This window comes from Anser cygnoides, chromosome 25 (assembly GCF_040182565.1).
Source record: "Anser cygnoides isolate HZ-2024a breed goose chromosome 25, Taihu_goose_T2T_genome, whole genome shotgun sequence".
Classification (NCBI taxonomy): Eukaryota; Metazoa; Chordata; class Aves; order Anseriformes; family Anatidae; genus Anser; species Anser cygnoides.
The window spans coordinates 1,858,524-1,967,490 of record NC_089897.1 but is presented as its reverse complement, the minus strand read 5'-3'; the positions used below and the strand labels follow the sequence as shown (position 1 = coordinate 1,967,490).

The following is a 108,967-nucleotide window of genomic DNA, read 5'->3' as shown; positions in this document are numbered from 1 at the left end:
TTCTGAAGACTCAACAGGCTAACACGCTGAGCTCCTTGCTACTTTACAGCTTGTTCTATTAATACCAAGCTCACACCAGCTTACTTAAAGCTAGTTCAGATGTGCTTGCACGTATCGCACCTCTGGATCACAGGGTGGATCTGTGCATAACTACCAATTTACAGGAAAGGATTTGGAAAGTGACTGAAGTAACTTGTAATATTTTTAACCTTTGTAGGTCAAGTGCAGGCAGAACACTCTGGCAAGAGATTTAAGAGCTGGACAGCACCAGAACCATTCTGTACAGCACTTCAGCAACCAAGGAGCTCTAATGATAGCACCTGCAATTGTAGAGACAAAATGTGGGTCCCCAACAGATCTATATCCATGTACGTACTTTGTACCTCATTTTACATCTGACAAAACTCGCTCTGTTACTGCTAGTGAGCCTTACACTCGATGAATTTCAGGAAAACCTCTGCAAAGGGGGCTGATTGCATAAGTCTGTACTCCTGTGCAGACTCTGAGAGATCATAAGAAGATACTTAACCTGAATGAATCATAACTCCATTACTATTTAGGCTTTTCTCTATGCTACCATTAATATGTAGGCACATGGAACTTATCCAGAGGTTTATTACAGTCCATTCAAGAAAACTAGCAATTTCCATCCATAGCAAAGCTGCAGGTAGATGACTTATTAGAGAATCACTCTTTAAAAGTGGCTGTACCTTTGTATCCTGCTCAGCATAGAACCAGCAGAAAATGATGTCTTTTTTAAGTACTTCTATCAGTTTTGGTTTAGCAATTAGCATTGCCATGTGATTATTAACCAAAATGGTGTTTAAGGGAATATGTGACAGGCTGGGAGGCGTCCTAATACATATCTAAAGATTTTTTTGTGGGGGTGAGGCATACTCATTCATATTTTGAGCAGGAATAAAGACCTGTCAGAGAAAAATACATTCTGTAGCACTGCAGAAAGGGGATAAACAGCTCTGAAGTCCCTACAGTACTTAGGAAGCTCTGCAATTAACTGTTTAGCATATGAGCAATGAGAACTTCTAGGAATAGAGGAAGAAGGGAAAAATTCTTAAAAAACACTATCCAGTCGCCTGGTCTCACATATACTGAAGGATCACAACATCACCTCAGATACAAGTGGTGAAGAGAGAGCATTATAATAAGCTGTGCAAGCAAATACGGGACATATTTCAAAAGGACTAAAGAGAGTTGGTGTCTACAAGATTGTTGAGTTAGAAAGAGGGCTGTCACAGAGAGACAGGAATTTAAGGAACTAAAATACCAGACTTTGAAACTAGCTTGGAGTCACCTTACCTTTCAGAAACCAACTCATCCACATCTGCTTTCCCTGAGACATCCCACACCAGCAATAAGTTACACTCGATTTCTAAAGCACAAGCATTTAGAAGCTTATATGAGAGCAGGCACCAAAGCAAGAACCTACGTAGTTGTAGTAAGCGTGAAGTCACTTTCAGATCCCATTCGCTTATTTTGTTCTGGCAATTGTTTTTCATATTTCTCCTCTTCTAATGATAACAACGTTCATATCAAACACCTGTGTATTTGGTGGATTGGGACGTACTGACACATACGCATCAAAATTTTCCAGGTGAGCTTCTCAGAGGTGGCAATTTCTTGAAGCCACCACGAATTACTCACTAAAGCGAATGAATTAAAATGAAGAAAGTACAGTAAAGGGCATCTGTGAAGCTCTTATTTACAAGGATGCTATTTAGCCTGCAGCAGTTTTTGCACGATAGTAGAAAAAGATTTTCTGAGATGCAATTTATAAGGATGCTGACTGAAGGATCTAATCTGATACTCCAAACCTAAGGTATCTGAAGTTATTTTTGTGCTCACTCAGTTGTGTTGTCCTTTCTGCTAATGCTACATTGCTCAAGCAATGTATTTTTATGCTTTTTTCTCCTTTATATAAACTTTTTGATCCTTACTCAGGGATCTGAGCCTGACAAGACAGTTAAGACATTTCCCAAATGATCAGTTTGAATGTCTCTTCATGTTAAGGCATGAACAGCTCTTTTGGAAGACTGGAGCAAAAGATCCCAGGTTTAACTGATCCCTCAGAGCAGAGGGAAGGAGAACATTGAGGGGTCACGTCACTGGACTGTGTAACCAAATATATGACCTGCTGAGCGATAAAGGCAGCCTGCAGCAGGCAGGGTAGCTCCAGGGAAAGAGTGCTCAGGGAGAGATAAGCCCCGCTAAGACAGAACCGTTGAGGGAACCAGGCTGAGCATAAAGGCAGAGGACCAAGTGAGGGCAGCAGGACTACTTGGTGATACCCAGCTCCTTGGGATGCCTGGTCCGTGAGCGTGGCAAAGCAGCCTTGAATTCCCAGGTTGTGTTTGCAGCTAGCACTAAGGAGCAGACAACACGGATCAAAACCCAGGGATGAGAGAAGCCGAGCAAAAAGGAGGAGCTAACAGCTGCCCAGAGGAGGCAGCACCCTAGCCGGGAGTTTTGTGGATGGGAAGAGGGCAAGGTTAGAAGTTTGAGAGCTGCTCTGAAGGGAGACCGAGTCCACAAACAACTGGATTCCCATGGTGTCCTGGGAGCCTACATCATCTCAGCAACCTCACTGTGCCAGATGCTGTTTTGACTGCTCGGGGAAAGGGAACAGGTTCAAAGTTAGACTGGATAAAGTCTCGTTATGCTGAATTTCCCGGTTTACTGTTTTGCTTTGGACTCACTTCCCAGGCTGTTTTCTTACTGTTTTCTTAAAGTGCTAAAACTTGTCCTTGGAAAGAATAATGAGAAAGGAGCAAGGTAAGCCCTGCTTTCTCAGCTGGAGGAATATGGGGAAGAAAAAAGAAACACGAAGTAAATTCACCCATGAAATTTCAATGAACATACATTTATCTTCAGTGTTGAAAACTGTTTGGGGGTGCTTCCCCCTTGCATAGTACAAAGTCCAATGCCCACAGTGTGGTGTCATCTTCGTGTTCACACACACAGAAGTCCCACAGGCCAAACGATGGCTATGAGCGAGGTAGCGTGGAATAAATCCGATCTGTCATCCAGCACAAGAAGTGAAACCCAGTCACGGTTGCACCAGTTGCTACAACGACATTCCACTCCGCTTCTTTGAGTCCTTCCGTGCAATGGGACTGAAGGACAAGATCTCCTTGTAAATGTGCTCTTGAAAAACAGAACAAAATAATTGTTAATATCAGTAGCATGCGTGATTGTAGAGGACACAAATGAAACTTTGACTGTTACATGTGCAGAGAGGAAACATTCATCTGAAAAGATATGGCAGGTACAAGCTGAGAGAAAGAGTCAGACAAAGCAGAGAGGCAAAAAAAGGAGTGAAGAGACGGAGGCAGAAGAGATCTTTGCTGAATACATAGAAGCAAGAGCAAGCAAAGGAGGATGCATGCCATCATCGAGGCATTAATGGGCAGTCACAGCTAAGCTAGCCTTACTCAGCATGCTCACAGGAAACAGAGAGAGAGGCAGGAAAGTCCCATGCTAGACAGGGGCATGACTTCAAAGAAAAACTTACTTTTCCACTCCTCTATCGAAAGCTTTTCATGTTCCAGAGAATCATCATAGGACTGTTGTGCTTCTGTCTCCTCCTCGATGTCTCGGAACTGTTCGAAATACGGGTGGGCCAATGCCTCTGTGGCTGTAAGGCGCTTTTCCACATCCAGCTGCAACATCTTGTCAAGCAGGTCCACTGCTATAGGAGGAGACAGGAACATGGCTAAGTGCATGCAATGGAGAACAGGCATCCTAAGCGTGAACCCTGAAAGCGATAGGACTAGTGTTTCCGGTAATACATTTCCAGACCTGAAAATGAAACATTCCTCAACATGGCCTAGGCAGCATGGAGCTCCTGTCAGCGGAGATGCAAAATCTGCCAAACAGCAGCCTCGGGTAACTTACTAACAGAAGTGTAGGTGTAAATTGTATAGAAGTAACAAATTAGTCATGGATAGGCCTTGCTGCATGGATGGAGCTGCAAGAACATAAACAGCAAGCCAGTAATTTCAAGATATTTTTTAGTCATTTGCTTTCACTCTGACACCTGCAACTCAATATAGCCTTAGCATGGGTAATCTATATAGAAATCTATACATCCCTGGTAAACAGGAAGGTAGGATACTCAGATACTGACTGCCTGTTAGCCCCATTTTGACTTGGTTTTAATAGCTTAACGCTTTCTTCTCACCTTTTAGAAGAGTTTTACTCTCATTTGTAATCTACTTGGGGAAAGAGCTACCTGTAGATCAATTTCTACAGTGAAAACTGCATGTTCCAGCTACCTGTCAAGTACCAAAAGGTACAGGTGTTCAACAGGCAGCTATGATCTGAACTGTGCAATTCCCCCAGGAAGAAGTTTTACTTGAGTGGCCTTTGGGGCTCTCTCAGCACTTTATCAAAACCTGCAATGCCTTGGATGTGGGGCTGGGAAAAAAAAAAAAGAGCCTCATTGAAATATTCCTAATTATAATATCATCTGCTTTGCTGCAAGCAATAAGCTCTCAAAGACAGTATCAGCCAAAATTCATCCCAACTCTTGTACCAAGTGCAGCTGAAGGTGTAGTTGAATACAACTACATACAACTGGTCTAATCCTATAATTTGCATCCTGCAACCTAGACATCAAGTTTCTTAAAACAGCACACTCTTCTGGCTTGTTAATACAAGAGCCTGAAGTCCACCTCTTCCTTAGAAGTTGTATGCTACAGACTGTGTCCTTGTAAAATTAAAAACCAAACCCGAACAAGTAGATGGCCAGTAACAGACCACTGACACTGCAGTGCCAATAAAAAATTGTTTTGCTTTTAATTCATACATATTAGCCCTGGGGAGGGCAGCCTCCTGTGGGCACACAACCTGCAAAGGAGGAAGTAGTAAGAAGTTCTGAGAAAGCAACTAAACTGCAGCTATGGCGGTCAGCCCAGCTCATTTCCAGCTGTGAAAACTTGTGAGAAATCCTCAAAGATTACTTACCTTGGGGATTGGCTTTGGGGAAAAGCACAGATAAATCCTTCTTGGGCATTTTGGGAAGGGACTTGATATAACTCTTAGCCTGAAAGAGAAAGGAAAGCACAGCACATGCATTTACTGCAACTGGACACGTGTGAGTAAATGGGTGGTAAAATAGAGCTCTCGGGTCTCATTACTTAGAAGAAGAGAACAGCGAATTATCTCAGATGTCATTTCAGCGACCAGTTTGTGAGGAACAAACTTTATCAACTGAGATCCAGAAGTATTCATGCTTTAAGAACAGGCAAGCTGGAGAACAGAGGAGGGATGTAGTTTGCTGGTGTGTTAGGCACCTCGCTTAGGAGTCCTAATGCCCAGCCCCTACAATCCATACCAGTTCTTAAAGCAAAGCACTAAAAAGTCAAATACATCAGATGCATCACTAAGAAACATCATTGCTGTCAGGAGGAGAGACTGCTGTCTCTCCTGTTCACGTGCCTGCTGTAAAAGCAGCACCTCTCCACACCTCTGGCAGCAAGACATGAACAGCCACGCTGAACGTGCTTACCGCTTTGTCCTCCAGTTTCTCCACGAAGTCTTCTCCTGGATACCCCATTACTTTCAGGATCTGAGTCAGTTGATCTAGGTCTGGTAGGCTGTGTTAAAGATTATCTGTCCCCTAGGAGCAAGCCCTGGACTCCACCCAGCAGCTCAGTCCGCAGACTGCATGCAGGAGCGTCCCAGGACCAGCGACAGCTTTGAGCAGGGTGTGAAACAAACCCAGCAAAGCCGCACAAGCAAAGACTCATTACACTGGCAAAAAGAGCTCTTTTCCCGGAATGCAATTTTCATCAACAAGGAGTTCTGGCACAATTCTACCGAGGCCTATGCCCATAGGTTTGAGGGATATGCAAGGGCTTGGGCATGAGGCTGTGGGATTCAGCAGTTTAGACTGCTGATGTATGGTGTATGTGGCCAGCACAGCGGTGTATTTCTAAGGGTGGCTCTGCCCCCTCCTATCTCGTCTCTGTTTTCCTCACCCAAAAGACCCCGCTGGTCCCCTGTGATTACCTCTTAGTAAACCAGGCCACCACCGATTGCCCTCAGTAGCCTCATTCATAAAAGCCCTTTCACACATGCCAAGAATCATTGCCCCGAAGGGAAAAGGTTCAGTTTGAAAGGATACAATCTTTTCCTTTAAACAGCGTTTTCCCAGTCAGCATTTCTGCCATGATGCAACCGATAGACCAGATATCCACTGTTTGGGGAGAAAGAGAGAGAAAAGAAAAAAAGAGAATGACAGCTTTTAGGAAGAAAGGATTACAGAAGTTGTTGCCTGCTTTTTCAGTCCTCAGCAGTCACTGATTTCAATTTCACTCCCATTTTCCACCCTCCCCTGTCTTTTCTATGCTGCTAAAATCTTCGCTTTCATCACTTCCCACAGGCAATAGCTTTGGGAGTAGTGCAGCTGGGACTGTATGACTGGAGCAGAGCAGTGCTCCAGGGGACACTGATGATAAAGAGCAAGAACATCTGGTGGATTATGTGAGATTTGACACAGGCATAACAGAGGGATCTTGGGATTTGTCACAAGACAGTCACATAGCTGATGCAATGCAACTCACCTGTCTGGTTGTAATGCATCCAGTTCAGAATGACTTCTGGAGCTCTGTACCAGCGTGTAACCACGTAGCCGGTCATCTCAGCATCAGCGTGTCTTGCCAAACCAAAGTCCAGGATCTGCAGTTCACCAAAGCAAGAGAAAGAAGGAAGGGCAGGAAAGAAAAAAAGAGAAATCCCACAGGCAACTGAGGATCTGCTTCTAAGAAGAAATGAAGCAGATCCAATCAGATAATAATGAAGTTCTAACTACACCAAAACCACTCATGGGATGGTTCAAAGAACTAACAGGTTTGTCTTAATTCCACTGTAAATTGCAATCCAGCTGCAAAACCAGTTGTCCTGGGGAGACCCTGTGGAAAGGATCTCTGTCATGTGCTACCGGGAAGGTCACTTCCTTTCTTGTAGCTTAAGTCAATTTAAAAATCTCAGAGTTTAGACTTCTAGAACCTGAGGCCAAGGCATGCTCGCAGGCCATTACAACTCACCGTTTCCTATAAAAACACCCTGCAGCTGACAGGAGATGACCTCTCCCTCAGTACTGGAGATGAACATGGCTTGACCCAACCTTTACAGGCAACGGAGCCACTCCCTGTAATATACATTACAGAAAGCACATGCTAGACCATCACACCAGTGAGCTGTAAGCAGTCCCTTCAGAGCAATACTGAAAATAGAATCACAGCCACCATGTTTCAGATGCTAGTCCATGGGAACCAAGGGGTAACTGTGGCTGTATCCAGCTATCCTTCAGGGATCGTTCACCTAACACAAGTGTTGCTCAGAAGTGTTGAATTTATTTAGGAAGTCATTATGAACTTCAACGCAGCTGGAATTACGGTGACAGGATGTTCATTCCAAGTCTTGGGCCCTGATTCAGCAAGTTGCATAAGCAGGTGAGTATTTCCCACTGACTACAACCACTGTGTAATGAAGTACCCTGAATCAAGTCTCAGAACGCAAGAGGAAACGTGATGACGCCCAAATGCCAGGATTCCTGCTCGCAGAGCAGTTCATCAGCAATCTGATATGCTACATGCTACAATGCAGTGCTTTTTCACCTACCTTTAGCTGGCAGTCTTCGTTCACAGCCAGGTTGCCTGGCTTCAGGTCCTAAAACAGACAAGATCAGAATAATACCGATGTTTTGATTTGCAGCTCATCAACACGAGCCTTAGTCAAACCTCAGTTCACTTTGGATAGTTTCCCATAACATCCCGAGTCCAATATCAACACAGCAAAGACAACATGCCTACTGTATAGGTTTATATTAAAGAGACTTTTTCCTGCTTTTTCCTGAAGCAGTTTTCATTCAAAAACCATAAAATGCTTCACAGCTTATCAGAAAATACAGCATTTCCTCAAAATGCTGCACAGCGGAGAGAGCAAACACAAACAAGCACAGGGCACAGGAGGGAAAAAGAGGGAGGACGCTAGAGAGAACTTAGAGCAGATGAGGCTATTAGTGAAACAATGTTCAGGAATTTGTTAGCTTTATGACCAAGCTGAGTTTCTCCTAAACAGACAAAATCAGAATAACAGTGCACATGAACTCACCCTGTGGATGATTCCAGCAGAATGAATATACTGCAATAAAAAGAGGAGCCACAATGTGATCAACAGCAGATAAGACTTTCTTTTCTCCCACAGAAATGAGAGCTACAAACAAGAACTTGTTGAGAACACAACCCTGGAACCTGCTGCAAGTCCCTGGCCCTCAGTGCATGACCCCAGATAAAACCCACAATCACAGGAGGAACAATGGCTGGTAGGAGAAGGCCGTCTGGCAGCGATATGAAATCCACACTGAATTTCTGACAGTATTTGCAGTTATATTACTACTATAAAGAAGAGGCATAGAGAAGAAGAGGAGGTATGGAGCAATAGTTCCTTACAGCAAGTAAACTAATAGCTTAAACTATCAAAACAAATGCATCAAGATTACAGATAGGAACGTGTTCAGTAGACGAAAACTTCTGTTTTGAGTGATAATCCATGTGAAAAAAAAAATCAAACAAAATTGGAAATCAGATTAGAGTTGCAAAAACTGACTTTGTGACTTTTATCACGCCAGTTAAGCCTTTTGTGTATCGTTTCCCCCCCTTTATTTAAACTCAAGATAGCAGTGATCTGGGGAGAGGTGTTATTAGGGTAAATTCATTAACGCCTTTAAACCACTGCTCTGACTTTAGGGGAAGGGTATTACAGAGGGTAGTAGTATTAAGATACTATCCCTACATTTCAGGGTTTGAAGTGATTACTTTCTGTTCTCTCAGAGGCTCTTAAAAACAAGCACATTCCTTATTGTATTGAACACAAAATCATTCCCTCCCTCTTCTCCACTGAGGGCCCGTGTGGGAAATTCAGCAGAATTCCGTTTGCTCCCAGCCGCATACTTTCTGTGCAGAGTTTTGCTAAGGGTTTTGGCAAGTCAGTGACGCAACCGCTGTCATGGAGAAACCATCATAAGCTCTAACTGCTGTAGTTTCCATACCTGATTGACTAGTGTGAAAGAACAGTAATTTTGATTGATGTGTGCTGGAACAAGAGTAGTTCAATAGCAATTACCTGTTCTCAGCGCACGCAATAAAACCCCCAAGTCTTCCGAGATGGTGCTGGAAGGGGGGTTTATTATGGTCAGCCCAGAGGTGACACAGAGCAAGATCTACTTGTAGAGGAGCTGCAGCGAGTCACTAAATCTGCTGGTGCCCCAGCCTTGTTGTCATTTCTCCAGACCCACCTACCTTCAACCCTTTCAGCATTTGGTAGACCAGGTACTGGATCTTTTCATCACTGAATTCATGTCCCATGATCTTTTGTAAATCTGTCCGCATGTATGGCATCACCAGGTAGCTAAAAGGCAGTAAGACAAGGCCCTAAGTCTAGAAGAAAAAACACAGGGAACCAGGCTAGCCTTGTTCTCACTTGTTTGTTTCCTGTGGCTGTGTAACTTACTGCAACTGAAAGGAGTAGTTGTGACTATGGTCCTGGCCAACTAGCATAGCCTGTAGTGATGCTAGGATTTCCACCTGCTCTGAAAACTGCTCTCCTTCCCTCAAATCAGATACCTGACATCAGGTAAAAACAAGGATCTTGCAAACATTAACAATCCTGAATTAGTTTACTTTAGACTTTAGCTGTTCAATTCCAGATGGCCTTACACCATCTGGTAGCTGAAACATCTTGTTCAGCTTTAAAGAGTCTTGCAAAACTGCTGCGTTGGCTACCAAATCTATCTTTATAATATTCTTCGGCTGTGCCTTGGAAGACAACATCAAGGTTCCTTCAGCCTTTGGCCTGCCTGCTGAGGCTGCTAATTGGTTGCCAGTCCTCCAGCTCTGAGAACAGTCAGACACGTTTTGTGCAGGCTGCTAAATATCCAGCCATCAGCTGCAAATCCAAACCCAGGTGCACGCTGCCAGTGCCCAAGGATGGGGAAGTGAAAACAACTCATGGACTCGTCCAACCTGACCATCAACACTGAGGGAAATGGAACACCAACGTAAAAAAGAACTACACAAACAAAAAAAAGCATCCAGAATCAAGGTGAAAAAAAAATAAATCTTGGAAATTCTCAGTTTAGTTATCCCAGGGACTGATGAGCAATACTTCTCCCATTCAGGCTCCAGCCTCTTAGTTAGCAGTCACACAGCCAGGGCATTAGCATGGATCATGCCACATGTGATATGCCATGGAATGTAACGCCTCAGTTACTTATGTCAGTCTGTCTATGGGGCATTGTCCCAGCTGTGAACATGGCATGTGACCTATTCATGTGGGGGTTTTAGCCATCAGAACTGACCTCTGCTTTTGATTCTCCTTGTTACTTGGGGATGTCTGGCTTCAGTCTGCCCCTTTTCAAATTAGTCTGTTGAGCTGCACCTCAACACGATGCGCTACTCTGCTGCTAAGCCTGCAGGTGTCTAGGGCAGTGATCATGTCTAGACAGAGTAAACACAAACTCCACACTTACAAGTCCTGGAATCCGTGGTAGGAAGGAGCAGAGGTGAAGACATCAAGCAGCCCAATGACCTGATGGATAAGAGAAGTCCAAATTTAAGCCTGGAAAGCATTTGCTGTGCACGTGGGACACAGGTAGCAGCTCTGCGCTGGCACACGCACGTCTGCGAGCACTGAGAACTCTACGTGAGGACTCTGAGGATTCTTTGCTATGCTACGCAGCTACTTCTCTTCTTACTAATACTCAGGAGCACCCATTACACATCTGCTGAAGCCTGGTGCCAACTGGGCACAGTAGGCAAGCAGCAGTTAAGTCCTGAGACTGCCTGCACATGCCAACTTTTGAGATGTCTCAATCAAAACTAAGGTGCTGCCACCACAGAAGGCTTGCTCCCTAGTGGCAAGAAAGTTTCCTTTGCTTTAGCAGGAAGAAAAACAGCTACTTACGTTCTCATGTTGCATATGCTTCAGCAGCATGAGCTCTCTGTACGCTCTCTTGGCAAAGATCTCCGACTGGAACGGGCGGCATAGCTTCTTGATGGCCACTTTTTCTCCTGTTTTCTTGTCTATGGCTGAACTGCAGCAGATGAATAAAAAACAGTTCTGACTATGCAAATGTGCCTTAACAAATGTGTTTTAACAAGTTCCCTTCTAGCAAAGAGCTAATTCTGGACCTCACAGAAAAAAAAAAAGAAAAAAAAATGGCCCCTTTATCTTTCCATGCTGGCAGAGGAACTCAGTGAAGCTCTATACACAGATTTTTCCACTGTATTACTTGGGTTTGCAGACCACAGCCCATGCTTTTTGGAGGACTAGACAGGATATCAAGCAAAGCATTAGTGGCCAGTCTTTACTCCCTTTAACATTTCCTCTAAGCTGCAGCAATGAGCTGGAGCTAACAGAGCAGTGAGAAGAAGGAAACACAAACGGCTGAAGGTCAGGATTGTTTCTAGTTCTGCCTTCTCCTTTACTAAGTCATGGAGATAAGGGAATAAAGCAATTTCCTCTTTGCCATCTGCTTGGAAGTTGCTGTTAAAGGTACGTCAGCCTTCCTTGCTGTTTTCTGGAGCAAAAAGAGGCTGTCACATGCTAAAAATGCAGGCTACTAGAATTAATTCCCCAGCACTAAAGATCTTTGATGCTCTACATATGCTTCCGTATAAAAGCAGGTCTGGCTGAAAATGAGATTCTGCTCATGAGCTCATGGAAACATGGTGCAAGAGCCATAGCTGGAGACATGACGCGTTATTCTCTCTGATCACATCTACTGTCTGCAGCTGGATTGGGTGATCCTGTGCCACACACTCTTCTTTTGGAGGCTCTGTAATCGGATTGCAAAGCAGGATCCGGATTTCACCAGATAAGAAGAAGGGAGGGACATCCTCAGCTTGTCGTCAGGATTCTTGGTGGTGTTTTCCAGGGACACTGAGGGGAGCGTCAGCACACCTCGTTACACCTTGGTGCCTTAGCCCCTCCTTGATCCCTCCAAGAGGTCCCAGACCACGAGGCTCCATCCACCGCTCCTTCTTCTGGGCACTTGGAGGATCTGAGCCTGGAAAGGTCTAGTACCATAAAGCAGAGACAGCGCTACCGTGACCTCCAGGGCCATCGCTCAGAGACAAGGCTTTATGAGTGGCATAATCCAGAAAACACCACATAATAACGCAGTCAAATGGTGCATTCTGCTGGGTTTAGGGCAGACATGCAATAGGAGAGGTGGAAATATCCTGCTCAGCCTGGTTTCCCCTTTGGTTTAATACCAAGGAAGGGTTATTATTCCCTGGTGCAAACCTTGGAAGTCTGTTAAACAGCTTTCTCCGATTGTCAGCCCCAAGTAATCAGTTGTGGTGTGGCCTCCAGCGGTTCAGCTTATCAACAGCTCTCATCTAGCGAGCAGAGACAACATCTCCGGTACCATAAGGCAATCTTCCTGCTCATGGCCACTAAGGTCCCTTCCAGCTGCTCTCAGTTATTGGTGATGAGAGCAGACACATCCTTTGAGAGCTTCAGTATGACTGCGATTTTGTCAGTCTATTCAGCTGGAAAAAGCAAAGGAAGCGCTGGAACAGCTATGCCAGGCAGCTTCAGCACTGAAAATCACATAGGATATCTTAAGAGGAAAGGGGATTTTGTCTCATTTTCATTAGGACATCAGCAGGTGTTGGCAGAAATGGCAGCACAGTGTAAAAATTCTCCACGGAGCAAGCGAATTAAGAGGAAAGGACTGAGACCTCACAGTCAAACACCTTCTGCTGATCCAAGGCACTTTTCCTAACCTCAGAGTGCACGTTCTGACCCGCTGTCCCAACACCTGCCCTACAGAGCACGTATCTAACCCCACTAGCAGCTAACAGAGCACATATCTAACCCCACCGCTCAACGCAGGAGAGTGTGAGTGCCGTAGCTTCAGCCTGCCCCGCATAAACAGCGTTACTTTCACCCTCGCCATAAGGCACAGCTAAGAGTTAATTCTGCTGACAGAGCTGGGGTGAGCCCACAACGTGCTTCCCAGCAGCGGTTTAATGAGTAGCTGGAAGTGCAGGATGACGCCAAGGACAACCTGGAGGCGAGGTCCCGCGTGCGCCGTGCAGGCCTGCAGGTGACGGTGACACCGCCGCACTCGTGGGACCCGGGGCGCAGCACGCCATGCCCACAGCCACGGACGGGCAGAGCCAGGTCCCCACTTTGGCTGGGAAGAGCAGCATTGGGGGTGGCAGAAGACTCCTCCCGCAATTACAAAATCACTACGGATTTCGGCAGAATTAACGAGGGAAGAAACGAGCATTTGCTGGTTTTCCTGAATTAGCTCAGGGACGTGCAGGAGCTGGCTGCTCCGAAAATGCTGTGCTAGAAAAGCTTCCCAGCAATTCCCAGCAGAGGACAGCAAATCCTAACTCCACATGCTTCCACTTGTTCTTTGTACGTGAATCAACACCAATCCCACTCTGCCAAGCACTGTCCATGCCATAATAATGCCCCCCTCTACCCTGGGTCTGTTTTAACACATCCGTCCCTCCCTGAGATTCTTCAGAGCAGCTGAGGTCTGCACAGGGTCCAGTAAAAGATTTGTCTGCTGTTTTTTTCTCTCTTTTTTTGTTTTTCCTGGTGGTCAAGAAGGATTTGGAGGGATTTGTCTTCCTTTTTTTCTTTTTTTTTCCTTATGACTCACCCATTTTTATTTTCTTTTAGTCTTCCTGCTTTACTTTTATATAAAGACCAGAAAACACAGTGCAAATATAAAAAACGTCAAGTTCAGTCTTGCTGCTGGAGTTTGCTGGACTCATTTAAGTGTCTCAGAAGCCCACCTTGCACACGAACAGCAAAGTGGGGAAGGAAACATTTGGTGCCTCTTTGCGTGCTGTAAAATAGGCAGCCAGGGGACAGAGCCAGAACTTAGGCCCCAGGGTTTTGGGATTCCTCCCAGGAGAGGCACTTTGCCCAACACCCAGGAGAGGGGACACACCTCCTGGTTGTTTTTTTTTTTTTTTTAAACTCATCATGTTATGCAACAAGGGCTGCATTCACATGCTATCAATGGGCTGCTTCAAGTTCAACCTTTCTAAAAATCATCAGTCTCCTCCAATTCACCAGCATAAAGCAAGATCCGACTTCTGCTTGCTTTCACTATCGGCACCTTTGCCCACGTCATTAACAGCGGCTCGCGCTACTCTCTTGTACGATGAGGATTCCTATCAGCCAGGAAGGAAGTCCCAGGCTGTTACTGATCCTAGTTTACAATACTTTGTTTTATGAGCTCAATCTGGAAGCAGAACTGGGGGCTGTACCACCCAGCTGCTTTCCCTAGGCAGGCCAAAATCAGCTGCCTTGAACTGCCACAGCCACCCCTGTCCCCGGAGGCTTGGTGCTTTGTTCCGGCACCCAACTCTTTTACCCTTCACAAACTGCTTTCAGATACCTAGGTGGTTTTTTTTTTTCCCCTTGCTGCTGGACAGAAATCCACCTTTAATCCAAGCTCAAGACCACGGCAAGCTGAGGAGCTCCCTGACCCGAGGCCATACCCAGCTGCTCGGCACGCCTGGCAGCCCTGCCTACCTGCTGCTGCTCCGGCTGCTGGGCGAGGGCTGCCCGTCCCGCTCCCCCCGCCACAAAACGGATGCTGCAGAGGTGAGCTCGGGTTCAGACCTCTCCCTGCTGCCCACCTGGGGCAACCGCAGGAGAAAACAGGTCCATTTTCTTCGAGCAACCCGTGCCGGGCAGCAGACAAACCACCTCCATCACGCATGCAAATGCCCCTTCATAATGGAGGGGTGCCGAGAGGCACCTCCTTGCTCCCCCCCGGAGGGATGCTTTGAGCACCCCCCGTGTGCCCCTTGCTGCTCCCCACTCACCAGACGGAGCCGTAGGCCCCGGACCCCACCGGGTGCAGGGACGTGTATCTCCTGGGCAGCTCCCAGACGGTTTTGTTGAGTTCCTGTCTGTAAAAGCCTCGTCTCCTTGCGATGTTCATCGCCCGGCGGGTGCGGGACTGCCACCCCCCCAGAGTACTGGAATACAGCAAGGCTTCTGGGGTGAGACAGGGACACCAAGGCCTTCGGTGCAGGTATAAAGGACTCTAGTGAGTTTCCTTCTCCGTGTTCAGCTGTTGTGAGCGTGAAGGGACATGTCTTTCGGCCCTCCTCCCTCCGCCTCCACATCGGCTGCGATGAGGCATCAGGTTTCCAGACACGCCTCAGCTGTGTGCAGGTATTTCTGGACGCTCCTATCGGCACGGGGAGCAGCGAGCCCCACGACAGACACACCTCTGGCCACGGCGCAGAGCCTCACGCTCACCTGCTCTCGCCTCTCGTGTTTCGGCCTGGGACAGCAGCCATCCGCCGGCACGCGCTGCGAAATGCCTTCGTGGGACTCGGAGGGGGTCTCGTGAGATCACCGCTCGGATGAGTAAGGACTTGCGGAGCCGGGGAATCCGGGGTCACGTTCGATGCGGAGGACAAGCCACAGCGCCTCGTCAGACAAGAGGGATGTTCTTTCCAGCTGGTGGAGGACAGCGCCAGGCTCGCAAAGAGCAACAACAGGGTGTTAAATCCACCAAAGAGCGAGGAGGTGATGGTGATTTTCTCCAAGCTCTTGGCTTGGTTTCCCAGCAGACGAGGGCTGGCTGAGCTTCTCCACCTTCATCCAGGTGACCGCAGCAAGGACGTTCAGGAACCCTTCTAAGACCTGCAGGTGCCTGAGGCTTTGCTGGGTCTGGTTTCCTTCCCTGCGGCAGGTCTGACCCCATCCCAGGTGCCCCTGGACAGCACAAAACCCGCGTTTGCTGCTGCACCTTCGAGCACAGTGACAGAGCAGTAAACCCAGGCAGCCTACACGAGGTCGTCCTCTCCTGGTAAGCAAGGAGTGCCTCCACGCTCTGCTTTGACTTGAGATGCCCAAGTGGGGCTCTGAAGGTGCATCCTGCACGCAGAGGAAGTGACTAAGGTGTGCCCTAACGAGCCAGCCCAGCAGCTCACCGTGCTGGACCCTGACAGCCCTCAACTCTGCTCACATCTTCTACCAGCTGAGCGCCTGCCATCCGTAAAGGTGGCCCTGCTTTGAGTGCGTCTGTGCAGCAGGACTCCCATCTGCTAATAGGAATTATGGAAAATGCACCGTCAAGGTTTTAGGGAGGATTCATTTTACCTGGTCACAGGCAACTGCTGTAACACGTTAGAGTTGGCCCTTATGTTCTTCAGATAGCAATGGTAAGGTCTGCAGCTTTATAAAACAAACCAGGGGCAGGGTGTTGGTAGTTTTAACTTCGCTTATGCATGCACATGCAAATAAATCTGGCTATAGCAACAGTATGGTAAGGAAATAAAACAAAGATGGGCTTGGTTCTATAAATACACCTGTGAGCAAGAGGTGTTACAGCAGAAACTGCTGGTACATAAGCAAACATGCAACTCATTTGTAATTTCATGAGCACAGAACTCTTGCTCAACTATGCATGCACACATAGCTAATCAGCACGCAATTAAGGAGTTCTAAATATCTAAGACATGTCTTGGCTGTAGTAGGATGAATTCATTTAAATGACCAATTCAAATCAAATAGGAAACCTTAAGTCATTAGATTAGGAAACTTTAACTCATTAGATTTCGTAGGTGGAGCTTATTTTTTTTCCCCAGTTCACCTCTCACTGATTTTAGTATCTGTTATTAATGAGGATGTATCGTAACTGAGCACACTCAGGAATTAGGATTCTGGATTCTTCCCCCACCCAAAAAAAAAAAAGTACATAACAAGTAAGAAGGGATTATGATTTTTTTTAGGCTTAGGATTTTTTAGGATTTTTAGGATTTTTTCCTTCAGTTTGTACCACGGCAAGCAGAAACCAAACAAAAGCAGTTTCCATATAGTTAAGGAAAAAAATCCTTTCCTTTGGGCCTATTTGAATCAACCGCTGTACAGCTCTGGAACAGGGAAGCGTCCAAGATGTGGATGCCAGCTACCTGACCTAGATCAACACGAACCACCTCGTTTTATCAAGGCCTGGGAACTTCAGGTACTGAGACTTTCATTAGCACAACAAACAGTGCTTTATTCAATCATTTCTCTCATTGTCCTGATTGAATTATAGTACTGGTAAGCAACAGAAGTCAGAAAATCCGTGTTCGGGATAGCCAGGACACTCCTGCTGCCATAAACACCCTTCCACCACCAGCTAGATGATAGCTGAAGAGCAAAACAAGCAACAACAAAATAACCCACACATCTAAACGGCAAAAAACTGTAAACCAGTGCTACTGGGGAAAGGTCCCAGGTTCAGGTAAGTAGCAGAGCACTTGTTTATTGTATTCAGTAAAAGCTTCCCTACACTGAACAGAAATATTTGTACTGCGTCCAGTACTCACGGTCAGACTCTAGGCCAGTTCTGTATCGAAGAATTCACTTGGGAGAACTATGGACACACAAGCTTTGTGTCAACAGAGTTGGCCAACAGTTATGCAACCTTGCCTCCCGCCCCTTCCTCCCCCCCCCCACCCCCCCAAGTCCTGTATGACACGAGGGACAAATTCAGACCTTGCTAAAACTAAGTGTTTAGTACAAGAGGTTTGAAGTACCATCAGCGCAATAAATCTGAAAAATAGGTTTTATTTTTAACCAGTGGTATTGTGACATCTTATCTGGCATAACCAATTACAGCAAAATTCATGGATAGAAACAAAATAGCAGATCTCTTCTTTGAAGTGCATCCTCCTGTTCAGTCCCCAGGCAGCTGAACAGCATTGCACTGCAGGCAGGGAGTGCATGCCACATGGGCTCCCCTTAGAGTACGGACTTTGAATGAAACATTCCCACTCACACACACGCACAGACACACACGCGCACACACAATGTCTATATTTTTTTTTAAAAATCTGTAGCAATATTTCCGCATGGAATCACACTGTAGCATCTACACATAAAATGGCTGATAAAAATAATCTTGCTGTAGGTTTACAGAGTATATCTACATTTTTCATTTGAATACCTGGACTGCCGGTCCAGCAGAAAAGGGAGGTTTTTTGTCTTGATTTTGTTGGTCTAAGGAGAGTTTTACCCCAGAGCATGGCATAACTCTCTGTTCGTCTCACCCCAGACTTTTATAAAGTGTTTGACCTGAAGAGATCACTGGAAAGTAGCCTAGGAGGAATCGATGGCTTTATTTTTCGTGTCCCATCCCTTTGTGCTGCCTCTTCAAACATGTGGTAAAAACACTACAAACAGTTCCTCTCCATCCCATAGGTAACAAGAATACAAAATACTGCAAAAGCCCTTCTCCTCACATACACGGGTATGCTGTCTGCACAGGATGCCTGCAACAGATAAATGTCTTAAAAAGGTCTCCTCCGCAAGTCCTAAAACTGGGCTCCTGAGCTCCCCAGGTATAGTTCTAGCACACAAAAATGCTGAGAAACCTCCCTTCTGCCAGTAGCTAACTCTGGGCATTAAGTTCATGCAGAGACCTGTAAAATACAAAATATTTGAACCACGTTTGTATTCAAACATACTCCTTTCTCCTGTTTCCTCAAGCAGAGATCGACCTGCTAAAAAACAGCGAAGAAGCTCTTATCAGAGATGGTAAAATATCCTCTAGTAAATGTTAGTTTTATATATATAAATACTTATATTTATAGATATAGACAGTGAAAGGGAGATTGTGGTTTTATGCATGCTTATTTCTTTGCTTTGGATTCCCACGTTTTTAGGAAAAAATCTTTTCAGGAAATAACTTAAATTCTGGCACAAGATGCCATAGTTGTTTCTTTGAAGAACATTTTTTACACTTGATCTCATGAGAAACCCTCCATCCCAATCTCTCCTCCTCTGAAATCAGAAGATCAGAACTAAAGAAAAGGTGCGTGTTTCTGTGCCGTATATTTTATCCTTTTCTCACCAAAGCCTCCACCACGGCAGGTATTTCACACCGAGCTGCAACACAAGAGGAAGGATGCTGTGATTTCATGGCACTGGCTGAGGTACTCAGTGAAACTGTTCACTGATGATTTAACTGCCCCAGTGCCATCCCCAAGAACTAACAAAAAGTAAGCAGCTCTACATGCACATACAGCTACGACATGCAAGAACATCCAATCCCACCTTTCACAGAACAAGATACACAACATGTGGCTAGCAAGAATCTTCTCCAGCCTCTGTCTCCTGAGAACTAATGCTGGGAAGCCTCAGAACGAGAAGCGGGGAAGAGGCAAAAACACAGAATACCCAATCCAAGGCGAGATGCTTTTGCCTCGGAAAGTTATTTCCTGAATACATACAGTTCATGCCTGGCTATCTGGGAGCCTTCACCCTGAAAAACAGCAGGGTCAGATTTTCCTCTCCAGACTTTCTTTCCCCTCATTCCCCATTCACTTAAGGCACAAACTTATTTACAGTTTCAAACAAAACCTTTTCACGTTCCAAGAATCAGTCATCAGAAAGCCTGTATGTTCTGCTGTGCCAGGCAGATCTGGATGTAGATCAGCCCCCTGGCATGGAACAAGGACATCCCTCAACCTTACCCTCACTCCTGAAGAAAACAGAGGAGTCTCTACGCCTATCAACCAACTTCCCTTATTCTGAGGTTACTTAATTGTAGAACAACTGATAAATGGCAACGATTGCAACCAAACTTTGAATGTCACCTTCCCCACCTTGCCCCAGCAGCGCAAACTGTTTGAGCACTGTTTCTGTGGAGGACTAAAGAGCAGTCAGAACAGGTCTTCAGAGGCTTGCCCCAGGCTGTACACAGAATACAAGAGCATGCAGCATGTTTACATAGACTCAGCTTTCTTCCCTCCCCCCACCCTCCCCGATTCAACACACACAAAACCCCTCCACCAAGGAGAATATTGTTGTGACGAGGCACTTGAATGATATTTGGAGAGTCCCTACGAAAAGGCCTTCCCCTCACAGTGAAGTGGGACAAACAGAAGAGAGCAGGTTCTCAGGACTCCATCTCCTCTTGGTCAAGCGGTGGCGGCACAAAGCTGATTACTTCATCGTAAGTCAGGCCTGGTGGGAAAAGTGGGAAAGAAACTTAATACGGATTGCTAAAGACATCCCTCACGTCAGAAAACCTGCAATGATCCTAAAGGTTCTTTCTAGCAGCATTAAAAAAATCAACTAAGTTTTAATTAACAAGAAGAAAAGAATGGATGTACCACCTCCAAGACTAATACACACAAAAGATACTTCCAAAACATTGACATGGATGCAGCTGAAAAACAAAGACATGAGCAACTGTGCCACCTACATGCTTGTATACTCCTAAGTAGTAATTACCAAGGACTGTGCTAATTACGTGCAGTGGGTGATAGATTCACTCACTGCAAGGACCTCAGAACAAACAGAGCGTCCACATTTCTTATCAGCTTCTTTTGCACCTCTAACTAGCATGGCTTAAATGAACTGCAGCTTATGGGATGGACCACGAGAGAATCAGGCTCCCTCCTGTCCCCCAAACTCACTTTTCCATTCTTCAATCTCAAGTTCTCTGCTTTCAAACGACTGGTCATAGGGGTCTGCCACTGGTTCATCGTCTGGGTCATGGTACTGAGCAAAGTAGGCATGAGCCAATGCTTCCGCTGCAGTAATACGCTTGTCTGTATCCAGTACCAACATCTTCTCTAGCAAGTCCACAGCTGCAAAAGCACCAAAAGAGAAAAGAGAATTTTACATAGTGAGCTGTGCGAGCAACACTGTTCTGAAACGTAGCTCATAAAAGCCCAAGGTACATGAGGAATATCTAGTTTCTCAGGAGGTACCCATCACCCACGATTGCTTCCCACGTACCCTACAGCCCACACGTGTTTTGTAAACTGAAAAATTGCATGCATCTCTGTTCTGACCTACTTCTGCAGCCAAATCAAAACTTTAGGAAAAGTCTTAGTATCCCAGGACATGCCAGGCTCAGCTCCGGGAAGAGCACATTTAAAAAATAAACAAACAGAAATAAAGAATCAAGCCTTACCTAGTGGATTGGCACCAATAAACACATTTTCAAAGTTCATTTTCGGCATGTAAGACAAAGACTGGATGTAGTTTCTTGCCTGTGGAAACAAATACTCCGTTAAGTATAACACAATCGAGCCACCAAGACAGAGTACATTTCAATCATCCTGAAGCACAACTTATTATGGTCTGTCTCCTCACTTTGCCGCCTCTTTTCTTATTCTGATACTTACTAAGCCCATCTTATCCCTTCCCAGCTAAAGGCCACTCAGGACAGTGGAGCACGAGCTGACATTACTTGGGGTTCATGCAAGACTGAGAAGCAAAGAGGTGCTGCAGGAGCTGACTGCCTTGGAGTCCCGACAAGGCTGCGTGCAGTATGGTGTCTGCTGGTAAGCCACACGTTTCACGCAGTGCAAAACCAACTCACTTCCAGGTTCTCCTGAGTCTCAGAAGGCTGTGGTTGAGTATGCACTGTCCAAATCTCAAGTCTTCATTTAGTACAAGAATCTCGCTGAAGAACAAGTAGTTAATCGCCCACCCCATGCCACATGCGAGCATATCATTTACAGAGGCAGCAAACGCTGCAAGTGATGACCTGCCCTGCAAACCACCCCCTCATCTGCTCAGGTCTCACCTCATGGCTGGGCATCCTGTTAATGAGATATGCAGGGGGTGTTCCCGTCAGACGCATGATCTGCTGAAGCTGGTTAATATCTTAAGTGCCTAGTCAAGGGCTTTGTTAAAAACAGTGCAAAAACCATTTTAAACAGAAAACAGCTGCATACAAAGCATCTCTTCTGCCAATCACAAGGCACATGCCAAACAGGCAGGGTCTACTGTTTTTTTTTCCCCATCAAATACTTGTGAAAGTTTAGCAATTGCACCAGTGAACACTTAAAACAATGGAGAATTATTAAGTTGGTAACAGCGTCAATACAGAAAGGAGTATTTCTGTCTGCCATAAGTAGCATTACACTACAACATGGTTGCTTTCACATTTCCCAGCAGTTTTAAGCCACTGGAGTAGACATTTTATTTGGATGAATCTACTCCTCAAAAATTTTCCTAGGCTGCTGCAGCTACATAAAGCCTCAGGAAAACGAAATTAGAGAACAGAATTAGAACAGAAACAAAAATCATATCCTCCGCACTAGTTACCAGCTTTTTTCTTCCTGCATAGAAAGTATTTAAGTTCCTTGTGGTGCAAAGTGAAATCAGCTTACAACTAACACCTCCTTCTAAACAGCTTTGAATGCACTTTGATATGTGGGCGAAGTGACAGAAGGCAATAAGTGCAAAATTAGCAAAACATTAGCATTGCATAAGACATAAGAGTTAGCTGATGCCAGTGAACAGGACAGAGAAAGTAAGAGGATACCAAAGTAATGCAGCAGAAAAACAAATACAGAATTTCTTACAGTGACACATTTAAGGCCCTCAAATAGTTTTGCTATCTCTGTACAATGGAAAAATTTAGTAGAGACAATACTTTATTGCATTTTTAAAAAACGCTCTTGATTTGAACCTGGCTAAGATCAATTATTCTTTTTATTGCACGATACTAAAGAAAAAAGATCGTTTAAATCTTACGCATACAAACTAATCTTTTGCTTAACCTAGCCAACCTTTAAAGCTTGTCTCTCTCACTAATCTGCTGTACTTCAAATACCAGCCTACCCTTCCTCAGAGTCCCAAAAGGTCAGCTCGCAGGCAGCCCCAGTGACCTGCGTTAATCATTTCTACCATTCCAAGAGACGCCCCTGGATGTTTGAAGTTGGTGTGATATTCGGTCAATCTACCAATCCGTTCCAACCTGCGCTACTTCTACCTTCCTGAAATGTAATTCAAGGCTAACCTCACATTTACCATAAGTGTTACACGAGAAAGAACATGAGGTGCAGCACAAAATTATCTTACTGCTCTCCACCACGCTGACCCTGTTGCTTAACAGAAACAGCAGCGAGCGACTTGCTGAAGTACGTCCTCAGTTACCTGTAAACGAGTTCATTGCCCACTACAGATTGACTCATTAATCTGTGCTGTTACGCCATCCTTTGCTCTGCCTTTTCTGCACTTTACTTTCAGTAACAGGTAAAAAACGAATGCCATTTAAAACTGTCTTTGCAGAAGTTCACAATCCAAGATTAAAACAATGAGGACATGGCAATATGGCTGGAAGTAGATGTTGCCCTTTAAAAAGGAGACTGTAGAAAGCTTTTTGTGATTATCTTGACAAAAGGGCCCCATACACGTAAAAGCACCTAAAAGGCATTTTAGCTCTTATGCTACAAAAGCCTGAGATGGTTGCAGCAGTGTTTCAGGAATTAACCATACTACAGAAGGGACTGTGCGTGTCTAGAAGGTAACACTTGCTCTTGTTCAGTTTCCCTCCCCAGAAAGATCCTTGGGTAGGCAATCTGGAGAAATAATAATTGAGACAAGCCTCAAGTTCTTAGCTGTGAAAAATACTTTCCCAGCAGCATCTGATCATACAATATATCACAAAGTATAAACCCACAAACTGGAAAAAAAAAAGTCACGAAGCAGTAAAAACAGAATATGGAATGAAGAAATCATACCACAGGCAGAGTTAACAGAAATAAAGATCAGATACACACAGCATATGAACTCAAAGCCATCCAAGAGTGAAGAATGACAAAAGAAAAATACAAAAAGAAATCTCAACATATACTACTGACAGACTACAGGAGGGCAACACACAAACTTGGGACTTCCGAAAGGGCAGATATTACAATCAAAGTGTAAACTCACAGACTCTGAGGAGATTTTCTTCAAAAGCTCAGGCCCTGGGGTTCCAACGAGTCTCAAAATGAGCTTCAACTGATCAATATCTAATGATGGACCATAAAGGAAAATGCTGGGACAAATCAAAATGAAAAGCGCGCAAAATATCAGCCTATTAATGTTGAAAGTTAATGCCTGCCAAGGCCTCAACTGAAAAGCTATTTTAAGCAAACTGTATTCATTCTTCTCGAACAAAATTGCATACCCACTTATTACACAGCTCCATCTGTATTAGACAGATTGAACAACTCGACTAGCAATGCACCACATGCATCGAGCTGGTCACTGCATCCCTACCCATCGCGGAGCACAAGCCCAAGCTTTTTGCCCCACTGGCAAAGGATGGCTTTACATGCTCACTTCACCCTGTTAGCCCCACACCAAAGTAGAAGCAGTCAGCAGGATTAGGCTGGATTAGTAACAGACAAAGCAGAAGACTGAAAAGTGTAAGCACTAGTATTAAGAAAGTCGAGGCCTTTTGTGAACACCTTATAAGATAATTCAGCCACGCAGAAAATTTGAGAGTTAAGAACGTGACTGGACCCTGCTCACCACCTACAGCTTTGCTGCGGTAGGGATTTTTGGCATCCCGGACCCCTTCCTCGCACCCACAGCAGCCGCTGGAGGATGGGGCTCTGCGGCCGGCAGAGGGTGCTGGCTCCCTCCAGCTGCTGCAGGGCAGGAGGCGAGAAGCACCCGAAGGACAAGGTAGGCTCAGATCTAAGACCTCTCCTCTAGAAAGCTCTTGGGTCACAGCACTGCAGATGCAAAGAGTGTTTTAATCCAGGAAACAGCCTCCACAAGGCCACTTACCATTCTGAGCTGCCCTCTTAAATAGGCAGAAAAAAAAAAAAATCAGTATTTGGGATATGTGACAAAACACACACTCGATGAAAAAAACATTAAAGACAGTTATGTGTCTAAAACCCCAGATAGTAAGGAGGTATCTTTTTAAAGTCATTAAAAGAATAATCTCCCTTCTTCTCCAAGTTATCCTCCGTGCTGTCCTTCAAACCCCACTGGTGATTCCAGACTGTCCGTAATGTTTATATTTGCCCTCAAAAGCCTATCAAGCTAGTTACAAATTTTCCTTTCAATAAAAGCAGTCTATATACTAATGTTTTCTTCTGGGATTAATGTCTTCCTGATGTTTGCAGATGCAGTTACAATTCCTTCTGAGAACATCTTTTAACTCACATACTACTTACGTAAAAGCATCTTTGCACCTACCAAGGGACTGGTTTGGGGGTTGCTTTTTCTTTTAAATGCAGCGTTCCTGTGATACTGGCAAACCGTATACGAAGGAAATCGCCAACACTTTGCTAAAACCTTTATCTTAATGGAAATCTTGGTTTCAAGTTTTCCATATAAAATGTAAAGCCCCTGGAAGCAGTACTTTGTCAGAACAGCTGAACTAATTTCTCACTTCTCAAGTTGCTTGGCCAACTCCTACCTACTCAAAACCTCAGAGTAAATCTAATGTATCTAACGGGATTTAGCTTAGCAGCTGAATTGCCAACTCCTAGTTATCAATGCTTAAATGAAATCACTGTATCTACTGGTGTAGGAGAAGGAGCAGGGGTGCTACGATAACCGTAATTAGCTCATTTAAATTGGATTTTCCTCTGCGCCACTTAAAACAGCCCATATACCTTTTACTGACTCTTGTGAAAGAAACAGTTGTGCAAGTTTAGGACTGCCAGCATCCCTCAGATGTTGCATCTCACACCTCAGTTTAAATATTTAAATTCTTTTAAAGGTATTTAATATCGTGTACCTCAGGCATGCCAACAGTATTGTTGCCCAGTTTGCCGTCAGCTCTTATCCCCAGGGACAGCATGCTATGGGAAGATACTCGTGTAATGTGCTTCAGTGTCTTCTCAGATAAACAAAAGGAAACACAGAACGTGTCACCCACACTGCTACAAGCATGCCAAAACTGAACCGCTACATCTAGTTTTATGTCTGCGATCTATAACTTGCTGAATTACAGCGTTCATTTAACTGCAGGGCCTACCAGGTTCTAGGGAAGTGAGCCATAAGCAACTACAGACAAGAGAAAACACTTAGTAAATACAAAGCAAAAGAAAAAAATGTGCATGGAGAAGGAAAACACAGCATGCAAACCCCAAATGCCATCACCAAGGTACCCGCGACAACTGACAAGTCTCAGTGGTTCTGAAATTCAGAAAACGATCTTCCATCGGCACCAGTAGCAGGCATTGCAAGACTAAGAGCTTATCCAGGCAAAGCAAAAGGACAAAAGTTGTTTCAACTGCTACCACAGGCAAAAACGGGATGCATCAGAAGAATATGTAATTTCAGACTAGCTGGTTATGATGAAGTTCCCATACTACTGAACAAAAATAATTAAAGAAATATTCTTCAGAGTTTAAAGGGAATACAGTCAACTTAAAATACACAGAAACACAAAGTTGTCTAAGCTAGTACAAAACATTCAAGGTTTTCTTATTTGTGCATTATCGTTTTAATAGAAAAGTCAACTTTCCTACTTGTGTATGAATCATTCATATTACAGGAGCTGTAAAAAAAATCAGGAGTATACACTTTTAACAGAAACTGATCTTTGAATACAACAGATAAAAAGAAAGTCCAACATTAAAATCCTGAAGGACTCTGAGTTTTATTACCTCATTTTTTGTCTCTAACTAATCTTCCCCACAACCTTTTCCACCTCCTAGCAAAGATTTGACCAATATTAGAAAGCCATCTTTCATGCAAATACTTTCATTCGTAGATGACAATAGGAACAATTCAGTTTGTTTACATTCAGTAGAGTTAGAAATACTGTAATAACCCTGTAAAGCTAAGCCCATATAGATCAAGGTTGTTTTTTCTTTTTCTCTAAGAGTATCCAAAACACTTGCTTTAAGCCAACGACAGCCATGTTCAGAATCTCCACAGATTAGTTCCTTCAAGCCTTCACATTAAATTCAGCGTTAGTTTATCAGAGACATAACCATCATACAGAGTGTCGAAGACCATCAGCTCCAAATACAACTTTGTTACTTACCGGACAAAATAAGCTGTACATTTTGCTTGTTCTGAAGCCCATTACAAGTAATGGGCGCATCTCTAAGCCTTGTAAAATAATACCCAGTGGGCTGTAAATAACGTCACATCATTTCTGCTAAATCCTTGGTGAAAGGGAGCAGTATTTCAGTCAGAGAACCACCTGAATAAGAGGATGATTGTCCTGAGCATACTGAAAAGGCACTGCTCAGTCATTGTCTATTTCATTTAGGAAATGTGAAGCTATAGAGTTGAGAAAATTATTATCTTGACACCAAAAAGCAACAAGAATGTCAATTTTCCCAGTTGTTGGAGGGGAGGAGTTTCCAACTTCCTCAACACCCAAAATACATGGTCACATTGCCTTCAACTGGAATACAAATTCCCTAGAACTGCAGAGGATTTGGACATACCGTATCCTTGGCTACCAGAAGCATGGTAAATACACTCAGAATTCAGCATTCCAGTTTGCAAGCAAGTGTGCAGTGACACTGCAGGAGCAACACAGACCCCAGCACATCCGTGGCACGAAGAAACTACATCAAGAGACCAGAAGTACTCAGCAGGATCCAGATCTGGAAAATTATTAAAACTTTCAAAAAGAAAAAAGACAAAGAAAGAAAGAAGAAAAAAGCCTACCGTTATCTTACTTCTATTTCTTTTCTTTAGACGTCAGCAAAACTGGAGTGGAAGCTGATAGCTTGGTGCCTTTCTAGATTCTTGGATAAGTGTAAGACGCACAAACAAGATTCATAACCACAAACGCTGCTCCCCTTACCATTCTAACCTCATGACCAAGCAGCACACACATTACTTGAAGTAGGAACCAACCAAGCGAACTGTAAGAACTGTAAGTACTACAGAGTTTTCACCTGGGATAGAAAAGGATTGAGCCTAATCTTTGGTAACTTAACCAATTCAGAACAGAAAAAGCATTTAAGTCAAAAGCGTTACTACCGTTTACAAAAGAAGTTGAACATTTAGCGTGAAGAATCACAAACATCTTTAGGGGGATCAAAGTTATTTACTTTGTCACATTAGACTAGTTGACTAATTTCTGTCTTAAAAGCAAACTTTATTTTGCTTTGTGGATATTATTAGTTACAGTTCACAGCTAAAAACACTGCTGTAGAACAAAACAGATCTTCCAAGCCTGAGAACTTTCTTCAAGTCATAAAGAACACACTGTGAGACATTTCTTATATGTTTCAAATCCTATTAGGAAATATCTTATTTGCAAGTATCAAGATTTTTAAAACTGTAAAATGTCACTGTTACTAGGATGCAATAACATCAATAGCTTAAAGAACTTTGCTAGTATTTTAACAAATTCTTAATTTTTTCCCCTTGAAAAAACAAAAATCTGCTTACACCAAAATATAAATGCTAAATCAGCTGACAGAAAGTAACTTTTTTCTAGCTTCTTAGCCACTTTCATGTTAGTCTGCTCCTATTCCTGACAACAGAAAAATATGCCAAAGTTAACTAAACAGTAGAGTACAGCGAGTTCAACAACTTTGGAGAGAGATTACAGAACGACAGGCATAAAAAGAGAAAAATGATGAAGCTAGAGCATATCAAAAGGAGAGATAAAAGCGTCAGAACTGTGTTGAGTTGCTCCCCCTGCCAGGGAGTTTTGGAACCTGGATGCCTTCCAGAAGTAACAGTACACAGAAGGCCAGCACTTCCTGCACTAAGATTTTCTTTTAATCAAATGCTAATATATTTCAATTAACGGACATAAATACTAATAAATTAACAAAAGATAATAAGATTAACAAATTGAAAGAATTAAGTTTAATAAAAAGTGGGCAACATCATTTTCTCTTGCAAAGAAACCCCAGTTTTTAGGCAATGAAACATCTGGAGGTGAATTACCCCTGTAAGTCTGTCCAGCCACAAAACACAAGTTCTAAGTACAACGCTTTGCATCAAGTCTCCTGGGGAGAAACACCACCAGCTCTTACAAACTGCTTGCTTAAATTTGCCAGTGTCCTACCAAGCCCACTTTGATACCACAGAAATAATTTGGAAGAGATTTTATTCAAGTTTGAGCTTTCACATCAATACAAGCATACAGTGAAAGAAGGCTCGCAATCTGTTTACGCTCAAGCATGGAAGTAGAACCTAAACATTGCCGAGCAGTTTGGAATGAGATCCTTGGCACTAAGGAATCTGCAAACCCACTGCTTTCACAGCATACCACCAGGATGCAGAAGAGAGGCCAGAAGGGATGCTTAACATTTGCTAGAAACGTGAAGCATGAGAGGACTCACAGCAGACAGACTACTCCAAGCAGTTATTTTCTACAACCTCAAAGAAAAATAAATTTAAATAAACTAAATAAGAAACCAACTCCCAAAGATGATCAGCACAATTCTAGTCATGCTAATAGACAATAAAAAATAATAGATTTGCCTCTTCCACTTTGCACAGTGATGATTTCAGAACTCACTTCATCATATTGTGAGCGAAAGAAACCATTGATAGTAATTTAAAAAACAAACCAACAAAAAAGCACAGAACTTGTTTCCTCATGAAGTATGTGAAAGTGGAGATCTCTAACTTCCATTTACAGAAAATACATTACTTGTAAAGGATACGGTCTGTACCAGGGAACAACGTTCTTCCAGTCAACAGTTCAGCCATAATGCATCCCACTGACCAAATATCAACTGAACAAAATAAAATAAAAAAAACATAAGGCAGAAAAATAAAGTCTCGATAGAATCACCCTATCCAACAATTACAAACAACTTTGTGCTTCAGTAGCCTCATGGTGTTGAAACAACCTGCAAGGTAGCTGACACTGTTCAATAACCACATGGCTAAGACTTGTCCAGATAACATAATGCTACATCAGGCAAGTTTTCCTTCCAGAAGGTAACCTGCATTGGACACCACAGAGCTAGGGAGCTATCTACAAAGTCTCAAGGAGGAAGAAACCCGTTCAAGACTCAAGGAATAAATTTGTATATGATCTTACACAAATTCTACCCCAACAACCACCACCTATATTACAGATACAAGACAAGCCCACATACATGCAAGAAGAATAGAAAAAAGACGAAAAGTAGTAAGGTATGAAACCAGAGTAACACATTCTTTTTATTGCTACACGGGCACCCATGTACTAGAACTTCCTCAGTATTTTTTCCTCCTTTCTGTGCCTGATCTGAAAGCACTCTAGGGAAGCAAGGTGCGTTGCTGGGAAGCTATTCAGACTGGCAGGAGGATGTAACAAGGAAGAAGTGGCTAAAAAGAGAGGAAACGAAGGGACATTTATATGCATTTTTAGCATTTCTTCACCCCGTAATCACAGACATTTTTAAAGTGCATTTCCAGCAGCTTCCTAGAAAGGCATCCTTTCCTTGCTCAGATACACTCCATTCACTCACTTTAAAAGCCACTGTGCTAGGAAAAGTAAGGGGTAAGTGTTGACAATATTTTCCTGATTGCAATTTCAAAGGTTCAACTTTAAATAAGTCTTGTGCATGTTATCACAATGATTCATAACGCTGATCCAAGACTGCGGTTCAAATACTATTTCTGTGCCTTCTTTTAAATCACCCTTACTGGCGTGTAATTACCGTAACTGTCGATTTACACAATCAAACAGAAAGGAACATGTACATAGGATGACTTCCTTTTTTTCCAGGAATTCAGGAACTGAGAAACCCTTTGTTAGTAAAACGCGCTACCTGTCTGGTTGTAATGCATCCAGTTCAGCATGATCTCAGGAGCCCTGTACCACCGGGTAGCCACGTACCCGGTCATCTCATCATCTGTGTGTCGAGCCAAGCCAAAATCCAAGATCTACAGAACAGAAAAGACATCCGCCAATTACTGCCGTGCTACAACGTCTAGTTGTTTGCTTTAACTGCTTTGCAATTCTTGGATTGGGTGGAGGACGAGTGGTGCAACTGCGAAAGTGAATTACGAAATTAAATTTCGTGACTTGTTAAAAGACACCAGCCTAGAATAACACAGCACTCTATCAGAATTACATCTAGTTATCTCGTCTCTAAATCAACCAAGTCCAAACTAAAGCTATTAACTGTTCACTTTCAAAGTGATTCATTAAAAACATGTGAACCCCCAGAGAAGAAACATGAATTCTGTATAAGCATCCTTAAAGCCCTTTATGTCTGGGAAGGACATGATTAGTTTGGTTCACAAAAGTATTTCTGTAAGGTAGAAAAATTAATTCCCCCTTTAAATCCAAGGGACATCCACAATGCATTCACTCAGATCACAGTCAAACTAGTCACGTGGGATTTAATTACCTTTAGCTCACAGTCTTCATTTACAGCTAGATTACTAGGTTTTAAATCCTAAAAAATTAAACAACATCAGCATTATTGGCAGTATATACATTGCTGCACAAGTCTAAAGTAGATAAAAATGTAAATGCAAGTAGAAAATAAGACTCCAAGTAGTTTTCAACTCTCTGTACTCAGGAAAATAATTTCATCCCAGAATCAGCTCTCTTCTGGTGTATGCAGAAGTGTCAAATACAAGCAAAAATACATAAAAGGCTGACTGCACCACAAGTGCTGTAGATGCGTATTTAACAAATAGAGAACTTATTTCAGAAAGATACAAGCTTTCAAACAGAGACAGGAACAGAAACTGAGGATCTTGAGAACCACTCCCATTGCTAAACTTTTGACTGTTTAACGAAAATAATTCTCAGAAAATTTCTTCTCAATTCTGTAGGGACTACATCGTAAGATTCTGTGTTACATTTTTAAAATGCATTGGTTCATTGCAGGAAGTAATCTCATGGTTAATACTCACTCTGTGTATTATGTCAGCTGAATGGATGTACTGCAAAGCAAAATAACAAATTTTATTAACAGTCCAAGTAGCCTTCTTCTCATTTCCTCACTAGACAACGCTGCCCTACCCCATCCCACGCAATAAAAATGCTACAGCTCGTCTGCAGGAGGAACCAAGTATAGCATCCGTAGGTTTCAAGTACATAGGTATTGCACTTGGTCTCTCCTTAGGAACACCCATGAGCACTGCTGCCATGAGTGAAATGAGAGAAAAAAATGAAACTGAAGAAATGGAAGATTCATAGTCAGGGCAGATTAAAGGACAGCACCCTACGTAACTTCCCAGACTCTGTCCACAGGAGCGTACACAAATATCTTCTGAAATTATACATAGCTTTACCATTACAAAGCTCCAAAGAGGAATGGAAGGAAAGAACAACAATAAAAGGTTATCCTACAATCCATTAGGAAAGTTACAGAAGCCCCTCTATGCACTCATATGAACCCCTGAGGCTATGACTTCCATCAAGAACTTGCACTTCCCACTGATAGGCTATCAACATTCGGGCAGCACAGCTGCAGGTACCTTCAGCCCCCGAAGAATTTGGTATATGAGGAACTGCACATGGTCATCTGTGAGTTTCTGGCATTTCACAATGTTGTTCAGATCTGCTCCCATAAGGTGTGTCACCAAGTACCTGCGAACAAAAGGAAACAGGCTATGAAGCAATCTCTTCAGCACGATTAGGATAAAAATTCCTTATGAAGCACCACTAGCAGGGCTGGCTGTCCCAGGCATGTTGCTGAATGAAATATAGTCATGACACACTACGTGATGTAGCAGATTAGTACATCAATTCCTACAGCGCTAGTTAATAAAACGAGTGAACAAATTGGAAGAGTGGAATAGTGTTGGATGTTGAAGTGTCTTTTGTGTTGTATTTCACAACTGGTTGAGAATAATGGCAGACAAATTAAGGTGACAACAATTCCTGTAATAATCTGGGAGAGGTATGGGAGATAAAAAAAAGATGTTTTGTTGCAATCTTCAGAGAAGTTACCTACACATCATTGAATTCTTCTAGTGACTTGGCAGGGGTGAACACATCCAACAAACCAATAACCTAGAAAGAAAAAGGTAAAGTGAAAGAGCTGTGAAAAACATTCATAGCATAACATGATACAGTTAATAAGGTCCTTTGTGGAACAGAAAACTACTCATTCCACTAGATGTTTTATTTCCAACTACACAAATCATTCAGATGTAGACAAATTAGTATTCATACAAGATCAGACACAAGCGTACATTCTTGTGTACAAAAACATTAAGGTCAAAATACACGTGTCTTTTCACACCAGCCGTCCACTTAAAACATCAAATGGGAGCCACAATAAATCAATTCAAGGCAGGTGTAAACACTGGCTTAGAATACTTTATTTCAAAAAACGACTGAAGTTTGCTCAGGGAATGAATGAATGAAAAAACACCAGACAGAAATCTGTTTGCTTCCTGCTAAATCCTTAGTTATACCAGTGACTCCTCATTAAATCAGGCCTAGGAGACTGTATTTTTCCCACGTGTACTGAGTAAGGATCTGCAGCACAAGCAGTGAATAATAATGACTACACCAGAAAGCGAGTCAGGAAAACAGTGCAACGCAAAGAGGACCCGAGTTTCACACGGAGCAGACAGCTTCACACTGTCTCTTGTATTTGCTGCCCTACGAGCCTCTATTCCACCTTTCCTTTTCACACCTAAACTGTTTTAATAGCGAAGGGTAAAAGGGCATATATGAGCTACTTCGTGGAAATGAACAGCTATTCCTTATTAACCTGGAAGTATCTTCTAGTCATTTAGATTTAATTTAGAAAACAACCCAAATCTGGTCCAAAATGTTCTAATTTTCACTATGATGTGCTTTTAAACCTTCTTTTCCTTAAGAGTAACCTTTTAGTTGGTGAAAATGTGAGATAAAGACACAGGTTCCTTCTTCATATTTGAAGTCTGAATCTCACCTGTCTTGGATACATAAGCATCATGAACATTTCAGCAACGCTTCAAGTGTTCGTATGAAGCTAGCCACTCCTGTGGTTCCCCTTCAGCACTTTTGTTTTTTTTTTAATCTCATCATTTACACTTGCCAAGGATGTCAGAGCCAACTGAGTTACATTTAAGCCAGTAACTAAAGCCAAGCGTTTCAGGGAAGCTAGACTGTTTTTGGAAAAGAGAACAAGCAGGTAGGCAATAAAAGCCTCTGTCTAATCTATGTTATATATTCTAGATTCCATGTTCATTGGGGAACCTGAATGAACGCTTTTCTGCCTCTCCTCATACACATCACAACTCTGTTTCTGGACAGACATCATCTTCAAACTATAACATCCACCCTGCATAATAATTCTCATGTTTTCTTTCTCCGGTGAACTCTTCCGTATTGATATTTACAGAAAAACGCAACGTTATCAACCCAGTTTAGCATGAGAAGACAAAAACCGACCTTGCCACCTAGACTTCAACTTTTTCATTTATCGTTTTTATCTTGCTACACAGTAAAGCTCACTGTCACGCTACCCGTATCTTTCATCAACAAGTTTCGCGAACACAAATTCAGTCATTTTGCAGCACATCACCGCGTCAGTTTTAAGGAAGTGTGGTCACCAACAGATGGAGAGCCCCACTCCCAAATTTTGCATACCCCTTGCAGCGTTTTAGGTTGTCGCAAAGCTTAAAACTTCTTCACACGACACAAGTCCAAGTTCGCTCACATCTGCTCGGGGTTGTGCTTTACGCAAGCTAACAAGGCCTCGTGGAGCCTGCAAGTATTACGCAGCCATTCTGGACTGCTCTGCAGGTCCGTTTATTTGCTCAAGATCAACATGACCAGACTCGATACGGGACACAGACAACTACCCTGTGCTCAGGCTCCTTAAAATGCCATACCTACCAGATATTCTGCGGTGTTCTGCGCCGTGCAAAACCCCGTCCTCTACCTCCAACCTGAGACCTGAACAGTCAGTGCACTACAGCACTACCAAGCCTGTCAGAACTGGCTCTAAACATCCCTGCATCTGCAAAATTTTAAACCACAACCTAGATAAACGTCCCACAGACGGATGATGGTATGATGAACTGATAACAAATATTTCTATATATAAACAATTTAAACAACATCCTTTTATCCCTTACTCTCAAAGATTATATATACATATATACATACATGCCCATTGCAATGCTGATGTCAAAAATATTAATGAACACGAGACATAGAACTCGTCGCACCAAACTAATTTCCACTGTTCAATTGTATTAGCTTGGACAAAATGGATCGATACTCTGATACTCATTTATTTATTTAAACTTTCATTCAAAGCTTTTCTCTGCAACAGTTTGGAGGATATCTCAGGTATGTGAGAAGGTCCAGAACAACCGCCAGGGGATGGATATTAAGCAGGATCAAATGCTATCTCTACCGTTAAGACAACCATATCACATAGAGGCACTGAGAAAATACTGTTGCAAATAGCACAAACATCTCAGAAGTTCCCATTATGTCAGCCACGCTACAAATGCCAGGAAGATTTAAGGGATACCACCTGCTGGCAGCGGTGCTAAGAAGCCACAACACACAACTACCGTTGCCACAAAAGACGGAGCTCTGATCAGACCGTCCGGGGAGAACCTTCCAGTGAAACCAGGCTTGTTTGTTTGTTGCCTTAGATAAAAGTAGGCGGCTTGCTCAGCCCACTTGTTAAACATTATTTCCCTCCTGCTAAGTTGGAGTTTGCTTGGACGAAAACCAAGAGCCTTCCTTCCTCTAGGCACTCTGACAGCTCTACAGAGGGCAAGTCATGAGACTTTTTGCTCTGCTGCAGGCAGTATTTGCTCCTAACAGCATACAGAATTAATATGCCAGTGTCTTCAATGCCACAAACACACAGAATTGTTCAGCCATTTTCTACAGCAAACTGAAGTTATACTGAAAAACGATTAGACAGCTTATTACATAGTTCAACATAACATCTGTCACACTCTATTTCATTTGTTCCCCTGCTGATAATGGATGGCTTGTAAGAAAAGACACCTTGATTTCCCACCCCCACCACCCCCTTTATCCTTATTTTATTTACAGGAATCTAGTGAACATCTATCTACTCCATCCCCTTCTGACATGATAACATGATGGAAATCAAAACAAGTAAAACCCTCCAGAACACACCAAATCTTGATATATATGTATTTTTTTTTAATAAATACTTAACATCACAGCAATTACAGCTTACTGTACACCAGGAGAATGGACTGATAGCACCTGTGTCCTAAATCCTTAGCAATAACCTGCTAAGCAGAAACTTCCAAATTACTCTAGGAAATCTTAGACTTTTTAATTCAGAATTGATCTAAAAAAAACCCCAAAAAACTAAAACCAACAACACCACATGCTTTTCTTCAACCATAATGCCTTGGAAGACTGCAAGCTTCATACTTAGTTTTAGAAAAACCTGTGCAAGGAGATCCTTAAATTCAGCCCTGGTGGATGCCCACTGGACAGCCCAACTTCTCAGGGCATCTCCCTTAACTTACATTTTCATGCTTCATGTGCTTAAGTAGCCGCAGCTCTCGGTAGGTCCGCTTGGCATGGATGATTGACTGAAATGGTCGGGACAGCTTCTTTACAGCCACACGCAACCCGGTTTTTGTGTCAAAGGCAGAGCTACAAAAAAGAGTAATCGAATTGTCAAAGTGAATAATTCATAAACACCCCCAAACCCAGGCAGTAACTCCAGACAGCAACTACGCGGAGACTGAGTCTCAGTCAACTTGATTTCTCCATTTTTTCAATGAAAATTATTCCTAAGCGTGCTTTTAAACATAAATAAAAGCATGAAACTCTGGAGGGAAGAAGACTCCTTGTAAATGTTATCCGTATTCTTAAACATACTTTCATAAACCACACTTCATCACAAAATAATTTGCTATGCTCAAGATACCATCTCTGATGGTTTAAGCCCATACAAAAACCCAAAGCCTGCTCCTAATAAAAACCAACTATGACGGTTATTAATCTCAGTTGAAGCTGAAATCAAATCTGTTAGGTATAGCATATCTAATCCCAAATTCCTGTTATACAAAAATGCACGTTAGTAAATGATATTTAGCTGTACTTTACCAAAATTTGTCCCTTTAGCAGAATAAAAGAATTAAAATAACGTTTCTTCTTAGAAGCCACAAAGACCAATGCCATTTATTTGGCAACTTGTAGTGCAGTTGATAGAAATACTTTGTAGTGTAAAATCATCCTCTGGAGGATCATCTCTTTATAAAACTCAGAAGCAAAAGCTTTAAACTTTCGAAGCAACCAAACATTTAAGCACATGAAGACGTATGTTAAACTTCCGACACGCTGCACAAATCTTCCAGGGCTTAGGGCTTACGTTTAAGGAACCGAGGAAAAGCAAGCATTTAGCTGTGAACTAAATGACTCCTCTTTCTTCTCTTCTTTGAGGTTCTTATCTAAAACCAACTCTGGTTTGTCAAAAAAGGAAAGGGGAGGAGAAGCAGAAGATGTGAAATCAAGGTTATACTCGATACAAGATAACCAACAAAGGGCAAGTTGGAAGGGAGGAAGTCAGAGAAGAGCAGCATCGGTTGATTTTCCTGCTGCACGTTGATTCAGGCTGGACTCCTGATTCCATTTAAAAGCCAGCATGCACTCGTTTCTGATAAGCATCAAGTGAAAAGGAAAGCTTCACATTTATAAGCATAAAGTGTGAACGACCTCAACTAATAGGAGGCCCAAAGCCAATCACAAAAACGGTCCTAGAACAACCCCACGATGCACATACAAGAAACCAAAGCCCACCTGAAAAAAATGTAGCTGCCATCTATACTTGAAGCCATTAATTGGGATTTGCTTGCAAAGAGATAACTTATCCCAAGGAACTTGCTATATGATGTTTACAAGACCTAGGAAGAAGCTTATATTTGTATTTCCTGCAGGCTGCAATCCTTCCCCAGGGACCTGCAGAGAACGGAGAAGCTCGCTGCGCACGGCGGCCGAAGGGCATCTCCTTCCCTACGAGGGACACCTGCACGCACAGTGCAAAGAAACCTCCGGAAGAGATATGAAAACAGGGCCTGGAGGGAGATCACGGCAGCACCAAATTGCCACAGTTGAATTTCTGAAGCCACACTGTGCTGCCTAAAAGGATGCCCAGAAATCACTGTTTCTGCACCAGCGTTATCCTTTACACCTCGCTCAGCCTGGACAGGTGGAAGGAGCCACGTTCATTTTGTAACCCTGCTTTCAGATGACCTACATCAAGTTTTCATCTACCCATGGAAGGCTGATATTTAAGCTGCAACACTTCAGGAACACAGAACGCCTTTTTTAGCTTCACATTTACCACTTTGCAAAGTGCAAGCAAACCTAATTCAGGCTCTAATTATATGACGATATTTTAACGATGCTCAAGGTGTTTTCTAGGACTTGGTGCAGAAACGAGATTAGTCATCTGAATTCAATACAGCCTGTTGTGGATTAGTCACGAAGCTCCACCAGCTTTCAAATATCTCAGGTGCAGAAGGCGGCGTGCACCATTTTCTCTTTCATCTCCAAGAGAAGGGGATGCCCCGCACACCGACAGCCCTCACAGCCACCACCCAAGGTCAGATTTCCCTCCTGGTTCCCACACGACTCTCTAAGACGACTTCAGAGCCACCAGAAACAACACAAGCTACTCAGGAGCCCAAAGGAAACTCAATTTCACCTTATTTTTAACAACATTTTTGGGGTCGTATCAAATCATCAGCTTGCTGTAGACCTACAACCTGCAAGGAGACCTGCACTCCACAGAATGAGAAGTTATTTAACCAGCAGTGACACCGTGCACAAGTCCAGGAGAGAAAACACCACGTTACTTTGCGTTTGCAACCTAGAGTTACTCTCAAAGTCAGAGGAATTCTAAACTTGGCCACATTGGAGGCCTAAAACCTGTTTCCCTACAGATAAAGGCACGCCGAGTAATTTTTTGCCCATACAGATAACTGCCTGATGGCATTTACAAGTACAAAACACAGAGCTGCACAGCAGGTGTCACGCTGCAAAACATTTTAAGACACACTAAGCTGGCTTTCAGCACAGCCTTAAAACAGCTGCATTACACTGATCGTACTGCACCTAAAAAAGCCCAACTGGGAAAAACCGTGTGATCCACAGTTTTAAATCCCTTATAAAACAAGCTCAACACCAATTCAGAATTTATCACAGCTTCCACAGTTTATGACTCGTTACACAGCACTGCAGCACAGCATCTCCCTCACTAAGCGAGCTCCACCTCCAGTCCTGAGCTACCCTGAACTGAAACCAGGGCATAAGAGCTGGAATAAAGCAATCACTTCACGGAACCTACCCACTGATTCATTTTACATCTTCTTGGAAATAACATCTGTAGCAGTCTGAGAACCTGAAGTACACACAAAATTACTTGCAAGTCCAATGCATTCAAACATCAGATAATCACAGTGCCGATTTTGGTGCAAAAACCCTTTTGCTAAATGGCACGCTGCTCACGGCCAGTGCCTGTGCACAGACCCGAGCTAACTGAAGCGTTTTATTGGTACCCTTGGAGTTAGCTCCCGCGTCCCCAGCTACAGACAGCAAAACACAGTTTGCAGTACCCAAGAGCTTATCAGCAAAACCAGTTGCTTTTGAGATCCGTCTATGAACGCGTGGCAATCATTTACCCTCCCAACATACTGCAAGAAGCTGTAAATCCTCCTCTGCTGCGCTGGGTTCTGCTGTATAAAAGCATAAAAGCTGCAGCAAAAACCTCCCTCTAGCAAAGATGTGCTCGCTCCCACTTCATTTCTTAATCCACGAAGTTTCCAGCAGGTTCAGCCTTCACTTTCAGAGCTCTGCTCCCTGCTCCTGTGCGTGCCCATCTCCCACGCGATCCCTCCTCACGTGTGTTCTGCTACCGCCACCTGCGCGGCTGCTCCATCCCACTCCCTGCAAACCACTGCTCACGTACCCACCACACCTTGCAGGCACTTCCCCAGGCTGCACACGTACTTCGGAGGCACCTGCATGCCTCGATAAGGGATTACTAAGCCTAAAGACACACATTGGTTAAAAAAAAGCACACAGAACTGCTACGAAGGGGATGTTTAAGGTTTAGTCGTTTCCTCCAGAGTCTGATGTCTTAAGATGTCTTAAACCCATAGTATCTTTCCATTAGCTTAAAAGTAGGGAATTATGTCAGGGTCTTCCTAATACTCAGGAAATTCGGAGTCAGTGGTGGTAAAACTGCAGAGAGGGGGGGAGAACAGCTACACAGCCTGGCAGCTTACGAACAAGAAAGGCTGGAAGACCTTTATGCAAGTTTCGGAGGAGGGGTGAGTCTCAGCTGTGCAATTCCTTTCCAAAGGAAATAAGGTTAACGCAGAGAGCCTGCAAAGCAATTAAACCAAAAGCCTTATCGTGCACAGGTATCAACACGACACACAAATAACTGTTGAAAAAAAAAAACAAACAAAAAACACCATGAATAAAATAAACTCCTAGGAGCACACCCAATCTGCCTTCACATTTGCGAAGCTGATGGCGAAGAGCACCGAAACACCCGCTTGCTTAGCCCAGAACCGGCTGAACTGCAGCCGCTTGCAGAGCCTTCCCCCGGCACAGACGAGAGGCGCAGCGAGCCTCCAGCGCCACTGAGTCACCGATCGATCCCGTCCCCATCCCGCAGCCTCCCGCTGCGGCACGCTGCACCCCCGCATTTCCTTACACCAGGTATACTGACCGGCGCTTCGGGAGCCCACGTGCTTTAGCGCAGACCTCGCTACAGGTTTTGACCAAACCCTTTCCATGCAAGAGACTGCGCTGCACGAACGCACAGAGCGCTGGCAGGAACAAATGAAATATTTCACACAACAGATGCCATTGCAATTGTTACGTGACTTCGGAACAAACAATCTGAGCGTACAGGGCATGCTTCTCAACGGCTTGGCGCTGCTGAATCCCTACTTGCAGCTCCTTACATTTTCAGTTTTCCTAGACTGAAAGATACTCGGGTGGGATGTTTGAGTCTCTTTCTCCCACTACTGCACGCGGTATTCCAGAAAACACTAGAATATTTGCTCTAACTTTATGCATGTGCTTTGGCTGCCTTAAACTGCCAGCACAAAATGCCTTTCTCCATCCACTGACTACACAAAGTCATCTCAGAACACCCTAATATATATTTAAAAAAAAAAAAGGCTATTCTGGGTTGTACTTACATTAGACATTTAAAGTAGATACAGCAGATACTCCATAATCTAAATGATTCATTTGCTGCCTTAATTCTTCTTTTTATTTATTTTTTTCTTCCACTTTCCAGAATTACCTCATTTTTAAATCCCTCATCTTGCCAACTAAATAAACAACAAAGCATCTCATTGCCTTCTAATATAATAATGCTGTAGGCAGATAGATACGGGAGTATATTTAACCAGTCAAAGGGTGGTTAAAACCCCACAATTTCCTGTCCCAATACAGAGGTACTCCAAAGTCCAAGTCTGAAATAAAACTGGTAACTTATTCCTGGAGCAGGAGGGGGAGGGAGAAGAGGGAGAAAAATCTGTAAAGGAACAGAGAGCAGAGCAAGTCATTGTAGGAACATCCTAAATACTATGCATCACCAGCTGCAGCTTAACAACATTACAGATCAAAGAGAATTATATATGCACGGCTTTTTTTTTTTTTTTAATCCGGACATACTTTCTATGTTACTAGTCTTCCTGAATAGTATCTTTTCTGAAGCACGTTTTGAGTAGGACGTAAAGAAAACCATCAACAGGGACCGCGCTAAGGCTCATGTGCCACATGTCTGCGACTGCTTCCAATACCAAATTGTTTCATCGGGGCTGAACACAATTGCACAATCTTTGAAAGTTTTGACACAGCAAAACAGGAAATTCGTGATGCAAACTCTTCAGTTATTGGTTGTGAAAGCAAACATTGGAAGTGGTACGCGCACAATGGGAGATTGTGGGGAGGGGGACAACTGAAGGGGAACGGGCTAGCCCGTGTAGGGCCGACCTCAGTTACAATGGCCAAGGCACGGAGCAAATCCATTTCCGACTGCACTCGGGGAGTTATGTAACTGTGGCACTTAAAGGGGTATTTATCAGCTAGGCCTTTCTTTCACCAGAGCTAAACCCTTCAAATATAAAAACACTCAGAAAGGACATTGCTTAGCCTTTGTCTTCTGTGGCATATAAGCAGCTATATACTCAGGGCACAGCAGCTTTAAGAAATGCACGTGATTTAAGCAGAGCTTCCTGACAATTTTTAACAGCTAGCTAAAGAGCAGCAGAGAACTTTACTTCTTCAAAATTGCAGCACATGCAAAGCAACCTTTTTTTTTTTATTACCAGAGGCCAGTATGCATTGATCCTTAAAACATAAATGATATTTACGATATGAATTTGCACGTTATGTTAATGAAAAATAGGCACGCCTGCTCAAATACAGCAGCACGGCAGCCGTACAACCATTACGCACTCCTATTAGGAAACTCTGATCACACTTTGACAGAGCCAGAGGACAGAGAATAAAAAGCAGAATGCTCATAGTGTCGAAATTTCTTAGTAAAAGGACACAGCGATCTACTAACGCTTACATACACCTTTACCATACGGCTGCTAAAGCCTAAACGCCAACCGGATTCAGACACGACCTCGTCTTTCAGATTAAATGAAGTATGCAGCCAAGTTGATTCACATTTAACGATCCAACATGTTTCAGCAGAGGAACTACAACCGAGGCATGCGTTCATATTAGGTAAGCATTAAAGACTACACCGTGAGCTGCAAGCCCTGCTGAATGCTGCAGCCCTGACACCCGGACGCTGCTCTTCCAGGCTGCACACTGCAGTAATTCAGTCACTGAGCACAACAACAAGCTCTCCTGCCTTGGCCTAACGTTGCAAACGAAACAAGGCTTGCAAATGCGCTGACAGAAAGCCAGGGATGGGCACAGGGCCCCCGCAGCCTCCCCTCCACCAGCAGCTTCCAGCTCACAACGCAGGGGCCCGGCGTGTGGCCGCATCCTGCAAGAAACTGGGTCCTGAACGAAACTGGGACGAGAGCTGCCGGGCCCTGCAAAGCGACGGGGGCCCTGCCGGGCTCCATCCCCTCCTCCCCCTGCCAAGCACTGGGGAAGGCAGGGGGGAAACGAGCCCGTGTGAGCTCAAGGGAGGGGGGGGAGCTGGGCTGTGATTATCTTCCCCTGCAAAAAAAAAAACAACAAAAAAAAAGCTGTTTTAGTGCCACCTGCCATGTGGTGCAATCCCCGGCGCATTCCAAAGGCGAGACGTTGGCTTCTCGGCGGTTTCGCTGTTGAACCGAAGGTGGGGGGGGGGGAGAAAAAACGGCGGCGGAGGAAAGCCGGGAGTGGGAGAGGAGCCCCCCCGGTTGGGGGGGGGGGGGTGGCGGCCCCCTGTCCCCCACCTCAGCACTCACCAGACGGAGCCGTAGGCCCCGGAGCCGACCGGGGAGAGGTTCTGGTAGCGCTCGGGCACCTCCCACACCGTCTTGTTCAGCTCCTGCCGGTAAAACTTGGGCCGCTCCTGAGACATCGCGGCCGCGGAGCCCGCCCCGCCCGGCCCGGCGGGAGGGGGAGGCTCTGCCCGGGGCACCACCACCACCACCACGTCCAGCAGCAGGAGCAGCTCCTTCCTTCCTTCCTCCCTTTCTCCCTTCCTCCTCCTCCTCCTCCTCTCCTCCCGCAGGCGGCAGCAGCGCCGTCCCCTCACGCCGCCGACCGTTGGCCGCCGCCCCGCCCGCTCCCCCCTTCCCTCAGCGGCTTCTCCTCCCCTCGCCTTCTCCTTCTCCTCCCCTCTCCTCCCACCTCGGAGCCTGTCACCGCCTTCCCCCGTCCCCTTCTCCCCTCCTCCGGTGAACCGTGCGGGGTGGGAGAGCCTCGGGGAGCCGACAGGGGACGGGAGCCGGCCCCCGAGCGGCGCAGCCCGGGCTGGCCCCGGCCACGGCCCCGACCCCCGCCGCCTCCCGGCCCCGATAACCCGGCCCCGGCTACGGGCGGAGATGCCCCAATATGGAGCCGACGCGGAGCTATCGCGAGAGCGGCCCCAATCGCGACGGCGGCCCCACAAGAGCTGTGAGGGGAGGAAGCCGCCGCGACATGGCGGAGGGGGGGGGGGGGAAGCGAGGCGGTGCCTCGTGTGGTGTGCTCGCTTCCGTGGGGTCACGGAGCCCCAGGCGGTGCTTGGAGTGAAAATAAAGGAAAACGTGTGAAAAAAATTGAGCGAAAGCAGCAGTTGTGCAGGCCTGAGTTGGCCTGTGAGGTGTACCTCGTGTGCTTCTGGAGTTGTGTGTGTTGGTTTTAATTCATTCATTAGCGTTGGTAAACTTCCTGAGGACACTTTGTTCCCTCGAGACGGCTTCACGCCATTAGGGATGAGGACAGCTAAGCTGATTCACACAGATTTCCCCATATATTTCCCTATCTTTCTGTGTCCGCATGGAGAACAAGCTATTTCCCAGCGCTGTAAGAGGCCTGGCAGTACCAAAGATACGTATGTCCTTCAAGTATGTACTTAAAACCAAGTGAAATCCTCAAGTGCTGCAGCTTAAGCGTGGTTTGAAGTGGAGCCCAAAGTGTCTTCGCTAGGTAGTAAGTGCAGGACGTCAGAGCAAATAAATAGTGTGGGGGTTTGGGGATTAGGGCCGCTTGCTGTTCGATTGCAGGCTTGAGTCTTATTAGCAGTATTGTGCAATACGCATCGGGAATGGAATTTGGAAGCCCACTTTTAAAATACTGGCTTCTGTGTCAAAAATAGTATTCTCTACACAGCCCACCGGAGCGGGACGCTGTCCTCTGCTGCTGGGACCTCACAGAGGTCTAAATAACAGGAATGAGCTAGAGTTAACGTTTACCACTGCTTGCATCCAAAAAGTCATGACTTCCTAACCTGCTGAGGGGTTTAACACCTTTAATTTGCAATCTCTAGCTTCTTATTTGTTGTGTTATCTTACCTTGAAAAGATGATTGTGCTCAAAGATGTCATAAACAGCTAAGGCTTCCAGAGCTTGTACTGGTTTTGAAGATCTAAACTCATCTGTGGAAGACCTTGATTTATCTCCGCTTTAAAAAGAGGAAGAAATTGTGCCCTGGAGATGGTTTGAGACTTGCCTTACAGCCATCTGTTTCTGTGGTTTAGAATGACTGGGGTGTGCGGACGTGTTGGTGGATATGTCTTACAAGACAGTAAATACTGTGTCAGGGTGCCTGGAGCTGTATCAGAAGTCACATATCTCAATGATGCAAAGCACTAAACCTGTACAAACTGATCCTGGCAGTTCAGGAAATGAAATATGAGGAGAAAGCTTAAATCCCAATGATTTCTTTTTTTCTCTCTCTTTTTTTTTTTTTAGGTTTGGTCTGCATTCTGACAATTTAGATACTTAGTCTGCATTCTGACAAGACTTACTGCTCGCTCAGTGAGTCCTCTTTTCCTTCCTTCTTCTGCCCATAGCCACAAAATACGTTCCTGCTCGTCACCACCTTTCTCATATGTAGGCTCTGTACTTTCACTTGGTAGCTCTGGATTTGAATTTTTATTCTGCCTCAGCTGTCGGTATGAGAACTTTAGAATATCTTAGCTCTGCTCTTGCACTGGACCTTTGCTTACTCATATAGCGTATTCGCTTTGGGAACTCACATCTTACCTACTCCGAGTGATAGTGATTGAATTCAGATCTCCTTCCAGGTATTAAAAAGCTCAGGAACGTGAGTCAAATGTTTTGGGCATTTAAAAACCTGAATGGTATCAGATACCCATTTTATACAGCAAGTTGCGGCATTTGTACGGCCTCAGATTTAGCAGCTCTCTGTACGATTCAAACTAAGCCTTTTTCCTCCAGCATGGAAACAAGGAAAATTCAAACCGTTTCCTCAGCTGTGGTAGGTTTATGGAGAGAGATTGCATTCAGTTCCCTTAACACGGGCCTGCTTTTGGGATCATATAATGGAGGGGATCCAGGCTGGTCCTCCCTACAGAGTAGGAATAAGGCAAATTCCAGAAGGCCCTGGTGTTCCTACAACTGGCAATTGATTTGTCTGATCCTAAGAGCAGCATGTCTTTCATGGGTGTCAGCCTCCAGAGCCTTGCTTATCCCTGCTGTTATCTTCACGGGAATTATGTTGGGATGGATTGAGGACATATTATGCTTTTTGTTGGTTTTGGTTTTAATAGATATTTCAGTCAATCACCTTGTTTCTTTATTCCAGTCTCACTGTGAAGAACGAGAGCTTTCATTGTGGTCTCCTGTATTTGCTGTTCCTCGGTTTTTCATTGTCTGTGATCAGAAAAAAACACATGGAGTTAGACAACGATACTGTCCGTACTTGCAGGCAGCCAGCAGTGTACAGGGCCCAAAGAGAAATGCAGACAGAGAAGCACTTCGAAGCATTCTTGGAAAGAAACCTGCCTTCCACCTTGCATGGAGAACTACAAATCCCTCAACAGAACAGACGGCTACATTGCAGGTGAGCTCTACACTACGAATTGGACAGGGGTAAAGAAATGGAGGAGACTCTTCAATCCCAAATGTAAAAGAGGTGCTGACTTTCCCACAGCTTCTGATTAAAATGACAAACTGATTGATAACTGAAGCAGATCACCCAGTTACAGAACTCGTACCCAAAGCACGCACAAACAGCTTAGCACCCCACTACCAAAGCTGCTGATCTGTGATCTGCAGAAGTGTTTGTTCACTTCAGGACTATGACAACGTGAAGGATATATGCATTGTAAAGGGAAACTGTTGATAGTTGTAGTCCCCTCGGTCCAGCTGTCAGACACAAGCTTTCAATTTCTTTTTTTCTGATTTGTGCCATTACTTTGCTCCTATTTCTTAAATTTCAAGACCCATTTTCTGTTCCTTCTTAGCTGGGGACGTGGAAAGTTGCATAATGGTATGCCTGAGATTGACCAAACTGCTGTTGCATTATTTTGGAACTATGTTCCTACATTATTCAAGGAGAATGGGTGAGGCAAATGTACTGCCTATACAGCACTAATGCTTCCACAGCCTGATTTTCGCATCTGCCAAACTTCTCTTTTGGTCATTATACCAGGGACAGAAGCATTTCTTCTGCCAGAGGAGCCCTGTAGACTCACTAGAAGGCAGGCTTTGTTGGCAACTTAGGAGAATTCCTGGTGTTCTTCCAGCAAGGCAAATATAATCAAAAATAGGAAGCCCTTTCATCAGCTTCTCTTTTAGTTTTGTTTGACCATGAATGCTCTTGGTTTTCTGACTGAATCTCTCTTTGGATGTGGAGAGGACTGTCAATGGTTATGACTGTGTCTACTCTACAAAGTCCTTATAAGAAAGTAAATATAAAATCTCTGATTCATCATTTATCTGAGCTTTGTTTCAGCATGTAAACTGAATGTATACTGAAACTCAGACTGTTATTTTGGGACCGTGACAGGACCTGAGACTCAAGTCTAGCTATGGGTGAGGTTCCACAAGGTGTGGTGAGCTAATCTAGCAGCTTAATGCTGCCAGGTGGGACAGGACACACAGGGAAAAGGAGAGTAGGGGAGCCAGACTTCCCTCTTTTTGTATAGCCAGCTCTTACATCAGCTCAGCAACGTGGGCGACTGCAGCCTAAAACTGTGGATCCTGTTTTACTTAAACCATTGTAATTTCCTGGTGATAAGTGAAGGCAAATGGAACCATAGTTTGACTCACTTCTGTGCTTTCTAGTTTTCCATTTCACCTTGAAAAAGTGCCATTGATTAATTTCTGTAATGGTGAGATCATTTAGACTGTGCAATAGCCAACCATCCCGGCACTGTCTTTTCATATATTAAAAAAAAATTAAGAAGGAGATTGGATAAAGATCTGCAGTCAGAAAAACAAAATTACTTGCTGGAAAGGCTTGAGTTGTGTATAATTATGACGTGATCTAGAGTTAAGTCTGCCCACCCAGAAATGCCTGCTGCAATAAAATAAGTCTTGCCCAGAGGTTGAAAGGAGAATTATACTTTAAAGTCATGGCTATTATTATTGGAAACTTTATCACTGCACTTGCTGCTTAATAAGAAAATGTCTTTATTCCCTCCCCCAACTCCTCATTTAAGAATCATGTCTTTCTTGCTTCCTCATGCTGTTTTCCCTGTTTCTTTTCCACTTCCCTGTCTCTTGTGTTTTCTCTGTTCTCTATTTTGTATTCACTGGGCAGCCCAGTGTGTAGGCACCTTGGACAATAACACGACGGGAAGGGACTCAGCTCTGTAATGTTCTCTGGGGCTCGGTCTCCCCAGCCACTGCTCAAGGTTGCAGAAGCCCTGGGCAGACACTGCATCGCTTATATTTGGTTTGTAAGTAGAAAATATGGCCAGGGGATTAAAATAGGGGAAGGAGGAGCACCGGACTCGGGGGTTAGTCAGAGTTTACCTACTGGAAATTTTGATTCAAAGATGTGTAGGCAAAATAAGTCATCCAGGTCAAGTCCTGCTTGTATCCCTGTGCTAAGTAATGTAATACAGGAAACTTTTACAGTTGTTGGGTTTTTTTTGGACGTGGGATAGGCTTTTTCTTTTTTTTTCCCCTCCAGATGCAGCATTTGTATGTTGTTTTTTTTTTGATCAGAATAGGAGCGATCAAATTACCACCTCCTATTTTTCCGCGGTGTTAATGAGGTCAAGTAATTGATGCGTTCGGTGCTCTGGCGCTGTCAGGGTGTCATACGAATGGCACACGGACTATTTGCGATTCATCTGAATGGAATGCAAAGGCACAGGGGTGCCTATGTAGGACTCACGCTATGCGCCAGCTGGATCTGGGGAAGGCTAATGCTGGTGTGGGTTCGCAGCGTAGGGTGCCTGCAGAGAGCTGACAGTAGCAGCGTGGCTTCTGTGCCTGCTCAGTGTGAGGTCATGCAAAAAGGCTGCAGAGCGTGGAGGTTGTAAAAGGCATTGCATATCGCTTAGCTTATTTGTTTCTTTTCAGATTCTCCCGGGGAAGGTTCAGAAAGTTCATACGCAAGACGTTCCCTGTCCTGAACTGGCTTTTTTCGTATCAGTTCAGAGAATGGATCTTGAGGGACCTGCATGCAGGCTTAAATGTTGGGATGTTTCAGATTCCTCAAGGTAGGCAGAGAGAAAAAAAACACTCTTCCTTCCTTTCCTTCGTCATCCTTTTCGTAATTTACCGCCTGTATGTCATTCTGTTCTTTCAGATGTCATCAGATTATGTGGGAACTTTAATTTACAAGTTCCCTAAATCATTAGCATATTTATTTGCACATTTGCAAGAAAGCGTATGTTCTATAATCTGTTACGCAGTGTAATTTCAAGGAAAGGACACTGCCTCTTTTCATAAAGTCTTCCTAAAACTATATCAAAATATAGGCTAATAACAGCATTTTCCTATATTGCAAATGAAATAACAGTCTTTAAAATCCAGCTTGCAAAATCAGGTCTGTTTGATACTTACATTTTTGCTTTCTAGGGCTGTTAGGAATTTGGCTGACCAGGTTACCTCTGCCAATGGTCAACTGCTTCCTTTCCACGTTCTGCTGCTCGATGCTATATGTTATATTTGGGACCTCGCATCATATCTCAGTAGGTGAGGTTTATTTTGTACTGCAAAACGTTTCAACAGGACGTGGGGATTGTGTTCAATGCTGCTTCAAAAAGCCGCCAGGATGCCCTAATCTATTTCATCTAAAATGCAGATGTTATTTAGGTGAGAGTCCAGACCCAGAGATTCTCAATTCATTGTTCCACCCCTCTGCAGCTGATCTGTGGTGAGAATTTCAGGAAGTCTGAGGACACAGCTCCCTGTCCCCCTGAGGACACAGCTCCTGTGTCACAGACATCACAGCAAAGGAGACAGCTGGAATGTCACTGGAGGCGTCTCCTACGTAAAGTAAAGGGCCGGCGCAAGCTGCTTCCCATTTACCCTCAGGATGTGACTGTGATTCACGATTTAGCTCCTGGTCTTCTCCGGGGGTCTTGTAGTTTGTTGCCATGACTGAGCTGTTGATGGTTTTACATTCTTAATTTGTTCAGAAACCAGATTATTAAAATTCTGTTTACATGTTTATGATAAAAAGTAGATACGTGGAGTCCTGGCCTCTTTGGCAGTTCTTTCTCAGACTGACTGTATTTTTTGGACTTGGAAGTGTCCCTGCCAGTGGCAGGGGGTTGGAATTAGATCGTCTTTAAGGTCCCTTCCAACCCAAACCATTCTGTAATTCTGTGATTTTATGGCAGTTCCTTGTAATGCATCCATTTTTGTGCTCTACATTCAAATTTTTTTGTTGTGCATCTGATCAAACAAAGGCTGTTTGTAAAATTGTAGGAGTCCGAGATTTTCGAATGGGACTTTGGAAACTTTAGGTACTTATTCAGAAACAGTAAAATATATATGAATAATATTGTATATATGAATAAAAATAGACCGTCTCATCCTGTACAGACAGGTGGGGGGGTGAAGAGATGGCTGTGTGCTTTTAAGATAAATCCTTGTTGCAACATCTCATGCAGTTTCATTTTCTTTTCTGTGTTCTATTGAACCCAGGCTCATTCAGCATCCTAAATCTGGTGGTGAAAAACATTCTGAAGTCTTTTAATTTCAACGAAACGCTGTCCTTTAATGGTTCAGTGGACAATTTCTCAGACCCTACACTTCCGAAAGGTTATATGGAGGCCTTGACACTTACTGCATCAGTAACGTTTTTGACTGGCATCATTCAGGTAGAAGATGAATCTATTTTATATCCTTAATGATGTATCCTTATGTGTGTTCTCTGTACAAATGTGAGAAGTGGAACTGCTTGCATGTTCTTACCACAAATACTAAGCTCAGCACATTTGAGTGCATATGTTGTACAAACTGGGACGTGAAGGTCTGCCTCTTCCTCTCGGGATGTCTGAAGAAGATGTGATAGGTTCAGATTTACGTGTCGATGATTAATACGTCCACGTGTGAAGTAAGTTATTATCCTTTGCGTTGACCAGTTCTCCAGTATGTAGACCCTTAGGTAGTCCTACATAACTGCCCACACTTGATATAAAGTACTCCTATTTTGTTTGGGCAGTGTCTTACTTAATTGTGCATAATGAATATAGCACGTTCAAATAACAATCCATCGTGGATGGCAGTGAAGAGTCATGCTCTTCAAATACAGAAACAAGAAAGGCGGGTTAGACACAGCTAATTATATTGCATCTCGCTTCTCGTTTGTCCCATACAGTTGCTGCTAGGCTGCTTCTGCCTGGGGTTTGTAACAAAATACTTGCCGAAGACTCTTGTTGATGCTTACCTCACTGCAGCAGCATTGCACGTCATTGTATCCCAGTTCATCTTTATCTTTGGTGTCATGCTTGACTTCCATAAGGGCCCCCGAGACATTTTCTGCGTAAGTAAATTCATTATTAGTCAAAGAAATGCATGTTTCTTGTAGGGAACAATAACAAAAAAAGAACAGTTGCAGAAATCGAAGGCAATTTCAGAATAAGTCAGTTGCTAAGGGATATTTGTGCAAGTCTCAGCTGTGGTTTACTTTCCTTCCTGTTGTCTTGAACGGTGTATGGAGATTATTGTGCGACATGCAAGAAGAAAAATCTGTGTTTTTAATTATTTATGTAACTTTATACTTTTTAGCATGTCTATATTCATAATGGAGCACGTCATAGAGGAAAAGGTACTTTTTTTCCTCAGTTGACCATTGTGGGCAAGCTTTTGGACACACAGTGTCTTTGTCATTATCTTACAAAGAAGAAGCAGACTCAAAGACAAGTTAATGCTAAGTCTTCCTAATTTATTTTACTAATGTCAGTGAAAGGTGGTGTAGAAGAGAGAGGAAGGATCAAACTAGATCTGAGTTACTTGTGGCAGTTTTTTCTCTGCAGATACCAATAGTTCATTTTAAATACTGTGTTGCTCTTGGCATCTCTCTCCTCTCACTGAAGATAGTTTTGTAGCCAAAAGGATGGGTTCAGTTGTCCGGGCAGTGTGTGTCAATCCTCTAGAATATAAAAATAGTTGGAGTGTCTGCCTCTGATCCTCTGTATGATGATTCCTTTTCAGGATATATTTCATTACTTCCGGGCTCTCCCAAAGGCTAACGCCACCAGCACACTGCTGTTTTCGCTTAGCTTGCCCGTGCTATGGATCAGTAAATGCATCAGCGTAACTTATAAACATAGTCCAATTGCATTTCCTATGGAACTTCTCTTGGTAAGTGTTCTCCATAATGCCATCATGATAACTGAACGAACAGTTCAGGAATGACCTGTCTGAGATGGTGTTGTGGGGCTGAATACCACAAACAGCCTTTGTCATTGATTTGTGGGGTGGATCTCAGCAACGAACTTCTTCGTTCTTCCCCTGCTACTGTGAAAATAAGCTGTCCCTGCTCACAAAAGGCCATGAGAACAAGTCACAGTGAATTGCCACATGAATAAAAAGCAGTGTATAGGATGAAACCACCATGGAAACCCAGTTCAGGACTCTGCGTGTTAATTCTTATCTTTATTAGAGACTAGAACCATGAACTCGAAGCTTCAGAGTCTTGATCTAACTATGCTTCTTTTTTGGTCTGGAATTGTTGGAAGGAGATATTCAATTTTGTTACATTCAGAAGCAGTTCTTGCTGTAAATTCTGCAGTATTTGTTGCTGCTGTTTTCTCCACTTTTCTCTTTCCTAGAAAATAGATGATTTTCTTTTTTTTTTAATCCAAACTTTCTATTGAAATGAAAATTCTGACTTTTATGGATAATCTAGAAATCTAAAAGATAGCTGCTTTTTCCATTTTTCTTATTCTATGGAATAAGCTACCAAGAGTCCCACCTTGCTGACACTGGAGTTGAAGCCATTTCCCACTTGCCCAACAGGGGCCTGTGGGACACCAGCTGTGGCAGAGCATAACATTACAGACAGCAAGTCCTTTTGTATTGTTACTTTAACAGAAAAAAAAAAAAGTATTTCTGAATGTTCTTGTTTTCTTTCCCAGATCATCACAGGCACCATTATTTCCAATCGCATTCACGTTTACGCTGAATCCAGTAGTGCTGTGGTCAGTAAGATTCCTCAGAGGTTAGTTATCTATCCTGTTCACGGGGTTATACTTTTGAGATATGAAAGGATGTTTCAGTCTGTTCTTGAAATCTGACAGGCTGATTCTTACTGGGCAGCACAGTTTTAGGAATAATTATTCAAGAGATTTAATTGCATCATCATTTCAGAACGTATGCAGAATTCAAACTACAGTCTTCTTTATCAGATTCAGGTTTTGTTAGACACAAAAGAAGGAATTTGTATTTTTTGTGAGGTGAAAGCAGAGTCTTACCTATTCAGAGCATCTCCTGTGAGGTGCTAGGTGATGCCTCTGGTGTTGGTCCTGGGTATGGCCTGTGCACAGAGCCCAGACCAGGTTTAAACTTACCTGTTCTCTGATCCTGTAGGCTTCTGCCTCCTACAATGCCAGATATACCAAACCTGAGCAAGATCATAATGCCTGCTTTCTCCCTTGCTATTGTAAGCTGCTTCCTTCTTGTCTTTATTGGAGAGAGGTATGCCTCGCTTCACAACTACAGTATTTCCAGCAGTCAGGTGAGAACAAAGCTGCACATACTTCCTAGGCTAAGGAGCGAGCTGAATTCAGGCTAGTAAAGCCACTAGTTACCTGACAGTGGTAGAAATGCACGGATGGAGTGAATATGCCAGCTGACGGTTTTGTAGCAACTCGTTGCCCTTCCCTATAGAAGGCTGGCTTCTGCACATATATTAAATCCACAATATTGGCCATCTTTTACCCAGAGTGATTGCACTGAGAGTCTTTTAAGCTAAAACTGTGTTAGTTTCCAGTGTTTCCATGCTTATTAGATTTAGTAAGTACTGGCTGTTTTGAAGTACTCCATGTTTTGCTTGTTGTGAATCTGTGTTAGAATGGAATTTATCCAGTAAGGAAGCTGCCCTGACTTCCCGTAGTCTTTGCGGATAAATATAAAGGGAACGTCTTTCCCACTGAGCTTTTGTTCAGGTGTACTGAAATTTGCCATGTGTTAGCCTGGAAACTTTGGGGTTCTAAGTGGATTTCTTTATAAATAACAATTAGAGTCTTGGGTCCATGAGATCCTCTGCTGTGAAAACTTTGTGCCTTTTAAGAGAACTGATCTAATAATGGGAGACCTTGTTTCCCAGAAGGTTTTCTGGGCTGAGCAACCAGCAAGTGTGAGCAGAAGGAAATGTACTTCTTGTTAAGCCACTTCTATTTAGGTAAGTCATTCATTTTGGGGTTTTCTCTACTTCCTTATGTTTCTGTTTTACAGGAACTAATAGCTGTGGGGCTGTGCAATATTTGCAGCTCATTTTTCAAAAGCTTTGCTATCAGCTGTGCTATTTCTGGAACTGTCATTCAAGAGAAGACAGGTGGAAGAACACAGGTGAGCTGGGCTGGATTTGTAAAGCTTCCACACTCTCATCTAAAATCACTGTATATTGACTATAGGCTGACATTTCATCCAGACAATTTGTGAGATGTAAAGTTATATACCCGTGCAACATGAATTCACATGCCCTCTCTGTGTATGTTATGTACTGTAATTATGGGATATTTACAGCGTGTGATGTCTGCTGAAGGAAGCCAGAATTCTGTAGGGAGAATAAGATGTGTTCATGCAGTTTGAAATTCTATTTTAGTTAGTGTGCCCAAAAAGCCAAATGGAAAATTGTTTAAGCACCCTTAATTCTGCCACTTCTTCCTAACTTTTGAGTACTTTGTGATCTTAATATTTTTTAGGGAGGGTTTAATATATAATTATAATTTCTAATATTTTTTTTATCATACCTCTTAATTGAATATTTGTATGTGCCTCAGTGTATCATAGAAGTAATTTTGTTTAATAAAAAGTTTGTTCCTAAGGCTGACTTGCAAGAGAAGTATCTTATTTCTCAAATGAAATTATCAAATAAAAATCCTGCGTTGTTGTGCATAAGAATAGTCTGTTTAGGCCAAATTTTTATCTACTGAAAACTTGAGTATTCTGCAATTTGTATAATCCATTACGGCACACTTGTGGACTTTGTTAATTGGTGCTGTTACATGGAGCATACCTACTTGTTTAGAGAGGACGAGTAAGGAAATGGTTCTGGAAGGCATCTCTAATGAAGTATTTCTGTTCAGTTAGCAGCAATGATTGGAGCAACTATAATGCTGGTGATTGCGCTGAAACTGGGATACTTTTTTCAGATGATTCCTAATGTAAGTGAACATGAAATAGTTATAGTAGCAGCCTACTTACTTCCTAAGCATAGTATGAAGATTTCCCGGACAGTCGGGGTTATATCATTCTCTAGAGTTAATTGGTTTCACGGGCAGACCAAACCAAAACAATGATTTTAAACTCTCCTAAATCTCAGCAGGCTGAAACACTGGATAATAAACAATGCATCTCTCTCCCATCTCTGACTGTTCAGAACAAGCTAAAATTGCTTGGCTAAAAGCATTAAAATTTCACTGCCAGGGTGTGTAATTTAGATGTATTTCACTTACAGTTTCCCATCTTCCAAGCTTTTTTGCACAACTGTATAACACGTTCATGAGCTCCTGTCTTGCATCTGTATAAGTAATTTCTGCTTCAAAATCTTTAGTGTTAAAGAGGTAAATAAAATCTTCAGAAATGGGAGTTTGGGTTTAGTGTCTCTGATTCTAGCTTGGTCATTGCGGTTTATTTTAAAACCATATGCACTACCAAACTGCCTTTTGTGCATTTTTTGCTGCAAACATTTGTTGCTTCAGATTGTTCAGAGTACTCATTTTTTTACTTCTCTCTTAAAATTTTTATCTAGACTTTCTTTTTTTTTTCCTTTAAGTTTTCTTAGAGAACAACTGACATAGAGCATTACTTCCTTATTTTTTTCCTGGCCTCTTTGTGAGATGGGAGAATTAATCCCCTTCCCAAAACTAGCTGACAAAACAGAATTTAAACATCTACTTCCCTTCAATCTCCTTTTCATTTCTAAGAAGGGCTGTTTCAATAAATGGTGTCAAACAACTTCCTAAATTTGGCAATGCACTGCCCATGCTAATTGAAACCATTTTTCAAAACAGCAGCTCTTAATTCTGTAGATAATGTTGGCATTTCTCCTAGTGCTGCAGGAGGCATAGGGATTCACTGAAGAATATTGTAATGGAAACTACATACAGCGTTTCAAGAGGAAGTCCAGTTGTATTGGCAAAAGTAATTGTGAAGTCAAACAAGTTGCACGCTAGTTTCATGTTGGTTTGCAGATCAGAGGAGATCTGTTATACCTATCCATAAAAAATATGGAAATAAGATTTAAATTCTGAGCAGTTCGTCTTGGATATCTGTTCCTTAGCATGTTGTGGATGCAATAAATATCAGATGGATTTTTTTTGATTTGTACAGGGTGTACTGGCTGCTATTGTGGTATTTAATATGCTACCTTTTCTTCAAAAATTTCTGGACATCCCCACTCTGTGGAGACAGGATAAGTATCATTTAGTAAGTGGCAAAAACCAAACCAACCAACCAACCAAAACAAAAACACAACAAAATGAAACAAACAAACAAAAAAAAACACCTAAGAATTGTAATGTGCCTTAAAGGGAGAAATGCATGTTTTGGGAGGGCAAGGCAAAGCAGTGGCCATTCTCATAGGAGAGGGATCCTTTGAAATACCCACTGAAAGAATTGTACTGAAATCTCTACAAATCAATTTGCAATTCTATACAGGGAGAACTGGTCATTGTTGTTGTTTCCCAGATCCCCTGAGAAGGAAATTGTCTAGCTGTCAGTTGGGAATATGTTAACTCTTGTTCCGGATTTCTCATTAAGAGAAAGGCCCCCAGTATGATGTGACTCCTCTTAATTACTGAAGCCCTGTTAAAAAATCAGAGATTTGAACTGTGCATAAGATTTGCAGCTTGTGGGTTCTAAGGATTGTGAAGGCTTAGCCAACGTTGAACTTGATGATAGAAAGGATCAAAAAAATCTACCAGACCTGCTTCTGTTATTTGCCATGCCAGAAATCAATCCTTTCTGTCCGGGTTGAGGGTTTCAGCATCATCAGACCAAATCTTTACCTGGGGACCTCCATGCAGTTTTGTATTTTCAAGAACAAAGTGCTTACCAGGAGGGAAGTTCTCGGCACCATTTTTTCAGCCACACCTGGACGTTTGCCTTGTTCTTCAGGGTAGACCAGAGTTGTGGAGGCATCTGTATAGCCACTGCATATCCCCAAATGCAGGGCAGAGGAAAGCAGGCAGTCCATCTTGTCCGTAACTGTCGTTGAGTTATGCGTTTTGAGGTCCTGCACCTTTTTCTTGTCATCTTTGTGACTACATCCAGGACTGGGGTCTAGAGTATCGCTAAGATTTTTTTTTTTCTTCAATTTTCAAATGCTGGGCCTGAGTTGGAGGTCATTTTTAGATGATTTTACGGCTAATGTTCACTCCGTCTCTTGTTCAAAGGTTATTTGGCTTGGAACTTTTGCTGCAGTGCTTCGTCTTGGTCTTGATGTGGGATTAGCGATCGCCCTGGCACTTGCATTCTTCATAATCAGCATTAGATCACACAGGTACTTGTAACTCCTAGAGCAAAATGCTAATTTTTCTGAGATCTGATGTTGTGGAGATAGCTATGCATGTGACAACGGAAAAGTAGTTTCATGTTTGTAAACACTTCAGTCAGGTCATTCTGGAGTCTCTAATACTATCCCAAAGCAATAATTTCGTCAAGTCTACGGGCTCTGGATTGGTCCTTTCTGCAGGTGTGCCGTGCAGCTGGAAACTGCTCCCTGTAGTGTAGGCATCAGCCAGGAGAGGTGATATGTATACACGCATCTGTATACACGCTTCCAGAGGGATAAAATGAGATGTTGTGTCTTTATTTCAAATGTATTCCTTAGTCTTCATTGCCATTTACCAAGTTGCTCTATCCATAAACTTAATCTATAATCGCTGAGGGAGATTACATTGGGCCCACATTGCTCAGTGTGTTAGCTGCTGTTCCAACCAGGAAAATCATTCATAAATCCAAGCCACACCTTATGATATTTACCATGATAGGGAAGTACTTGTCTGAGTAGGCTGAAGCCTCTAGAATAACGTGCAAAAAGCAAGGAAATGCCTCAGTTCCTGCAAGTATCAAACTGATCCAGAGTGGCTCTGAAAGAATACTTTCAGGAAGAATTTCAGTTGCCTGAAACTCCCAGTATTCCTCTGCTCAGAGTTATGGGTGGAATAAACAAGTGGCTGCCTGTCCGGTCATTGGAGAGCTGGAAGACGGAACTGACCAGAACTCACCCCAGAACCGTGCAGCACCATTAGCAAAGCACAGTACCCAAACCGAGGTATTCTCCTTAGAGGCAAGATGCTGCACCAAAGCTGCTGCATGACCTCTGGACCGACCTAGCCCATGTGTAGCCAGCCCTAAGCAGAGCTTGCAACTGCTTCCAGCTGTACGTGTAGCTGTAGCTTTGAGGAAGGCTGCGGGAAGATGGAGAGCGAACGCACTTCCTGGTGTAATAACAATAATCCAATTGTTCCAGACCTAGAAATGGGACATTATACATTCTTGAAGGCACCAGCATACCTTAAGGGTGTGCTCGTGTGCTGCTCCCCTATTCAGCGAATGCTGATTGGGAGTGAATAATTTGCTGTACTCGCACCCTCTAAAGTTAGGGTTGGTATATCCAGTGAAGAGGAGAGAAATGGAGATCAAGCTTTTAGGAACATGCAGTTTTTCTCTGCTGTATGTGAAAACCTAATAAACATCTTGTTTCAGAATGAAGATGCTGGAGCTGGGACAGATTCCAAACATGAATATTTATAGAAGTTTATCCGTCTACAGAGCTGTAAGAGGAAACAAAAAACAAATGTTCCATTTCTCTCTGCAATGCATCTTTTTCCCTTAAATGCCTGGGGGTGGCCATTCAGACTCAGTTCATTTGATTCAAAACTTTGAAACTAAAGAATGCTTAAATATCTGGAGAGCGAAGTGACTCAGGTACCTAGCTCAGCCTGCTCAGGCCCCGTGAAGCTCCGTGTCAATCTGTGTTGTCCCCGTGGTGGAAGCCACACTGCGGTCATTTCCGGAGCTGTTCGGTGTTTTATGCTGACCTGCTTTTCTCAGTCTGGTTTTGTCCACGCTGTGTATGTTTTCACAATAACAGCTGTGCGTGTGCTAGACTGACTCACCGATCCTTGTGGTGATGGGATAACAGCTAGGGCACAGGCTTTTTTAACACTCTATTGCTAAGACCTGCACCCTACAGAGTCGGGCAATACAGCAGTAAAGAGCTTTGCCACCTGGGTACATGCCCAATGTTATGCTGATGGATTTGCAAAGATCGAATAATAGAAGTACAAGGTTAGTAAGACAAGTGCATAGTGTGTGTTTTCTGTAGTGAGCAATATTAAAAACAATATGCTGGTTTTATATTGTACCAGCCAACTGTCGTCAGTGATAGAGCTGCTGGAGGTACATTTTTTAACAAGAGGAACGGGTTTGTTTATGATGATTAGGTCCATGTTGCCAGTGCCACTACCAGTGGGAGGTGTAGTTAACATTACCAGAAACTCTGTCCTTAGGATAGCACCTTGCAGTCTACTGCATAGTCAGGAGGGGAAAAACGGCTCCTGCTAAGTACAACTCTCACAGATCCAACTTTTGTCTTAAAGGCAACGGAGATTGAAGGTGTCAAAATCTTCCAGTGCTGTTCTTCCATTTCTTTTGCAAATATGAATAGCTTCAAAAATTACTTGTTACGCAAGGTAAATGCCATTTTTTTCAGTTAGTGGAGGTTTCTAAGACCTACTGTTATCCCTGTAATAAGACTATTTTTCTCTTTCAGATGGACGTGAAAGCAGTGCCTCTAGATCAAAGTGAAATGAGGGCTTTCATTTCAGCTTCTTCGTCTGACACTTCGTTGGAAAGCAAAGATTTTAAATGCTCTTGTGTCTGTGATCAACCTCTACCACCACCTAGGGTCAGCTTTAAAAGTGTATTTATCTAATCTGTCTGTTCGAGGTGCCTGGTTTTCTGTTACTGAGGGCAATGTTCTTGGCTTGCCAGAACTTAAGAGGCTGTAAAAGTTTATATAAAGCATATATATATATATATTTGCTGTTTGAAAATAAGCAAACATTACCACTGTATTTCTTCATATATACTTCGTGATAGAGCAATAAAAGCTCAGCTTACTGGGTGAATTAACTAGCAGTTGAAAAATTCAACATATCCTCACTTCTTCTCCTCAGCCAAGAGAATGGATTTTGCAAGGTGTTTCAGTAGGCATTCTCTTCTTTTTCCCCAAAGAAGTGAGTGAAAGTGGAATGTGTACCGCTGCCAATATTGCCAAGAACGAGTACAAAAAGCCACAAAGGCAGCTGTGATTATCCTGATGGGACAATTATCTCATATCCTTACTGTAATTGGCTGCTGTGCGTCTTCTGGAGAGTCACTCATATCCCTCTTTATCTGAATTTTCCAAGTCTTAGTTTATGAAAGAAACTTCAGGCAAAAGAAGATATTTTCCAAGCAGTTAGATGTGATTTGTATAAGTCCTTGTATGAGAAATGGGTTGAAAGACAGCGGTGTGGAAAACATATGTGGCACTGAGGTGCTTAGGAAGCAGATGGATAATTTAACAGCATCTTCTAAAGCGCAGAAATGCAGAGGGTGACTTTTCCTGTCTTGTGCTATAAAAATAATAATTAAAAAAACCCACACACTTGGAACTATTAAGAAAAAAAATTTACATTGGTCCACTCAGGAACCAGCAGGCATACAGGAAGGGAGACGAACAAGAGGTCTGCAGAACTCAGCCAGTAAAGGTCAGCTTACTGTTGCCTAGGAAGGCAATGTATCCGAAAAATACGAGGAAGGAAAATAAAATGTCTTCTTAGAGTGGGAAGAGATGTTGTACGAAGCCATAGAAAGCATTTTTTTTTTGCTTTTTTTTTCTATTATGGAAAGTAGAAATAATTCAGATGGCAGTATCTCAGGCCATTTCAAGACGTGGAAGAGTGAGGTACCACTAGTGCTATTTGGTGGCTGAAGGCACTCTCCTAACCACATCTGAGGCTTGCTTAAGTCACCTGCTACTTTGCATACACTTGTGGCTTTGTGCTATATTTAGTGTTACTTCAGATGTGTTTTTTACCATGAGAGAAGAGCTATCATGTGATTTACAGTGTTTATATACAGCAAAAAAAGTTTCCACCCCCCTGGGCCTAGTTCTTCCAACCGCTGATGTACTCTCCATTTTCCATCCTAGATACCATATACAGCGAAACTGGTGAAGCGAAGCCACACAGGCAGCGCTTCGTCATCGTCTTCAGTGAATTTGGTACGCTGGTCCAAGAATGGAGACAGACACAACTCGAAGGCGCTCCTGGTGGGAACAGCTGATGCGCAGCTTCCATCCCCGGGCACTAACGCAGGAGTTAAGACTGAAAAGAAGGAGGATGAAGGGAAAGGAGCTAGCCCTTTGGCAGGCTCTGCAATAGATAATTCCTCGGTACAGTTAGGTCAGGAGGAACGGTCAGTGCATTTGCCGTGTCCAGTTCACACCATTATTTTAGACTTCAGCATGGTGCAATTTGTGGATTTGCAAGGTTCAGACTTACTGAAAGAGGTAAGCAACCTAAATCTAGCACGAAACTGTGGAACCTAAAGTTTACCCCATATCATATGTTTTTTGGTAGCCTAGAGTGCCCTGCTACGTAACAATCCACATATCTTCCAGTTGACCCTTCAGGGTGCAAAATTCAGCTATTGATTTTCAGAAAATAATAAATTCCCATAAAGCCATTTTTTTAAAAGCAAAAGTCGCATTATTGATACTTGTTAAAACCTGCCATCCGTTGTCACTAGTTCTAAAATAATGTAAACCGAAAATATATTTATAAAAATGTCTAATTTGCTTTTTCCATTTTGGCTGTTTATTTTTTCTTCCAACTGGACACTTAGAAAAAAAAATCCTCTTCTTTAGAAGTGTAAGATGTAAAACTACCAGTTATCTTTTCTTAGAGTGATTTTATTGCTGAATGCCTAATTAGCCTTTTCTTTGAAGTAAGGCTTGAACATTTTAGTCTTCAAGTGGGGACCCTAGCCAATGGAGAGATATATTTAGCAAAAATAAATTTAATGTAGCTGTGCTGCTCAGAAAGACACAGTTCCAGATGGATTCTTACTCAGCTCCCTCAAAGTCTATAGCTCAACTTCAAAGATTTCTGTTTCACTGGTTCCTAACACCTATTGGGAATAATTGTGCATTGAGCTGATCTCCCTAAGATCCTTAAAGATTTATTTGCCACCTATTAAACGATCTCCCCTTTGGGAAGGGAGGTAAGGTCTTTTCAGATTCCTTCCAGCCTCATACTGTGAAATCCTGTGATTCTCTTGTGATTCTCTGAAATATTGAGGTTTATGGCCTTTTTTTTTTTTTTTCAAAGTGACTCTTTTGAGGCCTTTTAATTACAAAGGGCCAGGCACAGAGAAGATGGTGAGAATCAATCCCCTCTAAAATCTGATTCTTTTGAAATTAAGTTAAAACATCTAAAAATGCTGGACATAAAAATTGAGACTAACAGAATTACAGGTCATGCTTGAAAACACGGGTTCCTATTCTCGTTGTTTACACGTGGGCATGGAGTCTGTGCGTGTAGAAATGTTTCGAGTTAGCCTGTTCCTGTGAGACGTTTTTGTTTAAGTGAAGAAATAACACTGTGTGCTGCATGGTGCACCGTAGGAGGGTCAGCGACCTGCCCTGGTTTTGGAGTCAACACTCATTTAGATCTTGGACACTCTGGCTGTTTAGTGCTGAGCTAAGACCTGGGATTTGAGACGCGGGAACAAGGACTTTCTTCAGAGATAAACCATTGCAAAGGAGCTTTTCTTTCCTCATTTATGTATTACCTTCTGGTGCGCTTACATAAAGCAAGATTGTTCTGATGCTGGTATGGGATTCTTTCCACAGATCTTCCACATGTTTCACGACACTGGCATTACGGTCCTTATAGCTGGCTGTCACCGTGAGTACAGTATTTGTTTATTAATATTAGCTGATCATGAGGGATAAGTTTTAAATTTCAGCGAAATGTTTTAGTTATACTGCTTGTTGTGACTTCTGCTGCTGTTTATTTCCCCCCGTTTTTATAGCCTCTGTGATTGCAGCGCTTGAGAAGAATGATTTCTTTGTCAGAGGTGTCACCAAAGGAATGTTCTTTCTAACTCTTCATGATGCCGTGCTGGCTGCTTTGGAGAAGCATCAAAAGCCAGATGGGCTACAACTTAGCTCAAAAGAGGTTGCTGATAAACTACAAGCTAAACACCAGAAGGTAGGATATTTTGCTTACATTTAAGTCTTCGTGTTGTTAATTACTCTGTCAGTAACTTAAAAGCCTTGTGGTGTTACTGAGGAAGTAGGGCAGAGCAGATGCTCTTTTGAATTTTTCAGTTATTTGGTGGTTTGCAATGGACAGAGACCAAAAAAACAAAAACAAAAAAACAAAAATCACCAACAAACCACCAATAATCCAATTTGCTTCTCTGAGTCCTGTGTTCCAGCCTGGGGAAAGACAACTTTGTGTGCAGACTGGAAAGGAATCAGGCCAGTTTTGCAGCAGGGAATGAGTTTGTGGCATTTTAGACAGTTTCCATTTCTCCCACAGAGCAAGGACCCTGCCAGGGCAGAGCAAAAGCTCCAAGCTTTTTATTTCCAGAGGTTACTGCACCAGCTCCCTTGGGGCTGATGGGAGAAGTGAAGGACAGCACTGGTTTGATTTTCCAAAGAAATGAAGCTTGTGCACGTGATCTTTCTGCCAGTCCTGTGCAATAGTTTTTAAGCTCATACGCTGTGTCAGCCAAGTTCAAATGGGGTAGACAGTTGCAAGTTCCAGGAAGAGCCCTTCTTCTGAGCAGAAGATTCCAGTAATTGCCCCACCTCGGAAAACGAACCCAGCCTTGGCTAACTGTGCTGTGCATTCCGCCAGGCTGGGGTCCTCTAGCTGAAGGAGGGGAGAATGAAGGAAAAAGAACCCTATCCAAATCCATAGGAAAATGGGTTTCTTGTGTTCTGCTGCTCAAGAAACAACTTGTTTAACTCACTTACCTTGGCATTACGCTGTCTAGCACAAAGGTATTGACCTTCCTGACTCTCTCCCATAGAATGAAGGTGTCAGGACACGTTCACCACTCTCTGTTTAGGGGACTTGGGGAAAAGGTTCGGAGCAGCTTCCGTGTAGGAGGTGACAATGGTTCCCCAAAAGTCCCCTGTGAGACGAGGCTGGGCCAGGTGCGCAGAAGGGACCCGCAGCAGCTTGGAGCTGGCAGCTTGGGAGCCCTGCTGGCTCATTCCCTCAGCAGCTGGGGTTTTGGGCTGCCCTGTGCTCCCACGCCAGCGTGGCCCTCTTGCTGCTCACATGCCATTGCCTTGGCATGGGAACCGCGCTTGACCTGCTCAACTGACTGGCCACCCTTGGCCTAGAGTAATGTTTGTGTACGTTTCAGGAAATAGATTTGCTCTTGGAGAAGACCGGAGAGTTTTCCTCTACGAGGAATTCTGACACCAGATTTCTGCCTGAAGAGCCATCAGCTATCTCATGCTCAGCCCAGAACGAAGCAGAGCCAAGCTCTCTCCGGCAGTTTGATCCTCCATCCTTTCAATCAGATTTCGAGGACCCAGGCTGGGAGAAGAGATGGAAGTAGACCAGCAATCCCTGAATTGCAAGTGTTGGGGAACTGGGATGTCAATAGAAGGGAGAAAGGTACTGTCAAGCAACAGTTCTGGTGGTTCTTATCAGCAGTTGATGTTATTTTTTTTTCTTTTCTGTTCCAGAGTTCTTAAAATAGACAGCCTGACTAATGCCTACGGTAATTCTGTTGTTCTAAACAAAAAGCAACATTTATATTATTGCTCTCAGGCATTTTCAAATAGGTATGATATTCGGCAATAGCAACAGCAGAGAAATTTCAATGTACAAGATAATTCCTAGTTTTATAGTGAATTCTAACAAATGATATGCACTTCTTTCCTGAAATTCTTTAGAAATTAGTTTAAATGCCCCAACTTAGCACTTTTTATATATTTATTGATTGTTAGCAAGTAAAACTCATCTGCCATATCTTGACAGATTACGTGCAGGCAGTTCCATTATCTTCAGAAGTGTGTAGAAGCGTGTAGAGTGATGTGAAGCTTCAAAGAAAAGCATTTTGTCATTACTGTTAAACAAATTGCTGAGGTTGATATTGTCTGCACTAACAAAACATGATGCCAGTCCTTTGAGTAATTTTCCCTCCATCTGTCTTATCTACCTGAACTAAATCCCAGTAAACAGTAATTTATTTTTTCATGTTCTTTGCGTTCTCTTGCTGAAATAGTGAAGAATGGAAGAATGTATTCGTTTTGTTCTGAAGAGCCAGGAAAATTGTAAACTAAGACACAGTTAACACTTGGGGAAAAAAATCAGCTTACTTCTATTTTCTGTACATCACCCGTAGAGTTTAACACAGTATTATCAGTACAGAGGTGTGGTCTAGGATTACACTGAAAGCAGAAACATTTACCTACAGCAGCAATACATGCCACAAGCTTTTGCCATGCCCTCAGCCGGAGGATCATTTCATGGCACAGATTGCCCACTGCGAAGAGCGAAATTAATTAATTGAATTAATGAAATTATTTAGTGAGATTAATTGCAGATGAGTGGCCAGCACTGTGTCTATATACTATTCAGCCCCGATTTCAGTGCAAAGTTTTGGTGTAAATGATGGGTCCTTTATATACAGGTCTATGCCCTGGGCTAAATTCCAGAACATGTGAACAGCTCTAACTTTCGCTGCTGGGCATCGCGTGGTTTCTTGATGTAGAGTAATAGCACGGTGGCTCCTCTGAATTCTGCTCCTGGCTGCTAAATTTTAGCAATGATACGATGGCTAATAGGAATGTTAATATTAAACTACCTGTAATGTACTGCAGTGAGTTCTTTTCCTCTTTTTTTCCCCCTTTTTTTTTTTTTCATTTAACTTCAAACTCTTCCAAGGGGTTTCTCAAGGGGAGCCGCAGCTCTGCATGTGTGAAATGCAATGGCGAAGGATTTTAGTGAACATTACCGTGCTGAGTTGCTTACTGGGAAGGAAACTGAGTGCTGGAACCCTCATACCTTTTGGACTGAAAGACAGGAAAAACTGAAAGCTCAAATGGTATTGAGTAATTCTCAAACCACATATGCTTCCCTACATTGTTTTGGACAGTGGCTTCACGCCAAGCTCCTCTCAACTCTGTTCAAAACAGAGTAATACAAACCCCATGAAAAGCATAGCCCTCACTTCCAGATTCTCTTGGCTCTCCTATGGCAGCCTTGATTTAAGATGAAGTGGCATTCCTAGCTGTTGGCACCACGCAAAGTCTGCACTACGAACTTAAGACTTGATTTTTTTCGTTGGCGTGCATAGCAGAGCTTGGAATCTTTCCTTCCTACCCCCATGACTCTGCAGAGCTGAGCACCAGGGGACAACTCAGACGTCAGTATGTTAGCTCTCAAATTATGGGGATTTGCGTTGCAAAACAAATACCTTGCCGAGAGGAAGTCCAGACAATCCTGATCTTTTTCCCTTATAGCTGCACGGCGCCATAACTCTGCTCCTGCACATGTACAGAAGGCTTCTGTGTTTAGCCAAGCACAAATCCCTGGACACAGGCTGCAAAGCGACAAAGCACGTACTTTATGGCCGAGGACTCCACCTATACCTCTAAAAAGCCACAGAAGTCGGAGTTCAAAGGCCTGTCTGTAATCGTGTGCTTGCAGGCAGTTTGATGTTCTCACCTGACCTAGTTGCAACAACTCCAGTTGTTTTGTGCAGACAGCAGCTTTTTAATGCCCTTCCCAGCTAGCGTGATGCCACGATGTTTTCCTAGCAGGACACGCTGCAGCAACCCAGGCAGCTCTCCCATTGCACCGCGAATTAGAGGACACAGATCCCAAAACATCACCACGCACGTTATCGTTACACACCGTGCAAAGCGCGTGCAAGCTGCCAACCCTGCTGGCGTTTTATTAACACACTGCTTCGCTGCATGAATGGCTGCAGACGTAAAGCAGTGGAGGAGCCCCAGGAGCCGCAGGGAGCGTGGCGGCAGCAGCAGTTCTCAGGGCAGCGTGCTGCGGGGTGTCACGCCGCACAGGGAGCTATGAGGGAGGACCAGATGGAGCGGTTACGGACGGGCACAGTTCGGGGGCATTCATTCTGCTAGTGCCAGGCTGTCTGGGGAAAGAGGGCTGGATTTGGGCTAGGGCCTGGCAAACCTTTGAGAGTGCTACCCCAGATTAGAAGAGTCAGGGAAGAAACCTAGCAGGAGGGGAGGTGCTCCTTCCCCCGCCAGTAGTATCTTGCTTCTGCAGGAGACCTCTGCGCGAGGCTCAGATTGTGACGGCACGTGGTGGTGGAAGCAAGCGTCCGAGGGTCTGCGATCCCTGTCTACGTCCTTGCTTTGCTGTGTTGCCTTCCCAATCTGGCCACGTGCCGTCTGTGAAGTCCTCACATGAAGAAACCTGGCCCCGGGCCACAGGAAGCATGGAACAGAGCAGCAGCCCCGGCAGGTGGGAGCTACACCTCGTTAGAGCCAACTGCAGCGCTCATTTAGTACAAATGTGGGGCACCACATCCCTCTGCAGGAGGAGGCTGCCAGAGTACTGAGATCCCTGCAGTTTTTGTGCTGTTTCTGTTGGGACTTCGAGGCAGGAACTTTCCTAGAGTTGCTGTAGGATACTAGTGGGGGGGACTGCATCGTGCTTGAGGTCTTGCAGCTCACCGTTACTGGGAATCCCAGTTGTGCAAAGGCTGAAAATTAGGAGTGAGCTTGTCCTTCTGTGTCGCGTTAATACCATGACATTTTGTGCTGCAGTTTCTCACTTTAAAACTCTTTGCAGGGGCTCAGAGGAACTACACGCATCATTCCCAGAGCTCGTAGCGTGTAATAAAGCAAAACCTACAAATTATGAAGAGGCCTTTTCTGCCTCCCAAAATCGCCCACGTGCGTACCTACCTTCCCTGGAAAACACTTATAACCTGATGCCAAAGGGCCCCTGCTCTCGGCCATGCTTTCAAATGCCCTGTCCTAGGCGTCGAGGACGCGCAGCGCTCGTGCTCAGGGCCCCGCTGGGTGGCCGCGACTCCCTCTGCTGGCTTCCCCGCAGCACCGGGCGGCTGCGCAGGGCCAAAACCCCTTAGTGTAGGAACCCGAGGGGATACAGCAAGCGCTCCTAACAAAGCTACGACCCTTTTATTAGGACTAAAATGGTGTTGAACAGAACGGGGCTCGGAGAAGTTCTACGGGAAACGTGTAACGCCCTGAGACAGTGGTGCCAACGCCTGCGTGCCACCAGCCCGGCCGCGCGCCCAGGGGACTGCGGCGGGGGCCCCGGCCCCAGATCCGGCCCCCAAATCCCCAAACTCGTCCCCAAAATCCCCAGATCCTGCCCCAAAACCCCCAGCTCTGCCCCTCCCCCCCCCCCCGAGCCGGCCGCCATTTCCCGCTCGTTCCCGGCGCGGGCGCGGGCACCTGGCCACGCCCCTGGCCACGCCCCTTTCCTCCAAGCCACGCCCCCTTCATTGTCCCGCCCTTTCCCATTCCCCGCCCCGTGTGCGTCACACGCGCCGCGTTACGTCACACGCGCGGCGCCCCGCCCCCTCCCCCCAGTCCCCCCCCCGCGCCATGCCGCTGCCGGAGGCGGCGCCGGCTCCCTGCGAGCCCCTCCCCGCGGCGCGCGAGCGGGGGCGGAGCCTGCAGCGAGCGAGGGGCGTGGCCTCCGCGGCTCGCTCCGCCTCCAGCAGCAGCGCCTCGGGCCGGGGGGAGGAGCCAGGAGCGGCGCTGGGCGTGGTGGCTCGGCGGCGGCGGCGGCGGCGGCGCGCGAAGCTCGGCGCGTGCGCGGCGCGGCCCGGCGTGGCGCAGGGGGAGGCGGCGGCGCGCATGCGCGGGGGGCCCACGGGGCTGCCGGCCATGGAGCGGAAAGGTGCGGGCCGGGAGGGGAGCCCCGAACCCCCCCCCCCCCCCCCCCCTCCCCGGTAACCCCTCCCGGTTCCCTGCCGGCCCCCCTCACCGCCCTCTCCTTCTCTCCCCGCAGTGCTGGCGCTGCAGGCCCGGAAGAAGCGGACCAAGGCCAAGAAGGAGAAGGCGCAGAGGAAGTGAGTGGGGGGCCCGGCCTTCCCCCCCCCCCCCCCCCCCCCGAGGTCTCCTCAGGGGGCTCCTGGGCGGGCGGGAGGGGCACGGAGCTCGCCCCCCCCAGCACCGTCTGGCGGGACCGTAACGGGGGGGAGGCCTCGGAGGGGGGGGGTCTCGGCCTCCAGGGGGGTGGGAGAGGCCGGGCCTCAAGGGGGGAGGCTCGGGTTCGGGGTGGGGGGAGGTCTCGGCTCCTCCTCACGGGGACGGGGAGGCCCCGCCGCTCCCCTACCGCTTGTGGTTCCGTTGGGGGGAGCCCCGGGGGGTAACGGAGCCGCCTGGAGCCGCTCGGAGGTCCGTGAGGGGGCTCCGAGCCCCAGCCCGGGGCTGTAGGTGCCCATTTCCCCCCCCCTCAGAGCAGCCCCATGACCGCTGGGGGTAGGCACCGGCCTCCCTTTGCTCCTTCCCCCCCCCCCCCCCCCCCCCCTTTTTAAAGTCTTATCGCAGGAGCCGAGCGCCTCGTTCGCGTCCTTCTCTAACTTTGATGCTCTCGTGCGGCTTCCTTCCCACCGCAGGAACCCTGCAGGGCCTTCTGTGCGGTGAACGGCTGGATGCAGATAGGAAAAAATTAAAGGATCTCGACTAAACGCTAAACAACGGCTTCCAGCGGGCCGCCCTAAGTGCTGCATTCAGTGCTGCTTACGGATTCCTTCCCAGTGAGCGGCGATGTAAATCCCCGAGCCCGTTCTGTAAATGCCCTTTATTTCTGTAGGAGCTCCGTACCCGCCAGCTTTTACGCTTGCTGGTGCACGAAGTGAGGCTCGGGGTGGGCGGGAGGTTCTGGGTGTCTGTCTTCAGACCCGTAGCGCTTTCTTAGTCACTTCCTCTGACAAATCCCACGTCTTTTTAGAACTTCTCGGGTTGGTTTTGTCTCCAGCAAAAGGTTCGGTTGTTCTCAGGCAGGGCTCTGAGGGGTGAAGAGCGTTACTCTCTCTCTGGGAGATGCGTGTTGTATTTCCCCACTGTTTTGTACGTTTTCTGGTATCTCTTGAAGATAACCTTAGCACAGTTTTTGAAGAGCTTCTCCTTGATCTTTGTGTCCTAATTTCCCAATGAATAATCACGTGTTTCATTTTCTTCTTGCCTACTTTCATTTTTTTTTCCTCGTCCAGCTGCAGGCAACCAATGCTGACCATGTTTGCAGTGGCAAGGACTGTTTACGTGTTAATCCTGAAGTTGTTGAATGATAGCTTCCAGTGCCGGCGTGTTTTTAATAAATAAAGAATCCTCTTTAACCGCATAGCTAGGGCAGGTCCTGTCCAGTGCTGCTGCTTGATCTTGCCACTAACCTTGCTTTGAGGGGAGAAGTATACTGCTTGTAAAACGTTGTGCTTACCTTCTGAAACTAGATGCTTCAGCTCTGTTTTCTAGCACTGTTTTATTAGATCTTACCTTGGCAGTTAAAGAAGCTCGCAGGCACTTCATGCTTTACGTTGCACAGTGCAAAAGACCCGGCGTCAGCCTCTGATTTGGAGGCCCAGCTGCAGAACCGTTTACGCTATTTAAATACAAAGCTGCTCTGCTTAAATCTTCTAAAATAAGCTTAACTGCATTGTTGTAAGGCTTTCTCCATAAAATCTAAACTTGACGCCACGTGAAACGTCCTCCGTGTTCGATGGCATTTGGTCAGATCACTTGTAGCTTCTCCTACATGGAACAGCTGATTTTTAGAAGATTAGGGTTGGCGAGTGTTAGGAACTGCCTCGTGGGTAAGTAAAAAGGCAAAGAATGTTCTGAAGGGATTTAAAGCAATTCAAAATTGTTTTCACTTTGGAAGCGAACTATACCTACTTTGTGTTTTTATTGTCGATCCAATCTGGCTAAAAACAAGGAAAACAACACTTAAAGGTTAAAATAATTGTGCATAGTATAAAACTGGAAAATTGTCTTTTTCATCATTCAGTAATGAAAATTGCAGCTATTTAGGTTCGGAGAAGACCAGGCTAAATTGTTTAAACAAAGTAAACCCTTGCAAATACTAATTACAATTCCATTTATAAGATTTTTTTTTTAATGGCAAGGTCAACCAAGTTGTTTGTTCTCTGGGAATCCTAGTCTGTTCCTCTGACTTCTTGTCCTACTGTTTTAAAAGCTTTATTTGATAGCAATGAAAGAGTGAGTGCGTATCCCAATGTTCTCTTCTGCAGAAAGAGAGCTGGAAAAGGTGCTTGGTAATATGAGGGTGTGAGGTACCCGTGTCTTCCTGCTCCAGTAAGTTACCCCAAATCTGCTGGTGGTCTGGAGGAATCACTAAACCAGCTCTTTCAAATCTCTTTAGGAAGCTTCTCCTAGCCCGATCGTCTCTCCTGCCTCTGCTGCTGCGGAGTTGGGAGGCTGCTGTGGCTGCGAACCGGTCGCCCAGCTCCGTTTCTGTGAGAGTGGAGGAGGAAGAGGAGGGAGGGCAGGGAGAGTGGCGGCTGAACAGCTGGGGGATGAAAAGCAAGCCCAACTACAGGGAGACCCTGAGGTCTAACGCTGGCTGTTGGCTTGCTTTGTGGCCATGAGGGAGACATTTATTTCATTTTCTTCTCTGTCTTTTCCATCATAAAGGAAATAGAATTTAAATTGTTTAAAATTCATTCTAGAAAACGAGAGACAACTTTCTGTTTGGTCTTCTTCTTATTTATCAGTGTCAGGAAATACACGTGTCAAAAAGCTCTAGTCCCTAATACACCGTGGGGAGTTTGGCATGTAGGCTACCGCGACATAGGCTGCTGCCAAAAGATAATGTTGCTGAAAGCTATCTGGAAAGTATGGGATATATTAACTTCATCATTTTGTGAGGCGGGAAGATCTCTGCCACTATCAGGTGATTCCCAAAGTTGTTCAAAAAAGCCTTTTTTAACAAAACAAAACAAACAAAAAGAGCTTGTAGGCTTAAGGTTTTTTCTTACTAAATTTTTCTTAAGTTTAACCATACGCTTGTCAGGCGGCTGGATCTGATGGGGTGAATTCAAGTGGTTGTTTTTGCCTGATTGTGCAAAATCCGGAACAGTTCTGCGTTTCTTGGTTTGAGGCAATTACTTACCCCTCAGAGCTGAGCAGACGTGCTGCTAGGTGCACCGTTTGCAGCAGTGCTTGGAGAAGTCGGGAGCCGCGCCGCGCTCTCCTGGGGACGGTTCTGGTGCTGGTTTTCCTCCCGTGACTTCTAGGGAGCTGAAAACACCCTTCCTGCGTCGCGGAGCGTTGTGAGCGGTGCTGGATGGGCAGAAAGGTGCGACGGGTGTGCCGACAGCTCCGGCTTTCGTCAGCCACAAGGCGGCTGCTGCCGTGCGGGGCCGGTGGCACGGAGCACGTGTGGCTGTAACGCCCGGGCGCTCTCTGTGCCGGGAAGCAGCAGCGCGGGCTAGCAGGAGGCTTTCTCAAGGCTTGGTTTTTGGAGACGCCCCCTGGGTACCGCTTGGATGGGACTGTTGCTCTGAGTTAGCGCTGGTGCAGGTGGAAGGGCTGATAACTGCCCGAAGCGATGCTGGCACGTGCGTTTGGGTAGTTTCATTTCAAAGTGTCGTTTCCTACGCTGTGAGACTCGTGCTGTGTGAACGAGAGCCCAGTAAGTGGGGAAGATGAGGGGTTTGATACAAAATTATGCTTCTGTTTGACCAGAAATACAACTACAGATGCATTTTCCCAATGGCTCTGATTTATAATGGAATTAGGCGCTTGTGACTAGTAATATTTTACTTTTAATTCTGGTCTGTGGCTTTTTTCTGTCTGCATGGTTGCAAGCACTCCATGATCAAGTTGTTCTTTGTCCTGGAAAAAACAACTCCGGGTTACTTCTGCGATCAAGACCCAGGGCTTAAAAACTAGGCTGAAAAATAACTGTCCAGATTCAAAGCACTTAAACAAATAAGGAACAGAACAAATAGTTGCGTATTATATCTCATTTTTCCTGAACTGAAGAAAATAAGTGTGTTATTAGAAGTAGGCTACAAGTCTGTCTGCTGTCTAGTTAACTGGGTGTTTCATCAAGCCTAGTGTCCTGCTTTAGCAGTGACTTATGCTCCAGGAAAAGCTGGCCTGGTTGTGCACAAAACCAGCAGTTCTGTGAGTAGGGAGAGAGGGGGTTGAGCTGAGTGAGCCTCGGAGCAGAACGTGTTATTGCTGCAGGCACAAATAACTGCAAAGGTAACGGTGGCCGTACGGCTGTAACGTGTGGTGTGTTCTGAGAAAGGTGCGTGACTGCAGTGCTTTCTTCTCATTCGGAGTGCGCCGATGAATTTGTTTGATCCTTACCGGCTTTGCTGAGTGGGAGATGTTTTTTCACAGGGCTTTAAATTATTCTTCAAGCTCCCTTTGGTGCTGGAGGGAGAGCAGCGGCAGAGTTCAGCTGGTGCAGTGCCACCGCCCTGATTCCTCTCCCTCTTCCCAGCTGGATGTGATATTCAGCATCTTCAAGGCGATGTTTACAATTATCTGTAATCTTCTGGCCAGATTCTTGTCATGTGGTGAAGCCTCGCGTCGTTCTTCCTCTGCAACTGAAAAACAGTAGAATCGCTAGATGCAGACAGACCGGGAAGTTGGTAATCTTTCTGTCTTTACGCTCTTTCCAGTTTATTACTGCATTTCTTGCTCCTATCACCTCCTTGCTGTCTTTGGAGAGCCCTGGAGTTCTGACAGCACACTGCAGTTCCTCTTGAAGTCTCATTTCCTCTTGCTTCTTGAAGACTTTGCCTGGGATCGGCATCTCAGGTTGTTTTCCCCACTTGTCTTTCATAATTAATACCAGGGCCACGTCTTTTGTAAGTATTTTGAACGTACATCGAGAGTCAGGACTTGATGCCTCGCCCACGAGGTTTTTCATTCAAATCCAGAAGCGATGATCAGACTTCAGCATGACAGGACATAACGTAAGCTCTGCTGGTTTCCATGGAAGTCCTGGGTTTGTGTAGCTGGGATGGCAGACGCTTCTCCAAACAGCTCGTTAAGTGCTGCTGTGGGGGAGTAGCTATGGGGAGCGAGAAACTTAATTGCCTCTGTTATTTGTACATCGGCGGCATTGTCATGTGAAATTCATTATTACTTACCTTCAGACTGAACTCCCACTGCTCTGCTAAACAAAAGTGTGTTTCGGTGCCTCTGCTTTCAGTTCTTCTGGAACGAAATGTTCCCAAACTGGTCCTGGAGGTTCTCAGCGATGATCCACGATCGTTGCTTCGATTTCCAGCTCTAGCTCTGGAGCGACTGACCTACAGCAGCAAGCACGGCAGATCCGCCGTCCTGGCAGCCGCTGCCAGTTCTTTATTCAGAAAAGTAGGGGTGGGAGAACGAATGAATTGCGCCTAATTACAAAGTAATGGGGGTATAGGCTCGTAGCTCCCCCACAACATATGCTTCTCCCAAATTCCCTCAAACACTTAGAAAATTGAGTAGAAGGGGTAAGGTGTACACAAGCAGGGAAGCACTTCTGCAATACAGACCTGAATTCATGCTCAGAGTTTGAGTTTAGACAGTGGCGGTGTTTATTGAACGCAAGATTTGCTTGCAGACCTCCTTCAGGTAAGCACGTTGGAGGCTGGCAGCAGAAGCAGTCGTGCTTCTGCCTCGATGTGCCTTAACACGGTCCTGGAACTGCGGGCACACCGAGGAACAGCAATGAGATGCAGCCTGGCAAGCTCGCTTCCCTTAAAGACACGTCGTCTTGATGCACAGATGTGAAAACGGGGGAGAGATTTTAAATCTGGGCTTTTCACCACGCCATATGGAGCTTCAGGTCTCTTTTTTTTCCCCCCGAATGAAAACAAGAAACCCCTGACAGCACTCGAAGCAAGGTCTTGCCCTGCTCTACAGCCCTGGAAGTCGTTGGGCGGGTGGTTACGGTGGAAGGGGCGTTAGGGTGTTCTTATCCTGGTCCTACGGGGTGAGCCGGGTTGCTCATCGCTTTAAATTTCACCAATGAATTATGTTTAAGGATGGAAGTTTCACGTGTGTAACTCCAGCTCCCGGAGAAGGAATGACAACTTCTAGTGCTGCCGGCGGCGTAAAAATCACTTAGGAAAGCGATCGTCCTTGGCTTCCTGCAGACGGCTTCAGACCCCTCGATACCAAGGGCACGGCGATGTGAGGTGGAGGGAAGGACTAAGGAAAGCGTTTTTCCTTTGCTCACACGTGAGATTGATGGGTGTGACAAAAGTGATTTGGACTAGATGTATTTGCTGCCTTTGGTGAGGGCAGGAAGGGTCCGGATTGTATCCCTTCAAAGCAGGTAGAAGCGTAGCGCGTGTTTCCAGTGTTTTAAGGACAAGGGAAGAGCCTTCTTTTGAAGAAGTCGCTGGCCTCGAATAGGAGACCCAAGCACCTCTCCCAAGCGTTTTGGTACGTAAGTTACCAGGGTGGAGGAAACACGCCCCGAGCTGTGGCAGCGAAGCTGCGTGCGGAGGCAGTGCCGGTGCCGAGCAGCGTGAACAGCGCCGCTTTTCCCTTTTTTTCCCTTTTTTCTGTGCTCACCCGCAGGATGTGCTCTCCCCGCTTTGGCTATTTGAGCCTGCTTCGGAGCAAACCTGCAAGAGCGCGCCCCTCGTGCGACCAGGGCTTCTTCATGTGTCTTAACCTTACGTTTAGTGGGTGGGCCAGCGAAGTGATCCCACGGGAGACAGACACGGGAATGCAAATCTGTTTTTTTTCTCAACTCTCTGGGGAGACAGACGAGGGAATACAAACAAGTTTTTTCTCAGCTCCCTGAACGCCTTTGTAAGGAGCGAGCGATCGAAGCCGTGGTTCCTCCACGCGGCTGCTCTGTCCCCGCTGTGCATCGCAGGGGCGAGCGGGGTTGTTGGGCGATAAATGCAATGAACGAGGAGCAAAACGGTGTCCACAGAGGAAAACCTGCGTGTTGCTAGCACCTCTTCCACCATGAAGAGCTCTGGCAGCTCTTAATGCAGCGAGCTTTTCAGGTATGGAGTCAGCTGAATCTAATTCTTAAAACTCTCGGTGTAGAACTGCAGAGCCGGCCTCCGAGCGCCTTCTGCTCACCACCATCCCTTCCTAGCAGAGTCTCTAAATTATTACTTGCTAGTGTCGCGTTGCTGCTGACCTGCTTCCCCACGGCTCACACAAACGAGCAGGCCGAACAGGGCCAGGAGATGGCCAGGAGATCTTCTGCATCATCTGAGGAAGATGAGAGGGGACTGGCGCTGCGCAGAATGCTCGCTTCTCTTTAAGATCTGGTGAAGGTTTGACTCTTCCTTCAACTTTTTATGCTGCTTTTGACCGTAAAGGATGTGTTTTTCTTGTAACCCTGGTTGGGAGAGGCTTGGAATTACTTCAGAAAAGGCGTTTTTTCTTTGAACGCCCTTGCTCTCCCGTGTGATCGTACCGGCACCTCTGTATCAAAGGGGCTGGGCTGCCGGCAATTACCATCAGCTTCATCCCGGCTTTGAATCCGCTGAGCCACCGCATAGGCAAATAAAACCGGCTTGTGCAGGAAGATGAAACGAAGGATCTGAGCGAATCCCTACGTTTCATTAGAGGGAAGATCGACGCAGGTAAACATCAAGAGGAGGAGACGTATCTCTTCATGCCCGGCCCCCCAACGCACCAAATTTGCGGGAGGGACCGGCTGAGAGCAGCCCCCAGCCGTGCTGCGAGGCCCTTTACCTGCAATGCAGTGCTGGGCATCTGCAGCTAGGTGGTGGAGGCAGAGCCCTCGCCTCCCTCGCACAAAGCTCCGCTGCGCTCGGGGAGAAGCAGCCCCTCCGCCTGCCCTCCATGTCCCCTCTCCTCCCCGGCAGCGTGGCCCCTGAGCTTTGATGGCTCTTTCCAAAACGGTTGGGCTGGCTCCGGGAATATCTTTATCGATGGGAGGCCGCGCTTCGTGCAGGTAGGTTCCCCCTCTTCATTTATTTATTTTTTTGTTTTTTTTGTCTCGTGACTTGCAGTTCTTCAGGCAGTCCTGAGAGAATAAGGACTTTTTTTTGGGGGGGGGGGTCTCCACTACAGGTTCCTGTGAATTCCATAAAAGAGCTGGCATTTTGCCCTAGTATTGCTGTTCTATCTCCTTCGGTAAAATACTGCTTTGTAGTTGTGGGAAAAACTGCAAATCCAGTGAATTCTGATGACGAATCAGTGCATTGAGGGAGCAAAAGTAAAAGGTGATAGAAGTGTTTTCAGGTAGAACAGGGGTGGTTTTAAAAAAGTACCCTAAACCACTAGATTTTTTTTAAAATGTAAACCATTAACCAGTTTTTCCCAAAGGCTTTTTATCTGTTTGTTTTGCAATATTGCTGAAACTGCTGTCATTTTTAAATACCGGGTAGGGATTTTTTGCTGTCCTTAGCAGCCTTTTGTGCCTGTTGGAGAGCTGCCTGCGTGAGGGACGCAGGCAGCTGAGGGCCGGGGGTTTGTGCATCAGCTTTTCTTTGGTGTTAACGCCGATCTGCACCGATCGAGATTCCTTTAATCCCTGTCTGCAGTTGGTGTGGCCGCTGGGGGAAGGAGGTGGTGGCATGATACCTGGTGAATTTGCCCAGGAAGGCAACAAACGAGAGGGTCTGGAGATGATTTCATGAAGCAAACAGCGCTGTAGGAATGGATGTGACCTGAATACAGCTCTCTCTCGTATTTTATAACCTATTATGCCAACCGGTGCTCCACAGGAATCGCCCCGGCTCCCCGGGACAGGCTGGGATGGGGCTGCAGGCGGCGTTGCGCGCGGGGCTCTCGGCGGCGTGCCTCACCAGCCCCGTCTGCGAGGGTGCAGAAAGCTTCCGAGCGGCTGGGTTCGAGTGCTTCCAGCACCTTCTTCCTTCGTGCGTGAAATTCCCCTTACCGAGAAGCACCGGGGCGGCGGGGCAGCGTGATGGCTCTGTCCACATCACTGGTTTGGAAGATGAATCTGCTTTTGAGTCCGTCCTTCTGTGCTGCGTCTTGCACGGCTACAAAAATCTGGAAGCAGCACTGGGAGGATTACTCCTCGCTGCTTGTGCCACGGGTGTGGCTGCTGGGCTTCAGTTCTCCTTAAACTCTCTATCCAGTTCCTTGCCCTGCGGCTCCTTGCCCTGTTCATAGGGTCTGATAGATCTTAGCATCCAGTCTCCCCTTCAGCCGTTCTGTCCGCGGCCCTTTCTTGCCTCCCTGCTCTAATGTGGGGACGGTGTGACTGTACTTTGCTTGTCCCCGTAGGAGTGCAGCGCTTTTAAAGTACATTTCTGGCCTCCAAGACTTTTTTTCCATTTTTTTTTACCCCCAATTCATAATTCTGTGGCTCACAGGGGGAAGAAAGATCTATTACAAGCCACCTTGGGGCTGGATCAAGCTCCGGGGTAGCTGATAAATGTCTCGATAGCCTGACAGCAGCAGCAGGTCTGTCTGTCCGGCGGTCCTGTGTTGTTCAGGACCAGGACCCCGCGTTGCTCATCCGTTCCTGAATTCCTGAACCAGGGCTTGGTAGCTCTGACAGCAGACCAAAAGGAAACGCCGGGCGGTGCGGTTGTGGCGGGGATGACGTTGTGGTGCGTCTCTGACGTAATGAACTTCAGTCCCTTGTTGTAAATGGCTGCAAATTCCGTCGTGGTCGGATCAAAAAGGGTGATCTCTTCCTGTTGTGCTCTGCAGGTATGGCAGATACACATCGATCTCACGTGCAGAAATGTATTTAATACGCGATTTCAGCAGAGTGCACGCGTAGTAGGTAAATGCTGAACGTGCTTTCTGTTGCGTGACCGCTACAAAATGAAATACTACGGTTCTGTCGTAGCTGAAGGTCGGTTGGTACGGCCAGGGTATGACGCCCGACTCCAAGGTAGGAGCTGTGAAAGCTGCATCCAAAAGCCCACGTACATCAGCGTATCCCCTGGCGTAACCAGTGGCTGTTTCACCAGTTAATCCTTGGAGCAAAATGAGGTGCGTTTGAAGGAGGGTGGTGGAAGGCATCAGTTACATCTGCTGCTTCCCTGGAACAATAGCTTCAGTACAGGAAGCTTCCACTAATTCACAGTGACAGGCTCGTTGTGAAGAATGTTATCTTGTGCTCGTACGTCACTGCTGTAAAGAAATAAATTTTGGTACCCACCTCTTTGGACAACTCCATCTTTTTTTTTAAGATTGTACTTCTAGGAAAAGGAAGCTTAATGTTGGTGTGCAATACTTGGCCGTTAAATCTTGCCAATACACATCAGCTACAGGCATTGTTTTCATTACAAACGCTTGCTATCTACAAAAGGATATTGAAAATTAAACTTTGTAGAGAATTGACCGTTCCCTGCAAGGCTTTGTGAAGTAAATACCTTCTCTATTTCAGTATTGCCGTGTTATAAACTGTTATAAACCGTTGGGCTGGCTGGGAGCTGTGTGCTGTTGAGAAGAAGGAATCGGGGCACGGCAGGGACAGCAGTGGGTTTTAGCTCGGGGATCTCAGTGCCCAGGTACGAGGGCACTGCGGTGGCCTTTGCCAGTGGGATCTTCGTGTGCAGGAACTGAGCTGCGCCCTTGGTGTCAAGTTAGACGCAGAATTAACGGTTTTATTTATGAATGTAGGAGCAGGAAAAAAAAAATACCCCCTCGGTGCCCGATTTCAATCCCTGTCCAGTCTCAAGCTCTCAGGAGGATTTGCGGAACATCTCTGTGCTCCCGCTCTGCGCAGTTCAGAGCTGCAGCGAACCTTGGGCGAGGAGACGAGCTCGGGTGCAGAACTGGAGGAATCAAGGGCAATGTTCGTGATCTTAGAGCTCTGAAGCCTTTGAAAAAGGGTTGTTAAATGGTCGTTTCATGTCTAGATGAGGGCAAAGGGTACAAGTTCTAAAACAAGATTTAATTCTTAGTCCTTTGGAAAAAAAAATCAAATAGGTGCTGGTCTTCAAAATAGCATTCGCCAGCATGTAAATCTTCAGGTTTGGTGAGATAGCATCTCAAAATCTTAATTAGCTGTAGAAAAATCCTCACTGACTAAAGGGAAAAGAGAAAGAGATTAAAGAAGATAAGAGAGATAAAGAGATAAAAGAGAGATAAGAGATAAAAGAAACTAACGTTTTCATGGAATCGCCAAGCTTGTAACTCACCATTTTGTCTGGACTTTCTTTTTATTCTACTATAAAAGTGAATTCAGGACCTTAAATTGCATTTCTCGCTAGTGTATGAAAAGCCGTTCATATCTACCTTAGGATTAAAAGCAGGTAAGTGAAAACCAGTTTATCTGAAGGCTGAGGAGTGCATCTCTATTATCAGCAATCCCTTCTATAAAACGTAAGCTCCTGAATTGCAGTGTAACGTGTGCGACTTAACTGTTCTCTTTCAGACCCGACACTCAGCACCGGGGCCCTGCTGCTCACTCCGAGAACGATCTTCCAGAGCAAGAGGAGGAAATCCTGGGATCAGATGACGATGAACAAGAGGATCCAAATGATTACTGTAAAGGTGAGAACTCACCTGTTTGAGGTGTAGGTTTTTCAGTGTAATGGAGACCTTCCTTAGTTTTCCTACCTGCTGTTGGGAGTGAAAATAAGACCATCTCTGATTATCTTAAGTGGTTTTTGAAATTGCGTGAAGATAATCACATCTCTCAAGCTAACCTGAAACAGAGAAATGTTCTCTAAGGTAGCCTCTGTCAGTCAAGATTTGAGTTGGAGAGTTGTTTTCAGTGCATGTTCAACGCTTCTAGCTTCTTCTCTGTGCCAGAAGACTTTCAAAATCAGTAAAAGCAGACAGTCGTTTTTCTGATGGTGGGAAAAAAAATGAATGCCGCTTTCAACTAAACTTCAAATTATTCACTCTTTCCTTTTAAAAAAGTCATCATCTTAGTAACCATGCATCAGATAACTTTGTGTTTGCAAATACAGAGCAAATGGAAAGATTACAATGTGTAATTCAATACCAAGAGGGTCAGGCTTATTCTTTTTAATATAGCGAATTTTTTAAGTAGCCGGAATGCTGATCATGCAAATTCAGCTGAGCAGTTAGAACTTCTGTTCTTCTGCTAGTTCTGTTTTCTGCAAGGGATGGGAGAGAACTAGCATCTTTCGCTGGCTTTTCATGTGTTCATGTTTCAGCCGTGGAATCTTCCTGCATAGTCCCCAGCTGAGGGATGCTAGGAGTACACAGCTTTCCTATTTTCAGTTGTGAAGTTAAATGTCAGTGTGCCTTTCAGGCAGGAGAGCAGTTGCAATGGAAGCTCTGTTGGGATCTTGGCTGGAGTGCTCTCACTTGATGGGGAAGGAGCATGCAATAGCAGTGCTGATATTCAGAGCATTCATAAGCTGCATTTTCCAAGGGTTGTTAGCCTGGTGAACTTCAGGTGCTTTCACTGAAGAATTTTTTTTGTGATGCTGCAGCAACGATCTACATTGAAAAGGAGGAAAAGTCAGTCATTCTAGCTCAGTTTCATTAAAAAGATACTTTTCAGTCAAATAGAGAGCTCTTCACTGCTCTTCCTCTAATATGTTGTATATTTGTTTGGGCAAAATCCAATTAGGGAACCATTTGCATTTGTTTATATGATTACATATTTAAACACATCAAATAAGTCTGCCTCGAGTTGTGGTGCTTGTTCCCCATACCTGTTCTTCAGCACTTGCGTGCTCTCTTGCTATATCAACTTCCCACTGTTTTTTCTAGGTGGTTATCACCTTGTGAAAATAGGAGATCTCTTCAACGGACGATACCACGTGATTCGGAAGCTGGGATGGGGCCACTTCTCCACTGTCTGGCTGGCCTGGGACATCCAGTAAGTCTTTCTGTCTTAGCCAGCGTTTCTGGCAGGAAGCCCCAGGGTTGCACAAACGTGCATCTGTTTGTATTTAGATAAAAACAAAACGTGCCTGTCTATATCCTGATACAGAAGTTTCTTTTTAATATTGTTCATTGTTGATATTAGTTCATTTTGCGAGACATGACTAGCATGGATGCTTAATAAAAAGGGGCCCAAGTCTTCACAAGAGTCCTTAAACCTTGTTTTTCCATGATTTTGTAAATAATTCCCTTGCATACGAGAGCTACTCACTATGATCCTGGAGAATAACTTCTGTGTATGAGTGCTAACAGTCTCTAATTTACTTACCGTGTGTGCATAGAGGGAAGAGATTTGTGGCAATGAAAGTGGTGAAGAGTGCAGAGCACTACACAGAGACAGCACTGGATGAAATCAAGTTGCTAAAATCGGTGAGTGCCTGAGAGCAAGGCTCAATTTAATTTGCTTTTGGGAGTTCAGATTAGTCAGATCCTTGATCTTTCTGGATTATGTGGCAGTAAATATTTTGGGTAAGAACCTCACGTTATTGCAGTAGATCTGCTCTTCAAAATATATTCTTGCCTAGTAATTACCTTAAGGCATGCAAAACTAACCCTCTTTTTCTCTGCAGGTCCGCAACAGTGATCCAAACGATCCCAATAAAGAGAGAGTTGTTCAGTTATTAGATGACTTCAAGATTTCAGGAGTTAATGGCTCTCGTATCCTTGTTTTTTAGAAGAAAGGCGTAGAGGTGGGAGTTCCCTGGGTAGCCATCACGTCAGGGGCTGGTAAATACTGCCTCTGCATCCCTTTCACTGCCCGAGGAATCCTGCTGGGAAATCATTGCCCTTTGTGAGCCTTAGAGCTGCCTGCAGAGCTCCAAGCTGGAACGGCCACTGAGCCTGACGTAATATGCATAAGTCACAGAGACAGTGCTGCTTAGTCATGCTTTCAACCTAAGAGCTGCTGGCGTGGCTACATCTCAGTTCTGAATCAGGACCGAGGTAATGTCCAAGGTACCTTTTGTGGCAAGAGTGCCCATCTGTCTCAACCCTTTAGTTTTGCAGGCAGCCTCGTAATAACTCCTTGTTTAAAGCACTACAAAATGTCAGGACCAGTAATTAAAAATAGCAAGCGCATACGCGGTCTGTAACTTGATAAGGTGGTTTTCTAGCTAGGGTAGCATCTTACCTTGGCCTTTACCAAGGTATATATACCAAGAGGTATAAAGTGTATTGCTTTGAAAAATCTCCTGCGGTTCTGGGAATAACCTTCTAGTAGGCAGTTATTTGTGGGAAGTTGTAATAATGAATCCTTAAAGTTTGCAAGTTAGCCTTTTTTTTTGTATCTTCCCGCTTTGCAGCATCTTGAACATTATTTCAGTGGAAACTACCAGGCTGCAGGTTATAAACTTTCTAAAGCTCTTTGAAAATAAGTAGCCCCGTAACATATTTCCTCAACTTTTTTCCAGAACCTAGCACCGAGCAAATGTTGACTTGAGGTATTACTCTCACTTGTGAAACGCATGCTTCCTTCAAGTGTAGAAGAAAATTAGTATAATAAAATCCTACAAGTGTGGCTGTTAAAGCAAAAGCACGCTACTGAACGTGTCAGTAGTGACTGTAACTGTTTGAGATCTTATAGACAAATAATGTAAATATTATTGGAGTCCAGGCTTGTAAAAAGTTTGTTTTGCTGGTAATGAAGCAGGGTGGAGGAAGTAATTTAATTGTTCTGAGGATGACTTATGAAATGGAAATTTGATTATATTTTCAGGTGCTGCTGGTACAGAGAGATCCGGCATTGAGTTTTGCCCGGGGCAAGAGTTTAAACAGTTCCAAAGCTTACATTGTTGGCTTGAAGCTGCTTCAATACTAGTAGGAAATACTAATGCATGGCTGCTTGTGTAGCTGGCTTCCACCCAAAGCAGGAGATTGCTACTGCTGCTTTAGGACCATTGTTGTAACCAGCTCTGTCCTTCTGTATTTTAGGTTTTGGGTAAAACACTGATGTGTGTAATGGGATGCTGCTGTTAAGGAGTGCAGCTGCTCTGAGCTGTGTCAGAAGGATGAGTTTTCGTTAATGCAGAAACAATTGATTGGTATGGGCTTATTTTGATCCTTAGTCCTGGGAATTTAGGGCTCCTTGGGTCAGGATGGCCATCTTTTTCCTTGACTTAGTTCCAGATATCTGTATGGTGTTTGAAGTTCTAGGGCATCATCTACTGAAGTGGATCATCAAGTCAAATTACCAGGGGCTTCCACTCCCTTGTGTCAAAAAGATCATTAAACAGGTATGTTCTGGTTCTGACTGCGCTGTTACCCTCGACCCACTGAGAACTCTTTCATGGTGGGGCAAAAAATTTCAGAAGAAAACAGAAATTAAAAATCAGGGGTATGTCTCTCATGCAACAAAGTTGTTCTTGGGTTATTTCCTTTCTCTCCTACAAAAACCTCCCGCTACAGATACATATTTTCTGTCACTTAAACCATGATAGGAGGTCAGCTTTGCTTTTACCCTCTTCTTTCCCTCACATGTGCAAGTAATTCTTTTCTTAAATTGTCACAGTAAGTACAGTGCTTAAGGATGGGAAAAGCAAGAGAAACCTGTTCTTCCTACTGGCTGGTTGCCTAAGAAGAAACATCTTTCTGTGTGTGAGGTAGAGGGGAGGAGGAAAGTATGATTTTATTGTGGGGTATTAAAATATTATTTTCAACTGCAGTAACTTAAGTTATGAGGCACCATTTTAAATTCATAGTTAAAAATCTTTACTCAGATCTGTGTTTTCTGGAATTCTAATAACCACTGGTCACGTTAACACTAACGTGGAGTATTTTGAAACAAAAATCTCCTCGAGGTTTGCTAACCATTACGGGCAGTTTTAGAGTTCCTTGCCTTTTCTAATAGTTGATTTTCTTCTCTCTTGTCTGCAGGTTCTTCAGGGGCTGGATTACTTGCACACGAAGTGTAGGATCATTCATACAGATATTAAACCTGAAAACATTCTGCTGTGTGTGAATGACCAGTATATCCGCAGGCTGGCTGCAGAAGCAACAGAGTGGCAGAGATCTGGGGCTCCCCCACCATCCGGCTCTGCAGGTGCTTTTTTCAAAAAAGTTGGTGCTATTCCCCCAACCCTCCTCACCCCCTAAATCATAACTGATTTCATAAGGGAAAACTTCCAAATTCAGTACAGTGGAACAATAATGCGAGTAACACTTGCAAAAGCCAAACGTAAGTTGTGTAGTTAGTCATTTTACCTCGAAGATGCTCAGGAAGGTAGTCATTAATGTAAGAAAAATGGAGGGAGGATACATTCATGCTGACAGCTGCTTTTAATGCAGGTATTTTTTTAATCTATCTGGCATAGATAAGGTGGTAGGACAGTCAGTCTTGTATAGAACACACTGCATAAAAGCTAACACACTCAGAATACCGCTAGAGTGAAAAATGTAGTGAGGTGGTTCTTGCGTTTTCTACAAAGGTTTATCTCCTTTCATTGCATGATGCTGGAAAATGCATTTGGGGAAGTTCTCAACAAGGTGATTTACGTGTTAGAGCTGTCAGTTCGCAGAAGTCAGAAAACTTTTAACAGGAACAGCTTCCTTGATGTGCTGAGGTCCCTAAAGAGCTGAGGGCAAAATTTCAATTGTTCCTCTTGAGAATATCCATCTGTACCTGCGGGTACTATTCAAAAGCTACTGCAGTGCAGATTGGAAGGCTCTGCTGGTCTTAATTTTAGAACATCAGCATTTAGCTGAGCTTGTTGCAACATAGCTTAGCTGGGTTAGGTTAGGAAAACTCCCTTAGATTTGGTATTTTAATGTTTTGGTTTGCATTTTCTTTTCGGTAAGATGCATAATATGTGTAGCAAATGAAGCTGCATGACAGGAAGTGTAAGTCTTCGGTATCAGTCAAGCAAGTGTGCAATCTGTGATTTTAATTATGCATTTACTCTTTTAATGTTTTCTCAGTTTTTTAATTCTTGCTGTAGTTTCATAGAGAAATGAACATTTAAAGTAACATCTGCTGATTGATACCTTTAAAGTGTTGTTACCAGATCACCTAGAAAACACCTTAAGATAAGAATCTAGTTGCAGTCTTTGAATATAAACATACTGATTTACTGCTCTTGCTTTCCCTTTCAGTGAGCACTGCACCACAGCCAAAACCAGTAAGTGTAACAGCTTTCATGTGTAAGTATCTGTCAACTTCTAAGTAGCACCCGCATTGTCTCATAATCCAGTCGGCATTAAGGAAAATCAACCTTATAATAAGATCAGAAGGAAAAGCGTGATTTGTGTGTGTTGTAGACAAAAGCACCAGGTTCAATGCTGTCTTGGAAATGTAGGTAGGTCTGTCTCAAATATAACACCATCAAATAAATCTCTTTGGTGGTTTTGAGGTCTGTTTGACTGTCTGTAGAGTCTGGGATCCCTCATTTGGTGAATACTGTTGGTTTCTCAGGACATAAATGCAGTGAGACGAGCAAAAGACAACTACTCCAAGAAGCTTAATATTTGCTTTGTGTCTGGGAGGAGAACTGTCTCCGGAGTTTTCATCCCAGACTGCTTTCTCAGATCTAGAGTAAAGTAAAACTTGGCTTACCTTAGATTTATTGAAATATGAGATACTAAGTCAAATTTCCCTGCTTGCTTCTGTGTAGGCTGACAAAATGTCAAAGAACAAGAAAAAGAAGTTGAAAAAGAAGCAGAAACGTCAGGCTGAGCTGTTAGAGAAGCGAATGCAAGAGATAGAGGAAATGGAGAAGGAAGCAAGCCCTGGGCAGACGCATCCTGAAGAGGAGGAAGAAGCTCAGAGCCCTCTGGAAATGCTCATAAAAGTTAGCCCACCAGATGAAGAGGTTGGCAAAAAGACAGGTATGGACCTAAAGTATTGCTGGAGTAGCAGAGCTGTGTTCTTTCACTCAATGGCATGAGTAGAGTGGGCATTCTTAGGAGAGGTGGCCGTTATCATTTAACATGTTTGCATTGCATTCTACTCATGTAAAGAAGCTGGAAAACTTACTTTTCAAACTAAATAAATGAATGATTGTGTAGAGTTATATTTTGAGAGCTATGTATTTCTGAGGCCTTCTTGAACAGCTTCAGCTATTACTTTGTTTAGACACGCTCTTCTCCTTTTCCACTCTTGTAGCTGAAGTCATTGTGCACGAGCAGTCTATTCATATGGAAGGCAATGTGGAAAAGTGCGTAACAGAAATAAATTGCAACGGAGTGATACAAATGACGGACTTCCCAGACTCTGGCAACCAGGGGTCTGTGCGACTTGAGGATGACCTTCACAATGCCAATGACTGTGGCGATCACCCTCACGCCCAGAAGAAGGAGAACTTCCATAGTTGTAATTACAGTCAGCGAAATGGTGACACGGAGAACAGGCCTCAAGCAACAATGTCGGACTCGTTCGTGCCCTTAGTTTCGGAGGATTCCATGGTGTGTCAGCCTACGCCCAGCGAGCAGCAATCATTCAACGAGCAGGAGATCAGCCATTTGCAAGAAAGCATCCGGACAGAGATCCCTTCGGAGGACGAGAATGAGAATAATAGCCCATCAGATAACAAAGGTACAAGAGGAGCCGCGTGAGGAAGGGCTCCTTTCTCCTCGATGTGGGGGAGCTGTATCACAACACTTCATCAGATATTAATAGAAACCTCCATTTTGGTGGCTGAAGTGATCAGAACCACCTTTTTTGAACCTTTTCCTGCCAGGAGTAATTTACCTGACAGTCCTACCCCGAGACATTCTGCTGTTTGTACCTTCCAGTTGTAGCCGTACCTTAATTTTGACTATCAAAAGCATAAGTGCTTCTGCTTCAGTATGCTGATAAACACGACAAATGTGCTTATACATTTGTTTTTTGTTATAGGAACATTCCCTCCTTTATATCAGGTATCGCTATAGTTAGAAGCTTAAATCTACAAATTGAAGCTTAAATCTACAAATTGTCGCTGGTTGCTACATTATAGGATAAGTAGTTAAGTGTGTTCTGATTGTTCTGTTCGTACCGTGGAGTAAAAGCTAACTGCTCTCGGTTACTTGAGATGAGTAAATGGTTTCCCAGAACTGGAAATGCAAGCAGACTGAAACAGTTTATACAGCGTAGGGGAAGAAGAACACTTCAATAATTCTGTTTGAATATGATTTGTTTGTGGGCGTGTGTGGGAGCTGCAAAGCTTGTAGGATTAGAAGATACGATACCCGGTAATGTACTGCAGTTAAAAACAAACAACCTGGAACATGTTTAAAAACCTGCATCAATTGGTAGATCTGTTTTTGTATCCTCGAGTCAGGGTCAGGTCAAGTATATCTGCATGGAGAAGGAGGCAGAAACTCACATTTGTAATTCTCTTTTAAACTTTTCTGTAGCGTTTTCTTGGCAGTGCTGCTAGGGAATCGTGTGAAAAAGCAGCAAGTGAAACTTAGACTTTGAAATTTGGACAGTGTTTAGTTGGGTGCCCCTGCTAGATAACTAGGTGTGTTTGCTTCTCGCAACTCTCTCCCAAATTGCTTTTTGAGAGCTACAGCTGGAGGTAATTTAGTGACTTAATATTTTTGCTCTCCACCACGTCCATTGAGGTTTTTCCCAATATATACTTTAGCTCTTGTAACCGTCTGTGTTTCTGCAGTGACTGATGGCTGTGTCAAGAAGATGCTATTATCTGTGGACTCCCATCCTTCAAGGATTTGGGAAGACTTCTTAAGGGTTGAGAGGCTTGTTTAACTTCTGGCAGTGCCCTTACTTAAAAAGCCTGTCTTGATATAGACAACCTTTAGGTCTGTGCTGGAAAACAGTCACTCCTGCGTATGCTTTCTTGCCCTTCTGCTTAATGGTGGTGACTTTTGCTCATAGATTGAGGTTGACTTTTATATCGCAGGCTTTAGGGAGGGAAAAGTTCAGATCTGAAAGCAAAATCTCTCCTGGGTGGGGATAGGGCTGTAGGATTTGGATGACAGACGGTGGTACTGTCCATGTAGATTTAATCAGCTGTTGTACTTGTTGCCTCTAGGAAAATCGACTGCTGGGAATTTCCTTCTTAATCCTCTTGAGCCCAAGAATGCAGATAAGCTTAAAGTGAAGATAGCCGACCTCGGAAATGCCTGCTGGGTGGTAAGTTTAAAATCTTTTTACATTGACAGTTTAAACCCGCTAATTCATTTGCAGTATGCCGAGATTGAAAAGAATCCATAAAATAGATTCTATTTTATGCCTGCTTGTGAGAGCTGTGATAATTTGAAATCGTTGGGGGGGGAAAAAGAGGAAGCGGGGAGCAGGGATACAAAGAAAGAAGCTGTCCTATAACATCAGACTTCAGCCTGTGTTTTGGGTGCCTCTGGTCATTAGATTACTTCTTAATAGGCCTTTGAACAGCGTCACGTCTAATGTGTAGAAATCTGCATATGTGAAAATTCTGAGGGAGTCTGTAGCTCCTCTGGAGGAAGTTGAAAAGAATTGCTCTGCGCCTAGTTGTGTAGTTTATTAGCTTGTCAAACCATCTCACTGGATTTGCGAGCACATGAAAGAGACTCGTAAATGGTTTTATTCTTTGATGATTGCCCTGTGCTGCTTTTAAGTGTTTCACATTTCAAATGGGAGAAATGTCTATTTCATATGGCTTTTAAAATGGCAAAATAATTGAGGTCTTACAGGAAAGGAAAGCTTCAAACTCAGGTCGATGGCAGGCTTGCAGCATCTGGCAAGGCTGCTGTCCCTGTGTTGCTTTACCTGCCTTCACGTCGCTGGATCATGGCCTCTCTATCATGATCTGGTAGGAGAGGGTGCAGACTCTGAAACTGTCTTCCCTACTCTGCCTCTTTGCTTTGCTTCTAAATTGCCAGATTTTTACTTAAGGGGTGTCTCGTGTAGACCATTTAAACCGTGCTTGTAGGAATACATGGAAATATTTAACAGAGATGTAAAATTCAGTTGAAGTGTGATGGGAATGAGCTTTGATCTGGTCTGGCCGTCCAGGTTATTGATTCTTTTCCTTTAAACCATCTCCAGCTGTGCAGTAAAACGTTTGTTCCGTTTAGCACAAGCACTTCACTGAAGACATCCAGACAAGACAGTACCGATCCCTGGAGGTGTTGATAGGATCGGGGTACAACACCCCTGCTGACATCTGGAGCACAGCGTGTATGGTGAGTGGTGTCAGCCGGGGGCTTTCAGACCCCTGCTCTGGAGCGTTTGGGGAAAAACTCATGTGCTGTGCACTCTGGACTGCTGAATCACTAGCCAAGTCTGGAAGAAAAAAAAAAAAGAAGGAAAAAAGCTGCTAATAACAAAAAAACCCACCCATCAGTATTTCAGCCAACATCCAGACTTGCGAAATACCATGTTTCCATACCAAAATTGGTTTATTTTTTTCTGCTACATGTAGCTTTTCCCTTGAAAGTCAGGGTTTTGCTGTACAACACCAGCAGATTTCAAATACAACTACGCTGTAATGTCATTCTTTGGAAAAACAAAGCAACTATGTAATTTTGAAGATAGTCTTCATATAAAGAGCCTTTTTTGCTGCATCCAGTCTTGTTTCACAGATGTCTTTAGTATCATTTCGTATTTTAATCTCATGCATCCTCTGCATGTTTGGAGTCATAATCTGAGTAATGCTGAGACAAGGCTGAAGCTGTTCCTGTAATAGCTGGCAAAGGTAGTGATTTAAAAAAAAAAAGTCAGTTACTGCGTGTGCCTCTTTGGTGTCTCCATTCTGTGTTTTCTACAAATTACAGCTTGGCTTTTATAGTTTAAGCTTGGAAAATATTGAGCGAAGTCCTTTTCGCTGTCTTGGAAAATACTCTGTGATTTTGATGGATGTGGTAAACATGGAATGCAGTTGGGGCATGTTGTCTCTGCAGGACGTGGGGCCAAAATATTACAGTGGTTACTCTGAGTGCCTAATTCAATAGTTTTTCTACAGCAGTCCTTACAGAAAACTAAGAATACAGAAGGTCAGAGGTACTGTTAAGTGAATATGTAAAGGGTAAATGTGTCATGGAATTCAGGAGTGGTAAGTGGAAATGAATGCCAGGTTTTTTCCTCATTTCAAACATGTTTTTCATGTCTATAGATGAATGTTCAGAGATGAGCTGTTTGAAAGATGTCCTTCTAACATAGGAAGTTTTGGGGAGGGAAAGCTTTGTAAAAATATCGGTAGAGTTTGGACAGCACTTTGCAGAATGCTCTGGAGACAAAAGAGAAGCTAAGCATGTGAAAAGCCTTTATTTTGTACAATTTCACACAAGCTTACTGTAGTACGGTGCGATCCAAAATTTATTATAGATGTGCCTATGATGTTTTTTAATGCAGTTATTAAAATGTTACGAAGTAATGGCTCATTTTAAGACGGTAATGGAATATTAGAATTTCCCAGCTTATTCTTTTGACCACTTTGCTTCTGTCCAGCATGCTTCTGGCAGAGACACGCAGAATCAACCTGCAGTGCTTCTAACAGTGTGTGAAGTGCATTAAAGTGACATAATGTGCCTGTTTCTGTTTTAGGCCTTTGAATTAGCAACAGGAGACTATCTGTTTGAGCCTCATTCTGGAGAAGATTACTCACGGGATGAAGGTACGTTTGGCTAAGTCTTTTCTTAAAATGGGGCATGAAAGGCAAAGGATCCTTCTTCAGAAAAAGCCTTCTCTTGTGGGATAGCAATGTAAAGGCCCATTGCATAAAGATTATTTATCCAAATTACTGATGTTAAGGGACAACTGTGCTTGACTCTTTGCAGTTCTTGTTCTGGTGTTGCCTGTTCCTTTAACCCCTGGATTCTTTAGCTTCTCAAACTGATCATCCCTGCAAACGTCCCCTTTTTTTCCCCCACCATACCTCTTAACTTTTTGTCCTTGCGTGTTGTAACCTGATTTCAGGTGCATCCCAAAGTGACTTCTGAAGGAGGTAGCATCTTTGTCTTCAATGTTCCAGGGAAGGAAACTGGGGTATAGAGAGAGAGCTGTCTTGTGTGGATGTCATATTGTCTTCTCTTTTGAAAAAATGCAGATCACATTGCTTTGATCATAGAACTTCTGGGGAAAATACCTCGCAAGCTCATTTTAGCAGGAAAATATTCCAAGGAATTTTTCACCAAAAAAGGTAAAAGGAAATGAAGCAAACGTCACTTAACCCCTTGCCCCACACCCCAAATACACAAGAATGCCTTGCTGGAAATCTTTAAGTCTTTCCTTTGTTTTACGAAAGGCTTTCTCTGTAAAACTGCAGCTAAATATAAGGCATTCTTGTCTAACTGCTATAAAAATATAATACATCTTTATATAAAATATTTATATAAAATATGTACTCATCTTTAAAGTCTTCACTAGACAACTTTGTTCCATTATAATTACTTACCTAGAGCCTTGAATGCTGAGATATGTTGCTAAGGGCACATTTTACCTTGTTGCTAATCTTAAAGCCCTACGTAGCCCAGAAGAAATTCTTGGCTTAGTTAATTCTATTTAAAAATAATAAATAATTAAAAAAAATCAACTTCTATTAGTAGTGTTTAGCTTCTTCCAACAGTGCTGCATGTACAGCGTGTATTCCAGTCAGTGGCACAATGTTTATCTGTCATGTCAAACCGTATAACTGGTGATTTAATAAAGTTAAATAATATTTGCTGATATAGGATCAGAAAAAGCAGGAAAGAAAAAAAAGTACGTCTTGAACAATCTTCAAAAGCAGATAGCAAAGTGGTTTTAGTATCATTTTTCTTTCATCAGCATGCCCCACAATTGCATCTTCCCTGTGCTCAACTGATTGGAAGAGTTTTTGAATTCGGTCTGTGCTGTTGGCTGCTTGGCATGTCCTGCAGGTCGTGGTCGCGGAATGGCTGAAGTGAAACCTGTTTGTCTTGGCTTTCAGGTGACCTGAAGCACATCACCAAACTGAAGCCCTGGGGCCTTTTTGAAGTCTTGGTGGAAAAATACGAGTGGTCCCAAGACGAGGCAGCTGCCTTCACAGACTTCTTACTACCAATGCTGGAGCTGATCCCGGAGAAAAGAGCGACGGCAGCAGAGTGTCTCAGGCACCCCTGGCTTAACTCCTAGAGGCTTCGACCCAATGCCACAGCACTACACTCCGGTTTACAGCATAGCATACACACACCCAGCTGCCCCTCCCCAGAGCCGTTTTTTTCCCTTGTTCATTTTCAGTGTGAAGTTCTTCCTTCAAGGCTTCCGAGATTTTAGATAAACCTAACCCGTTCTGCTGAGGCTGCTTGTGTGACTCACTGGGGGCTCCCCTCAGCCAGTGGGCATCGGCTGCGTTTTGCCTTGATTGGGCTTCGCCAAAGACTAATTAACCAGAACACGAAGCTTTTCCTGAGTCTCCTCACCGATACGCGCTGTCTGTTACAGATGTGAGCTCACCGGTGCTCAGATTTGCTCCGTTAGCTAAATCGCTGGGGGATGTGAAGGTCTGAACTCATCCTCATCTCCCTGACTCAGGAGTCCATTTCCCGCTGTTCACCCGGTAGCTAACAACGGGGTGAGAGGTAACAGATGGCACCGAGGCGGTGTTAGTTCCTTGTAGAGCAGAGACCTCAAAATCCTCCATCATCTTCTAGGTGTCTGCTGTATTCTTTGCTTTCCAGTCACGTAATTTTTCTTTAGTTCTAGCTGCTTAAATCTCTTGAAATGAGCTATTTAAATCTAGATTTTTTTTTTTAGTATCATTTGCTTCTTCCTCTGAAGTGCCCTGTCCCTTTACTTTTCCCCTTCCTGTGTCCAGCTAGTCAGAATAGTTTCTGAATTCAGTGATGCTTTCTCCTTGTTCTCTAATGCCTGAGCCTGTGACTAGAAGGTGACAAGGAAAATGAGCAGAAGCTGGAACTGACCGAACGCACAACCCTCAGCATACAGATGGGCGCACCCTTTGGCTGCAGAGAGGTAGCCTTGTTGCAGGCAACTTCTAACGTTTCAGTGAGCTGTAAATTTCTTGGTTTTTATCCCTTTCTGCCACTTTTTTTTTTGCCTTGCTTGACGTGGTTGCTGTACCAGTGACAGATTGGCTTTCACTGATGCAGCGTATTCTCTCTCAATTTTCGACTGTTTGCTTTTTTTTTTCCAAGAAAGGGCAGCAGCATCGGTATTACAGCCACACTATAGCCCTTGGCTTCAGAACTCAGTGCTTGAAAGTAAAGATTTCCTTTAATTTTGCTTCAGGTGCTGGCCTTCAGAAATAACCTTCAGAAATAACTTCCCAGGATGGGATTGCCTTTTATTTTCTGGGGCGTCAGCACAAGGAGAGGTGGAAGAGGATTCCACATCGATACTGGATTAGCTGTTTCTAGAGTTCCCCCAACTAATGATGTCCTGTGGGGTTTCTCTATCACCTTCTCAGAGGAGGCTGGATGTAATAATTGAGTGGGTTAATTTTTAAAGTTAAATCACTGTGGCGTTTGTTAGTTTTACGATGGCTCCTTCGAGCCTTGCCCCTCCTGTTACAGACGCAGCGTAGCCTACTCTCGAGCAACGTTTGGCAGTGTTGAGACTTCAGAGGCACATCTTTACCCTGGACCAAACAGGCCTTTGGATTCGTGGCAGCTCTCAGAGCACAGAAGTTGCCGTACCGGAGGCCGCGCAGATGCTATCCGAGACGCTTCCGTCGCCAAAGCTGCCAAGACCGCTGTTACACGTCACTTTGTGTGTGTGTGTGTGTGTGTGTTGGAAATCCAGGTTCATGAGAATTCATTCATAAACCTTGGGGTCGTTTAATCCACTTAAAGAGTTCCTCCAGCCCGGTGCCTGGCTGGGCTGATTAACGCAAATCATGCTGCATGTTCTTGTAGGGGTAGGTCAGGTTCTCTATGCATATAATCTAGACTTAAAGGAAGGTAACGTACCAAATGAGTTTGGAACTGCCGATCTGACTTTTTTTTTTCCCCCTTTCACCTGGAGTTTTTCCAGCTGCGTGTCACTTCCATCTCTGTTACAGGAGGACTGCAGACAGGACTGGATTCCCAAATCCCCACTGTCCACGTACTGTGAAGTTACATTGGCAGGGCAAATGATTTCTGTTGTCTCGAAAGGTCACCCCGTCTCGTGTACTTCAGGCTGGCTGCTTAAAGAACTTTTCCTAGAAGGGGTTTGCACACTTGGAGAGCCCCTTCCCATCCTTCCCTTCCCCCTGGCACCCCTGCCCGGAGGAGGACGTTTTTTTTTTTTTACCGTGGGAGCCAAGGCTGGAGCCAGCTCGGGAGTTGAAGACCTGCGGAAGCAGCTGTCGGGATTCAGTCTTGTACCGTGTGCTCGTTCACTTGGGGGTTTGTTAAATTTCCAAATTGCCGTAAAGTGCTCACACTAAAGGATTTGTACTTGCTGTGTCAGTCTAAAACCTGAAGGAAAATACATTTTTATTCTTTCTACTTGGGTGCTTTGTCTTTTTTCTTTGTGAAAGCCATACAATAAACAGATTATTTAATAAATAAGCCCTATTCCTCATGTTCCCTCTGTAGGTCTGTTTTTCCTCAGATAGTGGCCCTTCGGTTCAATTTTCTTTGCTAGCTAGCACTGGGTTTTGATTCTCTGGATCGAGACTGTTTGATGGTGTTGGTCAAGATCTTTGATTGACTTGTAACCCATTTTTAAAGGGGGAAGGAGCTGATAGCAGGGTAACTGCTGCAGTTCTGCCATTCTAAAAGCTGCTGGTTTTAATTCTGCCACACACACGGTGTCGTCTCTGCTCTCTCCCCTAGCAAGGTCTCGTAACAAAACCTTCCCAACCACTTCGTTAGGGGGAGCCGTAATGCTGGAAGGCGGCCGTGAGAACCGAACTGACTTCTTTGCGGCAGGAACCAGCAAATTCCAGCAACTAGGAGTGAAAAATGCTGCCCGTGTTGGTTGGTCCTGCCTTCTGACCAGGTGAGTGAGAGCTCCTGGCGCCGGGGGGGGTGGTGTGCTGCCCCGTGCAGGTGAAGGCTGTGGGGCGGGGTGTGAAGTTAGGGCTAAATGGGGTTAACTGGGTGAGAGTGGTGCTGTGCTTTTCCCTGCTGGGGTCTAAAGGTGGCGTGAGAAGCTGATCTGGGGGCTCTGCGAGGAATTGGCTGTCACGGTATTTCCAAACAAAAAAAGGTCGCAGGGAAAATCTGGGGCACAGTCAGGGCTTTTCCCTGTCTCAAGGAGACCAGCACGAAATCCAAAACGCTACCTTTTTTATTCAGAAGTCATTTCACTGAAAGAAGGTGTACAAACCCCAAGGAGCAGCAAATTGTGTCCCTGTTCCTCCCTCTCTTTCCCTGGCTCTGCTGATGGGCTCAAAAAACCGCGTCCAACAGGGCTCTTCCCATCAAGCCCCGTGAGAGCTGTGAGCCGACAACGGCCCCTTATGTGAAAAGAACAACTGTAGAAAACCCACAGGTGGGGGCAGACGTAAAGCTCCCGGAAAAGTCATTTTCAAAGGGCTACATCCCCTGAAGCTGAAGAGCAGTTCTAGGAGTCCCTGGGAAGAGAAGAAAAAAAAAAAAGGTCAGCTGTTGCCACCATCAAACCGTAGCATAACACCCAATTTTAAGCTCTGTGTCACTTGGCAAGGCATGATGTTTTCATCATTTTGGGAGGCAAAGCAAAGCCGATTTCCCATTTAACCGCAAAGAAAACCCCTCAATATAGCACCACGAGCTATCGTTGCCAGTCCAGCGATCCTCAAAGCACAGCAGTGTCGCACGTGCAGGAAACTTCAGAAATCCCCGTGCGTCACTTACGTGGTGGTCAGCTGTCAGTCGTTGCCCTCCTCTGTAAAACAAAAAGGTAATTACAGGGTTAATGGGGTGTGGTAACAATAACGAAGGCGCAGGTGTGTTTTTTGGGTTTGTTTTCCAAAAAGCTTGATAAAACCCACAGCCCCATGGGGTTTCTTTGCTCTAAATTCAACCTGGGTACCTCTGCCCGGGGTTTGCGGGGCGGGGGGCTCAGCTGAAGTCCTGCTCCCACCCTTGGGTGCAGGACCACGCGTGGGACACAGCCTGGGCAGCTGCCCCGTGCTGGCTCCGTCCTGGTCACCGTGGGGAAACAACCCCCCCAAATAACCCCCATCATAACCCCCGTCCTTGGGGTTTTGTGCTCAGCCCCGGCTGCCTTTTACCTTTGCTTTCCACTTTAAAATCCGACGGGAGGAGGTTGTCCTGCCGGTTGCCCAGCACGAAGGCCAGGAAGGAGAGGATGAGCGCGTCGAGGATGCCGATGATGCAGAGGATGTACGCCCAGCGCACGGTGCAGGCGCCCAGCGTGTACTTGTCCGTCTTGTCCCCGCACATGCGCCTCACCTCGCTCGAGTCCCAGCCGTCGGGGTAGATCAGGCAGCCGATCATCAGCCCCGTAGCTGCAAGGAGGGGGAAACGTCGCAGGTACCGCATGCCCAGATGGGGAGGTTACGGGGAACAGCACAGCCACGACCACAAATATTACAGGGAAAACGCTAAAACAGGCTGGCGAGGCTTAAATATTCCTCAGGACCTGGACGCAGGGGCTGTGCACTGTCCGAGCTGGGGATGCTGCAGCGTGGGCACGGCGCTGCCTTCCCACACCGCTGTTGCTCCTTCCAGCACTGGCCTCGTCGCCCCAAAACGAGGCGTCCTCCAAGCAAAACCACTTTGGTTTTGCACAAACCAACCGAGTTCGTGCAAGGCGGAGAACTTTGTTGCTCCGTGCACGGCTGGATTTTGGGTTTGCCGAGCCGGAGCCGCCGCCAGCAGCAGCAGCAGCAGCTTTGCACGCGGGTTAATTCTGCTTGCTCAGCTGCGCTGGTTCCAGCCAGGGCTGGGAGCTGGCAGTGCTGGGAGCCCTCCACGCCTGACCTCGGTGGCCGACGCGGCCGCTCACCGTGGGAGTTGTGGCACCAGCTGCCCGAGGGCATCTCCTGCCACGCGGCGTGTCCCGGCCTCTCAACGCGCATTTTTCCCTACACATCCCCCTGCTCTGAGAAGTCGTTGTGCTTGGGAATTGTTGTGCTTGCTGGGAATTTTTGTACTTGCTGGGGATTTGCTGGCCAAGAAGAGTGGTTGGGGCTCGGTAGGGAGAGGAGCTGCACTCATCTGCAAGGCTTTGGGCTGTTGAAGAAGCTCGTTGGTTGCGCCGTGCATGCAGGACTGGTCTTTTAAGTGTTTTTATGCAAGTGTGAGGGTGGCTGTGGCACGGGAGAGCTCCGTGTCCTGCCTTTGCAGGGTTTCTGTAGCCGAAAGCAGCGGGTGCACCAGCACCAGGGGTGCTGCTCCCTGCCTTTGGCTGCTTGCTGAGCTAGGGATGTCTCACCGATGGGTCCGTCAGGAATGGGGAGACCCCACAGCTGCTTTTAAAGGCAGCTTGTCCTGGGGGGTCAGAGGAGCCACCCGCACCTCCCTCTGCAGCAGCAGGGCAGAGGGCATCCCGTGTGCTACAGCCGCCTCCTGCCCCCTATCCGTGGGTTTTCTGACAGTGGTCAACCTGAAAATCCTTTCCGGGTGCTTGCCTTGTGCTGTGCTAAGGGTTTTTATTCCCCTAGCTTAGGGGAGGGAGAGCAGCAAGGACAGCGGGCAGCTTCCTAGGTCAGCAGCGAGCATTTTTCATCGTCTAGAAGCAGCCAGCCTCTCATGTGCTTAATTACTCTTTGCTGTAGGTAACGGTGAGGAGGGGCACAAGGATGGGGGAGGCTGGAAGGAAATTGCTTCTCCTGGGAAGACAAACCCTGGCACAGAGCAAGCCTGAAGGTGGATCCGCTCACCACCTTTCCTCTTCCAAGCAGCTCCCACACACAGCAGCCTCTGCATCGCCTGGGTGCAGGGGAAAAGCTGTGATTCGAAGCCCTCGGCACCATGGAAGAGCAGCAGCCCTTGGGGGGGCACAGAGCCCCTTGGCTGCACCCCTGCACGCCCGCTGGAGGGGACGGACCCCTCGCCTTGCTGGGTCTGGCAACGCCGAAGCCTTGCAGCAATTTTTCCTGTTTCCATCCATGAGGGATGGGGTTGGGATTGCACAGCCTGCGGGGTGCTGCCAGCAGAGGCTGCTGCTGGAGCTGCTCCCCAGGGACGCCGGGGGAACCCCAAGGGACAGGTTTCAGAGCCTCTGCCTCGAGGAGCCTGAAGCACACGTTAGAGGGTCACCAGCATGGAAGATTCGGTCATATCCATGTGGCTGGAGCTGCCTGCACTCGTGTTTTTCTCCCCATCCAGCACAAAAATGTCCGTAAAAGCCCCAAACACAGCAGCAAAGCCTTTCCCTGCTCTCCCTGGGAGGCTGAGCTGCCCCAAGCCTCTTATCTAAATCTTCGCTTGAGCTCGTTTCTTGAGCTGGGAACTGGAGCAACCCCACGCTACTGCCACCTGCCCTCCCCTGGGACACCTGGGGACCGTGGGGACAGCGGCCGGTCCCCGCATCAATGATTCAGGAGCTGCACAGGCCGGGGTTGGGTTTCAGCAGCGCTGGATCAGGCTGGGTTACCGGTGTCTCAGGTGTCTGGGGCTTTGGGGAGGGCTGGAGGGGGCTGCAAGGCGGGTCGGCGGGGTGTGAGGATGAGAAAAGTGGCAAAGGGTGGTGGTGGCACCGAGCCTGTGCTCGGTCCCCTACACGTTACATCTGCCCCGTGCTCAGGGCAGCTCGTGCAGGGGAGAGCGGGGGCACAAGAGGACCCAGCAACGTCTTCTCCATCTCCCTGCTGGATCCCTGCCCCATCCCTAATGCTCGGAGCATGGAGCCCTGCTCCCCGGGGGATGCTTGGCAGCAACAGTCCCACTGCCATGTGGGGTCACCGGTGGCTGCAGGGACGCTCCGGGGGCTGGGTCCCTCATCCCACGAGGTTTTGCAGCAGGATCCCTGCCCACGTGCAACGCGTCCATCGGGTCTCAGCTGCATCGTGGCTGCTTTACTGACTGCAAATTCCTCCTCTAACCCGTCCGAGGGAGCGGGGCGGGCACGGAGGTTGTGCTGCTGCCCCTTTCCTGGCCAGCCCCACCACGGAGCAGTTGAGGGGGAGCAGCAGCTCCCCACGGACCCCTCGCCCCCCCGGCCCCGCTCACCTGCCGCCAGCTGCATCCAGGCGCAGACTTTGTAGACGGTGGCGGCGTTGCAGAAGAAGAAGAGGCTGAAGCAGAGGATGGAGCCGATGATGAGGAAGGTGGAGATGCCCACGAAGAACATCGCCGTCTTGAAGGCGCTGGAGGGGATGGTGCCGAAATCCAGGGGGCTGCCCTTGCAGATGAGCTCGCCGGTGAGCGCGTTGCCGATGCAGTAGGAGAAGAGGCCGAAGTAGCCGGCCTGCGGCGTGTCGATGCTGTCGCCGATCCAGTAGGGCTGGATGAAGGTCACCACCATCAGGATGGCGAAGCAGAGGGTGAAGAGGGCCCACAGCACGCCCATGGCCCTGGCGTTCCGCACGTAGTTGGTGTGGTAGATCCGCGCCGCCTCCTGCGCCGGCAGCAGCTTGGGCATGGCCCCGCCGGGCCCCCTGCGGCCCCCGCCGCCTCCCGGGGTCTCCTCCCGGTTCCCCCCCCCCGCTCCGCCCCGAGCGAGAGCGGCGGCGCCGCGGGGAGGCTCGGGCTGCGCCGGCGCGCCCCCCCCCCGCCTCCGCTCCCCCCTCCCCGGCACCGCCCCGGGAGGCGGTGGCGAGACCCCGGGCAGCGAGCGGGGCTGGGGAGGGAGGGACAGAGCGGTGAGACCCCGGGGTGTGCCCCTGGAATGCGCTCCACGCCTCCGGGATGAGCCCCCGGGATGCGCCCCGGTGCCCCGAGGATGCGCTCCACGCCTCCGGGATGCGTCCCAGTGCCCCAAGGATGTTCCCCAGGGATGCGCCCCGGTGCCCCGAGGATGGTCCCCAGGGATGCGCCCCGGTGCCCCGAGGACGCTCCCCCGGGTTGTGCCCTCGGGATGTGCCCCTGGAACGCGCTCCACGCCCCCGGGATGCGCCCCCTGGATGCGCCCCGTGCCCCTCGGATGCGCCCCCGGGATGCGCCTCGAGCCCTTCCCACGCACCCCGGTGCCCCTCGGATGCGCCCCCGGGATGTGCCCCGAGCCCTTCCCACGCACCCCGGTGCCCCTCGGATGCGCCCCCGGGATGCACTCCGCTCCCCCGGGCTGTGCCTCGGTGCCCATCGGATGCGCCCCCAAGTTGTGCCCCACTGCCCCTGGGATGTGCCCCATTCCCCTCGGATGCGCCCTGTGCCCAAACTGGATGTGCCCCTGGGATATGCCCCGTGGCCTCACCGTGTGCTCCCTGGATGTGCCCCGTGTCCCCAAGGTGCAGCTCTGGGATGTGTTTTGTGCCCCCCCCGTGTGCCCACAGGATGCACCCCCCATCCTCTATAACCCAAGAAGTGTCCCTGGGACATGCCCCGTGCCCACCCATAGGACATGTGCACCCTGGACGCACCCCTGGGACCCCACCTGTACCCCCACCGTGTGCAGCTCAGCACGTACCCCATGCCCCAGGATGTGCCCTGCACCCCTCTGCGCACCCCAAGATGCTCTCAGTGTCCCCCCTGGGATGTGCTCCGTGCCCCAGGATGTGCTCCATGACCCCGCTGTATGCCCCAGGTCCTTGCTGAGCGCACTGGGGTGTGTGATGCACCCCAGGACGTGCTGAGATGCCCCGGGGATGTGCTGTGCCCCCCTTGTTGTGTCCCAGGAAGTCTCCTGGGCTGTTCTGTGCCCCCCAGCTGTGTGCCCAAGGCTGCTCTCCTCTGCCTTCCCTAGCACCACCTCGGTCCTTGCCCCACTGGAGTGCACATGGGGTCTCGTGGGTCCCAGACCCGCACCAGCAGGGCTGGAGGGGTGCAGGCAGGGGGGGGAGGAGCTGCCAGGACCCCCCAGGACACCTGTGAGCACCTCGGGGCCTTTCCCCAGGTGCCAGCGTGGCGGTGCCCTGCAGCCAGGGCCAGCCCGAGCCTCACCCCCACGGCTGCCGAAGGTCAGGGCTGCCCGGGCGTTAATCATTGCCCAGAGCAGCCGGGCTGACGCGGGTGCGAAAAGCTGTGCCATTCCCAGAGCTGTTTTCCTTTCCTCAACCAAATCCCGCACCCATTGAAACACGGAGAGCAAACACCCGGTGGGCAGGGGGTGCCTGGGGGACCTCGGTGGGCTCTGAGGCACTGAGCGAGGCTGGCAGGGGGTGGGCTCGTTCCTGTGACGCTCTGGGTTTCCTTAAGTGGGTTTCCTGGTGGCTGTGCTGGTAATGTTGGGTCGACGGAGGAGCTGGGCTCGGGATTTGGTGTTTTCCCAGAGCTCCTGCTGTTGCGTCAGGGCTCGGTTTGCCCTTGAAGCCCCATGCGAGCAGGGCAGTCTTGGAGAAAGTGGCCCATCCCAGCTCCCCAGGGCTCAGGGCGGAGGAGAGCGGGCAGGATTGGTCCCACCGTGGAAATCCCAGTGCCGTTATTCCACATCTGCTTTGGCCAAAGGAGCTTCTGTACGGCAGGGGGGCATCACCCCTGCGGGAAGGCCACCTGGGGACAGGGCGCATCGTCCCCACCTCCGTGCCATGCCGCCACCTGCGCTGGCACCGCACCCCGGGCAGCGAGGGCATCGCCGTTCCTCCGCGGCAGCCCGGGCAGGTCGGCTGCGATAGGAGAGGCTGCGTCAGCTGGCGGAGGCGCCGGCTATAAAGCGCCCGGCCGCCCGCAGCGGAGCCCTGAACAAGCCCACCATGGCGAGCACGCTGCAGATCGGCCTCCTCCTCTCCCTGCTGCTCCTGGCCCCGGCCCTGGCCGTGCCGCACGAGCGAGGGCTCATCTTTAATTTGGTAAGAGGAGAAAACCCCGTCCTGGCTGCAGCCAGGGTGCGTGGTGCTTGGGGTGCGGAGGTGTCTGCGATGTTTTGGTCTCTGGCGGTGGCTGTGGGGGTGCCCCGAGGTGATGGCTGCAGCCCTGAGAGCAAAACTCACTTGCAGCTGGGGAAACTGAGGCAGGTGGGATGGTGTGCTGGGTTTTGCAGGGTTGTGCGGGATCTCTCCTGCTGCAGAGGGGCAGGGAAGGCTCTTTGTGTCAGTGAGGACTCTCCCTGGGGGGGTCTTGCAGGATATATGGGGGAGAAAGGCTTCCCTGGTGCATCTCAGCCCTAATCCCATGAGCTGGGTAGAAAACAGCGCCTCGGTGGGCCGTACTTTGGGCCAGAATGGGTAAATGCTGCTGGGTCTGCCCAAGCCCCAGCCGAGGAGCAGAGCGATTCCGACACCTGCCCCAACCCCCTGGTTCCACCGCTGTGGTTCTGCGGGGGGGGGTGTGGGGGTGTCCGAGCCAAACGTGGGGCTCACACCTCCCCTCGCCGCTGCAGGACACCGGGGAGCTGTGCCTGCAGAGCGCCCAGTGCAAGAGCGGCTGCTGCCAGCACAACAGCGGGCTGAACCTGGCCCGGTGCGTGCCGAAGGCGGCCGAGTTCCAGGAGTGCTCCCCGAAGGTAGGTGCCTGAGCGACGCGGTGTCCCCAGCCCGTCCCCGTGGGTCACCCTCCAAGGTGGGGGGGGCCGCGATGGCCCCTCTACCGTGCCCCCGTCCCCGCAGAGCCTCTATGGGGTCTACTACAAGTGTCCCTGCGAGAGCGGCTTGACCTGCGAAGCCGACAGGAGCATCGTGGGCTCCATCACCAACAGCGACTTCGGCATCTGCAAGGACAAGCAGAGCACCGCGGCGGCGCGGTGAAGGACGTGAGCCCCCCCCCGGCACCCCCAGAACGAGCCTGGTGGGGCTGGGGGCTCTAGTAAAGAGCATTTCTGCTGTCGCAAGCCGGCGTTTTCACTCCATGCATCCTGGCACGGGGCAGGGGCGGCAGGGCCAGAAGGTCCTGGGAAAGCCGCGGGGAGACGGCTCTGTGTTTGCGCACACACGCGGCGTGTGAAAACGGGTATTGATCAGGGCTGCGGGCGAACGATAAGCCGGGGGGGTGAGCTCTGCTTGGGGGGGGCATTCAGGAAAAGGGTGCAGGGGGCGGCCGTGAGGGAGCCGTGCTGGGTTTTATTTGCATCTGCGAGCACAGAGGCCGTGAGCGTCCCCTAGAAAATGGATTCGCCGGAGGGCGAGACGTGGAGCGAGGCGGCGCTGCCTGCGCCGTGCTTGCCCAGGGCGGCGGCGGCGATCTCCGCATCCAGCTTGTACAACCACAGGCTCATGATGAGTTTGCACGCCTGGAGCTGCACTCTCTCCTCGGGGTGGACGAACATGACCAGGAGGTGTTCGTCCAGGTGGGAGTTCTCGCCGAAAAGGACCTCGTAGAGGGAGCAGCTGCCGCTCTTGGGGCTCTTGCTCGGGCGGCGGGGCTTCGCGCAGCCCCCGTGCAGCACCTCCACCAGCAGCAGCATCTCGCAGAGCAGCTTCCCCGGCTGCGAGTTGTTCATGAGGCTCAGGAATTCGGGCCGGACCTGGCCGAGGAGATGCTGGGAGCCAGCGGCCAAGCTGGGGGCAGCCCCGGGGTGGAAACGAGGATGCAAATCCCCTGCAAATCCCACCGGCTGCGGGGCCGGGGGCCGTACCTGGCAGTTGAGGATGTCGGGCAGGAGCTCTTCCTTGCGGGACAGCGCGATGAGCAGCCTGAGGACCTGCAGCTGCAGAAACACCGGGGATGCGGCTGGGAGGGTGGGCACCATGCGGGGGGGTCCCCGCCGGGCGCGGGGGGCGGCGTACCTGGATGGCGTAGTTGTCCCACTGCAGGAAGCCCAGCAGGTTCGGCACCGCGCGGCGCAGCAGCGGCTCGATGTTGGGGGGCACGGGCAGCGCGTTGAGCAGCCGCAGCGCCACCACCTGCACCTCCGTGTCCCGGGAGGAGATGACCAGATCCAGGATCTTGGGGTAGTAATCCTGCGGGGACGGGGCGGGGGGTGCTCAGGGAGCAGTGCGCAGCCGGCCGGGGGGGGCCGCAAGGGGCCGGGGGGGGGAAGCACTGACTTGGACTTGGGCAGTGAACAGGGACCGGGTGGCAAAAGCCCTGAGGGTGTTCAGCGCCTGGACCTTGGTGTCCCCGTTGTGGTCGTCCAGGCAGGAGGCCACCAGCTGGATGTGCTCCGGGCTGCAGGTGGGGTTCTGGAGGGAGGCCAGGCCGGGATGGGATGGGGGTGGGATGGGGGTGGAGATGGGGATGGGATGGGATGGGATGGGATGGGATGGGATGGGATAGGATAGGGAGGAGATGGGGATGGGGATGGGGATGGGAACCGCAGCACCCCGGAGCACAGCGGGGTGCCCTTGTGCTGTCCCCGCAGCGCCCTTCACCTTCGCGTCCATCAGGTAGACGCAGCGGGTGATGCTGCGCAGGATGGCGCTGCGGGACCGGCCGTCCTGCTGCGCCCTCAGCATTTCCAGCAGCTCCTCGCAGACCCTCCTGCTCAGAACCTCCTCCACGGGCAGCCCTGGGAGCAAGCGGGGAGCCGCGGTCGCACCGGGGCGGCGCACGGTTCCCACGGGGAACCCAAATTTTCCTTCGGGCTCACGTCCCACGGGAGGGGAAACTGAGGCACGGGCAGGGAGGTGGCAGAGGGGGGACCCCTCCCACCCACCGTCCTGGTGGTCCGGGCTTTCCAGCCGGTAGCGGTCGGTGCCGCCGGGCGCGCTGCTCAACGCCTCGGCCACGGTCCTGTAGAGGAGGTAGACGGCCCCGGCGCCCGTGGCCACGCTCAGGACGTGCCGCCCCGTCCAGGTCCCCCAGCACGCCGCCATCCCCGGCACCGCAGCCCCCCGAGCCCCACGGGACCGGGGCGGCTCCTGGAAGCAGAATCGTCCCCGGGGTGCGGAGCCTTGTGAGGTCAGGGTCGGGGTGCGCGTGGTCACCGAGGTGCCCCCCCCTCCAGGCTCGGCCGGAGGAGCCCCCCCCACCCCCCCGCCCCGTGCTGTCACCTTGTCACACCACCCCGGGGACACGAAGCCACTGAGCTGGGGACGTGGGGTGGGGTGGGGTGAGCCCAGGGGAGCACCCGTGTCCCGTGGGGGGGACCTGACCCTCTGCGCCCGGCGTGGGGGGGGTGGCACTGTGCCTGGACACCCGCTGGGACACGGGGCTGGGGACGAGGAGCTTGGGGCAGGGGACGAGGGACACATGGCAGGGGACAGGGGACACATGGTAAGGGACAAGGGGCATAGGGAAGGGGACAAGGGGCATAGGGAAGGGGACATGGAACATGGGGCAGGGGGCATGGGACAAATGGCAGGGGGCGAGGACATGGGGTAGGGGACATGGGACACAGGGAAGGGGACGAGGGACACGGGGAAGGGGACAAGGGACAGGGGGAAGGGGACCTGGGACACACGGCAGGGGACAAGGGACGCAGGACATGGGGTGGGGGACATGGGCCATGCGGCAGGGCCATGGGACATGGCACATATCCCCAGCCCTGCCGCCTGCTCGGGGCTCAGCACCCCAAGGTGCCAGCAGGGAGGTGCTGCCCCCCCCCCCCCCCCCTCCCACCAGTGCACTTACTGGGCATACTGGGAGCGCCGCCAGGGGCTCTGCACCCTTGGCATGGGCAGGATGCGGCCAGCGCAGGCAGGACCAGCAGAGGGCAGCCCCCACCTCCCCGAGCACCCCCCCCAGAGCCCTGCGGACCCCCCCAGCCCCATTCCGGGGGGGGATGCTCAGCCTCGGGGGCCCTACGGTGCTCCCTGAGCCCCTCTTTCGGGGTCACCCCTCACCAGATTGGGGGGCGCCAGTGTTGGGGGCACAGCCTGGGCCGTGCCCTGTATATGATGGAGATTTCTTTTTTTAGGGGGGGGACATCTTCCTGGCCCTGGCAGGGAAATACTGGAGAGGTGGGAAGAGTTTGGGGGGGGTTAGGGGAGGGTCGCAGCCCCCCCCCAAAAAATAACAACTAAACCCTAATCCTATTCGTGGGTGAGCAGCGGCTCAATTTTGGCAGCTCCCCGCGGGTGAGCGCTGGCGCGAGCCGAGAAGCAGCCGCCTGACTCACGGCGTTGACAAACACAGGAAGGGGCCCCGGCGCGTGTGGGGTGCTGCAAGCCCCGGGGGGGGCACCCCGACCTTGGGGGGGGGGGGGGGGAATGCACAGAGCATCCGTGTGCTGGCAGATGGTGCTTCCATCCCCCAAAAATGCAAGATATTTTTTTTGGGGGGGGGGGGATGCCGCCGCGTCCCCCCCCAGCTCCGTTCGGAGCTGGGGGGGGACGCGGCGGCATCCCCCCCCCCCCAAAAAAAAATAAAATAAAAAAATTGCCCTGGGGAGGATTGAGGGATGCCCCCACCTCCAGCACTGCTTTGCATGGCAAAGCGATGCAAACGGGGGCAAACCCATAACCGCCCCCCCCCCCCCCCAAAAAAACAAAACCACGCGCCCCGCTTTGCACCGCAGCGGGATGCCCACGACGGTTTGACCCCCCGCTCCCCCCCCCAGCGCCCCAAAACCACCCCGCACACCCCCCCCCCCTTAAAGCCAATCGAGGGGCACCGGCGTGGGGGGACACCCGCGGCGACGTTCCCGCGCCCCCGCCGCCGTGTCCCCCCCCCGTGTCCCCCCCCCCCGCCGGGGCTGTTTTTAACACGAGGGTACAGGATGTTCTGCTCGCTCTTGCACACAGCCTCGCTCCCGCTCCCCAACCTCCCTCCTCCCTCGCTCCCCCCCCCTTTCCTGCCGGCCCCATGGCCTTCACCTCGTCTTCGCCGCGCTGCTTTAACCCTTTTTCTTGCAGAAGCTTGGCTCCCCTCGCCGTTAGTGCCGTCCTTCGTGCAAGTACGGCCCCTTCATTATTCTTACCTCTGTTATTATTGTCATTCCTGTTATTATCCTTACCATTGGTGTTATTACTATCGCTATTACTATTGCTGTTACCGTTATTACTATTACTGTTATTACCATTGCTACTATTATTATTACCATTACTGTTATTATTATCACCATTGCCGTTATTATTATTACCATTACTGTTCCTTTTATTATTGTTATGAGCAATATTTCCCCGAGGCTCCCTTTCCACCCCCCCCAAGCCCCCCTCAGGGGCTCCCCACGGGGCTCAGGGCACCCCCAGAAGCCGGCCCTCGCCAAAATCCCCCCGCAAGGATCCCCCTGGGAAGGGGGCAGATCCTTCCTGCGTGGCATTGACCCCCCCCAGAGCCCCGGTCCCTGCAGAGGAACCCCCCCACGGCGGCATTTTAGCACCCAGCTGGGTGCCCCCCCCCCCGACTGGTGCTGGGCAGGGGCCCGATCCTGCTGCAGGAGCAAAATGAGCACGGGGGCGGCAGCGGGACGGGATCGGCCCCCGTGGCATCGGGGTTCGAGGGTCCCAAGGGATTTAGGGGCTCCACAGAGGGTGCAAGGGGGGGGGGGGGGGTCGTGGATGCACCCCGGGGCTGCCCCAGGAGGGTTTTGGGGCTGGGCCTGATTTTTCTCCACCTCCAGATGCGGGGAAGCCCCAAATCCTTGGGCCGCTGCCCAAGTCCACCGCCACGCACCCAAAGCACCCGGGCAGGGGTTGCGGGGGGGGGGGGGGGGGGCGATCCTGCTCCCACGGGGCACCCCCCCGGCCCCGGCCCCTTTTGGGGTTTGCTTCAGTCCCAGCGGGGTTTGCAGAGCCCTGGGGAGAGGGCTCAGGGTTGGCACCGGCACGGCGACGGCGGCGGCGTTTTGAACTTTCGCTGGAGGAAAAACAACCTTTCTAGCAAAAAAAAAAAAAAAGAAAAATTCATGAAAAGCTCTCTGGTTTTCCTCTTCTTGCCAAAACCAATTGTTGAAGATTTTTTTTTTTTTTTCCCCCGGCCTCTCCTGTTTTTGCCTTCGCATGTGGCGGGGGGAACAACGTCGCTCGCGGGTTTTTCTGCCCTTAGGTTCTCCCCCCCCAGAGCTGGAAGAGGGATGGGTGCTGACCCCGCCTGGGTGCTGGCCCTGCATGGGTGCCCCCCCCCCCTCCTGTCCCCTCCTTTAGGGCTGCTGCGTGTTGTAAGGCAGGGCGACATCCCAGGGGATGGAGACGTATGGGGGGGGTCTGGGATGGGGGCACCCCAAAACCACCCGGGGGGGGCGAGCGGTGCCCACCAGTGCCACGTCTGGCCCCGAGCCCCCCCCGGGAGCAGGGCAGGACTCGCTGCTGCTTTCCAGCAGGGTAAAAGCAGAAAAATTCCCCCAAATTCTGAGGGGCTGGGGGCAACGCTGGGGGCTGCACGGGGGTGAGGCGCCAGGGGGTGGTGTGCGGGGGGGGCACACGGGGGGTCGTGCTTGGGGTGATGCTGAAAGGGATGCTGGTGGCTTATGCTGGGGGGGGGGACAGTGGGGGGACAAAATTGGGGCTGGTGCAGTGGGGTACGAGGCTGGGGGTGAGCTGAAAGGGATGATGAGGGTTTATGGGGGGGGGAGACTGGGGGGACAAAATGGGGGGGGCTGTTGTACTGGGGGAGATGCTGGGGGCGATTCCAGGGGGTGATGCTGGGGGTGACACCGGGGGCGATGCAGCCTGGGGAGGGGGTGACACCATCCCTCGGGACCCGAGCAGGGACCCATCCCCTTTACGGGGCCTTTCCAGCACCGGGGAGGGG

General features: G+C 46.9%; 7 protein-coding genes and 1 long non-coding RNA gene across 23 annotated transcripts; 4 read left to right on the top strand and 4 right to left on the bottom strand.

Annotated features, from left to right (window-relative positions):
• Positions 1-597: 597 nt before the first annotated feature.
• Positions 598-17,515, bottom strand: MAPK13 (mitogen-activated protein kinase 13). Of its 3 annotated transcripts, none has more exons than XM_048070908.2 (12): positions 17,394-17,515; positions 10,987-11,116; positions 10,553-10,611; positions 9,324-9,432; positions 8,137-8,166; positions 7,645-7,692; positions 6,585-6,699; positions 6,146-6,217; positions 5,528-5,607; positions 4,984-5,062; positions 3,530-3,706; positions 598-3,162 (listed from the first exon to the last, which is right to left on the bottom strand). In XM_048070908.2, the coding sequence occupies exons 2-12, from the start codon at positions 11,014-11,016 to the stop codon at positions 3,083-3,085; spliced, it is 879 nt and encodes a 292-aa protein (XP_047926865.1). In that variant the 5' UTR covers positions 11,017-11,116; positions 17,394-17,515; the 3' UTR covers positions 598-3,082. The 3 variants fall into 3 exon arrangements, with proteins under 3 accessions (XP_047926865.1, XP_047926864.1, XP_013052441.1); XM_048070907.2 differs by lacking the exon at positions 17,394-17,515 and adding an exon at positions 14,889-16,246 and having other exon boundaries at positions 3,530-3,703; XM_013196987.3 differs by lacking the exon at positions 17,394-17,515 and adding an exon at positions 14,889-16,176.
• On the top strand, positions 14,410-23,880 carry LOC136786946 (uncharacterized). Of its 2 annotated transcripts, none has more exons than XR_010826589.1 (2): positions 14,410-14,664; positions 21,231-23,880. It is a non-coding gene; the product is annotated as an uncharacterized lncRNA (long non-coding RNA). The 2 variants fall into 2 exon arrangements; XR_010826588.1 differs by lacking the exon at positions 14,410-14,664 and adding an exon at positions 16,497-17,308.
• On the bottom strand, positions 17,615-43,384 carry MAPK14 (mitogen-activated protein kinase 14). 3 transcript variants are annotated; one of them, XM_048070980.2, is made up of 12 exons: positions 43,102-43,384; positions 36,178-36,307; positions 32,661-32,719; positions 32,182-32,293; positions 31,615-31,644; positions 31,101-31,148; positions 30,516-30,630; positions 29,418-29,489; positions 23,749-23,828; positions 20,993-21,071; positions 20,490-20,663; positions 17,615-20,034 (listed from the first exon to the last, which is right to left on the bottom strand). In XM_048070980.2, exons 1-12 carry the CDS (start codon positions 43,215-43,217, stop codon positions 19,967-19,969), a joined length of 1,083 nt encoding a protein of 360 aa, XP_047926937.1. In that variant the 5' UTR covers positions 43,218-43,384; the 3' UTR covers positions 17,615-19,966. The 3 variants fall into 3 exon arrangements, with proteins under 3 accessions (XP_047926937.1, XP_047926938.1, XP_066839244.1); XM_048070981.2 differs by lacking the exon at positions 23,749-23,828 and adding an exon at positions 21,611-21,690; XM_066983143.1 differs by lacking the exon at positions 29,418-29,489.
• A 234-nt stretch (positions 43,385-43,618) lies between these two features.
• Positions 43,619-65,623, top strand: SLC26A8 (solute carrier family 26 member 8). 8 transcript variants are annotated; one of them, XM_013197036.3, is made up of 21 exons: positions 43,619-43,756; positions 45,034-45,099; positions 46,013-46,147; positions 48,622-48,761; positions 49,123-49,239; positions 50,197-50,372; positions 50,873-51,037; positions 51,709-51,858; positions 52,635-52,717; positions 53,086-53,233; positions 53,953-54,066; positions 54,807-54,884; positions 56,053-56,148; positions 57,117-57,223; positions 58,432-58,501; positions 59,328-59,420; positions 59,501-59,635; positions 60,926-61,285; positions 62,630-62,684; positions 62,812-62,990; positions 64,162-65,623. In XM_013197036.3, the coding sequence occupies exons 3-21, from the start codon at positions 46,044-46,046 to the stop codon at positions 64,357-64,359; spliced, it is 2,568 nt and encodes an 855-aa protein (XP_013052490.3). In that variant the 5' UTR covers positions 43,619-43,756; positions 45,034-45,099; positions 46,013-46,043; the 3' UTR covers positions 64,360-65,623. The 8 variants fall into 8 exon arrangements, with proteins under 8 accessions (XP_013052490.3, XP_013052485.3, XP_013052493.3 ...); XM_013197031.3 differs by having other exon boundaries at positions 45,890-46,147; XM_048070978.2 differs by lacking the exon at positions 43,619-43,756 and adding an exon at positions 43,783-44,269 and having other exon boundaries at positions 45,890-46,147.
• Positions 65,624-68,350: 2,727 nt separating this feature from the next.
• SRPK1 (SRSF protein kinase 1) lies at positions 68,351-94,991 on the top strand. Of its 2 annotated transcripts, XM_066983105.1 has the most exons (16): positions 68,351-68,663; positions 68,775-68,835; positions 80,100-80,218; positions 81,416-81,524; positions 81,871-81,958; positions 82,159-82,246; positions 83,714-83,820; positions 84,461-84,626; positions 85,676-85,701; positions 86,194-86,407; positions 86,685-87,113; positions 88,558-88,658; positions 89,582-89,689; positions 91,050-91,119; positions 91,552-91,644; positions 92,413-94,991. In XM_066983105.1, the coding sequence occupies exons 1-16, from the start codon at positions 68,366-68,368 to the stop codon at positions 92,595-92,597; spliced, it is 2,262 nt and encodes a 753-aa protein (XP_066839206.1). In that variant the 5' UTR covers positions 68,351-68,365; the 3' UTR covers positions 92,598-94,991. The 2 variants fall into 2 exon arrangements, with proteins under 2 accessions (XP_066839206.1, XP_013052462.1); XM_013197008.3 differs by lacking the exons at positions 68,351-68,663; positions 68,775-68,835 and adding an exon at positions 75,941-76,688.
• A 693-nt stretch (positions 94,992-95,684) lies between these two features.
• LHFPL5 (LHFPL tetraspan subfamily member 5) lies at positions 95,685-100,028 on the bottom strand. Its single transcript, XM_013196970.3, has 4 exons — positions 99,536-100,028; positions 96,631-96,867; positions 96,251-96,281; positions 95,685-95,988 (listed from the first exon to the last, which is right to left on the bottom strand). Exons 1-3 carry the CDS (start codon positions 99,945-99,947, stop codon positions 96,265-96,267), a joined length of 666 nt encoding a protein of 221 aa, XP_013052424.2. The 5' UTR covers positions 99,948-100,028; the 3' UTR covers positions 95,685-95,988; positions 96,251-96,264.
• A 518-nt stretch (positions 100,029-100,546) lies between these two features.
• Positions 100,547-103,226, top strand: CLPS (colipase). Its single transcript, XM_013196969.3, has 3 exons — positions 100,547-102,249; positions 102,780-102,902; positions 103,006-103,226. The coding sequence occupies exons 1-3, from the start codon at positions 102,154-102,156 to the stop codon at positions 103,141-103,143; spliced, it is 357 nt and encodes a 118-aa protein (XP_013052423.3). The 5' UTR covers positions 100,547-102,153; the 3' UTR covers positions 103,144-103,226.
• A 209-nt stretch (positions 103,227-103,435) lies between these two features.
• ARMC12 (armadillo repeat containing 12) lies at positions 103,436-105,276 on the bottom strand. Of its 3 annotated transcripts, none has more exons than XM_048070917.2 (6): positions 104,991-105,273; positions 104,707-104,843; positions 104,383-104,517; positions 104,122-104,295; positions 103,971-104,042; positions 103,436-103,820 (listed from the first exon to the last, which is right to left on the bottom strand). In XM_048070917.2, exons 1-6 carry the CDS (start codon positions 105,148-105,150, stop codon positions 103,494-103,496), a joined length of 1,005 nt encoding a protein of 334 aa, XP_047926874.2. In that variant the 5' UTR covers positions 105,151-105,273; the 3' UTR covers positions 103,436-103,493. The 3 variants fall into 3 exon arrangements, with proteins under 3 accessions (XP_047926874.2, XP_047926876.2, XP_047926875.2); XM_048070919.2 differs by having other exon boundaries at positions 103,436-103,859; positions 104,991-105,267; XM_048070918.2 differs by lacking the exon at positions 104,383-104,517 and having other exon boundaries at positions 103,436-103,859; positions 104,991-105,276.
• Positions 105,277-108,967: the final 3,691 nt, after the last annotated feature.

What these genes read in the sequence shown, in the direction of transcription:
- MAPK13 (XM_013196987.3), bottom strand. Translation starts at nt 15,007, where the DNA reads ATGAACATCGCAAGGAGACGAGGCTTTTACAGACAGGAACTCAACAAA. An exon ending in TACCACGGATTCCAGGACTT is followed by an intron (nt 9,433 to 10,552) that starts GTAAGTGTGGAG and finishes ACTGCCTTTTAG; the next exon opens with CTACCTGGTGATGCCATACA. An exon ending in GCTGTTTAAAGGAAAAGATT is followed by an intron (nt 5,608 to 6,145) that starts GTATCCTTTCAA and finishes ACAGCCTACCAG; the next exon opens with ACCTAGATCAACTGACTCAG.
- MAPK14 (XM_048070980.2), bottom strand. Translation starts at nt 43,217, where the DNA reads ATGTCTCAGGAGCGGCCCAAGTTTTACCGGCAGGAGCTGAACAAGACG. An exon ending in ATGAAGACTGTGAGCTAAAG is followed by an intron (nt 30,631 to 31,100) that starts GTAATTAAATCC and finishes TCTGTTCTGTAG; the next exon opens with ATCTTGGATTTTGGCTTGGC. An exon ending in AGAAAATCTCCTCAGAGTCT is followed by an intron (nt 21,072 to 23,748) that starts GTGAGTTTACAC and finishes TTGTTTCCACAG; the next exon opens with GCAAGAAACTACATCCAGTC.
- SLC26A8 (XM_013197031.3), top strand. Translation starts at nt 45,978, where the DNA reads ATGGAGTTAGACAACGATACTGTCCGTACTTGCAGGCAGCCAGCAGTG. An exon ending in GATGTTTCAGATTCCTCAAG is followed by an intron (nt 48,762 to 49,122) that starts GTAGGCAGAGAG and finishes TTTGCTTTCTAG; the next exon opens with GGCTGTTAGGAATTTGGCTG. An exon ending in AGACAGGTGGAAGAACACAG is followed by an intron (nt 54,067 to 54,806) that starts GTGAGCTGGGCT and finishes ATTTCTGTTCAG; the next exon opens with TTAGCAGCAATGATTGGAGC.
- SRPK1 (XM_066983105.1), top strand. Translation starts at nt 68,366, where the DNA reads ATGCCGCTGCCGGAGGCGGCGCCGGCTCCCTGCGAGCCCCTCCCCGCG. An exon ending in AAGGAGAAGGCGCAGAGGAA is followed by an intron (nt 68,836 to 80,099) that starts GTGAGTGGGGGG and finishes GTTCTCTTTCAG; the next exon opens with ACCCGACACTCAGCACCGGG. An exon ending in TAGCCCATCAGATAACAAAG is followed by an intron (nt 87,114 to 88,557) that starts GTACAAGAGGAG and finishes TGTTGCCTCTAG; the next exon opens with GAAAATCGACTGCTGGGAAT.
- LHFPL5 (XM_013196970.3), bottom strand. Translation starts at nt 99,947, where the DNA reads ATGCCCAAGCTGCTGCCGGCGCAGGAGGCGGCGCGGATCTACCACACC. An exon ending in CTGGATGCAGCTGGCGGCAG is followed by an intron (nt 96,868 to 99,535) that starts GTGAGCGGGGCC and finishes CCCTCCTTGCAG; the next exon opens with CTACGGGGCTGATGATCGGC.
- CLPS (XM_013196969.3), top strand. Translation starts at nt 102,154, where the DNA reads ATGGCGAGCACGCTGCAGATCGGCCTCCTCCTCTCCCTGCTGCTCCTG. An exon ending in GAGGGCTCATCTTTAATTTG is followed by an intron (nt 102,250 to 102,779) that starts GTAAGAGGAGAA and finishes TCGCCGCTGCAG; the next exon opens with GACACCGGGGAGCTGTGCCT. An exon ending in TCCAGGAGTGCTCCCCGAAG is followed by an intron (nt 102,903 to 103,005) that starts GTAGGTGCCTGA and finishes CCGTCCCCGCAG; the next exon opens with AGCCTCTATGGGGTCTACTA.
- ARMC12 (XM_048070919.2), bottom strand. Translation starts at nt 105,150, where the DNA reads ATGGCGGCGTGCTGGGGGACCTGGACGGGGCGGCACGTCCTGAGCGTG. An exon ending in TCTACCTGATGGACGCGAAG is followed by an intron (nt 104,518 to 104,706) that starts GTGAAGGGCGCT and finishes GCCTCCCTCCAG; the next exon opens with AACCCCACCTGCAGCCCGGA. An exon ending in TGTTCACTGCCCAAGTCCAA is followed by an intron (nt 104,296 to 104,382) that starts GTCAGTGCTTCC and finishes CCGTCCCCGCAG; the next exon opens with GATTACTACCCCAAGATCCT.